Source organism: Chrysemys picta, chromosome 8 (genome assembly GCF_011386835.1).
Source record: "Chrysemys picta bellii isolate R12L10 chromosome 8, ASM1138683v2, whole genome shotgun sequence".
In the NCBI taxonomy this organism is placed as follows: Eukaryota; Metazoa; Chordata; order Testudines; family Emydidae; genus Chrysemys; species Chrysemys picta.
The window spans coordinates 88,213,474-88,353,145 of record NC_088798.1 but is presented as its reverse complement, the minus strand read 5'-3'; the positions used below and the strand labels follow the sequence as shown (position 1 = coordinate 88,353,145).

The window sequence follows — 139,672 nt, the reverse complement described above, 5'->3', positions numbered from 1 at the left end:
GACTATTACAATCGAATAGACATCCAGAGTGGCTTGAAAAAAATGTCTCAGAGCAACGAGTGGAAGAAAGAAACCAAAGGGGCAGTAAATGTTACCTTGACTCCTGCCTCACTTAATCCTGCACAATGGAACCAGCCAATCCTGTCCAAATCCAATCGAATTTTATCCCTCATGTAGATGGAAAATTCATCACAGTTGGTTGTTTCTTAGAGGAAGCAGCCTGGATTTATCACGTTACTGGCCACCCAGAAGAGCCCCACTAGTTGAGGCTTCACCCATACTACCACAGAGGTGGAGAACATTTTCTTAGGTCCTAAACCTGTGCCTGTTAAAGCCAATGGCAAAACTCTCATTGAGTTCAGTGATTAGCAGGATCAAGCCTTTGCCACAGCATTGGAGTGACAAAGCTCTCTCTGTTTATTATCATGTCACTCATCCCTAATTCTGTGGCTTTTTCTACTGGATAATCCAATCAATTAAAAAAACAGTTCTGATTTAGCTCATTGATTTTTGTTTATCTTAAATCTCTCTGAACTAAAAAGTATTATCTTTGTATTCATTTAGCATTTTATTAATGATTCAATTTTAATCTTAAAGGGATTTTGTATTGAATAACCATGTCTAGTTTAACTCAAATTTACCTGATTAAAAATTCCATTTGAGTTCAGTTCTATATTATAAGCCTCATATGCTGAAAAGAAATCCTCTAGTACTGTTAGCCTTTCTAATATATTTTTGTTACTCAATGCGTTTTCAGGATTTTTCAGTGAGGTATTTATTTTAATGTACATTATTTGCCTTGACAGTTTACAGAATTTGCTTTGTCATTTGTTTTTCAATGATTCTCAGCTAAAGCCATTGAAATTAATTTAAAAACCAACATCCTCCGTGCTATACTTACTCAGACTGGGAATGGGCTGACTGCCAAAGTCACTTCCCCTGTCCCAGTATACAGGAGCGCCGCCAGCTTTTCTGCCAGCCTAGGTGGCGGAAGGTCCCGCCCCGAAATGCCGCCCCCCACTGAGGCGGTGGAAGGTCCCGCCGCCGAAATACCGCCGCGGTCGCTGCCCCCCAAATTGTAGTGCCCTAGGCGACTGCCTAGGTCGCCTAATGGGTTGCGCCAGCCCTGCCAGTATATTGTGGGTGACAGAATAAGAGAACCTTTAGGAGATACCATATTGATAGTCAAGGAGAAAAGATGACCTTAGAGTCATCAAAAGGTATATTGTTATCTCTTAGAGATCCCAAGAAGTGCACGCACCACTTCTTCTTTGGTTTACAATAAATAGCTTCATCACCCTTCTGGGTGCTGTGGCATACGCCACATTCCCCTTCAATGACTGCTTGTTCCAGGCCAGGACTTAGGGAAACCCTGGCTGGTGACATTAAGCAGCATGGGTTGTGAGCAGTTAGTCAGCAAGTTAGTGAAGCAGGGAGAATGACAGGATCCTGTCTGTGTCCAGTAGTCTCAGTAACAAATCCCTTTTCAGATTCATCCCAGCTGAATCCTGTCTCCCGTCTGCCACAGAAAGCACTAGAGACATAAAGGGGATGTCACTGAAAGAGCTGTGGGTCACAGATCACATCAACAGGGTGATCCTCACACCCCTAATGTCCCAACTCAATCCCCAAATAAGATCCAGGATTTGTCCACCTATATGTATTAAGCCAGAAACCAGCTGGGATGGTCTCAAAGATATCACAGGTCACACAGAGCTGGCAATAACTGAGCAAGCGTCATCAGCTCAGGATTGATATACATTCCACCAAGTGGATTAACACTAGCAGCCTGTGACATCTAATAAACAAATGTGTTTAATCCATATTGATTCCCACAGCTAGGTTCTACTGTCACCCTCTGGAAATGTTGTTTTCTTTGAAAGAGCTGATTCACCTGTTACCTCCATCCCTGCTGCCAGCTAGTGGTCTGAGGGCATGTAACAGAATCATTCCAGTTTAGTACTAATGTGGACACGAGAACGAATGGATACAAACTGGCCGGGGGGAAGTTTAGGCTTGAAATTAGACGAAGGTTTCTGACCATCAGAGGGGTGAAATATTGGAACGGCCTTCCGAGGGAAACGGTGGGGGCGACAGACCTGTCTGGTTTTAAGATTAAGTTGGATAAGTTTATGGAGGGAATGGTTTAATGATAAAACATAGTAGCCAAGGAAAACCAAGCAATGGTACATGAACAGCATAATGGCCAACAAGGGTCAGGCTAGAGACTCTTGCCTATATGCTCGGGGTATTACTGATCGCCATATTTGGGGTCGGGAAGGAATTTTCCTCCAGGGTAGATTGGCTGAGCCTCTGGAGGTTTTTCGCCTTCCTCCGCAGCATGGGGCAGGGATCACTAGCAGGAGGGTCTCAGCCGATTGAAGTCACTAAAACACAGGATTGGGGACTTCAACGGTAGAGTCCAGGGAAGGGTCTCGCGGCCTGCAGCATGCAGGGGGTCAGACCAGATGATCATAATGGTCCCTTCTGACCTTAATGTCTATGAGTCTATGAGTCTATCTGTACACAGGTGTTCAAGCTGTGGCCATTTGGGCACATCTTGCAGAAGCCACAACAAACAAAGAACACAGGGAGTTTTCTGTTTCATTACCCCTTTGGCATACAGAATTGAGCACATCCTACATCAGTCACACTGACTTACCCAATGTGCTGTGAAAGGCAGTGGAGCGGGTGTTGGTCTCTCAGCCTCTTGGACAGAGATGTTGCACTCCTTTGTTTTAAAATTAATGTAGGGGCCGTGAGGCCAGAAAACGGTCCAAGCACCTGAAGTCTTTTTTTGGCATACAAGTACAGCACAGGCAAAAGTGATGCAAGCTTCTCCCATGCAAACCCCAGCCAATACACCTGTCTGACCACTGCTGACCATGAAAGCCCTCATCAAAAGCCAGTTGTGGTGGAAATGTTGGGACATGGGCACCAAACCTCCACGAATTGTTCTGTCTGAAACCACTAGCTCATGTCAAGCTGTCAGACTCTTGGCCATCAGTGGAACAGGCAGAATTTTGACTAACAATCTCATTATCTGATTACCAATCCTCCTGACCTACATGGCCCAAAAGGCTCTTTATTTCTGAGATGGCAAGTGGAATCTAGGTCCTCATTTAACGCTGAATCTGCAGTTTTGGTCATTTTTCATCACTGTTGCTGTGTTTCTCAGTTTCACTTCCACAGCCCTGGGGAAGCAGAGCTGCAGAGGCTGGTTTAGAAGTCAGGAGAAGGTAGCATAGAACCTAGAGCAGGTGAAAGGCAAGGGTGGCCTACAGAGATTAAAGTCAGGCATGCATAGTGGTACAGTCTAGTGTGGGATATGAGTTGTATCATCATTTCCACCAGTGCCATAATCACACAGTGCAATGACAGATCTCCAGGAAATAAGTCTCAAACCAATACTTGCTTCAGTGCCTCAACTGGGAAGATTTAGAACACCCCCTAGGTGGGGGACAGGGGAGAAAAGGGATCTTTCGCTTATGGGAATCAGGGAGAACTTTGCTAGGGGTTTTTATAATCCGCTGGCCTGTTTCCGTGGCTCAGGGAGGAGTCACTGCCATGCTTAAAGACTCACAGGGCACAATTTAAGCCTTCAATATAAAACTTAGGCAAAAATATCAAACAAAACACCTTTTCTGCCTACCCAAGACTACAGCTCCTAGAGCCTTTTCCCCTTGCCTCTCTCCATGCTAAAAAGACATCCCCTCCCTTCAAGCCCTCCGCTTCAGGGTCTACTACAGAAGCCCCTCTCCCACTTGCAACACCTTTCAACCGTATTTTCCCAGCCCTATATAAGGATCATCTGACCCCTTCCCAGCTGAGTCTGATAATTGAACAGGGCTGGCTGGCCCTTAGAGTCAAGCTACCCTGTTACAATGTTAATGACAGCAGGATCACACTATCGATGTGAATATAAGTCCCTCCCCCTTTTTTTTTTTTATTCTCAGCCATTCATAAATCCTTCAGCTGCTCAGCATGCATTTAAGTACCTTCAGATAGGTTCAGAGTACGGACATTCCAAATCCCTTGCACAGCCATTCAACCGGTACCCCCCTTACATTATGTAAAGTACCCCATAGATTGCATAGTATAACTGCAATACCTGCCAAGGTAGGTAGAGCCATGGGGGGGGATCTGTAGAACCTCAACATTCTTCTCTGATACCTTGTCTGCACATGTCTAACCCAGCCAGGGACCTGTTGTGGTTACAGGTTTGACAACTTGTCTACTGAGCACAGGTAAAAATAATTGTTTGCAGTAAAGACTTTCCTTCTTACTCTCCCCTTTTAAAGCCCTGATGTTCAGTGCTTGCTTTGTCCTTGTAGCTAATATTTTTAAAAGATTGGATCTGAACTTTGGATATGAGGTATTTATTGAGGGTAAAGGAAGAAACTGACCGCTCCGCCATGTCTTAGTTCTGTGTGTGTATGCTGTGGGAGCAGAAGCGTGCTCTCCCCTGCAGCTACTGATAGTATGTGTGCTGCAAACATGCTCCTTACTGGAAATCATTTCATTCGGAGTTAGGGGAAAGGTTTATTTCCAAATACATTGATTCCTCAGCCGCTGTTCCTCCTGGTGGCCATTTTCCCAAGGGCTAGGAATTGCTGCTGTTTGTTTGTTTGTTTTTTAAATGAAGGGCTGTAGCACAATGAAGCATATGCTGAGAGTCCAGTATCAGATTAATCAAGGCTTTCGAGACTGTGCCTTCTAAATTGTTAAGTGCCTCAAGCCTTTCTGCTAAAGGGCAGCAGATTTCAGCATTGGCTACAGGCTTCTCTGGAAGGGTGACTGCATCGGAAAACACCCACTCTGAATGAACAGCCCTTAGGAAGAGAAATGAATAAGGATTAAATAGTCCCTCAAAGATGAAGAAAACCTCCCATTTCCAGATAAGGTGGCTGGGTTTGGGCATGTGCTAACATGCTGCTCATCTCTGCTCTGCCCAATGAATTGTTTCCAGCTTGGAGGAGGTTCTGCAGACAACAGCAAATATAATTTCCTCCCTGCATGCATGGGTGTGGTGACTTAGCTCTCTTAGTTCTGAGCGAGATGTTCACCTCAGCTGTCTGGCTCATCAGGACCCTGTGGAGCTGGAAGTGCAGCTCTCTATGGCCCCTGGTTTGAGTTTGAACACGCTCTCAGGCATACCCACACATGCAATGTGTTGGACCAGGACTAAGCTGAAGTCTGCTAATGATTGTGGCTCCTGCATGGCAGATGCAGCAGATAGTGTAGAGATTGTGGACAAGGAGGTGAGACCATGGCAATTTCTGACACCAATAAGAGTCTTCCTTTGAAGCTAGGGCTAAGCAAGACCCAGATGCCCCACACTTACAAACACTTCATGGTCTCTCTGGGATGGAATCACCCTCCAAGTTCCCCTGCTCCCTATGCCCCAAATGCATTTGTTTTGCTTGTTAGTCCATCTTCCTCCCATGTGAAGCTGATGATGCCACCCCAATGAGGCAGCAATCAGCTATACGCTCTCTTGCTGCCTCTTCCTGTGGCTTAGTGCTCTATTTATGCTCCTCTATCCCTATGGCCTACTTGCCAAGTACGCGTCCAGCTCTAACTTGGGTACTCATATGGCCCCCATTACCGTCTGAGTGCCTCACAGTCTTTACTGTATCGGGGGTAGCTGTGTTAGTCTGTATCCACAAAAACAACAAGGAGGCCGGTGGCACCTTAAAGACAAATAGATTTATTTGGGCATAAGCTTTCGTGCATAAAAAAACATGCCTCTGAAGAAATGAGGCTTTTTACCCACGAAAGCTTATGCCCAAATAAATCTGTTAGTCTTTAAGGTGCCACCGTACTCCTTGTAGTCGTTACTGCATTGATCCTCACAACACCCTTGTGAAGTAGGACAGTGCGACTGACCCCATTTTTACAGTTGGGAAACTGAGGCACAGAGAGGGTAAGGCCCAGATCCACAAAGATATTTAGGATCCTGAAGTCCTTTGAAATCAGTGGAAGCTAGGAGCCTAAATAACTTTGTGAATCTGGGCCTAAGAGACTTGCCCAAGGTCATACAGGAAGTCTGTGGCAGAGCAAAGACTTGAAGCTGATGCTCTCAAATCCTAGGCTGGTGTCCTGCCCTATGGACCTTCTTTCCTCTGTTTAATATCCCTGACCCCTCCCAAATATGTAGCAAGTCAGGGATAATGGGACCATGCAATGGAATCACTTTTACTTTACCTATGATGTTTAATTTTTGCCAAGCTGCCTTCAAACTCCAGCAAGCGGCTTGGCTTGGATTTATGCACACCAGGGTAATCACAGTTTGTGAAGTGGGCTGGAAATGAATTTCAAAGCTCATTCCAGAGCTGCACCATGCAAACAAGTTAAATGGGAAACCCCAGCAGGAGATTGCTCTGTCTCCAGGAAAGATGAACAGGGCAAGGTCATTAGGCACTGTTATCTGCATCATCTGCAGACAGCTTCTTGTGCCAAGGACTCTGAGGGTGGAGGACTCCTACTGGAATCCAGGGTGGGAAGGGAAGGGTCTTTTACTTACTGAGAAAAATATCATTTGGGCTTGATTGTTTGCTGAAGGACTTGAAGAACTGAGGGGTAAGACATATCTCACCCTCCCCCCGCCCCCGCAACACATCTGTAGCCCTTATTTTTGGTCTGACAAGGCAAACAGAGTACAGATGCCTAGAGGCCCAGGAGGAGCAAATGTATAATAGAACTCTCTCCAAGAGACGGGAAAATGCCAGTCACAAGAGACTGTCATAACTGACAACTGAAAAGAAACGTGTAACCCAAGGGGAAGTGCAAATAAAGTTAGGAATCAGACTGGAACTCCCCATCCCCGGTGAAGTCAGTGGGAGCTGTAGGTGCTCAGCTCCTCTAAAAAAAAAATTGGGCTGTTTATTTAGATACCTAACTTTAGGCACCCATGTTTTAAAATGTGAAGAACCAGAACGTAGAGCCCGATCATCCCCATTTAAGGCCAGACCCTCAACTGGTGTAAATCAGCACAGTGCCATCAACTTCAGTGGAGAGATGTCAATATACACTATCTGAGGCTCTGGCCCATAGATCTCAAAATGGCTCATCTGGCCCAGCCCTAGTGCAAATCGTTTTGAAACACATGAAAAGTATTAACATTAAAAAACAAACAACTGTCTACAGCAAAGCCTAAAAGGTGTTTAGATGCCACTTTAATCTCTGTCTTAAAATTAGTACTGTTTACCTAGTCTTTGGCATGATGGAAATCTGAGCCATAACACATTACAAGCTCAGATGTGTAAACACACAACCTGGTCTGCTGTAGCTCTGACCTCTCAGAACCAAATTGTTTAAACATCAATACAGGGATGTGATCGATTTCCATGTCAGTTAACACAGGAGCTGTAGGGTGTGTTTATCCTGGGAGGGTTTTTTTTTTTTTTTTAAATTTAAGTATGTATTTGTAATAGGTTGTTCTTTGCTGGTCGTCAGAGATCAGAAAGGGGCTAGGAACCCATCTGTACAAATGGAGTGTGTTCCTGCTACTCCTTTCCACTTCCTTGAAAGAGCTTCTGCGTAGAGAAAAAGCAACCGTGCTTTTTAGCATGAAACTCAGGCCTTGTCTACCCGGGCAAGTTTCTATGCAGTAAAGCAGCTTTCTGTGGTATAAATCCCCAGGTGTACACACTGCCAAGCCACTTAGTGCACAGAAACTGTGCAGTTGCAGCGCTGTAAAAAACCCACCCCGACGAGAGGGGTACAGCTTTCTGCGACAGTGCCGCAGTGCCAGTGTAGACACCCTGACCGATTACAGCGCTGCAATTGGCCTCCAAGAGGTGTCCCACAATGCTTGTTTTCGCCTCTCTGGTCATTGGTTTGAACTCTATTGCCCTGCCCTCAGGTGACCAACCGTGAGCCCCACCCCATAAATTCCTTTGGAATTTTGGAAGTCCCCTTCCTGTTTGCTCGGTGGCACATGCAGTGGTCTCAGTGCATCTTTCCAGGTGACTATGCCTGCTCCACGCACCAGGCGATCCCCTGCTTGGAGCAGTGCCGAGCTGCTGGACCTCATCAGCATTTGGGGAGAGGAGGCTGTCCAGTCCCAGCAGTGCTCCAGCCGTAGGAATTATGATACCTACAGACAGATTTCACAATGCATGACAGAAAGGGGCCATGACCGGGACACACTGCGGTGCAGGATCAAAGTGAAGGAGCTGCAGAACGCCTACCACAAGGCGCTGGAGGCAAACCGCCACTCCCGTGCTGCGCCCATGAGCTGCTGGTTCTACAAAGAGCTGGACGCAATACTCGGTGGCGACCCCACCTCCACTGCGAAGGCCACTGTGTATGCTTTGGTGGCTCGCGTGCCAGTCAAGAGTGGACCAAGTCAGGAGGTGGAAATCTTGGACAAGAATGTGGAGGGGGACTCAGAGGCAGAGGATGACTCGGAGATCAGAGATGCATGCAGCCAGGAGCTCTTCTCTACCCTGGAGGAGGCTAGCCAGTCACAGCTGTTGGAGTTTGGCAAAGCGCAAATAGGAGAGGAGGCCCCTGGTAAGTGGCTTTGATTTTTGGGAATTACTGAAACAAACTGTTGGGGGCAGGAAGGTCGTAGAAAGCAGGCTTGTGTCTGTATGATGTGTGTACCACCACATGCCTAGTCTGAGCGGCGGAACAGGGTGTTGATTGACTCCCTCACTTCATGGGAATCTGCCTCAGAGATCTCCAGGAAACTCTCATGGAGATAGTGGGCAATCCGCTGCTGCAGGTTCTTTGGCAGAGCTGCTTTGTTTCTTGCCCCACTAAGGGTAACTTTCCTGCGCCACTCTGCCGTCACTGGGGCATGGGGGAGGGGGAACCATTGCTGCACACAGGCAAGCCACATAAGAGCCAGGGTGGAAACCGCAGGCTTGGAGAAGACCCTCTCTTGATTCGCTGCTCACCCTCAGCAGCGAGATATCTTCCGTAATGAACACAGCCTGTGGAAAATGTGGGGACAGGAATGATTATCAGGCCCCCCCTACAGTGCTGGCTGTCCCCAAGAGCCACGTGCCCAGTGTACAGTACATCCTGGAACACTGATTTTCCCCTGCCCCTACGGTTACTCACCATTTTGGGGGTCTTGTGGCTCATGTGTGCTTGCCTGGGGTCAGCCAGTTACTGACAGGTATGTGAATAGTGGCTGTGTTTTAAATCACTGAATCAGTGGTCTGTGTGTTGCAAACAATACTGCGTCTGTAAAATGTTGCATTTTGGTTTCACAGAGATGACCTTGGGAGCCCAGCCTCCCTCTTTGTTATCGCCAGCTGAATGGCTGCGCAGAATTAGAAAGTGGCCACTAAGAACTAAAGAGGACTTTCTGCATGATGTCACAATGCACTCTGCAGCTGAAAAACAAGAATTGAAGGAGAGGCAGGACAGCGAGAAGAGGGACCGAAAGGAGAACGCAGGGCACCAGAACAAAGCCATGGAGCGGCTCTTAAAGGTTATGGAGCGCCAAGCAGACACGCTCCGGGCGCTACTAGCACTGCAAAACGAGCAGCTCCATGCCTGTCCTCCCCTGCAGCGACTGTCGCAAAACTCTTTCCCATGCACCCCCCAAACACACTCTTGTCAACCTCCTGGCTCCAGTCTGTACCTGCGGCGTTCCACTCCTCCCCTCTCACAGTCCAGCACTGCAGACTCCCAGTACCCACTGCACTCAACACCCGTCCCTCTGCAGTTTAACCCTGCTGTAGTACAGTACCCACTGCACTGTACTCCAAAGGACAAGGTTGCATATGATACCTGGACATACACAAATCTTTAACCGTCCCGGGACCACACCTCCTCCTGGGACCCTCCCTTCCCCCATCCCCCACAGTGCTGATGTGTTTTTTTGTTTCTCTCCTCCAGTTGTTTTTTAATAAAAGAATAGTTTTGGTTTGAAAGCAATCTTTATTCCATTAATTGAAAGCAAACAGAGCCCTGCAAAGCAACAGGCAATTTTCTTAAACCTTCACAGTGCATCATCTGCACCAATCACAGTCACCTCCTAGCATTACAAGCACTTCACTCCCAAGTATAGCAACAAATATTAGTGGATTGCCGCTTCAAATTGCTGCCTCAAGGCATCCCTAATCCTTATGGCCCCGTGCTGCACCCCTCCAATAGCCCTGGTCACTGGTTGTTCAAATTCAGCCTCCAGGCGCTGAGCCTCAGCGGTCCAGCCCTCAGTGAAGCTTTCACCCTTCCTTTCACAAATATTATGGAGCATACAGCACATGGCTATAAGCATAGGAATATTGTCATCGGCCAGGTCCAACCTCCCATATAGGCAGCGCCAGCAGGCCTTGAAATGGCCAAAAGCACACTCAACTGTCATTCTGCACTTGGTCAGCCTGTTGTTGAAACACTTCTTGCTGCTGTCAAGGTGCCCTGTGTATGGCTTCATAGGCCATGACATTAAGGGGTAGGCTGGGTCTCCCAGCATCACAATGGGCATTTGGTGATCTTCTGGTCCAGGAAGAAAATCCCTGCTTGCAGCTTCCTGAACAGGCCAGTTGTCTGAAAGATGCGTGCATCATGCACCTTTCTGGACCAGCCTGCATTAATGTCTGTGGAATGCCCATGGAGATCCACAAGCACTTGGAGAACCATTGAGAAATTCCCCTTCCAATTAATGTACTTGGTGACTAGGTGGCCTGGTGCCAGAATTGGAATATGCATGCCATTTATCGCCCCTCTGCAGTTAGGGAAGCCCATTTGTACAAAGCCATCCACAATGTCACACACATTGCCCAGAGTCACGGTTTTTCGGAGCAGGATGCGATTAATGGCCCTGCACGCTTCTGTCAACACGCGTCCGATGGTCGACTTTCCCACTCTGAACTGGTTAGCGACCGATTGGTAGCAGTCTGGAGTAGCCAGCTTCCACAGTACAATCGCCATGCACTTCTCCAGTGACAGGGCACCTCTCATTTTTGGGTCCTTGCACCGCAGGGCTGGGGCGAGCTCATCACACAGTCCTGTTAATGTGGCTTTCCTCATCCAAAAGTTCTGCAGCCACTGCTCGTCATCCTAGATGTGCATGACGATGTGATTCCACCTCAGTGCTTGTTTCCCAACCCCAAAAGTGGCATTCCACCATGGTCAGCGCCTCCGTGAATGCCACAAGCAATCTCGTGTCGTAGCTACTACACGTGGCGAGAGCAATGTCGAACTCCTGTTGCCTTTGTAGTTTAAGGAATAACTCCATTGCCACTCATGACGTGTTAGTGAGAGTTAGCAGCATATTGGTCAACAGTGCGGGATCCATTCCTGCAGACCGAAGAGGCAGGGCGCACAATACACAAACTTTTAAAAGATGGTGCCAAATGTGGACAGAACAGGGGCGGGCAAACTTTTTGGCCTGAGGGCCACATCGGGTTTCGTAAACTGTATGGAGGGACGGTTGGGGAGGGGGTTGTGGCCTGACCCCCACCTCCTATCTGCCCCCCCCCCCCGGGACTCCTGCCCCATCCAACCCACCCTGTCCCCTGACCGCCCCTGGAGCCCTGCTGCCCCATCCAACCCCTCCTCTCATTCCTGATGCCACCCCCCCCCAAGGATCCCTGCCCCATCCAACCACTCCTTCTCCTTGTCCCCTGACTGCCCCCGGAACCCCTGCCCCCGGCTGCCCCATCCAATCCCCTCTCCTTTCTGACTGCCCCCTTGGGACTCCTGTCCCCATTCAACCTCCCTGTTCCCCGCCCTCTGACCGCCCTGACCCCTATCCACACCCCGCCCCCTGACCACCACCCCAAACTCCCCTGCCCTCTATCCACCCCCCACCCCCACTCCCTGCTCCCTTACCGCGCTGCCTGGAGCACCGGTGGCTGGCGGTGCTACAGCCATGCTGCCCGGCTGGAGCCAGGCCATGCCGCCGTCGCCACAGAGACCGGGTCAGGCCGGGCTCTGCAGCTGCGCTGCCCCAGGAGCTCAATGCCCCGCCATCCAGAGCATTGCGCTGGCGGCGTGGTGAGCTGAGGCTGTGGGAGAGGGGGAACAGCAGGGGAGGGGCAAGGGGTAGCCTCCAAGGCCAGGAACTCAGGGGCCGGGCAGGACAGTCCTGGGGGCCGGATGTGGCCCGCGGGCTGTAGTTTGCCCATGTCTGGGACAGAAGCACAGGGATTGCTGGGATGCAAAGCAATGCATCACAGGACACTAGGACAGGACCCAGGATGCCCGCAACCCCCTCCATTTTCCCACAACTCTTAGCGGCAGAAAAGGAAGAGATGTTCTGTGGGATAGCTGCCCAGAATGCACTGCTCTGAATACCGCTGCAAGTGTGAACATGCTATTGCGCAGACAACTGACAGCATGAACACACAACAGCAGTTTCCCTTCAGCGCTCTCTGAGCAGTGCTGTAACTGCCGGTGCTGTAACTCTTCCAGTGTAGACATATCCTAATTTTCACTGTGAATAGGCACCTTATGACAAGCCTCAGCTTGTCCGAGGGTATGTCTTCACTACCGGCTGGATCGGCGGGCAGCGATCGATCCAGCGGGGATTGATTTATCACCTCTAGTCTAGACGCGATAAATCGATCCCCGAGCGCTCTCCCGTCGACTCCTGTACTCCAGCGCAGCGAGAGGTGCAGGCGGAGTCGACGGGGAGTGGCAGCAGTCGACTCACCGCAGTGAAGACACCACAGTAAGTTGATCTAAGTACATTGACTTCAGCTACGTTATTCCCGTAGCTGAAGTTGCGTAACTTAGATCAATCTCCCCCCCTAGTGTAGACCAGGCCCATGGCTGCCAACAAATTTGTCTCTGAATTCCAGGAAACAAAAGCATCTGAAATTTTGCAAGAAGTTTTGCTTTCTATAGCAGGTGCTTTAGGAGGCTGAGTGAGCTAGTATACCAAACCAATTGGATGGAAGCTGGGGAAAGGTTGTGGGGATTGGGTGGGAAGATAAAGAAATTAAGATGAGCCGAATTCTGTCCTTCGTTAGACCCAGATGATTCCACTAAAGTCAACACTAGGTTTACACAACATTCAGATTTGGCCCAATTTAGTCATTTCACAGAAGCAGAAGGTACAAGTTGCACTAGCAGTAACACTGCGCAATGGCCCAGCTAGGGCAGCTCTATCCTGAGCAATCAGGAATGTGTGTAATGAACAGGAAGGAGAGGAGATGGTGGGATAAAGGAAAAGCAGCTTCTGCAGGAACTGCACCTCTTTTATAGGAAGACATTGGGGTGATTTTAACAAAAGTATGTAAAAGATTAAAGAGCTTAACAGGCAGGTTGGAATGTCTATGCAGAAGAGTGTTTTAAAGTTGTCTATAGATCACTAAGCTTTATAGAGTAGCTACATCTAGTGTCTGAATTGGACATTACACTAACCAGAGAGAGAGATGGTGGGTGAGGTCATAGAGGAGCTCTTCTTCAGCTGTGTGGGGCTCAAAAGCTTGTGTCTCTCACCAACAGAAGTTGGTCCAATAAAAGATATTACCTCATCCACTTTGTCTCTCTAATATCCTGGGACTGACATGGCTACAACTGCACTGCGTTACACTAACCATTCAGTCGCTGATAAGTCAAGGTGATAAGGTAGCTTGCAAGTGGCACATTTGGTGGTTGTGTTTTGACATCTAACGCCTGAAGGTGGGGTCCATTTTGCAACACAAGATCATAGATTTTTATATTTGTGGTTAACAATCAGCCAGAGGTAGCGGAGACATAAGAGGCTGAACAAGGAGAGGCTTTGTGATGTGAAATTTCAGGCACCTCCTGGAAGTTTCATGTGCAGTGCTTCTGTATCTGGAATGTAGAAGCACCCTTTCCTGATACAATTATGACAGGTTTTAATATAACTATCAGATTATTTTTTTAAAGCTGACTAAGCAGTGATGAGTTACAGACCACTTGCCCAGCCCATGGGAGAGGGAACGTGTTTAACCATTTGAGCAGATATACAGTCAGTCTCCAGAGATGTTCAAGGTGAGAGCACTGGAGTGCTGAAATATGAATGGCAAGACAAGTTTTGCTGAAATCCTGAGGTGGGGAAAAAGCACCTGGTAGACTAAAAATTTAGGCAAATTCAGCTTTAAAGCCCTAAAAATGAAGGGTTAAATACCACATTTATAAAGGAAATGGTTCAACTTTCATCTTAACACCAGGCTTCGCTTCTCTTAGGGCTTGTCTACACTACCCGCCAGATCAGTGGGCAGCAATCGATCCAGCGGGGGTCGATTTATTGCATCTAGTATAGACACGATAAATCGACCGCTGAGCGCTCTCCTGTTGACTCCGGTACTCCACCAGAACAAGAAGCACAAGCGGAGTTGACGGGAGAGCGTCAGCTGTGAACTTACCGCAGTGAAGACACCGCGGTAAGTAGGTCTAAGTACGTCGACTTCAGCTACGCTATTCATGTAGCTGAAGTTGCATATCTTAGATCGACCCCACAAGGTGGTGTAGACAAGCCCTTAGGTTTTGCAGGCTGGCTTACTATACGATCAGTGAGCACTGTGACTGAGTCCGTTCCCCAATAATACTATCCGTCCCTTCTCAATGTACTTGATCTGGTGTCAGAGAAACCTTTACAAATGCAAATCTTACCCCTCAGTCTCCAGGGCTCCATGTAAGCAGCAAAGCCCCTGAACAACATTCCATCTATTTTCATTAGAAAGAAGTTTGTAGCCATTTCAATTAACAAGAAAACCTCCTGATGGTGAATGGGTTAATTCATCATAGGTGTAATCCACTGAAGTCAAGGAGTGATGGACAGGACTCAACTTCACACAGGAGATTTGAGAGAGGTAAATTGCTCCCATTCAGCTAGTTGCAGGGTTGATTCTGAAACCTAATGGTGAATTAACTATTTCATTGCTGGGCATTTTTAGCAGAAACTGCTGGCAAATGTTTATGTAGTGTGGTTTGCTCTCCTAAAATGTAGAGATGGGAAAAAACACTCACTAATCATTTTATATTCATGTATTTTACAGGGACACTGTTCAGTTGCTTCCTACTCTATATTCTCTAGCAGTCTTAAATGACAAAAGCAATGAGGCTCCTGTGTCAAGTAGGAACATATCCTCAGTCTAAATATCCTTTGGCTCAATTTCAGATGCTGAAATTCAGAATTATCAATTGTTATAGTCCAGCATTTCTCAAACTGGGGTCCTTGGACACTCCGGGGGTCTGTGGGCCCCGCTGATCAACTCCTCCTTCTCCCTTCCAGTGCCTCCTGCACGCTGGAGATTATCTGTTTAGCGGCATACAGGAGGTGCTGGGAGGGAGGGGGAGAGGAGCAGGGATGGGGCATGCTCAGGGAGGGAGTGGAAAGAGGTGAGGAAGAGGAGGGGTGGAGTGGGGGCAGGGCCTGGGGTTGAATCCCCAAGCAGGTGGCTTGGGGATTCATGAAATTTTTTAAATCAAAACGGTGGTCCACAGGTTGCTAAAGTTTGAGAACTGCTGTTATAGTCCATAGCTAAACACAAGGAAGGTACTAATACTCCTGGGTTCTATTTTATACTCTGGCATTGAATTACTGAGAGTTTGAGCAAGCCATTTAAACACCCCAGTACCTCAACTGATCCATGTGTAAAATGGGTATAACCTACCTATTGCAGTATTGTAAAGCTTCATTAATAGTTTGCCAGGAGGAAAAGTTGACTAAATAAGGGCAAAGTAGTATATGCATCTGTACACATAATTCCTCTGGTGGCCAAGATTTAACTGTCAGAAAATAGTAGATGGCGTCTGGCTGTCTAGAATGAGTCTCCAGAAATATATTGCCGTATAGCAGTAGAAATGATTCTATTAAACACTGGCTCTGCCCCTCACCAAATTTGAACTGTGCGCGCCAATGACCCAGACTGCTGGTAACCCAGCCAGTAAGGATTATACTGAATCATTTTGTTTTGCCTGACGCTAGCCTCAACCTCACTGGAGTATGTTTGGTTAAACATGCTTAACAGAATACAGCAACCAAGTTTGTGATATAGCAAGAACTTATCGAGCTCAGACTAGAGATACAGATAATGTGTAAAATATACTTACTGTTCACTGTTCATTGTTGGAAGAGCACAGGAATACACTCCTTACACCCATTGTGGAGAACATTAATTGATCAAAATCTTTTGCTGCTTCCACTTGTTGGACTGGAGACCTGTGGATATCCAATGACCATATATATTCACTTCAAGTGGTAGCGGGGATCCCTCAAATATTTTTGCAAACATGGTAACACAGGTGTGAGTAGTGTGTCTACAATGGAAAGTTTTACTACTTCAACCTTGCCGGCATAGTTAAAATGGCAAAATGTCCCTAGCATAGGCACAGTTGTATGGGTATAAAAATGCTTAATTTAGTTTGGTGAAGCAAAATCTTCTATACCAATATAAAGCGCCTCATAGTAGCATAACCACATCTACACTCAAGCTTTTACTGGCATAACTGTATCAGAAAATCTCACCCTGTACTGACAGTCATTCCAATAAAACTTTAAATGTAGATCAGGCCTTAATTGATCTCCATTAACTTCTTAGCCTGCTATTGCAGTAGAGCAGGGGTCGGCAACCTTTCAGAAGTGCTGTGCCGAGTCTTCATTTAGTCACTCTGATTTAAGGTTTCCCCTGCCAGTAATACCTTAACATTTTTAGATGGTCTCTTTCAATAAGTCTATAATATATAACTAAACTATTGTTGTATGTAAAGTAAATAAGGTTTTCAAAATGTTTAAGAAGCTTCATTTAAAATTAAATTAAAATGCAGAGCCCCCCCCCGGACTGGTGGCCAGGACCTGGGCAGTATGAGTGCCACTGAAAATTAGCTCGCGTACCCCCTTTGGCACATGTGATATAGGTTGCCTACCCCTGCTGTAGAGGCTAGCTTATGTTATGTACCAATAAGTGACAAGATGGGTGAGGTAATATCTGGACAAACTTCTGTTGGAGAGAGAGACAAGCTTCCCTGCTTACCGAGCTCTTCTTCAGGTCTGGGAAACTTGCTTCTGGTGAGGAGTTTGGAGATATTCGGGGGGGGGAGGGGGTGTGGAGGGGGAAAGGGATTGAGGGTTGTTTGAATGCCAGAGGAGATGTTCAGAATAATTCCTGTTTGGAAGAGGAGATATATTTTTGCTGCATTGCAAAATAAGTATATGGGTTTCAGAGTAGCAGCCGTGTTAGTCTGTATCCGCAAAAAGAAGAACAGGAGGACTTGTGGCACCTTAGAGACTAACAAATTTATTAGAGCATAAGCTTTCGTGGACTACAGCCCACTTCTTCATCCGAAGAAGTGGGCTGTAGTCCACGAAAGCTTATGCTCTAATAAATTTGTTAGTCTCTAAGGTGCCACAAGTCCTCCTGTTCTTCTTTTTAAGTATATGGGGCAGTTTCTGCTGAGGAAATGTTCAGATACCTTCTCTAGTTCTATCTGCTATGACTGACAAATGTCTAATGCAGTTCAAGCCCTACCCTGCCCTACTTCAGTAAGTGCATGTACTGTGTACAACAGAATCAAAATTCTGGCTCTTATTGCTGGAACCATAGAGGGAACGTGTAGGTGCAGTGGAAACTGATGGCATTCTATTTGTACAGTAAAAACCAGGACAGTCTCCATGGTTGTTCAGGGGAGCACACAACAGTATAACTTACTGCATCTGTAAAAAGGTGCAGCTGAAGGTCAAGCATGAAGCGGCCAGAGGGCTGATTAGTTCAAAGTGATACAAAAGGGGCTTCTGATTCCATAATTCAAGCCAGTTGAACCCTGTGCTTTCAGCCATTTGCCAGTAATTACATGGCCCTTTTCCTTCTGGCATTACAGGAATGTTATAGATTGCAGTTAGATCTCTCATATGCACCTTTATATTTAAAGCAAGTGGACCCAATGTTTAATAAAGGTTTATTTTCCTATTCTAAGAGGCACCACATACAGTATTGAATGAGGAAATAAATAATGCTAGAAAATGTTTTGGAATTTATCACTCAAACATGAAATTTGGTTTACAGCTTTTTTTTAAGGAAGTGAATAATTACAACTTCCTATGGATCAGTGACATGGCTGCTCCCTTTCAGCTTTTGCCCTTCTTTGCAGCCCCTTTGAGTTAGTTCCTCCCCAAGCTCCCAAAAATGCACACAAGACACACAGACTGTGTTCAACAGATTTACTCGGACTGGACTCTTAGATGCTCAAGAAGAAAAAGGCACAGATTAAGAGAGACTCCAATGACTCTTTTGAACACAGCAAATGGGGTTATGTTTGTAACAAACAAAAAAAATTTACTGCTATGAATTGTATGGGCTAAGAAATTCAAACTTTTTCACCCTGTCCCAATGGTTCGCCTTCATTAAAATGGAATTTAAATTAAATTGTATAAACATATGAAATAAAGTCTCAGCTTTAGGAATATTTTTGTTTCCTCTATGTACAAACCTTAGTATACAATTTTTATATTTCATTATACATTTACTACATATTCTATACCAAACTGAGTCAGGCCAACTGCGAAGTACACAATTTCCAAGACACCTTAGTGTACTAAGGCAGTAGGAATGGATCCATCTGCTTTCTTTGCTGGCAGTGCCAACTGGAAGTTAGGAAGGGCCAGGGATTCGCTGGGGGATCCAATCAAATGTAATCATCCTCTACCGGTTCGCCATTGACATCACAGTAATGAATGAAGATCGCCACCACCCGCTGAAAAACACCTTTTTTCATCTGGCGCAGTTCTGAGATCTCCTCGCCTATTGTTTCCATGCAGATGTCTGCAGATAGCTGTCCTTTCCTCCGGGGAGCATAGATAGTTGCTATGAAAGGTATAGCAAGAATGAAATAAAAATGAAATGCTTTTCAATGAAGAAAATCACAAATTGAGCAATCTCTGTATTAGAACTAATAGTCAGAATGTACAGAACCTTTTCCTGGAAAGTAAAACATGTACAGAGAAAATGTCCCTTTGGGCATGAAAGTCTAAGAACCATTAGTCAGGCATAAGAAGAAGAAATTGTGTCTGAGGTTTTTCTTTTTGACTGAAAACCCCCAATGTCTCAATTGTTTTAAGATTGAACTTTTGTACAGGAACTCCTGTTTAGTAGAAAAACAATCACAAATGCTACTGCAGTTAAACTCTGGCCTAGCCTAGTGACTAGAGCACTGGACTGGGACCTAGGAGACTGGGTTCAATATCCAAGTCTACCACTGGCCTACTTGGGCAAGTCACTTTCCGTTTCTGTGCCTCAGTTTCTCTGAGGGGTTGGAGAAGTAAAATGGAAATAATACTGACCACCTTTGTAAAGCACTTTCAGATCTACTGATGAAAAGCGCTATCCAAGCTAGGTTTTATTAACAACTTACCCTAATGTGCCTAGATGTTGTAGATCATGGTGTAAAATCATGTATTTTGAAATGTCTAGACAACAGGGGTAAATTAAGGATGAAGTTACAGCCTCAATTTTGAATTTTTTGTAGATGTACAACCAGATGTTAAAAGGTGTCTTCTCATTGTTCAGTTAAAAACAATACAGATCTACTTTGATTCAGACTATTAAGATTTATCAGGTGAATCAGTTTTGCCAATGATATGGCACCAGAGAACGCAGGAACTTGCTGAAGACAGACCACATATTATCTGGCTGTCAAAAAATGCCAAGTCATTTAACTATACATATTTTATAGATGCCTTAAAATGCATTCCGTACAACTAAAACAGGGTGATCTTTTCCCATGTGTCCATGTTATAAAGTAAAGTCATGCATCTATGAGTCACTGTATTTTGTTAAATGGTCTTCATTATGGTTGGATTAACCTTCTTTTCCATAACTGATGATAAACTCATTTCCAGACCGAGGGCCAGACTTTGTCCCCTTAACACCTACTGGGGGTATAGAATTGGCAGAACCAGCTGTCTGGAAATACCTAGTGCGAGGGGTTCCCCATGTCTCTGAGGTGCAGAAACAGCTCCATGCCCAATACCTCATGCAAAGTTTAGAAAATTATTTTTTAAAAAGACACAGCCTGAATCCAAGCCACATGTTAAGGCAGCAATTACTCACTTCTCTCATCATCCTCAAAATCGTATCTGGCATAGCTGTTTGGCTCTGCTGTTCGGAGCGACCTCAGCCAAGGGAAATCTGTAATCATAGAGTAAGGGGCTCCATCCACAATGCCTAAAAGAAACAGACAGGGAAATAGTGAGATCTGTTGGGGGAAGTACTGTTGTCCTTTTAATGCCAGTGCTTCTCATCTCACCAGGAAGAATCCAGTTTTATTAGGCAGGCATACCATGCTGGTACAGGCAAAGAACTTCCGCAGCCCAGGAATGCTCCATTCAACACCTGTCCAAGCCAGGACTCTGTCATCTCCTGAGATAGTTATTATTCATTTCCACACCATCATCTCAAACACTTCCCAACTAAGTTTTTAATTCCACATCAACTGCTGCAGTGCTTGAGGGCAGCAAGACAAGGGCCAGTCTCAATTCATGGTGTGCAGGTGACCTCCAGTATTCAGTCAGAAGGTGTATTTACCCCAGCTATTTTTCCTCTCCCCAGCAACTTCTTGAGGAAACAAAATAATTTGCTTTTGCAACAGATTAGCCTCCAATCCTCTGTAATACTCACCTTCTAGAGTATAAATATCCCGCCCCCAAGGGTACTTGGTGTATTTCTTCAAGTCTTCATCAGTTCGTGTGGCTTCAGGGAAGAACTCATATTTAATAAGCTCTCTGGAGACAGGAAGGAAGAAAATACAGGTGGCAGTAATGGGAAATGTTACAAAAAGGGACAGTAATCACACTGGAAACCCTGAAACAACATGACCTCTGATTTAATAGGGCTGAATCTATAGAAACACACTGGTAAGATACACACTTGGCTCCTGAGTGCAACTACATGTGACACGGGGTTAGATAAAAGATCACGTCTATGTCTGCTGCATGTAAAACAACTGTTTGTGATGCCTCCTGTTTGTAGGGGACTGTCCTTCAGAACTAAATAAATTCTCTCTCTTTAATCTTGCCAAGGAAATGTAAGAAGAAAGGAAACCTGGTCTGAAATGGTGGACAGGTGCTGCTACATATAATTTCCTGTTGCTGGAAACCTTGCACATTATTTCTATTGGCCCCCCAAAACTAAAGTTCCATCTACTAGAGTCAGTCTGCGTGCGTCTGTCTGTCTCTCTTTTTAAAAAAAAAAGAACTTAACAGTGAGAGATACAAGTTTAGAAGAAATTCCCCTGGCCTCCCTTAAAGAGAATGCTACAGCATTCTAAAGCAAAGATGCACAACAGTACAGTTTATAGTTGTGTTAGTGTACCATTAGAGATGGATACAGAATACTGTACTATTTTACATATGTAAAACAACCCAGTGCAGGAACTATTAAATATTATTTGAATTCTCCTCATCCCATCATTTACCCATTAGCGATCCCACATGTTAGGGTACCCCTTTATCTGGCCAATATAATATACTGAGTCCATAGGCTCAGCACTGAGAGATGGATACTCACTGGTTAATGTTTGCTATTGTGTCCATCCAGCTGCGAATGCGCACCTTGTTGCGGACGTTAGGAGGATTGCTGAACTCATGAATTATGCAAATGTGGTATGGGTAAGGACCGCTAAATATCTTTTGCTCTAGAGTCAATGTGTCGACCTGTGGAAAAAGTCAGACAGGGACTTACAACCAAGAGAAAGGAGAAGAGGTGATTTTAGAGACAGCAGCATATATCTGACCAATACTCCCCACTTTAGGGGGAAGCAAAGTATAAGGAGAAAAAATATGAATGTTAGCAAAGAGTTAAAATATAGTGGGAAGACCCACTATACAACTTTCATAGCACAGCTTTGCCAATGCACCTTATGCCGCACTGCAGGATTTGTAGGGAATAAATCAGTAAAACTGTCTGATTTAGTAATTGCATGTTACTAGTTTAATTAACACAGTGGCCAAAGATGCCTTCATTCCTACAGAAAGTGGCCCTGGTGTAAGTTTTTTTGTTTTTTTATACACCGTGTTATCATGCACCACACTGCGACCAAGAACTGGATTGCAAACAGTGATCTATTTTTTCAGAATATAGTCTTCTGTACCAACCAATGTTCCACTATTCCGACACCACGGAAAAGAGGGAACATTACTTGACATTCAGAGTGCTCCTGCTAAGCAAGCAGCGTGGTCACATCAACTAATCAAAGACCTAGTTCTGAGTTGTAGTCTTAGCTTTGCTATTTATTCACTTTGTGACCTTGGGCAAGACATTTAACTTCTCTGGGTCTGGTTCCCTCACATGTAAACACAGGTTATACTACTATTTTAACTACCTTGCAATATTGGTAGATTGATTAGTTCAAGTCTGCTTTGATGATGTAAAACAGTATATAAATGCTAAGTAGAGGTGTTGAACTTGAGAGGGCAGAGTAGTCACCAAACTATTCCAGACACACAGGGCCTATGGCATACTTCCAGTCATAAAGGAAAACGACTATGCGACTACACCTCGACCCCGATATAACGCTGTCCTCGGGAGCCAAAAAATCTTACTGCGTTATAGGTGAAACCGCGTTATATCGAACTTGCTTTGATCTGCCAGAGTGCGCAACCCCGCCCCCGTAGCACTGCTTTACCGCGTTATATCCAAATTCGTGTTATATTGGGGTAGAGGTGTATATAAAGAGTAGTTGTTTTTGCAGTATATTATGTAACCTCTAGTTACTAGTACAGCATTAATTCAGCACCTTACTTAGTTGACGTATAGTCTTCTAATGCAATGAACTTAGCGTTGGAGACAGTACTTGACAGTAACAAATTCACTAGTTAATGCTTAGCAGTGACGTTCAAATCCTGCAATGAAAGCATTAAAAAGGAAAGCAGCTGCTGGTGGTATGGTCTTAGGAGAATGAGTTTCCTGTAATGCTCACACTTCTTTATCTTGCAGTAAGTAGAAATAATAAAGCAAACATAGATGAAAGAATAAGAACACAGCTTCAAAGTTTGTCTTGGTTAAATGAAAACTACCTGCTGCATTGGACGAAGGTAAATGATCCGGTTTCTCTCTGGTGGCATCCTCAGTATCTGATCTAGTACCTGATCCATGTTTAATTTCTTGCACTGGGCATAGTCAAATCGATTGACAATCGGTGCATTCTCTACTTTTAAATGCTTTAGTACACGGCATCTCGTAGCTACAAATTACAAATGAATAAAACTATAAAAACAGCAGCAAACAAGATACTACATAAAAGGCCTTTGAATTTTCCTAAGGGGATCTCCAAAAGCAGACTGTTTGGTACATAAGGCAAATGGGTCATATAGATGTAAAGGGCAGTTACTGAAGGGTGTGTGCACAGTTAATAAAAAATCTGATTTTAGAGATCTACCTCTAATCATGGCATCACATCACCACCTGTAATATGGAGGAAGGCAAAGCACTATATACTGGGATAATATAGTTCTCCTCCTTGCTGTCATGTCCGGATCATCGGTACTTAGCTGATTAGTTAAAATAAAATGTGCACTTTGATTAGCCTTGTGAGAGAAACCTAATCTCTGCAAGTAAACACGTTCCTGTTTTATTTGACTTCATGGAGACTGGTGAAAGAGCCACCAATTCAGACAAGACAACACTATTACTGATTGTAGATGCTGAAGAAAACAGAACAACTGACCTGATGATTTAGGGAGAACTAATCAGAGAAGACTGGAATGCGGCACATAATATACTCAAAGTGCCATTAGTCAATACAGATTTTTCTCATTCATCAGCACTTCAAGAAGGAAACACTATTGTGTAAGATAAATAACTGCAGGGAGAGCTATATGGAACTAGGAAGAAGTGACAGGGAAATCAAAACACTCTAAATTCATTTAGTCAACTTTCAGTTATCTGATTAACTCCAAGTTTGTCTACTGGACAGGTCTCTCCTTATGATTGTTATTTAATACTGTTTGTTTGTTTGATGTGTTAACCTTTATTAAATCTATTACAGCTAGAGAAATAAGGAACTCCGAAACTGAGAAGCCATGACATGTTTCATTATGCTTCCTACAGCTATTCATTGTTCTGAGTAAAACTGACATGTAGCTTAGCTGCTGATGAATACAGAGTAAGCAAAAGGCTGGTGGATAGTTCCTAAGAGAATATTTTAAAATGTCTCTAGTATTTTCAGCGTGGATAGAAAAGGTGGCAAACTCTTGGGGAAAAACAGAATGGAAGACTTGGCTTGGCTATGAGTCCCAATGACATCAATAACATACCATGGATGAACATCATTTTGGGGCAATCTTTCAGGATCAGGTCCGTTATTCCACAATTGGTCAATGTGATTCCAACAAGGTTTTTGGATTTCAAAGTCAGCACCTGGTGAAGATTTAAAAAATAATCCACAGGATAGGATTAATACAAAATTAATTTAAAGGATTAAGTCTGAATAGAAATAAAAAATCGTGCCAAAAATGGGAAAAGCAGCTCTGTTGTAAATATGCTAGGAGAAAATTTATTCTGGGACACTATCCAATGTGGTCATGGCCTCTGGCCAGAACAGATTGGCAAGGGAAAAGCAGGACTTGTGTTGCTGATCAGCACTGTTACAAAATGAGTTAAAAATAAGTGATTTTTCAGACCCATAAAGTGTCAATACACAATTCCTATAAGCAGCATTGACTTGACAGAAAATACCTCAAGTTCCCTACTACTCAAAATCTCACTGTATTATCTCTCACAAACAATCTAAAAACTTATTTATGCTTTAGAGCCAAATTCTAAATACTGGGCTGACTTGGGACTGACAGTTGTGGAGCCTTATTCTTCTGTTTAAATACAGAAAGGTATGGTACAGAGAATCACAGTGTGACATTCCCATATACACTACCTTTCATCAAGGTGCCTCTAAGAGGAAAACTTCAGATGGTGAGAAGAAAATTTAGTCTCTGAAGCTCATGCAGTCCGGTACATCTGACATTAGTGTTAGGGAACTAAAGAAAAAGCAAATGTAAACTCTGATATCTCAAGGGACATGAGCAGAGTCACTTTTAACACTGCAGGGACTAGGAGAAGGGCACTAACAATATACAATTAAGGGAAGACAACTTGAATTTAAAAAAGACATCCAGCAAATTTTGTAATGACCTTTATAGCAAGGAAGAATCTGTTTGGCAGACAGATGACATACAAAGTGCTGTCAAATGCACAAAGTAAGCATACCGGAAAAATAGAGAAAGTAGGTTTTTGGTAACTTTTCAGTTGTAGTGATCTAATGTATTAATTTTATCTGCAGAATGAACAAAAAATGACTTTCAATGTTGTTTTAAAACAGAGCCTATTTTGAAAGGAACAACTCTCATACTCAGAAGTAACTTCTATGCCCTTTACAGAACCTCTAGTTATAAAATAGAGGAAATAAGAAAGCACATTGAGGCTATGTCTACACAACACACCAGAGTCAGAGGAGTGTAGTGTACATGTCTGCGTCCATACTGTGACGTGTAACTATACGTGTCGGTGAGATTCGGGCAACAGGGAAGACCTTCAGCAGCTCCCTACTGCTGGAACCTTTCACTGCAGCAGGAAAAGGCTCTGGCAGGGGTGAGGCAATGGAGAAACCCCACTGCCAGAGCCTTTCCCTGCTAAGGGGATAGGATCCAGCAGCGGGGAGCTACCTGAGGTTTTCCCCATTGCTGCAGTCTTTTTCTGCAGCAGGGAAAGACTCCAGCTCAGGGGAGGCAGTGGGACACTAGACTGCTAAAAATAGAGTATAGATGGGGAGGTGTGGCTTGAGCGAGTAGAGAGCCGTGTAGGGTATGTACTTGTATACGTACCTGCACCCTTCAGGCATGCCTTTACTTGCCTAAGTTGTGCGGCTACCCTGCTATTTATGCCCGTGCTAAGGGGGCTGAGTGTGTCCACTACATGCTGCTGAAAGAAGCATGTAGTATAGATGTATCCTTAAGCTACATATTCGTGGCAGAGTTATTAAGTTTATCTACACTCAATTTATTCTTCAGGTTAGTCTAGGTTGAGTAAGAGCAGTCACATTACAAAATAACACTTGAGGTACTGTGTCCATCCTGGCACTGTACCCACTCATGGGCAGCACCATCCCATGGTTCTTAGCGCTACAGTAAGCTGAACTGCTCTATGAATGCTTTCTCAGTGAATTGTGGGAGAGCTTGTCTGTCCTTTCTGGGCATATGGGAGGAACTGTGGGAAGACACTGGAGGGATAGAAGCACTCTATCCTGAGTCCACACTACAAAGCAGTTGTGTGGGCAGCTGATGAGTTGTGTTAACTTGAGATTTAGCGTATACTCCATCTCAGGCCAGTCAACTTGAGTTACAAGCACCACTGCACTTGAGTTAAGGATATGTGTGTGTTGATGGGACTTGAGATAGGGACCAAACTCAATTTATAATCTGAGACCTACAGTGAAAACAAGCCTGTAGTGAGTCATATGTTCATAAAGCCTCTTGGTTGGGAACCTGTGGCAGATGGCGAAAGAGGCCTCACCTGAACGTGGTCATCCTCAATAACAGGATCACTAGTGCTTGTTGACTTGTCAGCGGTCCTTTTCCGCTTCATTGTTTGTCGGGGCTTCGGCTTGGCCACTTCTGGAAAAAACAAAAAGGGAAAATTAAAGTAAAGTCTTTCCTCTGTACTAAGCTACAGCCAGGAGAAAAGCAGAAGCATTTCCTAATTGGACCTCCAATAGCCTCATCTGCTCTAGCCCCACTAGTGTAGTCACTGGACCACTCTAGTCTAGCAACTGGGGTCATAACCCATCGACTGCAACACCACCACTTTCAGATGTAATGTCCAAGTCTGTTCAAATGAAAAAAGTAAAGATAATTCCCCATTTCACAGGCAAGGATGCGGAAATCACTTGTCCAATGTCTTACAGGGAAACAGCAGCAGAGCCAGGTTTAAAACCCTACATCCCAGTCGCCTGCTGTAACAACTAGACCATGTGCCACTCCCCACACAGAACTGGAAATTTTTGGAAAATAAAAAGAACCTTAATAGGCTTTTCAATAATAACTATACAAATCAACAAACTATTTGAAAGCTTGCTCCCACCTCATTTTCCTGGCCACATCTCTGATGCTGCAGATGACACTAACACAACGCAGAGTCTGGAGCCCAGCAGCTTCCTACGCTGTTTTAGTAGTGACAACTATTTCAGAGGAAACACTGACCTCACACTTTGGCAGGTTTCTCTCTGCAATTTAAAATTCAAGGTTTTGCAGGGACACAGTAATAACAAATGACCCTACCATCACTTGGCACTTCTATAGCACCTTCCATCCCAGGATTAAATACCTTCTAAAGAATTAATTCTGTTTTTCAACATCCCTGTGAGATAGTTAAGTAAAACAGATTAATATTTCACTGAGGATGAAATACCCTTTGATATTTTGAAATGGATGGGAAGTTTAAAAGGGAGGCTGTCAAGCCAAAGAGGCCAAATATTTGAGTTTTTGTTCCCAGATACTCTCAAGTTTAGTGTTTTCCCAGGCCTGCACATCTCCAGGAAAGTGACATTTACAAGAGTCCTCTCAAAAAGGGATATTGCAGAATTAGAAGGGCTTGGAGAAAGATGACTAGACAAGCAGGATTGTTTACTTGAAAAAGGAGACCAAGACGACGGAACATGATAAAAGTATATAACATAATGAACGGTCTAGAGAAGGTAGATCAGGAGCGTCTGCCTCAAAACACAAGAACGGGACACTGCATGAAATTAATGGGTAGCAAATTCAAAACTGATAAAAGCATTTTTCACAAAACACATAATTAAACTGTGGTATTTGTTGCAGCCAAGAACTTGGTAAGATTCGAAAAAGAATTGCACATTTATATGGATGACAAGAATGTTATAAGGGTTATAACTGCTAAAGCTAACAAATTTCAAAATGGAGCTTATACCTTATGCTTCAGGGTTTAAATCAATACCTAACTATTAGATCAGGATGAGAACTAATATGGGGAGGAGGAAGGGCAGATTATCCCACATCTGCCTATTTCATGGTTCTTGTACCTTTCTCTGCAGTGTCTGTGCTGGCCACTGTTGAGACAGGACACTGGACTAAATGGACCCCAGGTCTGATCCATTCTGGCAATTCGTATGTTTTTACGTTTCAGGAGAACGGGGCATGTGTAAATTTTACTTCACTGCCTGCCTACAACAGTAAAGCCAATAAGAACTGAAGGTGGCAGAATGTGGACAAATAGTTAATATGACTCCTGAAATCAGAGGTGGTGGTGGTGGGGGGGAAACCTAGGCACCACTTTAATATTATAGGTCAAAGTCAGTTAGATTTTCTTTAATCTAATAATATTCCACTGCCTCCTTCATTTAGGAAAAAACAATGAAGCTACTTTCAGGATACTATGAAGAGATGAATTTAACATTTACAGAGGCACAGATTTTTAACTGACTAATCTTAAGAGTGTCCCCTAAAGTTGGATAACCTGCTAATGAGGATGGCCTGTAAGTTACCCTTTTGTGACAATGCTTTCTCTCTATTCACTGTGGGGGGAAAATTAGGCTAGCCCTAATGGTCTAGGCCTTTGCTTGCTTGGCCTGGGCCCGGCTGGTGGCTAGCAGGCCCAAAGCCTGAACCAAACTAAGAGTTGTGTTCCATAACCGCTGTGATAAAGGGAGAAGTTGGGACAGGAGGGCCGGGGGAGGCGATGGAAAGCACCAGAAGCAAAAACTATTTGCAATATGTGCCTATTGCTTTTGAAATATAATAACCGCTTGTGTGAAGCAATTATAAATGTAACTCATGCCCCCCCCCCATACTTATTGTGTGACTACCCCATTGTGTTACTGTATCCCGTGAGGGGCATTTTGTAACAGCACCTCATAAAAGGCAAAGTTGCAGCAAGATGTTGGAAAGTACCAAGGAGACCTTAATTCAATTATATCCATACAAGGCAAGGTTGCAAAAGGGTGCTGGAAAGTACCGAAAAGACCCTAACCCTTAACCTGTATTAATTCCAAATAAGGACATTATTACTCAAGTGTGTGTAATTGGTTTGTGGTTTTAAGCTTTAAAAGCTCCTGTATGCTTTGCTTCGGGGGAGCAGTTCCGATAATTGCTGCCCCCAACGTGTTGGTGTGTAATCAATAAACGGGCCGCAGGCTGAGTCTCTGATCAAAAATGATGCGTGGGTGACTTTTTCCACAACATCACCTTGGCACTGTTACAAAGTTCTCACGGTGATACCAATGCAAGTCTGTGGACATGATGTTATGACACTGAGACGATGTCAAGGAAAGTTTTTTACTGACGTTAAAAAACAAAAAAGGAAATTGAACACAAAAAAACTGTTTGATAATGTTACAGCTGAGAAACTCAAAGGCTAGGAGTTTGAGTTACAATTGCCACCCAGACTTTAACTGAGCCTGCAGCATTTAGGATCCTCTTCTAGAAGATCCATAGTTGTGGGAGATGAAATATAACAATGAAAAAATGTATTCTACAATTGGAATAAGCAATTCATTGTACATATGTACCATCATCCAGTGTGATTTCATGACAGGACATATAGCATATGTGACCAGGGATATATTCAATCATTGTAATACAAGAAAAACATCCCAAATGTATGTTGAATTGTGCACAGTACAGCTCCAGGCAAAGATCTCTTCTTCAAAGGGCTCACCATGGATGTAATTCCAAAATGCTGCCTTTAGCTATAAATTAAATCTAAGACAAGCTTCAAATAAAATGCTTATTAAATGACAAACCCAGTTTTGCTTGATGCTTTTTACTGTAATTAGAGTATCATACACGTCAATAGGTTTTTCCCCTTTTGCCAACTTATCTGCGGTATTAGTAATTATTTTTATGATTATTTCACTCTTTACCATATAAGCAATAGAAAAAGTTAAAACTTGAATGTCTGAGATAATGTTAAACAATTACTCAAGACAAACAATTATAGAAGATTCACTATCATAAATAAAAGTTTGTTACAAAAGCCAAAAACCACAATGTCACTTTGTTCTGGAACTCACAGGCAAAACAATAAAGAGCCATGAATCTCAATGCATTTATTCAAACCAATTACAGGAAAATCTCTTTAGTTTTCTAACAAACCGTTTTCAAGTTTTGCATTGAGTGTAAATGAATATTACATTCCAGCATGGGGGAAGAGGAGGGAAGTAGACTATAATGGCTAGAGATGGAGCCTCTCTGTTGTATATATCCAGGCATACACAGCATGAATCTGGGACTGGGCCACACCAGATTAGACTGGGGGCAGGTCTACACTACCCGCCTGAATCGGCGGGTAGAAATTGATCTCTTGGGGATCGAATTATAGCGTCTCATCGGGACGCGACAATCGATCCCCGAATCGACGCTTCTACTCCACCAACAGAGGTAGGAGTAAGCGCCGTCGACGGGGGGAACCACGGAGGTCGATTTGCCGCCATCCTCACAACGGGGTAAGTCGGCTCCGATACGTCGAATTCAGCTACGCTATTCGCGTAGCTGAATTTGCGTATCTTAAATCGACCCTCCCCTCCCCCATAGTGAGGACGTAGCCTGGTACATCAAGACAGAGTCTGCCTTCAGCATTAGCCAACACCTAATGCTTCAGAGTGGGCAAACGCTGCACAAGGACTGTATTATGCACAATTGTATTATGGAAATAGTGACCATAATACAATAGCATTCAACATCCCTATGGTGGGAAGAACATCTCAACAGCCCAACACTGTGGCATTTAATTTCAAAAGGGGGAACTATGCAAAAATGAGGGTGTTAGTTAAACAGAAGTTAAAAGGTACAGTGACTAAAGTGAAATCCCTGCAAGCCGCATGGGCGCTTTTTAAAGACACCATCATAGAGGCCCAACTTCAATGTATACCCCAAATTAAGAAACACAGTAAAAGAACTAAAAAAGAGCCACCGTGGCTTAACAACCATGTAAAAGAAGCAGTGAGAGATAAAAAGACTTCCTTTAAAAAGTGGAAGTCAAATCCTAGTGAGGCAAATAGAAAGGAGCATAAATGCTGCCAAATTAAGTGCAAGAATGTAATAAGAACAGCCAAAGAGGAGTTTGAAGAACGGCTAGCCAAAAACTCCAAAGGTAATAACAAAATGTTTTTTAAGTACATCAGAAGCAGGAAGCCTGCTAAACAACCAGTAGGGCCCCTTGATGATCGAGATACAAAAGGAGCGCTTAAAGACAATAAAGTCATTGCGGAGAAACTAAATGGATTCTTTGCTTCTGTCTTCACGGCTGAGGATGTTAGGGAGATTCCCAAACCTGAGCTGGCTTTTGTAGGTGACAAATCTGAGGAACTGTCACGGATTGAAGTGTCACGAGAGGAGGGTTTGGAATTAATTGATAAACTTAACATTAACAAGTCACCGGGACCAGATGGCATTCACCCAAGAGTTCTGAAAGAACTCAAATGTGAAGTTGCGGAACTGTTAACTAAGGTTTGTAACCTGTCCTTTAAATCGGCTTCTGTACCCAATGACTGGAAGTTAGCTAATGTAACGCCAATATTTAAAAAGGGCGCTAGAGGTGATCCCGGCAATTACAGACCGGTAAGTATAACGTCTGTACCGGGCAAATTAGTCGAAACAATAGTTAAGAATAAAATTGTCCGACACACAGAAAAACAAACTGTTGAGCAATAGTCAACATGGTTTCTGTAAAGGGAAATCGTGTCTTACTAATCTATTAGAATTCTTTGAAGGGGTCAACAAACATGTGGACAAGGGGGATCCAGTGGACATAGTGTACTTAGATTTCCAGAAGCCTTTGACAAGGTCCCTCACCAAAGGCTCTTATGTAAATTAAGCTGCCATGGGATAAAAGGGAAGGTCCTTTCATGGATTGAGAACTGGTTAAAAGACAGGGAACAAAGGGTAGGAATTAATGGTAAATTCTCAGAATGGAGAGGGGTAACTAGTGGTGTTCCCCAAGGGTCAGTCCTCCCTCCATCCCAAATTTTAGTCTTTGTTCCAGCTCTTTAGATGGGTTCTTTTAGCATTCTGGATATTGTGCAAACTGTTTCATGAGAAATGCATTTTTCAAGTCTTTTATTCATGCCTCAGCAATTGGAAGTGGGATCCATTATGTAGTTGTATACTACTAAGATTGGGTAATAATTACATTTTTTTTTGCCTTACTGGCTGATAAATTATCACAATTATTTCATCAACTTTTTTCCTCTGGCAAAGAGTTGAGCACCCCTGCTTCCTCTTTCACAGAAGAAATTCTTGAATGGGAGAGCAATTCTTATGTTTCAGTGAATAATAGCTTATAAAGACAGAACACCAAGATGAGTTGTCAAAAATGTTGTAAGTGTTTTACAAAATTCTAAATCAATCATTGTTCCAACCTTACCATATATGCATGACACACATGAAAACATATGAGAGAATATGGAGATCATGGTCATGCTTACAGAAAGATGTGTGTGACCATAAGCAGCTATGAAACTGATAAATCAGTAATTTCAACTCTCTGGCTCATCTGTCAATCAATAAAACTTTTTATTTACAAGCATGCAGAATTATTGAGTTATTAAAATATGGATGCTTCTTTTATTTGATAGTTGCTGCTTTAGTATGAAATAGTAACTCTGAAGTAAAATATACAAGTGTAGGCCATACCTGATTCAGACAACAGAGGTACATGGGACAGTTTGCTTCTGGCTCTTGTTAGAGGCCGGCGGGGATAATCTTCATTATACTCCATTTCATAGTTCCCTGGCTGTGAGCCAGCGCCCTCCTCCTCACCAGCAATCCCACAGACACTCCCATTAGTCCTTTCGGTGTTTGCCTCTCCTGGAGACCCACAGTTTGGCACCGTCCTAAGTGAAAAATCTGACCCAGTGCTATTTGGTCCATTCCGAGTGCAGGCGCCACTAGTGGATGGGCACTCCCCATCAGAGCACCCACTAATCCTCCTTTGTGGCTCCTGCTGCCTATAGCAGGAGCACCTGGAGCAAATGGCACCCTCCTCACTGTCTCTCTCATTGGAGCCTTCGCTCTTACAAGGGGAGCAGACACACTGCCTGGATTCATCTGCAATTGTCGGACTGGTGCCAGCAGAGTGGCTATTAGCTGTCCTTGCACAATCAGGGCTTGAAGAAGCAGCACTGCAAGAGTTGGAGGTCCCTGTCGATCCAGCAGCATTAGTGCAACCTGGGTAAGAATCTTTGATTTTATTCCTTTCAGGCATGTCGCTGGCTGCTTTCATATCTGCTTTAATCTGCTCACTGGTCACTTGACAGCCTTTCTCACAGCTGCTCTCCTCAGCATGGAATTGCTTCACCTGGCCCACTTGGTTGGCATTGCACCTCTTCCGCAATGGAGTCTTGCCTTTACCGCTCACTGCTGATACAGTAACATTAAGCATGAAAGAACAATAAAGCAAGCGAATGCAAGGTTTCAATAAACACATATGGACAACATGCAGAATAGTACGCTGTAGGACAGCCAGGAGCTCAGCCGCAAAGGCAGTGGGGAGGTCAGTGAGGAACCAATATTTTGAATTAGGACTTATTCTGAAGTTGTGGGATGTTAACACTTATCCCATCGGCAGCTGAATCTCTCTAATGTCCTAGAGCTGCTCACCTCAACTGATGTACCAGGCACATCAGGAGATACACATTTGCTGGATGTGTCTAGGGCTTTCTGGAAGCAGCTCACTGGGTAAAAAGCCCAACGTGCAAGAACATGATATGGGAATGTATTTTTAGCAATTCTTAGTTCTCTTGAAAATAAGGGAATAAATGACAACTTAGAACGGATAGTGCTTCAGACTTTCAAAGCACTGTGCAATCATTAATTTACACACCTACATATGAGGTATGGTAGATAAGTTGTATTCCCATTTTACAGAGGGAAAGAGACAGAGTCAATGCAAAACCAGCATTAAAGTTCAGAAATATCTAGCTCCCAGCCCCTTGCTCAGTGTACTAGACTAGATAGCTCCCAACGGCACTGGTATCACTGGGAAAGCTTCTGCAAACAGCTCTCCAAACGTATCTTAATTCTGACTTGTAGCTATCCCCTGCTATTTCAACTCTGGGTCCCTGACCTCATTGCTACACTGTAGCTTGCCTGGGACTTCCTTTGAGTTGAAACTACTAGTCCTGTCAAAAAGTACTAAATCACTAACAATTTTGAGATGCAGATACACACCAACTACTAGTGTGAAGCCACCAAATTCAATCTTACTTCTGAACTAAGGCTGATGTGCGCTCAGATCTGCAGAAATGAAAGGCTAGTAGAGTACATTAAGCCAACACACCACTCAGCCCTATCCAATATAGGATTATTATTATACTGTTCAGTTAGCTAAACCCTTTCTAGTCTACAAGCCCCAGAAGAACCAGGCCATATGTACTTCATGTCAATTATCTGGCTTCCTGTATATAGAGTGTAATTCAACTTTTACTTCCTCCTCTTGCATACACACGTGGACCAATGTCCTACTCAGAGTGAGCAGATGAAGACTTCGGAAATGTTATTAAAGTCATCTGTTTTTCTGGAGACCCACAGACCCAGGATAAAGCACCTGGGTTTTAGTTCCATCTCTGCCACGGAGCCACCTTGTGACTTTTGTCAAATCACTTTACCTCTCTGTGCCTTAGTTTCCCTTTCTATCCATTGTCTGTCTTGCCTATTTAGACTATAAGCTCTTCAGGGAAGGGACAGTCTCTTGCTGTGTTTTTCCACATTGTACAACTTGGCCTCAGCCTTTATTGGAGCCTGTGGGTGTTACTGTAATACAAACAATGACAGTAACAATAATGAGCCTTGTTCCAAAGTAGAGGATCTTGAGGGATGAAAAAAGGGAGGAGTCACTTCATTCCTAAGCTATAACATTCTCTTTAAAGAGAAGACTAGATCTGGACTACTTTCTCTGGGACATTCCCAGGAAGCCTACATTATCCATTAGATGGCAGTAGCATTTCCTACTCCTCCCCTAAGCATTTGCTTGATAGTTTTTCAACATGTGACTGTAGGCACTTTGAAAGAGAGTTCATATTAGCAACACAGTTGCAAATCTGGACGTACAGATGTCTACTGTAAGCCACTGATGCAATGAATGTACCTGCAAATATGTATGAGCAGTCCTGTGCCTGCAAAAATCTGCAGCTATGCTTCTGGCATTTATGCTGTATGTCCCCATTTTACACATGTGAATGCAGCATTATGGGGATGTATCCTACTGCTCCATTCTAGGTTGTAATGGATCTGTATGACTAGTCGTTTCCTGAGGCATGGAAAAGAAGCAAAATGGGCTCTTTTAAGCTTCAGTCTCCAAATTAGGAGACTTTGCCTAGTGTAATCCAGACCTTACTAATAAGCCAACCCATACAAAATCTTTCAGACCTGACGGCTCTCTGGTTTCCACTGGATCTCTGACTTTCTCTTCTCCATCAGAGTAACTCTGTGCAATGCTGTTAGTAATGCAGGCTCTTGAGGACCCCATGTTCTCTTCTTCATCCTCACTATCCGAGTCATGGACAGTAATAGGTGCAGCTTTTACGACAGGCTGAAGGCCGCTGGGTCCTAAAACAGGAGAAGAATGCTGACAGTTCATTTACGCAAGGCAAGCACTGATTGTAGAGTGTTATAATGCAATAGTTCCTGTCTGGTGAAGTTCTGCAACAGTTTGGGAATACCATAGAAAGACCAACTCTACACTCTTTAATGTCGATCCTGCATAAAAACTCAAATGCTGCAAAAGTGATTTAAAGATGCACCATTAAAACACATTTAAAACAATCAAAGATGTTCTAATCTATCAGAAAAAGTGCTGACACAATAGGCCAGAATACTGGTTTTCTATGACACGCCTCACACTTCTGGGATACTTTGTCAAAGTATCCCAGAAGCATCTTCCACAACAGTGAGAAACTGACAATGCAGTAACTGAGGTCCTAATTTGAAAGGCATTTTGTGCTCATCCCTTAGAATTTGTGTTACTGGGAGTGCAGGACATTGGGATTATCCTCAAATCCTTTTGAAAGAGCATCCAGGGATGTCAAACTTCCACCCAGGCAACCCTCAAAGATGGGCAGAAAAGACCCCTAGTGGTGCAGCAGTCTTCCTATCAGTAACATCCCAGAGTGTCCACACTGAGTGAAAACCCATGTTCTCTGAGGGGCTCAACTCTCATGCTTCTGGCTGTTGGGACAGAGTGCTGCTAGCTGTACCAAACTGGCACAGTATATGGTACCTGTGAATAATTCAAGAAATGAACATCGGCATGAAATTTCCAGGAGCTTTTTGGAAAAACACTCCAGTGAACAGACACCCTGGTTTTGTTTTAAGCTGTTGGCATATCTACAGTGCAACGTGCTGTAAAGCAAATGGCTGGCATCAATAATTGAGACTGTCTGATGCGACTCATTAATGCAACTTAAATTAGTGCTTATACAAGATGCTCTGGCTACAACTCAACCAAAGGGGAGGAGCCCATAAACTGCAGTGGGAGGAGGCAGACCATAAATGCAAAGGCTGGAACAAGGCAAAGCAAGTAAGAATATTCATGCCTTCTGACCCTCTCATTACACTGCAGTATGAAAATTAGGCCTTAAAAAAATATTTCCTCATCAAATGAACTGCAGAAAAGTGGGGACTGTAGAGCAGACTATAAATCACAACAAGTTTATTTGCAGCATCCCACCATACCAGAGCTATTAATTCAAATGTCTCACATATCCTAGCTGAAGAAAAGTCAAGTCAGAATAGAGTCAAACTGAACTAATGAATCTTGCAACTCGAAGGATCTTGAAGTAATGATTACTTTTCCAGGATCAGAATTACCTGCTTGCTCCTCGTCAACATCCATAGGAATAACTGCTGGATTATGAGCAGAGGCCTCATTCTGACCATCCCCTGCAGCCCCTCCATCATCCTGTGCCACTTCCTCCATATCATTCAGTGCTGAAAAGATCAAGACAATAAAAATCAACCGTCAAGAAAAAGAAGCCAAAGCACATAGCTCAATATATGTAGAAGGATTTCAAGTGATAATCACACTGAAGTCACAGAGAGGCACTGTAGTGCTGTGATATCACTAACAGTAGCTGCCTTACGTCCTCACTGAGTCATGCTGAAGCCTCTCAGAGATTATTGGTTCTGTAACTTCTAGGGGATTCGGGCCCAATTCTATACTCTTGGTTTTGCTGAAGGAAGTGGCTCCTTCAGGATTCTCCATTCTTTGTCCTGAAAAGGTTCCTTGCATTACCATGACAAGTTCATCTGGTTGAGGTCTTTATGCTGCTTTCCCCAGAACATTTGTATTATTTCTGGGTAAACTGGATGGTATGCTACAAAGTAATGTGATGCAATCCCAACCCTGACCAAGGGAGCTCAAATCACAAATTAATATTTCTCTGTGGAGCAGTACAGTATGCAATCTTTAAACTGCTGGGCTAGTATCTATATTATTGTTTATCTTTAAATGACTTCTTGTTATGATAGCATAGATCAACCATTAGATTTAATACGCAGATCAAGTTTGCGTCTTATGGATAGATACTAAATAGAGGAGATAAAGAGGGTAGCCTTCAAACTATGGAGTTAAAGAGTGTCTTTCAATACACATTCACTTTTTGCCTACAGTCCTGTGCAAATGGCAATGCAAAATATGACCATTTCTTTCAGAGGCTCACAAAAGATCAGTGGTTACCCTCAGCTGCAATCTGCTGCTCTTCCACCTGCCCATCTTGCCGCAGCTCGTTCTCCTCGTTCTGGTCATTTGGGTGTTGATGGTTGTTGTGATGGATGTTGGGGTTGTTGTTGTTCTGGTGGTTGTTGTTGTTGTCGTTATCATTGTTGGAGTTCTGATTACTGACTAGGGCAGATGAAACACCAATCCCTGTGCCAGCACTCAGGCCCACACGAGCACAGCCCTGAAATAAACAAAAACACAAAAAGATTCTAAATTACTGATGTCAAATCTCCACAATCTATCCTAACATTGATACAAAACCATTGTATCAATACTGTCATATTTGTGGTTGGGCAGTATGTGTGTAGATATGGAGAAGAATCTGCTCACAGAACTTTCTGTACTTACATTGCATATTTGGTTGCCAAATTTACACCTTTCCCCTTTTAAACTGGCATTAAAAATGTAAAGTTCAATAGCACAGTCTTATGGTAAGAAGTTGTAATGCATAGGTCATAGGATCAGAGAAGCTAGAAATGAAAGAAAATCTAGTAGAAGAGTTTGTATTTCCTTTCCAGAGCAGGATGGGCACTAGACAGAGGACAGATATTAAGATGATGCTACTGTTGATTTTCTAGTAAAAAACAAAAACATATAAAGGTTTCTGGAATAATCTTATCATTAAGAAGTATTTAGTACGTTGCCACAGTTGTGAAAATTGTTATTAGAAGACATTTAACAGTTTGGGGGGGGAGGGAGGGAATGAGGAGGGGAGACAAAAATCAGAGAATCTATATATGAAAGTATTCACATACATGAAGGAATAGTACCACAAATTTACCATGCTACAAAATCATAAGAATACTTAGTACAATGTGCAATTCTCTCAATACAAAAATAAGTCTCATGCAAAAAAATAAAAAAAATAAATAAAATATCCAAAATAGCCATGAAAACCCTAATAAAAATTCGGACAGTACATCTAAACCTTCTTTTCTGAGGACAACAAAATATTCAATCATTAGTACCACATTCCACCACTACTGCTGTCTGCAAATGGATACAACTGTTCTTCATTGAATTTCACAGATTCATAGATCATAAGGCCAGCAGGGAAAACTGTGATACTCTGGTTTGACCTGAATAATATAAGCCATAGAACTTCAGAGCATATCTTTTAGAGAAACATCTTTCATGGCAATCGTATTCCTAAGTCACTCACTGAACTATTTAATTAATTATAACTATAAAAAACATGTACCTTAACAGAACTCTGGTATATTTCAGATGCCCTAGCAACAATTTAAAAAACCAAACCTCAAAATTTACCTTAGGAGGTTCCCGGAACATCTGGTCCAGAGAGATAAACTCCAAGCTTGGCAGTAATTCAATGAACTGACTAAAAGAATCTAGCTTTATTGCATGGCATCGCACCAGGGTGAGGTCAACTAGCCGGGTCCATCTTGAATGATCTGTGGAAGGAGAGAGATATATACTCCTTGAAGGATTTCAAGCCTCTTATCTTGGGGCGAAGGACCTGTCTGGTTTTAAGATTAAGCTAGATAAGTTTATGGAGGGAATGGTTTAATGGAAAAACATGATTTTAGTCAAAGGAATACCGTGCCATGGCAGGTAAATAGTATAATGGCTAACAAGGGTCTGGCTGGAGAATCTTGCCTACATGCTCGGGGTTTTACTGATCGCCATATTTGGGGTCGGGAAGGAATTTTCCTCCAGGGTAGATTGGCAGAGGCCCTGGAGGTTTTTCGCCTTCCTCCGCAGCATGGGGCAGGGATCGCTAGCGGGAGGATTCTCTGCCAATTGAAGTCTCTAAGCCACAGGATTTGGGGACTTTAACAGCAGAGTCAAGGGAAAGGGTAGGGACGGCTTTGTGGCCTGCATCATGCAGGGGGTCAGACCAGATGATCAAAATGGTCCCTTCTGACCTTAAAGTCTATGAGTCTATTAGAACTTTTGCAGATTTGAGACGGTTAGCCTTCCATTACCACCGCTCTGACAGTTGAAGTTTATCAGCATCATTGGGGTTCCAAATTTCTGCATCTCCATATTTGTTTATCGTGGGACAATAGTTAGCAGAATTATGGAAAACCTTCCATCATTATTAGGGCTCTCTCTCTGTTTGGGGTTTTCTTTGCCCTACCAGTATTTTAAAATGACGCCGACTGGGGAAAGGGATAATTCTGGTGTCCGCTAACGGTGTTACTTTCATCATTCTGTAACCAGTCTGAATACAGCCAACATCTATAATGACTGTTCACGACCTATATGAAAAGCATTTGTAGTCTCAGTCTAGCTCATAATAGACAAGGATCTGCAATCACAGGAATCACTATCGTAATTAGCACTAATTTGCACTCTCGTCAACTCTCAGGAAAGGGGACCAGAGTAGAATCAGTGATAGAGACGAAAATACACTCTCATCACCAGATGTGGTCCTGAAAAGTCAGAGTTCAAGCACAATGAAGCATCGTGAACACTTTTGAATTGGACTATCCATATTAAATGGGTATGTTATTTTATATGATGCACTATTCTACTATATTTCTCACTTACTAATTTGCAAACATCAATCATTCCTAACTACTATACCAATCTACAGTGCAAATTAACAATATTCTGCTTGTGTGTATACATTATATACACACACAGAAGGCATGACATTCAACTACCAAATCTTTAAAAAAAAAATCTGACCATTTCTTGGTCTCAAATGTTTCCTTAAATTGCAGGTTTATGATGTTCATTTACTGAAAGGAGTTTAACTACAAATCTTCATCCTGATGTGAGGCGTTCACACTGTATCTTCCAAAAGCATTCAATACCTGTGATCCAATTGTTTGGGTTGTGCAGATGTGGGCAGTTGTACACGACCAGATACTTGATGCAAGAGAATACTTCATTTACAGCCTTCATTCCAATGTCTGTGATGATTCCTGGATTTTCAACCACATCAGCCAAGCCATACTTTACCAAGTCCCCATTAGTCATTTTGCCTATAGAAAGACAATAGAAGATTTCAGCAATCTGCCGCTTCAGAAGTTGCAGCCTTTTAGATAAGCCTTTTCTGAATTCCATACTGTAATCCCATTTGACACAAAGACCAGAATATTACTTTCATTAGACAAAGCAAAGTCTCTGTCCAGTTACAATGGAAGTTTCAGGGGGTACAGAAAAAACATATCTAACTATACGACACAAGATTCAAGAGCAATAATTATTTATATTCTTTTAAAAGCAAGTCTTAGAAAAATACACCAAAACTATCAATTTGCATTATCCTAACCTTAACCCTCCCCAGGTAATTTAAGAATTTTTTTTAAAAATGTTCATACATTGTAGTAAAAACTCATCAACATATCCCAGATGAAGGGTTTCAAACTGTGGGAACTCCAGTTCTGCCATCTTCAGTGCAGAAAAGACACCATCTTTGGTCAGGGAAGGTTGAATTCGCACTTCATGCAACCTAAAAGCAATCAAGTATAGTTCACATTCAAGGTGAGATGCAACAAAGCACTGTTTAGTACAGAAAACATCTGAGTGAATGCCTCTGTTCCACTCTAGGCAGTAAAATGAAAACATTTATTTGACAATTGTGAAATCCAGTGGATACCTGTATCCTTCCGTGACAGTATTTTGCAGTTATACAGCGAGGAACTTCAAGCAATTTATAAACACAATTAAGCCTCATACAAACATGTGAGGAAAATACTATTATACTCATTTTACAGATGACAAAGTGCAGTGACTTGGCTCAGGCCACAGAACAAGTCAGTGACAGACCTAATAACAGAACCCAGGCATGGTAACTCCCAGTCCTTTCCTCTAGCCATTTGGTATTCTTATTATAGACTGTAAAAGTTCACATGGGTTTTCTCAAACATTTAAAACATCTTGTTCTTCAAACATTGGGAATTTATTAAGTTACCTAAACAACTGTGATTTGAAGAGAGAGAAACCAGAAAGGAAAGACAACGGCTGGGGAAGGCAAGTACCTTCGTGCAGCAGTTATGATGAGGTAGCCAAGATCCACTTCAAGAGCATTCTTGCAAGCTCCCAAAACTATAGTGTGCAAATTCCTAAAACCACCTGATAAGGGGAAAGAAAAGCAAAATTTCACTTTAGTGAATGGGTTGTGGCATTAAAACATTACTCACTTTCCTGGTGTTATTTTACCAATGCACTATTGCAATTAACAAGAATACATGCCATTTTTAAGCAAATTAATATAAGCTTCCTTATGTTGACACCTACTGGTAGGAGGTAGCCCTGACTACCACAACAGAAGCTTCTCAAGAAGCTATTTTTAAAAAAAATAAAAGTGACCTTCTTCCAAATTATTTCTGCCACTTCTACCCTCTAGAATGGGGGTGGCCAACCTGAGCCTGAGAAGGAGACAGAATTTATCAATATACATTGCCAAAGAGCCACAGTAATACATCAGCAGCCTCCCATCAGCTTCCCCCTCCCCCCGCTGCCGGCTCCCAGCGCCTCCCGTCCACCGGCAACTCTGCTGATCAGCGCCTCCCCCTCCCTGCACCTCCCGATCAGCTGTTTAGTAGCGTGCAGGAGGCTCTGGGGGTGAGGGGGAGAAGCGAGGGCACGGCAGGCTCAGGGGAGGGGGCAGGAGTGGGGGCAGGGCCTGTGGCAGAGTCAGGGGTTGAGCAGTGAGCACCCCCCGGCACATTGGAAATTTGGCACCTGTAGCTCCAGCCCCAGAGTCGGTGCCTATACAAGGAGCCGCATATTAACTTCTGAAGAGCCACATGTGGCTCCGGAGCCACAGGTTGCCCACCCCTGCTCTAGAAAGTGAAATGACAGTAAAGATTGACATTTGGTTGGAATGTCAAAAGGTAGCAAGCAATTCTTTAATAGTTTCCATTGTTATAGAAATATATAATTTCAATTTAACTTAGCTTTTATTTGTTTTCAGTGTTAGTATACAAAAATGTGTCACTAAAGCATATAGTTATACATATAAGATTAAAACAATATCCAAAATAAAATAGAAGTCCATTATTAACACCCTTTGAACTCAGCTAAAAGCATACTAGTGAAAGAACAAACTGTAGAATAAGAGCGTTACCCATCAGGTGCCCTAGGTAATTTTGTTCTATTCTTCCAGGCAGTAGGAAGTTGTATACCTGATCTCCAGCTATCTTCTACAACATGCTGGATAAGTCCTCCAAGAAAAGGAACTCGAACCAGTTCTAAATGCTCCAGGTTTCGGGCAGAAGCCAAACCCGTCACTAAAGGGACATATTTCAAAGAATTTGTGGGTCCTGCAGAGAAAAAGAATCTTCTGATAGGGAACATATACACAGAAAGTTGCTTATTTAATTATATTGAACATATCATCCAAATAATGCAGCCATCAGATACGCCAACCTGCATGTGCTCAGTTCAGCAAGTAATCAGAACTAAGAACTAGAGGTGTTCTCCTATTAATGTAACAACTCAATACAGCATAGGATATTTTTTTCTCAATATGGAACATGAAATAAAGCCTTTGATTGCTTCTGGAGTACTGCATGATGGGCAATCCCAAGACCTTATCTGCATTAGAAAACTTAGTAAACTTACTACAGCAACTGCCAGCAATGGTGCAGCTGTACAGGTGTAAGTGCTATGGTAGACAGGGCTAAGGCATTTTTTACCATCATGTTATGAAACCTGTTCTGAGCTAGTGTCCTTTAGTAGTCTAGCACTAATGCAGTTGCAATATCATTAGTATAGGTACTAGTTTTTTCCTATATAGACGCATCCCTTCCCCAGAAGGATTCTCTTTTCTCTTACCTGCACAGTTCCTCATGACAAAAGTGCGTAAGCTGATACAAAGAAAATCTTTAAAGGGCTGTGGTTTGGTGAGCCTCACCCACTTCAAATAAAGATGCCTCAGCATTGGGATACAAGGAATTTCAGGGACATTTACCCCTAAAATACAGAACAACAACAACAAAATCAAATCAGGTCCCACATTAAACAAACTTTCAGATGTCAACTGTAGAATGAATCTCTCAGGGCACGTCTACACTACAAAATTAAGTCAACCTAGGTTAGGTCGGCATACAGCTGCCACAGAAATTACATCGTTTGTGCGTGTCTACAGTTTGCTCCTTGTGTTGGCTGTGCACGTCCTCACCAGGAGCATTTGTACTGTTTGAACTGTCAATGTGGGACAGCTTCTGAAAGCCAGCAACAGTCAGTGTAAGCAATGCAGTGTCTATACTGACACTGCGTCAACCTAATTACATCAATACTGATTCTATGCCTCTCATGGAGGTGGAGTTATTAAGTTGGTGTAGTGGGCGAGTTACGTCAGCTGGAGCGGAATTTTAGTATAAACACTTATAGAGTTAGGTCAATATAAGCTGCCTTGTGTCGACCTAATTCTGTAGAGTAGACCAGGGCTCAGGGTAATTAGAGAAACCAGATGGGTGAGGTGATATCTTTTATTGGACCAATTTCTGTTGCTGAGAGTCAAGCTTTCGAGCTTACACAGAGCTCTTCTTCAGGTCTGGGAAACTCCCTCAGGCTGTGTCTACACAAGCAACTTATGTCGATATAACTACGTCACTCAGCGGTGCGGAATATCCACCTCTGAAGCGACGCAGTTATACCAACCTAACTCCTGGTGTAGGCAGCACTATGTTGACAGGAGGGCTTCTCTGGTCGACATAACTACTGCCTCTTGGGGAAGTGAATTACCTACACTAACAGGAGAAACCCTAGCGTCGGCATAAGTAGCAACTTCACTGAAGTGTTACAGTGGCACTGCTACAGCCTTTGAAGTGTAGACAAACCCTCAGAGTGGTCACAGCTAAATTCAAGATGGAACAGATTGTTTAGCATACGTAGTTAACACATATTTCAAGGGACCATACAAGTGAAGTGGCCTGTTAACACCCTTCCAGTCATTAAGGGTGGGGGAGAAGCAGGAGGGTAGGGATTGTAAAGTGGGTTATAGATTGTTGTAATAAACCATTAATCCAGTGTCTCTAATCAGTCCATGATTTTTAGTGTCTAACAACACATCTCTCAGGGTAAATGATTTTGACTTTGATGGCGGGCACTTACACCCATCTCTACAGATTGCGCCCCAAGAGCAAATGGAACACTTCAAAAACTATGGGCCCTTGAACTGGGAATTCACCACCATAGGCACCAACTTTCTCCAGCGCCGGTGGGTGCCCGCGCCCCCAACCCTTTTCCCCGCCCCGGCCCCACCCCCATTCCCAAAGTCCCCGCCCTAACTCTGCCCCCTCCCTGCCCCATTGGATCCCTTCCCCAAATCCCTGCCCTGGCCCCGCCTCTTCCCCCAGCACGCCACATTCCCCTCCCTCCCCACTCCGCGAATCAGCTGTTTTGCGGCGCAAGCGCTGGGAGGGAGGGGGGAGAAGCAGGACGCGGCGGCGCGCTCACAGAGAAAGTGGAGGTAAGCTGGAGCGGGGGGGGGGGAGCTGCCGGTGGGTGCTGAGCACCCACCAATTTTTTTCCGTGGATGCTCCAGCTCTGGAGCACCCATGGAATCTGCACCTATGTTCACCATCATCTGTCAACACAGTCACACTGGAGTTTGCGCTCTGGACCTCTGCTGGCCTAGAGTCAAACATAGGTTCCAGATTATGCAGCATTTCAAATCTTTTAAGTTCATTTGTATCTATGGCAACTACTTCACCAATAAACTCTTACCTACTAAGTGTAATGTCTGAATTTTAGCTCCTATAGGAATTTTCAGTTTGTTTTCAGGCGGGATTGGAAAAGCACCATTACGATTACGAAACTTCCCTAAAATATGAACTTGTGGCATGTATGTCCAAATGGCTTCCACCAGCTCCAAATGAGAGGTCTCAACACCCTGGATAAAAGTACAACAGTAAGCAAAGGTAAGGGTCCAATTACCATATTAAGCAACAATAATATTTCTCTTAACCAAGTAAACTTCTCGGTAATGCTCAGAGCTTGATGCAATGCATTAATTTACTTGAAATTTGCAGAGCCATTTGCCTTAAAAGCAGAAGTGGTCATAGGAAACTACTTAATTAGCTGCAATGCTGCTGTAATTCATGGCCTGATCTTGAGAGATGCTGAGTACCTGTAACTCCCATTGAAGTGACTACAAAAAAAACAGCACCCACTTGTAAACTAGCAGCACATTTTGTAAACGTTTACTTCAGCTGCCATCAAAGCAAGACAAGGATTAAATGCACACTACTGCATCCTAGCAAGAAGATACAACATTGAGTTTTTTATCCCAACCATCTCTTTCCTCTGCAGCCTTATCAAGGATCATAATATCAACTGATGAAAGGCATTTATCTTTTCAACCTGCACACTTACCAGCAGATTTGGGCAGGCCTGCAAGGCCTCTAGCACTCCAGGAATGCTGAAAGCTTCATGGCCACGGACTCTGCGCCTTTCAAGGTACCTGGGGTGAAGACCATAGAGTTGTTCAATGTCTGGCATCTTCCTCAGCAACGTTAGGAAACTGGAATCAGTGAAACCTATGAGGAGGACACAAGTTTTGAATTTCTTGTGACAGTAAACATCTAGCTGTACGGACAGAACTTATGCTGCAATTCTCTGTGTATAGTAAAAGAAAATTCCTCAGCCCTCCAATGCCAGAAGAGGTAGTAGATATAATAGATGGTTTCCATCCCCAGCTTCTATGAACTAATATTCTATATATTCTGTTGCCTTTATATCATTCAGAGCAGCTGTCAAAACTACAGGGCTAGCTGCATTTCTGTCCTCTCTCAGTGCACCTCCATGAGTGTCAGGCCTCATCCATTTATCTTCCCCTGGGGGGGAATCCCATTATTCTCCCACTCTTAGATGAGGCCCTGGTCTACAGGACCCCATGTATCAACAGTGCTAACTCAGCAGGTCTGAGGGTTTTGGTACCTGTAGTTTTTCCCTTTGAGAATCTGTGACCAGCGGTGAATACAGTAATCAGACAGCCTTCTTAAACCAAAGTACTGATTAGTCATAACAGTAGGAACAAAATACAAGAGAAAAAGGATTTAAAAACAATAAAGTCTGTATACATGTATCTCTCATCTCGACATCCTCCTGACAGGAACCCGTTAGTCTAACTTCCCAGACACTACAACCTCTGGAGTGTCACTCACCATAGCTCTCCTCTCCCTCATCCCCAGTGTATCTTTAAATCCAGTGCAGGTCTTACTGTTCAGAAGCTTGCTCCTCCCACCCCTGACAAATTCAATGGGTGAGCTCAGCAAGCGGGTGGAGGTAGAACGTCCAAGTGAATGGCTCTTGCACTGACCTTGAAGCGTTGGCAGATGAAGTCGTACTCTTTCTTACCTGCGTGCAAACAGCTTCTTCTTGAATTACCCCATGTATTCATACAGTAAACCCCCTTACAACAAACATACATTATTTATAAGTTGTTACAGAGCAGCCCCATTTTCATCACCGTAGTATTCAACAAACATACAGGCAGGGTTTTCAAAAATACCGAAGGGAGGAAGGCACCAACTACACCTCTACCCTGATATAACGTGACCCGATATAACATGAATTCTGAACGCAGTAAAGCAGTACTCTGGGGGCGTGGGGAGGACGGGGCTGTGCACTCCGGCGGATCAAAGCAAGTTCGATATAACGCGGTTTCACCTATAACGCGATAAGATTTTTTGACTCCTGAAGACAGCGTTATATCAAGATAGAGGTGTACCACTGAAAGTCAGTGAGCAGTAAGCACTTACCTTTCTTGGCTGCTTTCGAAAAGCCCATCCCTTATGTCAGTGTATAAATGATATCAGCTCAGCTAGGTCTCATCAATACCTCATTAACATAATACCCACATGAAGTGTACTACTTACCAGTGGGCATGTATTCCCACCAGCGGCCTGCACAGAGGTCCACGACCTTCACCACTCTCAGGTACAGAGTCACCGCTTCCTTCAGCTTCCGGGAGAGACATTCCATGCACATGATGTCCTGCAGGGGAAGGTACCTTTGGGATGGAAAGAAACTCTGTTCATCAAAGACTTTAGTTCATTTTCTCTCATACCAAATAACATCCAGAGAATTACTCTACAAACCCAGACATTCCTAACATCTAGAAAAGTATGGATTCAAATGAGATTTTTCAGATAGTACTGTAGCAACCTATGTAACGTGGCTAGGCAGAAGGGGTATGTAACGTGGCTAGGCAGAAGGGGTATGTAACGTGGCTAGGCAGAAGGGGTATGTAACGTGGCTAGGCAGAAGGGGTAGCATTTTGTTCATCAGGCAGCCAATGCACTTAAGGTAAAAAACAGAACAGTAGCCTTGTCATGTCGATAAGGGTCTGAGGTAGAGACGGGAGACTCTGGGATGCTTTAGAACATGTAGGACCTATTTCATTTCTTGCAAAGTTGCCATTCACGGAGATCCGGAAACTTTATAGCTTTAAAGTGTGCATTCTAATTCTCTAGTTCATTGTAAATTGGGATCCGTTTAGCAGCAGCTGCCACTGCATTAGCACCACAAACATACTTGCAATCTGTGTGACATTTTAAACTTGTCAGCAAGATATTGACATGCCAGTCACAGATACTCTTAGACTTTGAATAATGTAAAATTGTAGTTAGAGTATTCCATTTATTTTTAAAATAGAATGAAGCATTTGACTAAAACTCTCAGTGGCAGGGTCAATGCTGCTCCAATATACCCAGACATGCATCACTGCATCTCTTGTAATGTATGCACAGTAACTGAATTTTATCAGAGACATTGTAGTGCATGGCTGCACACCTTTGAGCACGATCATGCATAAAACCTGTAGGAAAGATTGAACAGCAAGACTGCAGTGCTAATAGTACAGGAATCTGTATGAGTGAAACAAAGATATGCAACAAATTTTAGACATTCATCTACAAGGTATAAAAAGATAGAATGAATATTATAAGGCAAATTGTTATCTATCATCAGTGTACACTTGCAGACTTTTTTTAGTCAAGCTTAACTTAAAAAATAAAAGATATAATGTTTCTCTGCTCTTTTGCTTGCTTCTACATGATACTAATAGCAATTTTCACATAAGTTAGTTTTCAGGGTACATGACTACATCAAGGAATATGAAGCATGTTTCTCTGGAGAGGTAACTTATATAGTGCCACCTATGTGCTTAGTTTTAACAAAACAAAAAAAGGTAGAGTTCCACAAGAAAGAAATTCCATACATTTCCTTTGTATTGTCCAGCAAAACCTCATCCACAAATACTGAGGTCTAAATTTAATTCCCATCTGTACTGGTGGTACAGCTAGTATTTTCTGAATGCCTGTCATTTGATTTTTATTAACAGATACCAAAGTGGAAGGGATGGGGAGACAAAAAATACAGCTTCTTACCTAAAGATATGGCAAAGTACTTCATGTGAGAGCTGGTTCATATAATCTTTTGGCTCATCTAGTTTGGTAGTTTCAGAGACTTCCCTACTCATGCAGCACGGTTTCACATTTTTCCGTCGAGGCCCCATATTTGCAATGATTTCTGATTAAAAGGATCAATTTTTACAATGTTATACAAATTCAGTGCAACTGAAAGACAAAAGGTGGGAGAAAGGGTACAGAGTAATGAACATTAGTTTACAGAAGGACTCAACAAATTCTGCCACTAAAAATTAACTCTAGAATGCCATTATCCAAATGAATCAACTAAAAAGTGGAAGGATTGTTCTGGCAAGATATAAATCAATCTGCTTGAATGAAGACTAACTAGAAAGTCTCTTTGAACTAAGTAAAATTAGTAAACAGAATACCACCTGGATCTCTTATGTAAATATCCCAGTAATTTAATTATAAGTCACTTCTGTAGTAGCCTTTTTCTAATTTAGAAAACAATAAAATGTCTCTGGAATTGCCATCCACATATCAATGAGCAAAGACATCTCATGGAAAAATAGATCAGGCAATTACTAACCAAAGTGGACACATTTCAGTGTACTAGGTCCAATCCAAAAGGAAATTATTCTGTCCTAAAAAGGAAAGGCTCTTACAATCTTGCTTAAAGTTCTTAACTCAGCAATGCTGCATACATTTAATCTCTCTCTATTTTTATTGTTAAATTTGTAGCTTACTATATTTCTGTAAATGTTGTTTCACCATAATTTTATATCTAATGTGCAATTTTCTGCTACTGAAATAATCCAAACCAAATGTTAGCAGTTTTGGCATCCATTTGTTTAGTTTTAAAGAAAAAGTGCCATGTTTAATAACTCTAAGTTGACACCTCACAGAGATGAATGGCATGAGGTAGGAAGAGTTCACATCCTTGCTACTGCTGCTGTTTAGTTCAAGACTGTTTTCTGGACGGTTACGTTGACAGAGAATTGTTAAACCAGTTAACTCTATCATGGATTTAACTTTCAACACAAAGAGATTAAAACATTTTAGTAATGAAAGTTCAGAATTTCCAGACGGCAACAAAAATTGTGTAAAGACTCCAAAACTGTGATATACACAAGTTTTGGATAGCCTATATTTTCTCCTGATCATGATGGTAAATTATTATTTTTATGAAAGATTATTTTGTTCAATTTAATTCAATTAATACAAAACTATTTGTGGGGGTCTTTCCCACAACAAGAAAATGATTGTACAACAACCAATAATTGGCAGGAAGACTCAGGGCAGGTGGACATGAAGAAACTTTGAGTTAACTTTTTTAAGCTGACTAGATTTTAAGTGGATTGTGTCCTCTAACATGTAAAGTGTCAACTTTCATCATTTCTCTGTGATAAGTGTTTTGTAGGAAATGTGTTTCCTAGCTTCACAATATGCAGTAACAGATTTTTCTTCAGTTTTCCACAAACTAAAATTCATCTTTTGGTTGAGACTAAACATGGAAAATTGCAACCGAGTGTGTAAAAATACGAAATTATCAAAATCATCTGTTGCAAACATTGTGGTTAATGTTACAAAACACTATATGTTGATGTTAAATGTTATCATTTAACTACATATTGTATTTCTACTGTGATTCTAGCAATAGCCACAATACAAATAGTACATTCCATGGTTTCCCCTCATTCTTTATATTCCCAATACCCGGGGTCTTTAGCTGCTCACAACCAGTTCATTTAACTGATCTTGGTTCTCTTCCTTCTTTGGTCAAGTAGTAGATGAAGGAGAATAGATTTAAAAAGGATTGAAGGGTAAAGCACTGATAAATTGTCCTAACCTGAAGTAAGTATATTTCAAAGGCAGGCTGATGGGCATATAAAGAGCATCTTATAACAGATTAGAGAAAAACTGTGTTCACCAAATGCAAGTTTTGCATGAGATCGAAAACCTCAAAACGTTATGAACATCACTGAGATCGAATGATGGAAAAAGGTTTCATTTAATAGCTAATTTGTCAGCATTCTAAATTTTGAAATCAAACAACACACACCAAGGTAATACCAACCTCCTTCCCCTCAAGAGATATTGTTAAGGGATATTTGGCCCTACATATACTGTAGGTTTTACAAAACTTAGCTTTTACAAATCCCAATATCAACAGAAATGTTTGTTTATATATCCCTCCATTATAATATTTTCAATTGAAATATTGCAGCATTGTTCAAGTGTACAAGAGAGTGAAATTGACTAGAAATTACCCATAAACAAATGTGAGATTATTCTATTTATTTTGCCCAACCTGGTAGATTACTGCATGTAGTAAATACATAACATAACCAAGGAAGATTAGGTTATAAAACTGTCAGATTAATATTAAGGTTGTTTGTAACAAATCTACTTTAATTTATGATTTTTAATGTGACAGGATCCTTTTTTAAAGCCTTCTAAATATAAGCATCTCTGTAACTATAAAATCATAGTACTGTTCTCACACGGGCCCATGAAATCACACACTCTTTACACCTCCATAAAAAGAGGAACGCACAGGCCAACTAAATATTTTATCACCAACCAACAGGCAAGGATCAGGATCCCAACTGAGCCACCTAGCACATCTTTAAGACAAGATTTCCCAAACAGGATCCAGAGACACTGGGGGACTTTGGTACAGATTTTTATAAATGGGTATCCAAGTTTTGCTATGTTATATGGATTCCAAGTGAATTTCACCATACTCCTGCAGTTGGAGGACAGACAGACAGCAGCAGAGAATGGAAAACATTTTAGTTTTATACAGAGTTTAAGATATTTCAAGGTAAAAAGAGTGTCTGATATACGATAACGCATGAAAAGGAAGATTTAAGTCAAGTAGAAGGTAAGTCAGTGGTTTGAAGTGGAGGAGGAAAACAGGGAAGAGCTCCACAGAGAAGTAAAAGAGCCACCTCCACCTGTGGAAGAGTCCAGTGCAGAAAATCTAAAGGTATGAGTTTGTCTACATGAGCAGCTCCAGACTTTTCTCTGGTGATGACTGTGCTTTGAATTAGATCTCCTCACTGAGGCACAAAATACCTGGTCTCCCAGAACTATGTAATCTTCATAGAGCAGTGTGTGGGGCATCTGGCAATGATTGTAGGGAATAAGTCTCTACATACAAGTTTTTAAAACTGACATTCTCAATATTTTAGTTCTACTGTTTTAGAACAAATGACTCTTCTAAATAATCCATACATATTCCTTCGATATTTAAACAAAACAGGCAGAAAATGCAGAGAATTTTATTCTTCTCAATTTAATATAATTAAGGTAAAAAAATTGATCCTACATGAACAATGGTTTGATGTGTTATATTCTCATGACTTTTGTGTTCAACTTGAGAAGTTTAGAAAACTCCTGTTTTGATTTGTAACAACCAGAACTATCAGCTTAGCCTCCTTTTGGAAATCAAACTGAGCCGTTTCAAAAACAACAGCAATTGTGGAATCAGTGAGCTGTCAATTCTGTTGACAGTTTGCAAAGCAGAATACAACCCAGATCAAACTGCTGGTCTGAGTATTGTAAAACTTGGTTTCATCAGTAGACATAGTAGCACTGACCTGGAAGACAGGGGGAGCAAATATATGCTGACACCAGGGACTACTTAATAAGTACCACTTGAGACAATAACCACATGCTATCTTCTCTGGCATTCCTGTATCTGGATTCCATAAGCTGATCCTAAAGAATGTCTGTAAATTTTTGTTTAGTGCAGTAGGTGAAAGGCAATGCAAGATAGATAATTACCAATCCCCATCTCCTAGTGTATCTTTGCTATTCACATTAAATATGTCTGCTGCTTGGGGATATTTTGGGAGGGAGGGGCAGGGGGAACATCCTCCTAGAAGTTATTTTGTGTGAACTAAGTTTTCTATTGCATCCTGTCTCTGAGATAAGTGGATTTTTCAACCCTCTCCAGGTTGTACGTTAGAAGAGACATCACTATTTTTCAGGCCTGTTTGATGTTGTGATGATACATTACTCAAATTTAATTCCCTTTCTTTGAAGTAACTAGGAAGAAACACAAGAAAAAGGGGGAGCAACTAGCGAGTACCTCCACCTGCCCCAGGTTTGGAATGATGAGGCAGAGCACGGCATCAAGAGGGATGAAACAGGGTCTCCCAGGGCAGCCTCATGCCGGTGGGGAGACAGGGCAGCAAGTCCCAAAGGAATGGGGAGAGCGAGAGAAAGACACTCCCTCTACATGGCAGAGGGGACCCACCCCAGCAGGGAAAAGGTCACCCGGACCGCGGGTCTCCCCCAGGCCACTGCCGATGGAAAGGGCCCCTCCCCCATTCCCAGCGGCAGGCCCTGGGGAGAGGTCAGTCAACCAACCCCCGCAACAACGGCCGCCGGCCCCAGCGCCCGCAACGGTCATCGCTGCCAGCGATCCCAGGCCCAGGCCCCCTCCCGCGCGCCCACCAGGAAAGGGGGGCATGCGCCACTCCCCCTTCCCTTCCCTTCCACAGGGCCAGGCCCGGCGCCTCCCTCCTGCCCCCGGGGGCGCGTGTGCGGGGAACCAGAGCAGCCGCACCCAACCCTAAACCTCCCCTCCCGGCCCCGCCGCCCCTTACCTGGCTGCCAGTGCCGCCTGTTATTGTGACTGCGGGGGGGAGGGATAATCCCGACAGACACTTCCGGCCACCCAGCGCTTCCGCTTCCGCCAGCGTCCGCCGCGCTTCCGGTCCCTGAACCCAGAACTGGGGAAATCAACCCTCTCTGCGGCCCTCCCGCGCCACCATCTTGGATGTGGCACTTCGCGCATATTTCCATTGCAGCCCAATCGCCGCCATCTTGGTTGTGGCCTCTCTGCCCTCGGGCGAATGGCGTCTCTGTGTGGGCGATGGGAGGGAGTAGGAGGAATCCCAGCACCGCCCTAGTCTGTTACTCACAGGTGGAGGCCAGGTTTACTGCCCTGTAAGAGCAGGCACAGCCACCAGCAAACCTATCCGTCCCCTGTACCATCCCTCCCAGGCTCAGCCACCAGCCCCCACTCGGTACAGGGCAGTGCAGCTCCCCAAGGCCAGCAAGGAGCGGGCAGGTGACCAGGTTGGAGCATGGCACAGATCTGATGTCTCACAATTGTGTTGTACATCTGACCCCCAGTGTCCGGGCCCAGGCTGGCTGGGGAGAGGGAAAGAGGGGGAGAAGAGAGGAAGGCCCAGATCCTCAAAAGCATCTAGGAGCTTACATACCTTTGAGGATTTGGGTCTAAGCCTGCTTGTGCATGATTTTCACCTGTGCATTGTGAGAGTCCAGTGGATGTAGAGACACTACCACTAGGGGACAAAAAATGGAATATCCATTTTTTTACATGGAATATCCACTGAGCCCATAAAACTGGACAGCTGGCAGCATGTGCACAGTACCCTTACAGATTTTAATCCACCCATGCACAAGCCCTTTTCTGTTCATTTGCCACAAGCGTTCATCTGAACAAGGTCTTATGCATATGTCTATTTACAGAAAAGGAATGTTATTTGGGGCTTGTAGAGAGTCTTTTAATCAAGAAACAAAGTTCAGATTGTGACACGATACATTTGTTTGGAGGAAAAGCAGAAGTAGTTCCAAAGTGTTTAACTAGTATGGGAACAGAAACAAGAACATGTGACTTAACTGACCATTCTTACAAGTTCAGCAGCAAATTTTGAATAGTGAATAGCTAGAAGTATAACATTTCTTCATATAAGCTATGTGTGAAAAAATAATAAATAAGTTTGTAAAAATCATGATCAAGCACACAACTTTGACTTGAAAAATGGTCATACATTATCTTCAAAGATTGTAACACAGCCACAAAGTCAGTGATTGCAATCCTGATAGTTGTCTGTGCCAAAATGTATTGGTGGAATTTGTGTTTCTTCATTCAGAATATCTATTTTAATCAATCCATTTGAACTGATCCTAGTGGAAAATTGCTATTGACTCAAGATCTCCATTATGAGTGTTTCCTACAGATCTAGATAAATCCAACCACAAAGCCTATTCATTATTGAAAATATTTTATTATCTGTGGTTTATTTATGTTATGAAGGCTGATATGTAAAATCAGTTGTTGATTTAATGATTTTTCCCCCTCCCAAAAGCATATACTGCTTTGTGTTGAAAAATAAAATAAGAAAAAACCCTTTTAGTTTACTTTATTGAACAAACATAAGACACAAGGAAGCCAGTAGGAACCCCTGGTGCACAGGATGATTTGAGACTGTCTTTGCTTAGAGGTATTACAACACCTCCTATTTGTGCTTTACACCAATTCATCCATTATTCATCCTAGAGGGGGAGAAGAGACAGTTATAAAACAGACAAAATGAACATAGTGCCTTAGTCCGGAGTAGTGAAATGTTCCAAATAGTCCTCTATTCCACACATTAAACAAAGGAAACTGACACCGAATTAATCAATAATAGCCCTGGATTTACCATTGTGCTAACATTCTCCTCTGTGCTTTATGCCAATGGGGACTCCAGTTTCCCTGGAAAAGAGGAAGAAAGATTAGCCATTATGAGTAAGTACATGGTAGTCACCCTGAAGAGTAAAAACGGTTATAAGGATGCTGTTAAATTAGTTAGATTAACATAAACTGTACAGTTTGAGATAATAGAGTGGGCCAGCCATGTTCATGTACATTTTTTATTCTCTGTTTTATCATTTGTTCCAATATGAACCTGTATCTTCCTTAGTCAGCCACATCCACAGCCCATGTGTGTCCTGGGATTTGTAGTCTGATTCTTCAGTAAGAAACCAAGTCAGAGACATCTATAAAAATGCATTCCACATCAACATTGTTGGGAGTTACACATTCATACTGACTGAAGAATATACTTTGCTCCCAAAAACGATAACTTGGGAGCAATGGAAGAGAGTCTTGAGAGGCTCATGTAACTGCCGGTGTTTAAGTGTATGGAATGGCACTCACAGGTTTCCTCCACTATTTCTCTTGCTCATCCCAGTTGTAAAGTCAGCTGGGCTGCAAGAAATTGGCAAGGTTTCTCCTCCTGGCTACTAGGTACTACTCTCAGGGCTGCTAAGAAGACAACTAAAGTTGCCCCATCCTCCAAGTCCCATTCTCACTGCTCCTGTTGACTTCCTCAACCCATACTGTGCCTCTCAATGCAGCCCGAAAGGACAGGCAATGAGGAGAAGACATCTAGTTCTGGCAGCTTTACACTCCCTTACCCACCTGTCTGCTGGCCCTGGGCAGCAGAAACAGCAACAGCAGCACATTCCATGCCCAGAAGGAGATGTTCTGGGACAATGTGCATACGTGGGCAGGAGAGACAGGACATGATGAGAGGAATGTATGTGGGAGAGACAGGATTTGGGTTGGAGAAATGATGCCATTACTGGACATGACAGAGAACTGTAAAAGCCCATACGGATCATGGGGAAAGGTCCTCAGCTGTTACAAATCAACATAGACATCAGTGGAGCAATGCCAGTTTCCCAATGGGAGGATTTGATCCACTAAGAAGTACACGTTTGAGCTTTGTCCCACAGGAATGATATTAGTTCCTTGGACAAGGGGCAGTGTAGAACGATAAATCTGATAGCAGGAAGTTAAGCCAGATACACTTAATCTGTTTGGAGAAAAGAAAAATTTAGAGATGACAAAACAGAGGATTTTTTAAAAAGGAAGAGTAAAATCAGTAGAAATAAAGTTGGGCAGGAGTATTTTACTTAAAGGTGAATAAACAACAAAATATATTACTGGGTAAGCAGTTTGAAGCAGAGTATTAAAAACGAGTACAGGAACACATGCTGCTTTTCTGGCAAAGGCCCAGTCATTATTCATTTTAATTTTCTATCATGTAGGTTATCAAGCATGCAGTGCTCATTGGCCAGGTTTAAATTAGCCAGGTGGTCCCTTTTCTTACTCTGACTCCTGCCACATTCAGGGATTTGTAATTTGGGGAATTTATGAACATCTTAACTAGAGCCTAAAGCAGATCAAGACGACACTGGGGCCTAGATCCACAAAGGTACTTAGGTGCTTAAACGCCAGATTTAGGCACTGAACTATGGGATTTAGGTGCTTAAGTCCCAGTTTTAGGATCCACTGTGATCCACAAAATTCCTACCAAACCTTGCAGGCACCTAAACTCACTGGGTTTCTAAATTTTGAGGGAGAAATATCCCTAGGTGCTTAAGTTTCTGTCTCTCAGCATGCATGCTGCTTCCTAAACCCACCTAACCCCCAGAGTGATTGACGAACCAGGGAAGACAGCCTTTCGGCTGCCTATCTCATGTATGGGGCCCAATCCAATAAGCATGTTCAGAGGCTGCCTTCAGGATTGGGTCCCATTCAAAATCTGGAGGAGTGGAAGTGGTCCCCAATTTATAACTTTTAGCCCTTTGTTTAGAGCACTCACCTGGGATGTGGGAGACCCATGTTCAAATCCCTCTTCTGCCTGAGGGGGGAGAAGGGATTTCAACTAGGGTCTCCCACACTTCTCAAGAGGTGCTCTAACTACAGAGGTGTGGGATATTCTGATGAGGGCTCCCTCAGTTTCCCATGATGAAGCTGTTCCACTGTGGATAAAAAATTAAAGAGTCATTGGAGCAGGGGGACTGAACCCTCGGTCTCCCAGCTACGTGCCCTAACTACCAGGCTATAGGTTCATTCTCTTATTCACTCTGTCCCAATGACTCTGACTCTTTAAGTATCCATAAAAGTCCCTTTGGGGATCTGGGCTGGGCAATATTGGAAGGTAAGTGGAAGAGGACAGACAGGTATTAAATACAATCAAAACAAAGGGCTGTCCATCCTGATCTGTGCATTACAAAAATATCAATATTAAATAATAATCAAGAGATAAGAGACCTGGGGAAATTGATGTTTTTCTCTATGAAGAAAATACATAAATAGAAAAGCTGCTATTAGTAGCTCCCACCATTGGTTTCACTTCATCAAAGAAATGATAAAAGTACTTACCAGATTTTTTCACACAGCAAACATTCATTGCTGTGGGTGATGCCGTCTGTTCCACAGACTGGTGCATAGTTCCTTGGACAGCCTCCTATCCAGGTTCCATCTGGATTTTTGTATTTACTGCAGTCAGGCTGCAAAATTAATAAGGTGACATTTGAGTGGACATTTTTCATTCTTCACTTGTTCTTTTGAGGAGAGAAATCACACACAGGGGCAATGTTTTTCACCGTTTCCTAAATCTAGAATGGGGTGAGGAAAAAGTAGTTCATTTGTGCTGGAAGAAAAGGAAAATACTGCAGATATTTCGCAGGAGAAGGTCTATGTTGTTTTTCCCCCCACAGTTGCAGGTCACTGCCATAATGAGACTAATAACGATAAACCAGAAGACAAAGACCCAGAGCTAAAATCTAAGAAGAACCTCAATATGCAACAGTTTCAAGTCAGTTAAGTAAATAATTTTAATTAACATATATGATATAGAAAGAAATCTCTCTCACTGTTGCAACAGACAAATTTTAAAATGTCATATTTTAAAATATTTCCCCAATTTTTCTCTGTATTATAATCTCTGGTTAGAATGTGTGAGTCATTTAAAATAGTGTATGAAAGTAATCAGTCTGACTGTGTGGAGACCATCTATCTGAATTGCAGGTATACTCTCTAATTTTAATAGCAATGGGATAGTTTTAGTTTTTGATGCAACCAGCTTTTCCCATAGTTTTAGGGGAGAAGAGTTTCCCCAACCCAGAGAATTTGGCCACAATATTGTTTGTAGACAGAGATCCCAGGAAATTTACTATTAATAAACACAAAGAACTGTACTGACCTGACTCCCACCTTGAGTGGTGACGCCTGAAAAAACAACAGACAAATATGAATACTGCCAATGATCTGAGATGGTCTGTAGATGTCTGATTGTATTAAATATGAACTTTATAATAGAAAATATTTAAAATGGACCCTTGAAAGTTAGCAGAATGTGTCCTAGAAGTTATTATAAAAAATTTAAATGATCCCAAAAGAGCAGGTGTGTAAATTTTAAAAAATAATTTCCATCATTTAAGTGTCTAACAGAGGTATTTTATTCCTGCTTTAGTTGCAAATTTCAATGCACCCTTAACTATGGAGCTGTAAGGATGCTTATAGGATAGGAAAGAAAGTACAAGACAAAATCTTTGAAGGAGATTAAATGCAATTGTCTGTGTGTAGAAAAATAGAATGCACTTTCTAACTTGGCAAACATCATCTAATATTACTGGCATTTATGGGTTGTGTATTAATTTTATTAATTTATAAGCAGTTTTTATTATTTCACATCACTGATTGTTTTAGGAATTATGCTCTGCTAAGAAGAAGCACAGTGAAACTAAAACATCTAACAGAATGAAACTAGAAGACCGTTAAGACATGGCAAAAACTAGTTTAGCCATAGCTGAATTCAAATTGTTGATTTCTGTTACGTCTAAATTATTTAAATCTATGTAAATTCCTGTCATTACATTTTCATCCCATACAATCCCCAGAAGCATTACAAGCAATACCTAGTGCTGAAGTGCAGCAACCTGTAGGGTGGAGAGCAATAGGCAACTGGTGCCCATCACACTGCACAATGAAGGGAGGTAAAATTTTGGCCAAGACCACTGGCACAAACTCCGAATGTTAGGAAAAGTGCCACACCTCACATAGACAACAGGGCTGTAGGCCAAAAGTTTCAAACTTACTGGCCTAATTTTCAGAGGTGCTGACCATCTGTAATTCCCACTGACTTCAATAAGATCTGGTCAGCACCTCTGAAAATCAGACCACTTATTTAGGGTCTATGGGCCTGATCTTCAAAAATGCTCAGTAGCTGCAGCGCCCATTGACTTAAATAGGAGTTTAGGCTGCACAGCACTTCTGAAAATCAAGCCCAAAGGGCGATATTTTTAAAGGTATTTAGACACCTAAAGATGGAGATATATCTAGTGAGATTTTCAAAAGCACCTATCTGAATCTTTAGGGACCTAAAAACCTTTATAAATCTGGCACTGAGTACCTAACTTTAGACACCCAATTTTCAAAATGTTTACCTGCATTTTCTCTTTAAGAAAATAAGGGAAAGCAACATTAGCATTTAATAGTCATGGTTTCTGATGCCAGAGGTGTCTGTCATAGGGTTTAATACATGATGCAGAGTAGGGAGAGTTACTCACCTAAAATGAAGCAGCAAAATGCCAGGGAAAGGAACACAAAGGCACCTTTTAGCTTCATGGTGAAGACAGGTGTCTGGTCTGTGCTGATTCTGTTTGTACTTTGCTGAGTAGGTATCCTTGCAATTAACCCCCGACTGTGTTCACAGATATATATAGTTCTGTATATCTATAGAAGCAATCAGGTTCGTGACCTGGATTAGCAAATCACCTGCAAAGGATATTACTGACATAGGAATTTCTCTTCAGGCAGTTGCAGGCAGGGAAGAATGTTTATTTCAAAACATAATTTGCAGAAAATATGAGGAAAGTTTGTGTCACATGGTGACCCTGCCTCTGATCAACAGCAGAGATTTACACTCAATTATCTCCAGTTTACTGCCACAAAACTGGAACATTCTGCTACCGTTCACATTTTTATCAGTGATTCCTTGGCATGGGCTGGTGAAGTACAGTAGCCAGTCTATGTAGACTATGATTTGGTCCTACATCAAAATATGACACTCAGCAGGATGGGTTTATATTTAAGACCCCTGTTTCTAAAGGACATTTTCAAAATGAATCACATTATGAGTGTGTCATGGCTTGTGAAACATTGTTATTTGGTGTGACCAGTGTTTGGAAAGTCGGTGAAAATATGTTCAGTATTGACTGGCTGCCATGGGGATTTGTGGACTCAATGAATGTCACTTGTCCCATTGTCCTTTGTCCAGAACTCTAGAGTCCATGTGAGGCATTCACACTATATAGGGATAAGGGGGAAGCAAACAATCACTAATGGGATAAGATCTCTCAGAAACCAATGGAAATAGATCAAGAGAATGAATTGAGAGAGTGAGCCTGGGTAGTGCTGATACCTCAGGAACTCCCTGGAGGGCCTAAGATTATACATGTGTCCATAGTATAATCATTACGGTGCATCTTGTATAAAGTTAAGAAAAGGTGCTATAGAGCTCTAATCCTGCCAGATGCTGAATATCCTCAGCTCCAGTTGATGTCAGGATCTGGCCCTATGTATAATGGGGGAAAAACACATTGTGCAGGTAAAACAAACAAACAAACAAACAAAAAAAACAAAGTCAGTTGTGAACATTTCCCCCTTGTCAGGGCATAAACTAGATGAGTGCCCAGTGAGCTCCAGATAGAAACATACTCAGAGAATCAAAAAAATCACCCTCCTGAGGGCTGATTTATAAACAAAAGGGCAACTGCAAACTAATACCATAAGCACTTCCCCCACTCCAGCCTAAACCTGCTACTCAGTTTTAGCAGCTTCTGGGATTCTTTCTGTCTCCTCTATATTCTGCCTGCCCTCAAACACTTGGACTCTCTGTTAGAAGCCTTCTCCCACCTCCTTTATATTAAAAGTGATGTCTAACAAGCCACACCTGAACCAATGAATCAGCAGTAATTAATCTGCAACTCCCCTCTGCACTTCAAAACCTTCTAAAAAGGTAGGGTAATGAGAGAGTTCTGCTATACAAGGTGTTCTCCAAAACTCACAGATAGTAGCCCCACCAGGTTTCAATTTTCGGTTCATATATTTCACTGCTCTGAAAGTCTCCTCTGTCTTTCAATAATGTCTAAAGCAAAACCAAAGTAAAATAATTAGTTGCATTTTTCAAAGGTTTGCAGCTCTCCCCCTTACACACTGGAAGATTTTAATGATTATTTTCTCCAAATTTTCCTAAAATCCTCAGGGCTAGCCTGCCACTGTGAGATTCTATAAATAGATATTTCTTATTTCTGTTTACAAGCATCAGTTTTTTCTTCCCTACAAGAATTTCACAAACAACTTGAGTATTTATTTTACTTTAAATTACAGTTAAATTAGGTAGCGCGCAATACAAAATAATCCATTGGAAAGCTTAAAAATCTACAGCCATATTTTGAAAAACAGTCACTGATTTTGGGTAGTGCCTCATGTTTTGGGTGTGCAATTTGAGTCACATTGGGCCTAGGCAATGGGAGCTGTGGGTGCTCCTCACCTCAAAAATGAGGGAGCCTAAATCACTGTCCACTTTTGAAAACTGTGGGTTGGGAGCTAGGTTGGGAGCTCTGCAAATGTTGCATGTATATGTGATGCTCCTGGGTGGGTTATCAGCAGAACTGGGATTGCTGGATTTAAAAAGCATGGGCTGTTATATTTACTGGAACTAAAGAGCTCAGCACTCTTGGCAACAGCTGTAGCAGGTTCATCAGCCTCTATGTGTGGACCAGCCACCACTAGAGAAGCAGTGCTTAATTTGTAATGAAAGAGGTGCCAGGGCTCAAGTAATTTTTTTACTTTCATAAGTGACGCGGCAAGCCCCGAGGTACCAGGACTATGAACTGCCAAGCTCAGAGGTACCAGGACTATGAACTGCCAAGCCTAGAGGTGCCGGGGCTCAGCTCTGGCACAAATTAAGCACTGTAGAGAAGGCCAAAACGCCCAGACTTAATGGTGTGGAGTAGGAAAGCCTGTGGCTATGTCTTTACTCAGGGTAACAACAGGTTAAGCAATTGCAAGTTAGTCTATGCACAATAGCCTCACTCACTAGAGCGCAACTACATTGTCTGCCACTGAATGCTACTGTCATGCCCCACATTGGCACTAGAGCTCTGTCTAGTTGTGAGAGATAATACAGATACATAGGTGCATATCCAATATGTCACTGGGCCCTAATTCACTGTCACTCTATGCTTGCTTTCACAGGGTGTTGTGAGACAAATTAGCTGCCCACTCTGGGGATTGTGGGTGGAAATGATCTAGGCCTGGGAAATTCATTTCCTGGTGGGACCTGAGGTGGTGTGATAGTGCTGAAGGTATGAATTCTGCTTGGGAGCAATAGCTACTGATTCTTATGAAGGCAGTTTTCTTTGGTGGGCCTCTGCAGAAGGTGCTGCCAGGAGATGGTAGCGAGCCTTTCAGAGGTGGCTGTTAGCCTGGAGAAGACACAGGTAGTGACTTGCAGTAACACATGGAAGTATAGCAACAGATTGGGACCATGTGGACATGGAGATTTGGACTGAACCAATACTGTATTTCAGGGTGGATTCTCCCCAGCCATGCAGACCACTGCTTCTGGACCAGGACTGCAAGTGCAGAGTGCTGGACTACATTGTGCTAGAAACATGGGATGACCAGTGAGGGCCCAGGATTTTCCCACGAGGAACCCAAAAATATGAGGAGTTTGCCCTGGTCCAGGAGTGGCAGGACAGCCAGATGAAAAAGTCAGTAATGGTCCAGAAGCGTGTTGTTATTGCCTTGTGGAAGCTGGCAACTCCAGGCTGTTAACAGAACTGTTGGCAATCAGTTTGGGCTTTGCAAATCCATGGCTGGTTCAGTAGTCTTGGAAGTTCATGAGGCAATTAACACTGCTGGAGGCCAGGTTTGTAAAATTTGGAAATATCCCTGAAATAATTGTGGTGTTTGCATGAATGGGTTCTTGAGCAGTGCAGGTGTGATTGGTGGCATGCCTATATACACATCCTCTGAATGCCATTTGAACAAGTGAGTATCTTAACAGGAAAGGGTATGACACCATCATTACACAAGCTCTTGTGGACACTGAGGCACATTCATGGACACCTACACAGGATGTGCTGGCAAGGTGCTCTAGATGTCTGGCCTCTTTCCACCTGGACGAGCTAGTTCATTGTTCTCCTTAATGACACATTGAGCAAGTGCAGGATGGTGGAATGTATATTTGGCTGACTGAAAGCAAAATAGTGCAGCGTGCAGACTTATTTAGACTGTAGTATGTTTAATTCCCTACATGTGATTACTGAGGGACAATCTCCACTCATTGATATATTTTGCTTTCCACAACCAAATCTTTGTACAACTTTTCATGAGTGATGTACCTGAGTATTCGGATTCTAATATCTAAAGTGTATTGTTAAATTTATTCACCTAAATTTGGGTTATTGCTGATTATGTACTCTATGTATCATATGACTTCTAAAAACAAACTTTGTATTTGTGGATAATCTAAGCACTATACCCAGATGTACAGACTCTCTTCTCTCAACCTATGTATTATATAATTTTTTTAACATTAGCTTTAATAAAATGTTTAATTCCCTACATGTGATTGGGTATGTTGTGTGCTTCACCATGTATATGAGGATAAGGAGGAGGTGGTGGTGCCAGAATTAATTGATGACAATGATGAGTTGCGGTCTGCTTACTGAGGGTACGTCTATACTTACCCGCTGGTTCGGCGGCAAGCAATCGATCGTCTGGGATCGATTTATCGCGTCTTGTCTAGACGCGATAAATCGATCCCGAAAGTGCTCGCCGTTGATGCCAGTAATCCTGCTCCGCGAGAGGAGTAGGCGGAGTCGACGGGGGAGCCTGCCTGCCGCGTGTGGACCCGCGGTAAGTGCCTTTAAGTTCGAACTAAGATACTTCGACTTCAGCTACGTTATTCACGTAGCTGAAGTTGCGTATCTTAGTTCGAACTGGGGGCTTAGCGTGGACCAGCCCTGAGTGGGTTAAGAGGAAAACTTGTGGTTGAACCTGCATTCAGTCTCCCATGAAGACAAACAATCTCACGCTACTCACAATGCTCCCATGAACCGAGAAGTAGCACTGATATGTAAGGTCTGAACTGGAGGTATCTGCATCCAGCCATCCTTGGCAGGGCCTCTCCCTTGAACAGTGAAAACCAGCAGTGGGGAGCTGGTAGACTCTGCCGAAAAAAGAAATCTGTTCTTTGTTGCTGTTCTGTAGAAATTTAAAATCTAGAACCTGCTGACAGAACATTAGTTGCAGCACTAGATGGCACCAGCGTAGCATACATGCTTACTCTCTCCCAAGCGTAGATACAGCTAGCGTCTGGATATTAGGATATTTAATATGTGGAAGGACATAGGACAAGAACCAAACTATACTTGGCAAACAAAATTTGCATGCCTCGCTTCTTGGCAGAAATTCAGGGTGATTGATATGTGAGAGTGAGAATCTACAGAGAAAACTCACCAGAAGCTCCCTTGCCTGTGAATGACATGTTCTGACTTCCCGTTTCTTGGAAGAATACATAGACCTAAAGAAGGGGAGAGCTCCTTAGCTAATGATAAATGGGACTGTCCCGTGAGGGGATTAGTATTAATTACTATGGAGGGATAGAAGTGTCAGAACTTTGCATGGGGTAAAATCTAGAATATTTTCTGCATATTTTGTAGAATCTTGATTCTCTGAACATCTGTTACCCAGAATTCCATATCTCCTAATAGCTATTTAATTGCTAATACTGTAAATAATCCATAAACTTGCTTATCAAAACTTACTCCAGGCCTCCTATAAGATTTGGAGAATTGAGGTTGCATAGTATTGTATCTTCAACTAGTGTCTCCTATCACTGAAGTTGTTTGCGTGCAGGAATCCCTCAGCTGTTATAAAGGCATAAGAGCATCATGGAATGAGGTGTCATTTCCAGGGGTGAAAGTGGGACAGTATGGGCCGGTATGGGCCTGTACGCAGCGCTTTAACGTCATTGCCCCTTTTGCCCCCCTGGCTACTGGCGGGGGAGGGGGCAAAAGTGGCAGCTGCCACAAGGATTTAAAAGGGTCCAGGGCTCCTGGCTGCTGCTATCACAGCAGCAGCCAGAGCCCCGGGCCCTTTTAAATCACTGCTGGAGCCCCGGGCAGCGGGGGCCAGGCAGCATGGATGGGCTGGTTGGGGGAGGCTGACCCCCTAGCCCTGCCCCTTCCGCCTGAGGCCCCACCCCTTCCAGGGATTGGAGCCGGCCCCCGTACCGGTAAGAATTTAATATTACTTTCATCCCTGGTCATTTCTTTTTATGTGTTCCTGACCATCCATTTCAGAATCAAACAACTCAATTCCCAAACCACCTCCACAGCAATTTAATACAAGTACCATATAAAGTAGATTCAAAAGGTTAAAAAAACTGAAATCTAAGACCATTATGTTGGAAACAAAAGATTTTTAATGAGTTCAATCGTGACAGAACAGAAAAGCATCTTGTTAAGATTTTAATCTTAGGTCTTTAGATGTTTGCTTAGGACATCAACAATTTAACAGATCTAATTTCTCTTGGATTATGAAAATATACCCCTTAGCATATGCAATGTACACTTCACCTTTAATGGTTGGCAAATTAATCTGGATGACTAGTGTTGCATGTATGTTGGAGGCACAACTTTGCGTTACCAGAAATCCGTCCATACCTTCAAAGCATTTACCCAGCATGAAGGGAATGATGAAAATCCTGATAGCTGCCCAGGTAGCTACCTAAGGGGATGACGGGGAGGGAAAGGTGAATGTATGGGTGCAGCCTGGATTACTATTTGATCAGCAGCTCCCTGGATTGATTCCAGGGGAAGATTGATATTAACTCAGGTCCTCCACTGTGTGTGTTACCTGTGGACTCCCCCCTAGAATCCAATCCCAGAACCCATTTATTATCAAATTGATTCTTTTAATTTTGGATTATTCATTTTATAGAGAATGAAGAGAAAAGTTTGTTTATTCAATGATTCCCTCAAGCAATCCCATAATGTTTTTGCTGATAAAAGAACAAAGGCAAAAATTTCTGCTAAATTTGCTTTATTGAACCACCAATTCAAGATAGTAATGCCATCAGGAGTGCTGGATGGACAAGACAAATTACAACTCTATCAGAAGAATTTATCATTTATACTGAAGCAGAATATTTTCTATTTTATGCCAATTCTTCCGTTAGTTGATCTAGAGAGAGAGAGAGAGAAAGAGAGACAATATTTAGAGTTGTTAGGATGAGTAACGTAGAAAAGCTTAACTAGAACAGGGGGGAAATGGAGATAATGATCTCAATGCAATAGTCTTGTATGAGCAACTTCTCTAAAACACCTTCTAATCTAAACATTATCTATTTGATTCAGATTTCACAAGATAAAATTCCACAGAGTCCTTCATTCTTGCATGGTAGATAAATTCAGTTCTCTCAGAATCAGCAGATGGTCCTGTTTCTTCTGCATGAACATTTAAGATTTTATGAAAATTTTTGTCAGAGTAAGATTTTACGTATCTCCTCAGTCAATATTTTCCACCCCCACTACTTGGTTAGTTTGCTGTGCGCAAATTCATTGCCGCTCTCCACCCAAGTGATGACTACATAACTGGTGTTATGTGTACATACTGTAGTTTGTAAAGTCTTTGGGAGGAAAAGCACTATATTAGTGTAAATATAATACGTGTACGTTTACCTTGCGGTTACATCTTCCCTCATGCCTTATGCCAATGTTGACTCCAGTTTTCCTTGAGAAGAGAAAAATTAAGCATAATGTGTATTTCTTCAAAATAAAACATCTCATTGTCACATGTAAAAAAATAAAGGAAATGGACTGTATAGTACAAGACATTTGACCGAGACAGACATATTCATATTAATCCTTTCTAATATCTTGATCAGTTATCTGGCATGTTTTGCCAATTTTTCCAGTTTGAAACCATCATATTCTTACTCCTTGGCATCTGCAGAACAGGTTTGGCCTAGTCAGATCTTTCAATGAAAACCCTGCCCTGTGTTTATAGAAAAAGCATTAAACAGTGCTTTGTCCCACTAACACCTGGTCTCCTGATATCATCATAATTGGGAACTGCTTTCTCACATTATCTGCACCAAATGTGCAATGACTTTTACACAAGAAATTCTTTACAAGTTTACTCACCATTTTGCTGCACACAAGTTACATTTGTTGCTATATGTGATGCCATTTGTGCCACAGACAGGTCTGTAAATCGTTGGGCAGCCAATGTGTTTACCCTGTTGTTGTCTTTGATATTGACCACAGTCATCCTGCAAAAGTAGTTATATAAAGTTCTAACCACATTTATTGTTGGGAATAATAAGTCATCTGTTGTAAGACTCATCTATTGAGCTAACATAGCACCTTTCTTTAAGCAATGAGGCTTCTCTAGGAAGTAGTTCATTTGATTGCCATTTTACATATTGGGAAAGAAAGTCAGAGTGGGTCAGATTCTCCATTCCTACTTTTCTGCACCCCCAGTTATTACTTTAGTATGATACTGTGCTGAGAAAACTTTGAGATGGGAGTAAAGAGGCTCTTTAAACCTCCTTATGCTGCCACTGTGGCATAAACGGACCATGTCATGAAGTATAATCAGGGCTACAGATATTATAAGACCTTCCGACTTTGCAGAAGGGTGTGGAGAAAACGTTTAGACAGGAGTACTCTGTGGGGATCTTGAATCTCTATTATGCTGCCATTGTGGCATGAACTGACCACTTCATGAAGAAAGATCAGGGCCAGAGAGATTACAAGACCTTCCCAAGGTCATGCAGAAAGTCTGTGACATAAACAGGAATAGAACCCATGTTTCATATCTCCCCAGCTTTCCTTTTACCACAAAGGCCATACTTCCAACCCATCTCTTCGATGTATAATAAATAATTAAAATGCCCCAATCATCATGGTTTCCAAGCACCACCATATTCACTGTCATAAGAAACACCATCTGCTTCACTGAAAAGACATAATCAGTTAGATCAGCCCCTCTTTCTTCCAAGGGTGATAAATCAGTTGCCTATAATTAATCTGTGTGCGGAGGAGTGGTGGGGGCAGGGAGGAAGGAGAGGAGGTGGGATTTGTATTGGGGGGTCATGAGATCTGGAAAATCAAGGTCCTGTCTCCTCTAAGTGAGAATTACAGATCCCAAACCCTTTTTTGTAAGAGTAGCATTTTTCCATCTATGAAGTGTTATCAACATTTTTGTGACCAGTATTTATACTGTGAGACATGTCAATTTTAATGATAATTAATAAAAATGTGCCATTACCTTCACCTTACATTGTCCTTGATGTGCCAGGCGTACGTTAGACCCCCTTCTACAGGATGAAAAGTTGAAAGAGAGAAGACAATTATTGTCTGTGAATAATAAAATTGTCTACCTGGTGAGTAAAACTCTCCAAAATTCACTATGAAATTACAGAAACAGTTAGGAACATATGGAATATTTGACAGGGATGATTTGTAATGACCAAATTCTCTCTTTGATATAATCTCAGAAGTTACTGGGAATGTGAGGCTCATCATCCCGATGGAAGTCAGCATGGATCTGATGTTAACCAACCATGGATTCCCATTGTGTTCTGGGATTTGTAGTTTGGTGCATACATAAAGATAAACCTATTAGTTAGAGTGGTGGTTATCAACCAGGGGTTTGGGGCCCCCTGGAGGGCCACAAGCAGGTTTCAGGGGGTCCGCCAAGCCTAACCGGCGTTAGACTCACTAGGACCCCGGGCAGAAAGCTAAATCCCCACCACATAGGACACCTGCCACCTGGGGCTGAAGCTGAACCCTGAGCAACTTAGCTTCATAGCGCCCCCTGTGGTGGGGACCCCGGGCAATTGCCCTGCTTGCTACCCCCAATGCCAGCCCTGGCTTTTGTATGCAGAAAACCAGTTGTGGCACAGCTGATCCATGGAGTTTTTATAGCGTGTTGCGGGGGAAAGGGAGACTCAGAAAGTAAAAGGCTGAGAACCCTGAACTAGAGGATAGTGCAGGGGTGGGCAAACTACTGCCCTGGCCCCGCGCCGCTCCCGGAAGGGGCCAGCACCACGTCCCTGCCACCCCTGGGGCAGGAGGGGACAGAGGGCTCTGCGCGCTGCCCTCGCCTGCAGGCACCGCCCTCCACAGCTCCCATTGGCCGGGAACGGGGAACCGCGGCCAATGGGAGCTGCGGGGGAAGTACCTGCAGGCAAGGGCAGCACGCGTAGCCCTCTGCTCCCCCCAACCCCCAGGGGTGGCAGGGACGTGATGCTGGCCGCTTCCAGGAACGGCGCGAGGCCAGGGTAGGCAGGGAGCCTGCCTTAGCTCTGCTGCATGCTGCTGCCACCCGGAGCCACTCAAGGTAAGCAGCGCCGAGCCAGAGCCCGCACCCCAACCCCCTGCCCTGAGCCCCCTGCCACACCCCAACCCCCTGTCCTGAGCCCCCTGTTGCAACCCACACCCCTCCTGCATCCCAACCCCCTGCCCTGAGCCCCCAACCCTCTGCCCTGAGGCCCCTCCCGCACTCCGCACCCCTCCCTGCACCCCAACCACCTGCCCTGAGCCCCCTGCTGTACCCCACACCACTCCTGCACCCCAATCCCCTGCCCATAGCCCCTGCCAACCCCCTCCTGCACCTCAACCCCTTGCCCTGAGCCCCCAACCCCTTGCCCTGAGCCCCCTCCCACACCGCGCACTCCCTCCTGCACCCCAACCCTCTGGCCCAGCTCTACATTCATGGCCCTGCATGCAATTTCCCCACCCAGATGTGGCCCTCGGGCCAAAAAGTTTGCCCACCCCTGGGATAGTGGATTATATTAGCTATGGTGTCCTGGAGACACAGGGGTTAACCAGAAGAGGTCAAAAGAATATGGATGTGAGTCAGGGACTCAGCTACCTCAGGACATTGATATATCCCTGTATAAAGAAAATGCTTATACAAGAGAACTAGTCTTAGCATCTCTTACTATTGATTCAGTTATTCCAAAGGTAATATTCAAGGACTTACAAGATTTTTTCACACAGATAACATTCATTGCTATAAGTGACACCATCAGTTCCACAGACTGGTTTATAGATCCGTGTGCAGACTATCTTGCGTTGGTCTTTTGTTTGTTGGTATTGACTGCAACCAATCTGCCAAATGAAGAAGTTGTTATTTGAGTGGAGATATGGAAGCATTTCAGGGCAGGGACAGCATCTCCTTATGTGGTGCCATAAGACAGTGAAGCCCTGAACCTGGCTGGAGTTAGCTTCTATCAATGACTTCACAGTATACTGATATTTCCAGCTGGGATTTAAGAATACTTATTCTGGCGGTGGATTAAAAAGTTCACTTACTGTTTACTTTATTCTCGTTAGTACAAGAATAGGAAGAGAGACTACATGGATACTACTAATAGAGTTTTACAATTCCTTCTTATACACGTCTTGGTTTACTCCTCTTTAATGTGTTGGCAGCCTTGGGGTTGGAATATATTTTGCTTTCAGGGGGAGGGGATGGCTTTGTCTTCTAAATTGAAACCCTGAAATACATCTTTTTGCCTGGAATCAGAGGCTGAAGTACTATCAGTTAGATCAGCCCTTCTTCCTTCAAAAGATGATAAATCAGTTGCTTACAGTCAATGTGTGTTTGGAGGAGAGGTGGGGGCAGGGAGCAGGGCCAGCTCTAGGTTTTTTGCTGCCCCAAGCAAAAAAATGTTTGGCTGCCCCCCACCCCCATCCCCACCTCCTGCTGCCCAGCTCTGAGCTTCCCCCCTCACCCATACCCCCCTGCTGCCCCAGCCCTGGGCTCTCCCCCCTCACACCTGCACCTCCTGCTGCCCCAGCCCTGGGCTCTCCCCCACCAACTGCACACTCCTTCCACCCCAGCCCTGGGTGACTGGTAACTCACTCCCAGGGTGGGTCATTCAGCAGGAATTTTGGATGTGCACAGAACACATACAGGTTTGGTTCCCATATGGTTACAGAACTCTAGTAAAGTGGAACAATTTTCAGCTTGTGTGACTGGAGGATATCTGGATGCATATTATAAAACTGTCCTCCATAAATGAGGAAAAGTTGAGGTGCCTTTATTATTTTTTTGTTCCACTCTTTGTTTCTATGGGGAAATTTGCCAATGCAATATCACTGACTTCCTTTTAAACAAATAAAACTAAAAAAAAAAAAAAAATGGCAATGGCTGTTGAAAATAGTAATTCTAGTCCTAATAACCACTGGGAAGCATTTCTTGCTCAATTTTATCCTACTTTTTCTACAGCAAGTTACAGTGGATCAGTATATTTGATTTGGGAGAAATGAAGTAACAGCTGCCCAAATTGAGCTTGAGCACCCCTGAATTTTGAGGGTGTTCAAATCTGGAAGGCAGGTGCTAGATTCCCTTTCTGAATATTAGCTAAATCTGGAAAGGAAAAGTCAATTTCTGCTTCCATGGCTCAGAAGTGGAAATCCTCCTATGAGCCTGGTACTGTATCTAAAGCTGCCCAAGTCCTCTAGCAGAGCCTCCCCTCCCTTACTTTTCATTTTAAATTCTAGTGGGATCCACATACCTCCCTTGCTAGGCTTCAGATAGAGAGGTGCACTGTCCATTTAGTCCACCCAATTCTTTCGTTGGGGGGCTGCAAGGTGAGGTCACAGAGTATCCCTAATCCAGGCTGGAGATGTCTTCTGAAGGGGATCTCTGGGGCAAAGCCTTCTACTCCTTGGGCATACTTGTTACCCATTCACAGGACCACCACTTCTAGCAGTGAGCTCTCCATTCACAGCAAGCTGCAGCATGAGGTTTCAGCTACATACTTCCTCCCCCTCCCTTTCCTGTTGATAGCAGCCAAGGGAATGCTGGGAAATGTAGTTCTTTCCCTGCTCCAGGACTGGCTCTATAGGCAGGGAGCTAACCAAGGAACTACAGCTCCCATGGCCCCCTGTTGGTTCTCAGCTCCCATGCTGGATCCCTGCCGGCTGCTGCCCCTGCAAATGGGCTGCCCCAAGCACCTGCTTGCTTTGCTGGTGCCTAGAGCCGCCCCTGGCAGGGAGGAGGGAGAGTGGTGGGATTTATGTTGGGGGTGATGAGATCTGGCATACCAAGTTTCTGTCTCCTCTAAGTCAGCATTACAGATCCCATGCCCCTTTTTGTAAGAGTAGGGTTTTTCCATGTCTCTTTGCTGGTACTTCTCCCCTCCCTACCTCTGGGGTACTGTGCTCTATAATTTGGAACTACTCTCTGCCCAAGTGAGAGCTGCATTTCCATGATGCTCTCTATATATCATGTAGTTAGTAAAGCATTTGGAAGGAAAAACACTATATAAATGAAAAAATAGAATACACTTGAATTTACCTGTCTCATACATGCTCCCTGATGCTGTAGGCTAAGCGTGCCTCCAGTTTGCCTTGAAAAGAGATCAAAAATGAATGTCCCTACATAGCAATACATCTCATAAGATCACTGTGGAATTACACAGAGGTACATGGGTTGTATAATATGTGATATGTGAATGGGACGGATATATTCATATTAATCTTCTCTGACCACACTATGTTTTCAGCATTCCTCTGTCATTTGCCGTAGTAGATCTAATTATTGCTAATAGAAAATATTGATCTATTTACTCACCATTTTGTGTAGCACAAATCACATATGTTGTCATACGTCACACCATTGGTGCCACAGACAGGCCTGTACACACTCGTACAGACGAGGGTTTGGCCCTTTGCTGGTTTTGGATAAGCTCTGCAAACATTCTGCAACTATAAATATATAATTTTCTAGACACACAGATGAATACATGATGATAACTATTATTGTTAATTATTTTGGAGTGTATTAGAGCAGAGGTTCTCAACCAGGAGTCTGGGGCCCCCTGGCGGACCACGAGCAGCTTTCAGGGGGGCCACCAAGCAGGACCAGCATTAGACTCACTGGGGCCCAGGGCAGAAAGTTGAAGCCCAACTGCATGGGGCTGAAGCCCAGGTCCCTGAGCCCCACCAGCCAGGACTGAAGCCTGAGCAATACAGCTTCACAGGGACCCCTGTGGCGTGGAGCCCCAGGCAATTGCTGTGCTTGCTACCCCCTAATGCCAGCCCTGGCGTTTATATGCAGAAGAACAGTTGTGACACAGGTGAGAGTAGGATTGTTCCATGTGTCTTTGCTGGTACTTCTCCCCTCCCTATCTCTGGGGTACTGTGCTCTGTAGTTTGGAACTACTCTTTGCCCAAGTGAGAGTTGCATTTCCGTGATGCTCTATGTATATCATGTAGTTAGTAAAGCATTTGGAAGGAAAAACGCTATGTACAGCGGAGGGTTTTGCCCTTTGGTGGTTCTGGATAAGCACTATAATCATTCTGCAACTGTAAATATATAATTTTCTAGACATAGAATATCAGGGTTGGAAGGGACCTTAGGAAGTCATCTAGGCCAACTCCCTGCTCAAAGCAGTACCAATCCCCAACTATCCCCCCCATCCCCATCCCTAAATGGCTCCCTCAGCAATTGAACTCACAACCCTGGGTTTAGCAGGCCAATGCTCAAACCACTGAGCTATTCCTCATTATGATAACTATTATTGTTAATTCTTTTAGGGGTGTATTAGGCATGCTGGCCATTATGGAATTATCTACTATCAATCTGGTAAACTCAGTGACTGACCATATGAAACACATGGGGATAGTCTCTTTCCTATAGTAAGTGAACTTTTTAATCCACCTGCAAAATAAGTATTCCTATATCCCAGCTGGAAATATCAGTACCACAATACCAATATATAATAACTAATACCAATAATGATAACAACTGGGGTCATTTTGCTTTTTGATTAACCCAGCCCTGCCCACTACTCTGTTCGATGAAGGTTCCTAGACAGCACTCATCACTAATATCTGAGCACTTTCCACTAGTTTTAGTGTTTCTTCCAACATGGAAAAGTTGGCCACAATGCAATTCCTAACTAATGATTAGGGGAAAGTGAAAATTACTAAACAGGAAGAGCTGGACTAACCTGATTCAGAGGCTCAGTGGCAACACCTAGAGAAAAAATATGGATATTCAACGTACAATGAGACAAATCCCTGTGACGGAAATCAAGTTATAAGCATTAATTCAAGAAAAATGTTCACTGAACTCTTTTTCTGCAACAAATGGGCCACATGTGGTGTTTTGCACCATTTGAAAATACAATAAGGGGCTTATTATTTGCTTATTATTACTATGTATTTTTCAGGTTTTCTGCTGCACTGAAGATGCAGGGTAACTAATAGCACCTTACAACATTTGAAAATATTTTTTTCTTCTATTAAGCCTGATCATTCAAAAACCTTTTCAGTCATTGGCACTATTTAGGAGTTCTCAGCGCATGGATCCAGTGCTCCACACTATGTGACGTGCAGAGGAGTGGGAATAAGGCAGGAAAGCTACAAGCCAGGAAGTTAACTTTATGCTTAGGAATCAATGGATGTTAAGTAGGTCCTTAATATTTAGTCTTCTCAGTAACATCTTACAGAATGATTTCAATTATTTTTGGAATGAGTCCTTTTACAAATTTGATGTCCCAGTTATACATATGGCATCTGTATCCAAGTTATTTGAATATTAACCTGATCCTTAATAAGTAATGTATGATGTAGTATGTTAACATTTTATGGTAACTTTGCCTTAATAAGAAATGTTTTAAAAAATTGAAAATTCAAAAACTTGAAAAATGTCTACCTTCTCTATAGCTGGTTGAAAAATGAAGTGGTGTATGTGTATGGGGGGGAGGGGGATTTCCCAAAAAATTCACTGAATTTCCCCCCAAGTTTTTTGGAATTTTGAATGTCATTGATATTTTGATATCGAATGTTTTACCACCATCTCTAGTTGCAACCAATTGTCATATGGTACATTTCACAGCACCATGGGAGAGGGGAGATTTTGTTTAAGGACATTAACACTACCCTGTACTCTTATGGTTCCCTGGATTGTCTACTATTCAGGCAAAACAGACCGGATCTCAGGATTCTTCATAAAAACAAGAATATCATTGACCTTAATAGTCAAGGCTTCCAGAGGACTAGGAAGCAGCAAACACATGGCTCTATAGAGGCTACAGCAAAGAGTACTCACCTGAGAAGCAACATAAAAGTACCAGAGTGAGGACCAGGAGGACACCAGCTGTCTTCATGGTGGAGATGCTCAGTCTAGGTTAGCTGCTCTGCTCTGCTCTGTAGATGAAGTACACTCAGAGGGAGAGCTCACATATTTATACCCAAGGCCAGAACCCCCATCCTGATTAGGAAATCACATACAAAAGCCACCAATGATACTGGATACCTGAACAAGTTTGTTTTTGAGGAAGTCCCACTGTGCTTGGAATGATATATTCTTTCTCAATCTCCCCTTTGGCTTCTTCATTTTTTGTCCCAAACAATTTTGCATTTTCATAAGCATTGTGGGTTGATGCAAGAAAAAAAAAACCACTGACCACAGTGAATCTGATTATGTACAGGTTTTTGTGGAAATTTTCATTATGGGCCCCATAAACCACTCTGTAAACTGTCTTTACATTGTTGCAGAAACCCTTTAGGTTCCTTCACACCTTAGGTTCCTTCACACCCCTACAACAGCACTGTACAAATGCAGCATGTATTGGCTGATAGCTGTGTATCTCCTATTATACTCCAAATCTCTTAAAATGAACTGTTCAACTTCAACCACTAGTTTCCAAGATGACAGTTACCTTTCTTTCATAGCTCAGAATTAATCCCCCCTTTGAAACATTCAGTTGCTCCAGGTTCAATTCAACACGTTGCTGTTGATTTATAGTCCTACAGGACCTGATCCTTGTCTACCTGGCACTGTTTCAAGATATGCAGCATTGCCATACCCATGGATGCTGCAGCTGTTAAAGTGACGACAAATAGAACAGATGAGGAAAATGATGGATCCTGTCTAAGCAGTTCTCAGGTTCTTGCCTCCCTAAGTATCACTGCCCAGTTTCACTTACCTCAGAGGTTATATTATTTTCCTGATTAAATCTCTCTCTATATGTTCAGTGTTAAGTATAAGAAGAGAAAGAGCCAAAACAGTTCAACATTCAGGCTTTATTCCTTCCTCCATGTACACAGTCTTCTCTCATCAAGCACTTCATGAAAGTAGAGTTCTCTAGACATTACCCTATATATAAATTAGGGCTGTCGATTAATCACAGTTAACTTACATGATTAACTCAAAAAATTAATTGTGATTAAAAAAATTAATCACGATTAATCGCAGTTTTAATCGCATTCTTAAACAATATAATACCAATTGAAATTTATTAAATATTTTTAGATATTTTCTACATTTTCAAATGTATTGATTTCAATTACAACACAGAATACAAAGTGTACAGTGCTCACTTTATATTATTATTTTTGATTACAAATATATGCACTGTAAAAACGATAAGAAATAGTATTTTTCAATTCACCCCATACATGTACTGTAGTGCAATCTCTTTATCCTGAAAGTGCAACTTACAAATGTAGATTTTTTTTTGTTACATAACTGCACTCAAAAACAAACCAATGTAAAACTTTAGAGCCGACAAATCCACTCAGTCCTACTTCTTGTTCAGCCAATCGCTAAGAGAAACAAGTTTGTTTACATTTATGGGAGATATGCTGCCCGCTTCTTATTTACAATGTCACCTGAAAGTGAGAACAGGCGTTCACATGGCACTTTTGTAGCCAGCATTGCAAGGTACTTACATGTCAGATATAACTTAGAGAATTTTTTCACTTCAAGGTCCCAGAAACAAAGACAAGGTTTTCATCTCGAGGCCAGAAGACCAAAAACATCAAGACACTTGATCATGGCCTTGGATAGACCAAGAGACTACCTACACTTGACCAGAGCTCGGAGATCCGATGCCCCTTCATGCTTCGGCCACAATTCTAGAGGACATGATTCCATGGTGATGACACTTGTTAAAAAAATAATGTGTTAAATAATTTGTAACTGAACTCCTTGGGGGAGCATTGTATGTCTCCTTCTCTGTTTTACCTGAATTTTGCCATATATTTAATGTTATAGCAATCTCGGATGATGACCCAGCACATGTTCATCTTAAAAACACTTTCACTGCAGATTTGGTAAATCTCAAAGAAGGCACCAACGTGAGATTTCTAAAGATAGCTACAGTACTCGACCCAAAGCTTAAGAATTTGAAATGCCTTCCAAAATCTGACAGCATGCTTTCAGAAGTCTTAAAAGAGCAACACACCAATGCGGAAACTACAGAACCCAAACCACCAAAAAAGAAAATCAACCTTCTGCTGGAGGCATCTGACTCAGTTGATGAAAATAAACATGTGTGGGGCCACACTGCTTTGGATCGTTATCAAACAGAACTCATCATCAGCATGAATGCATGTCCTCTGGAATGGTGGTTGAAGCATGAAGGGACATATGAATCTTTAGCTCATCTGGCACTTAAATATCTTGCGATGCTGGCTACAACAGTGCCATGTGAACGCCTTGGTGACATTGTAAACAAGAAGTGGGCAGCATTATCTCCTGCAAATATCTGCAGCAGTATCTCCTTGTTTGTCTTAGTGATTGGCTGAACAAGAAGTATGACTGAGTGGACTTGTAGGCTCTAAAGTTTTACATTGTTTTGTTTTTGAATGCTTTTTTGTTTTTACATAATTCTATATTTGTAAGTTCAACTTTTATGATAAAGAGATTGCACTACAGTACTTGTATTAGGTGAATTGAAAAATACTATTCTTTTGCTTTTTACAGTGTAAATATTTCTAAACAAAAGAAATATAAAATAAGCACTATACATTTTGCATTGTAATTGAAATAAATGTATTTGAAAATGTTGAAAACATCCATACATATTTAAATAAAGGGTATTCTGTTATTGTTTAACAGCGCAATTAATCGTGATTAATTTTTTTAATCACATGATTAATCCGATTAATTTTTTTAATCGCTTGACAGCCCTAATATAAACATAAAATCATACTATACCAACCTTTACTGGGAATTATCATCCTCACTCTTTTTTTTTAAGTGACAGAAAGAAACCCAATGGATGCTATATGGGGATTGCTAGCCAAAAGGGAAGTGTCTATTTTTTCAGTTTCCTCTTATTGATACATGCCATGAGAGATTAAACATAAAAAAGGCCTGCCATCTAAACAGGCCAAAGAAAAAATCTAAGGCTTGCCTGGGAGCTAGAGTCCCATGATGCTTTGCAGTTTGGCTAACTATGAGAATTGGAATTGTACCAAGCAGTAACCATGTATTTTGAACTTATTGTAACAGATATTTTAGTAATACTAACCACGAAATGTGTGCAAAATGCATAACGAATAAAATGATCCAAATAAGGGAATAAACAATGACTAATTACCAGGTGTTGAGACAGTTGGAAAGTTACAAGGGAACAGAGGACTTAGGAAATAACCTAAGATAAGAAGAAGTATGTACCAAAAGGAGGAAGTAGTTAAGGGTCATTGTGGTAAAGAAGAAGGGGTAACAAGGAAATAATTTGTGAAGGGGGAAGAGACCATTTGCAGACTGGAAGCAGGTTGTCAGAGACAACTACAGGGGAAGGCATTCTGCGGTTGTGAGTAATTGTAGACCTCTCTGTGTAATGTCCTGTCTTTACTATCTTTAATCAATAAAATCCAATCAAAGGCTGACTTATCTGAGTTTTATTATTAATCTAAACTAAACTCGAGACAACCCTATAATCCCTCATCAAAACTATAATCACAATTAAAATTTTATCAGTTACTGGCTATCTGTTAATTGGCTATTGATTATCAACAAATTATTACATATTGACTATTAATTATCAATATGAGAAACAGAGAGGTTGGTCTCCAATGTCTGACACAATCTTTCCAGTTTATAGGAGGAAACCACAGTTTGAGAACAAAGTGCAATACTGCTAACATGAACTGGATTCCTTTTCTATAGGACAGGGGTTCCCAAACTTGGTTTGCAGTTTGTTCAGGGTAAGCCCCTGGCAGGCTGCGAGACACTTTGTTTACCTGAGCATCTGCAGATACGGCTGCTCCCAGCTCCCAGTGGCCACGGTTCGCCGTTCCCAGCCAATGGGAGCTGCAGGAAGCAGTGGTCCAGTCTGTGGACGCTCAGGTAAACAAAGTGTCTCATGGCCCGCCGGGGCTTACCCTGAACAAGCCCCAAACCAAATTTTTGAACCCCTGCTATAGGAGAATCAATGCAGGAACACTTGACATATTTGCTGCATCTGTCTGCTGTCAAACTATGAGTAGTGGGATAAATGTTAAGCCCCAGCTGACCAAAGCCAGGGTAAAAGAGCTGTGTACAGAAGAACAACGGAGGAGCAGAGGTGATGGAACCTTCACAATGCCAAAGTAGAATTCAGTGTACCCAGAAAGTTGGCCTGTGGCCACCATATTGGGGGGAGAGAGGGAAAGAAGTGGGTATTACATTGCGAGCTCTGTTGGCTTTTTCCCATTGGAAGAGGGTTTTTTTTAACCACAGATGAAGCCCCAGGTTTAAGACCCCTTTGAACTGAGGGTCTTCCTCTGTATATTCAGTATCTGTCAGACCAAAGCATCCATCCATCCCCCCACACACTTTCTTTGTTGGTGTTCTGAGACAGACTAGTCAACCCCACTCCTCTCTCCCAGGAGGAGGAGTTAAATATGAGCAACAAAAAAGCCCATTTTCTTGGGTTGAGATATTCTTCCAGTATAACAAGATGTGTGAAAAGACGGGTCTCCCAGCAGCATCAGGGACAAGTCACCCCTCCTACTGCTACGGATTCATCATCCTCTGTTGGAGTTGAGGGATGGGAGAGTTTCCATATGATGCTCACAGCCTTTCCTACAGTGTATGATTTGTACTGTGTGACCCAGATGTTGGCAGTAACTGGACAATAGAGCCCATAAACTCAGAAGATATGCCTCATATGGATAACTATCAAATGTCAAGTATCAGAGGGGTAGCCGTGTTAGTCTGGAGCTGTAAAAAGCAACAGAGGGTCCTGTGGCACCTAGGACCCTCTGTTGCTTTTTATCAAATGTCAGTTTCAGAAGGATTAATTTGTGATGATGAAAGATTCTGGTTAACAAGCAAGATTCAGAAATTAGAAACGTTTAATAGCCTCATGATTTCTTAACATTTCATCTCCTCTGTTTCTCTCTGTACTTCACACTCTAACCACAGACTGTATCCCATACAACAACTGTCCATGAATTTCAGTCTGACTATATGGAACCCACATATCTGAATCCCAGAAATTTATTCTCATGCCTATGGCAATGGGCTAGTTTTGGCTGCTTTATTCATCTCTCTTTTCCTATGAGTTTTAGTGTTTTTCCAACACATATATAATGGTCAGTGTTGTTACCAACCACAGATTGAGGAAAAGCATAAATTAATAAACAACTAGGAGCTGGACTCACTCATCATCCTGGTTGGCAACACCTGGAACCAAAACACAGACAAGACATAAAATGAAAGAAAATATCAGTTGGACATTGAGTTAAAAACATTAATCTGTCAGTAGGAAGATTGAATGAAGTTTTGTAACCCAATAAACATGACCAAGTGAAGGTTTCCTGCATTAATCCACCATAGGCCTGATTGTTCTGTTATATACACCCACTTCACACAGGTGTAACTCCATGGTCTTCATTGGAATCTGTCTTGATTTATAGCAATGTGAGAGGGAAAAGGGGCCTAGTGTGTTGCTATGGAGATTTGCAGTCACTTTAGTAAACCATGGAGGGAATTTTGATTGTTTACTATAACATTCTAATTGTTTCCTATTGACATTTTGATTGTTTACCATTCCTCAACTAATGAGTCAGCTCTCCCATCACCTGTGACTTCACAGCACCAGGAGCCAGGACCCTTCAGCACCATGAGGGATTGGAATAATTGCTGGTGAGTTACTGGCCAGAGACTCAGCTTTATGCTTAGGACCCAATTTTGCAGATACTTTTATATCCAAAGTTTATTGCAGGAATAGTTATTTGTTTAAATCTATCTAAGTTCAGTCCCAAAATCAGACACAGAAATGTCATAATTGGTGTCCACAATTAATTGATAATGCAATTATTTATGGATGCAAAATTGGAGGTCAATTTGAGGCCCTTTTAAAAATCAGACCCATCTTTCAAAAAGAAATCAGCCTCTCTTTAGTAATAAGCATTCTATGGAGCTCGTTTTTAATAGTCAAACGCTTTCCAAGGGTTAGAGCAGGGATCGGCAACCTTTGGCGGGCCGGGCTGGTTTGTTTACCTGCCACGTCCGCAGGTTCAGCCGATCGCGGCTCCCACTCGCCACTCCAGGCCAATGGGAGCTGCGGGTGCGGGCCGAGGGATGTGCTGGCCGCCAGGGGGCTTATCCTGGTGGGCCGTGTGCCAACGGTTGCCGATCCCGGGGTTAGAGGTATCAGACACAGGGCTCTGTAAGGCTGCAGCAACCGTTATTTACTTGAGAAGCAGAGGAAAAGTGCCAGAGAGAGGGGCACTAGGCCATCTGTTATCTTTATGGCTGTTTAGTTTGAGCTCGGTCTGTTACTGTTCTGCACAATAGAGGCTCTCACAGTCTACACCACAGATTAAGCTGTCGGTTATGTAAACACACATAAAAAGTCAGATTCTCCACTTTGATTGTGAGAGACTTTCTAATTTGTCACTGACAATAAAACCCAGACAAGGCTATTTATGGGGCTGCCCCAGTCTCGGAAGAATGCTTCTTTCTCAACCAAGTTTCCTGAAAACTGCATCAAATGTGTGACATGCCCGAAATCATATATTTAAAAAACAGACATTAACAATAGTAAAAACTAGACTATTTCTCCCAATGGGCATATTTCTTGCAGTGGCTCCACAGGGAGGCCGGTATAGCCAAAGTATATAGACCATTATCTGCTCCATCTATGCCTCACATACAGATAGAGGGATGTAACCAGGTCACCACATCCAGAGTACCCCCACATGACAACAGCAGGGTGCTGGAGCAGCTCTGCCTCTGTTTACTCCCAAATGGGTTACCAGTGAGTCCACCAAGTTTTCTATATATGCCTAACAGTATCCCCTTCCAAGGGTCACATTAACAAAAAATTCCACAGCTAGGACAAAGAACAATCTTCATCCAGCTTCTCAGGTCCCCATTCCTCTTCAGGAACACTGGCCCCAGGGCTGCATCCCAAGAGCCTACTCTTGTTCCAAAGCCCTCTATTGACACTAGTTTCCCTTCTGTAATTCCTTCCTTTATTTCTCTTCCTCCCCCACACTCCCTTACTACGAGCCTGCTACACATCTCCTTACAACCCCAGGCGTTACCCCACCCCTCATTAGGCGTAACCTGGACACAACTGTTTAGTCATAAGGGGGACTAATCCCACCTTTCTTGAAAGCTCAGTCACTCTCTGACAAGGGGCTTACAATTTAGCAAAATATAGTGTATTGAATAGTAGTTAGACAGGTGTACGGCTAGGACAGCGTGGCCTGAAGTGTTTCTATGTCCTCGCCATCAAAAGTGCTTTCCAGTTCTTGCACCAAGACACACTCCTGGCTTTTGGAAAACAGATGTGATGCCCTTCAATTGTGTTTCACAGTTCAGCCTTCTTACAGTATGTTGTTCCTTAGCTGCATAATGACTTTTTAGGCCAGATTGAATCTGGACGTTATGCTGATGCACAGGGAGAGAAGGGCACCAGGAGCCTTCCCCTTTGAGCATCCTGCATCAGAACCAACCGTTATTGCTGAAGTGATGTTAGAGAAAGTAGCCAGTTGAGTGAAGCAATAACGGTTGGTTCTGATGCAGGATGCTCAAAGGGGAAGGCTGCTGGTGCCCTTCTTTCCCCGTCAGGCTTGGGGTATCCTGTTGCTGTGGGACCCTTTGCAATAAGATGGCACCCACATGCTGCCTTGCACAGCAGAGACCTGTGATTGAGAGAATTTATACTACCAGATTTCACTTTTTGTTGTTGGCATTTGGTTTCCTTCAGATTTAAAGACCTGAAGTTCCCCCCAAGATTATTGCTGTGGGATCTAAGCACCTTTTCTTGTTCATTAGTGTAAACTGTGTTTGTTTTCAGTTTCTGACAGATTAATGCTGGACTTGATATATAAGTACACACAGAAAATGTAATGGTAATAATACCATAGCTGTCTCTCCAGTACAGAATAATCACCTAACCAGTAAGGACAGAATGTTCTGAGCCTCTGTCATAAGGTGCTCAAATATATGTTAACTCTTCAAACTTAAAAATGTGCGTGGGTAATGCCTTTAAACAAGGCCTTGTTACTCAGAAATTCTCCCACAGGTGAAGAGTAAAGACATGGATATTTCTATAAAATGTAAAAGGTGAATGACAGTTAATCTGCTGCAAAAATCTTTGTGCTTTCCAGTCCACATAACCCCTTTCACATGGAATACCCTTCCTGAACTAATCTATTAAGTAATTATCCTCTTCTCATTCAAATTCCTCCTCATGACCTATGTGTATCTTAGGGGCTTGTCTACACTGGCACTTTACAGTGCTGCAACTTTCTCGCTCAGGGGGATGAAAAAACACCCCCCTGAGTGCAGCAAGTTTCAGCGCTGTAAAGCACCAGTATAGACAGTGCACCAGCGCTGGTAGCTATGCCCCTCGTGGAGGTGGGTTTTTTAGAGTGCGGGGAGAGCTCTCTCTCAGCACTGTGCCGTGACTACACAAGCCTTTAATGTTGCCAGTGTAGACTAGCCTTTAGGCTTTATCTACACTGCCAATTGAACAACAAAACTTTTGTCATTCACAGGTGTTTAAAAATCCTCTCCCTCTCTCCCCTAAGACAAAAGTTTTGCTGGGGCAAGTGACAGTGTAAACGGCTCATTGTCGGCAGGAGCGCTCTCCTGTCGACAACGCCAACCCCGCTTCTAGGGGGTGGAAGTATTTTGTCGGCAAAAGTGCCGACAAACAGCGTTTACACTGCCTGACTTGTAGCGACTTTTAGCTGCCAACTGATAATGGTGGCCAGTAGGGATTGCTGATATTCATTTGCTCATTTCTATTTTTAATACAACCCTAAAACAAAAAACTTGATAACTGATTTATTATCCTCAGTGTTATTACCCCTCTTGTACACATGGAGAAACCAAGGCACATAGAAGTGAAATGACTTTCCCAAGGTCATTCTCCCAATGGAACCATCCATGCATCAAAAGGCAGATCAGTTCCATTCTGAAAGGAATGTAAGAACAGTTGAGATGATCAGATCAGCAAACGGAACCCATCTGGCAGAAATGGAGTGGAAAGGCAAAAGGAGACCAAAATTATCTTGGGCCAACAAGCAATCAGGAAAGTAGCAAAGCTACATGTCTAGAAGGAGCACTCAGGACTACGCTCTGATAAACAGGCCATGTCTACACTAGAAAAACAGGTTGCATTTTAAAGCATGTTAGCTAACACATTTCAACTAATAATTTTTTAAAAACTTTGCATCTAGTGTAAAGAGGGCAAGTTGTGTTTAAACATATGTCAGCTCATCATGGTCAATCCTACAAAGGGAGCTTTTTTCTTTCCTGTTAACTGTAAAGACTTAGTATGAGATATCAGAAACAATACCCCTTCCCCATACCTAGTAAAAACAACAAAACAAAAAAATTCAGCTGGGTTTACTTTATTGAACAAGCAGATCGAGACAGCGATACTATCAGAAGCACAGGATGAGCAGAGAATAGGTCTGTTCGTGGATCTGCTAAAGCAGTGGTTCCCAAACTTGTTCCGTCGCTTGTGCAGGGAAAGCCCCTGGCGGGCCGGGCCGGTTTGTGTACCTGCCGCGTCCACAGGTTCGGCCAATCGCGGCTCCCAGTGGTTGCGGTTCGCTGCTCCGGGCCAACTGAAAAGCAATGGAGAAGCAAGGAAGGATGAGGTAGACTAGAGCTGTGTAGGGTGCTAGGTAGTGGGCTTTCAGTGATCAGCAGTATCAAATATTCAACATTTGCCATAATGCTTAAAATGGAGTTTACCACTTGACCTGGAGGGAAATAGGGGGACAGATCAGATCTAGATTCTTAGCAGGTGTAAATTAATATAGTTTAATTGAAGTCAATGGGATTTAAGGTGCTTAACATTAAGCAGGTATGTAAGTGCTTCAATTAGGAGCCTAAGTAGCCTAGTTTTCCTACAGACATTGACAGGTATTCTGAAATAAACGAGGGACTTATTTCAAATGGCAAGGATCTAATAAATACTAATTTTCTGCATGTGTCCTATTTCAATAAAAGAATGTTCAAGTGGCAAAGTCAAGCACTTAGAAGTTAGCAAATGCCAGAATTAAGATTGCCTATGCAATCTTTGATTACCTGATCACATAGTACATTTTCCAAAGGGCCCTTCCTTATTCAATGAAAGAGCAATATTTTTTTTATTCTCCACAGAAGTGTGTAGCCTTATTTAAAGCACACAATCCAAATCTTGCACTGAATAAATTTTTTTTAATCTCCTGATGGGTGTTTCTATGAAGCAAGGGATGTAGGCCATGGGCTTCTCAGAGACTATTACTATAGTGCTTCACAAATGTTAATAAATGTATCTTCAAAACATCACTGTGAGTTTACAAAGTATCTTTATCCCCATGTAACAGACGAGGAACTGAGAAATTCAGGCCATATTGCCACTAATTGGGGTCCCCTAGGACCTGATTTTTCAGAGTACTTAGCATTTTTATGGTACTTTATATGTTCAAAGGGCAGCTCCAAACAGTGTCCGTTGCAGTTGTGAACACTGAACACTTCTGCAAATCGTATCGCAGGCATCTCATATTGGGCACCCAGAGAATGAGGAACACAAAGATTAGTAACTTCCTGTGAAGAGATTGGTTTAAGCAGTTTGACTAGCACTACATAGGAACTCTGTGGCAGAGACAGGGATCCAATTCAATTCTCCAGGGTGACATTCAACTACGTAAACCATGAGACCATCTTTTCTCTTCCTGAAGTTCCCTGCATCAATCACCCCACACCTTCCAACTGCTTGGACAAACAAGGCTGAGATCCTCCAGACAACAGCCTCATTCACTACACAACCCTGATTCATTCCCAGAATACTATCCATGCCGTGCACTAAATCAGGCAGGGTACTTTGGAAAAAATATTATCTGATCATGTAATTAGAGACTGCATCATAAGGCCTACACACGAGGGAGCTGAATTAAGGTTGCACAGCGAACCTTAAATGCTGGCATTTCCTAGCTTCTAAGGGCTTGACTTAGCAACCTGAACATTCTCTTAATGTTCTTTCAGTGTAATGAACTAATTTTAAAAATACAAATTGAAAAAAAAATTCCATCATATGAACCATAGCAACCCCCAATGTGGGTCATCTACAGGGTTAGGACCATAAAATCTACAGCATAGACCTCTACCTTTTGAGCTAGTGGAGTCACTGGTAGCAATAATAGGCTGTTATCCTTGATGTGGACTAGCAGAAGTGCGGAATGGGTCGCTTTGCCAGCGGGTTTCACAGCTATTTGCTGAAAGCAAAGGAATGGTGAAACTCAGGACTCTTGGATTCAATTCCAGGTTCTGGAGGGACAGGTTTTCTACTGGTTATAGACCATTCTTTCCCTGTGCTCCCAAAGTTTCCCCTCTCCTTCTACTCTTATCCATTTGCTTCACTCTGCTGGCTCCCTACATTCCTTACCCTTCTGTATTGGAGTATGGCTGTTTCTCCTCCACATACTGAGTGCCAGCAAGTGGGGCACTGAGAACATGGGAGAGACAATATTCCTTACCTCAGTTCCTGTGCCCAGCACTGGAGCGGAGAGGAGCAGCAACTGCAGAGAAAGTCTTGCTCAGCTCCATAGCCTTTGAATGGAATATCAAGCTCAGTCACTCTGTGGGGATGGCACATGTGCTGTCCATTCAGGGTGTAGGAGTTGTGAGGGGACAGAGCATACTCAGTGCAGATGGAAACTTTGGTGAATTTAGCTGCCAAACCTAACAAGCCTCTTCTGAGCATGTGGAAAATTAGATTTTCAGACACTTTTAACTTGGTCAAATTTGTGCAGCTTTTCACAGAAACAGCAAAAGGCACATCCTTGACACCAGGGCAACCTCACCCCTCCCCTCCCCGACCAAATGTCAAGGCCCTCCTCCAAAGTATGGAGGAGCTGGAGCTTCTTAATGAAATTGATTATTTTTTTTAAGGTGGATAAAACAACACATTTTTTCTTCTAACTGTATTGTTGTAAATGTGTTTTATCTGAAACTTTCCAGATAATTTCAGCCTGAGGCAGACATCTAGGATAGTTAATTTCAGCACGAGTGATTAAAGTTTGGCAAAGTTATGAACAACTGAAAACAGGATCTTATAATGCTCTGCCTATAGCAATGACTGGTGCTGACCTAATCTCTCCTCTATCAGAAGTGTTTTCCAGTTGCTATGGCTGCGTCAGGGCACTCTCAGCATTTGAACAACAGGTTTAAGCTGTTCTGCTTGGAAAAAATGATTATGTAAAAATGGCAAACTCTTATTCAAGAAGTACATCTTCACACAACGCACAGTCAACCTATAGAACTTGTTGCCGGGGTATGTTCTGAAGGCCAAAAGTATAGCTGGATTAAAAAAAAAATTAGGTAAGTTCCTGGAGGATAGGTCCATCAATGGCTATTAGCCAAGATGGTCAGGGACACAACCCCATGCTCTGGCTCTGGGTGTCCCTAAACCTCCAGCTGTCAGAAGCTGGGACTGGATGAGATGGATCACTCAATATTGCTCTGTTCTGTTCACTCCTTCTAAAGCATCTGGCACTGGCCCCTGTCGGAAGACAGGATATTGGGCTAACAGAACCTTTGGTCTGACTCAGTATGGCCGTTCTTATGTTAAATCAGCTCCTTTTTGGGTTGTTCCAAAGGCCACTGAAGTCAGTAGATGTCACACTCATGTGAGTATTCAAGTGTATAAGCAGTCCTGACAAGACCTATGCCTATATCACCCTGACTACTTTGCTTGTCTCTTTGTTTGTTGCTTAATCTTTTTAGATTGTAAGCTCTTGGAAAGGGGATTTATCTGCCTATATATTTGTACAGCACCTAGCACATTTTTGACACTACTGTAGTAGTAGTAATTATTAATAATAAATAATATATGTTGTCTTTATTGACAAAAATTAATTTTTGTTACATTTTACTCCTATTAGCACAGCAGAGCTAGTACACCTAGATTCTATGCTGGCTCTAACACCATCAGGAGAAATATTCATCAAGTTCCAATTGCTGGAGTAATATTCACTATCCGTAGCAGCTGTGTCAACCTATTACTGTTAATGGGGTTGCAGAGCTGTAGTTGAGTGAAGATGAAGACAATGGGTGTAACTGAGAGCAACTATTGAGTCTTTATTACAGGCCACAGTGCATGACTTAAAAAGAACACAGCTCAATTTTCAGATCCCACAGTAAATTTGCAGCACTTGCAATTAGGTAAAAACAAATTTTGTTGTAAACAGAGGGACTTTGTATCCCAGTACTTTAAATCTACCAGAACGTTTGTTATTGATGACAATGAAAGCAGGATCAGGCCTTTGAGCTGGGGTCACTGAGAACTAAGGAACCCCAACATATTATTTTTACAAACTCAGCAATGAACATTACTACCATACTATTATGCTTCACCATTCTAACTCCTTTCATTAGCTTGTAGCTTGAGACATGGGACTGAGGTCTGATTAAAAGAATACTTTACAGAGCAGTGATCCTGTGGTGAAGTAGGTAACTTCTCTTGTTGCCTTTTCTGTCTTTCAGGAGCTTATCAGTGGACTGGGAGTCGGGAGACTTGGGGGTTCTGGTTCTGAGTCAGCTTCTTGCCCACAGGGTGAATCTGGGCAAGTCACTTTACCATTCTTCTTTTTCGCCTCCCACCCTTTACCTTTCTTGTCCATCTCTAATCTCTTTGGGGCAGGGACTGTCTTTTACTATGTGTTTGTATTATCTTATAGATCTAGGATAGCTGTAAAAAAAGAAAATTATTATTGTGAGAAGCAACAATTTAATATCCCAGTGATATATGGGATCTTTTTCAATATACAGTATTAAAACTTTAGGATCAGGCCCTCTGAGTCCAATGGGATTTCCTTTGTCTTCTATTATATGCCCATTTCTGTCTATCTCTGTTAATTTTCCACTGTCTGAACCCTGGAACAGGAACCATTAGGCTCCATCTGTTGACAGATTGTTTTATTAGCTCGGCCATGTCACTTATAGTTTTTCCATTTCCCCCCATCCTTTGTTTCTAAGCGATTGCTCCATTCCACAGACTTGATTGTCCAGATTATCTTGCTGCTTCAACATTTTTTTCAGCTGACACTTATAGGGGTTTGCAGGTTATCATCTTTTCTATGGTATGTGGCAATGACTGGTATATTTCTCCGTGAAGTCCCAAGTTCCTCTAGCTGCTGGCAACGGTGATAAAATGGCAGCAACAGGCTTTGTGGGAAACGTGAGGGCTGTTTTGCATGATCAAATTTACTTTTTGCTTTTGGCATTTTGACTTCCTCAAATTAAAAGCTGGGAACCTCAAAGTGCCTTCCAAACCATAGGCCAACATTTTGAAACCTGGGCTTGTTAAATCTGTTACTATTTGCAGAGGTGCAGAGCACCTGCAACTCCATTTGAAGTTAGTGCAAGTTGAAGGCACTCAGCACCTTTGAAAATCAGCCCACTCTGATTCAGGTGTTTAAATACAGGGTAAGACCAGTTTCAGCCACTGAATATGGGAAATTTTGGTCATTAGTGAATGAAGACTGTGTAGGCTTTAATTACACAGGTGAGCAGCAGGACAATGCAGGGCCACAGGTGATGGAACAGGAAAGTGGCTGAACGAATAGTCCTCTTATTGTTTTAAGGGAGATTCTTGGCTTGGTTGATCTATCTAAATGTAGGGATGAGGGACTGGTTTAGATAAAGTAGGAAGAGGACTGACCCTCTGCCCTAGCACTGAATGAACTGGATCCTTTTATAAAGTACTTAAAAGATGCACTGAACATCCACCCTGAACCCAATTACTCTTATCTGCATCAACTCTCTTATTCACACTCCCCTTCTTGCATAATCAGCTTACTCATTGATCACAAAGTTCCCCCCACACTTCCTAATCCCTTATCCCTTGTATCTTTGCTGAAATTTTAAATGTATCTCACAGAATATAACTTTTCTCATTCAGGACCTATCAGAGCTCGAATATTTCTAACAATCTCCTGGTCTATACTTGTGGATTGCCTTTGTAATGGCAATCAGTCTTCCTGGTCTGTATTTGTTGCCTATGTAACACTGATAGACCCCAGTCATCGGCGGGCGGGATCAAACCTGTGACTTCTGGAGCTAAATGCATGCGCCTTTACTGCATGAGCTAAAAGTCACATGGCTGTTAGCTAAGCCTGTAGCAGACTCATTAATTTCCAAGTCGTCTCAGTACCACTAGAAGGGACAGAGCACCACAGCCAGGAGGTGTGCGGGTTACACCTATGTTACTTAGGAATTTTAATTTGGCACCTTTGGTGAGTTTGTACCTTATCCACAAAAAACAAAGTTTGGGACCTGAATTCCGGATTTGGCACAGGTCTGCTGCAGTCTTCAACTCTCACATATCATATGATCTAAAATGCAGTAGAGTCCTCTGACCCAGGGAAACTCTCACTCTAGCATACCAGGCTGGAAGACAACAAATGACCTTGCAGAGACTGCTGGATTTGCTGACATCCTAATATGCATTGGAAATGCCAGCGGTGGAAGATTCGGCTGTTCAGTGGTAAGGAAATTGGACTGGGGAACAAGGAAAAGAGACTGGTAGGAGAACTGGTATGATAAGGAACAACTGGTAGAACAGAAGGAGTCTCCAAATTCAGGATGGAGGAGCTCATCTGAGAACTTGATTGTGATCTGAGGGCATGAAGAAGGATCTGGCATTGGGCTCAATAATAAGAAAAAAAGAAGTTCAGAGGAAGGGAAAGGTGTGGGAAGGGATGTATCAGGATTGGTTGGAGGGAGGGAGAGAACAATGGGATGAGGAGAATGGGGATGAAGAAGATTCAGAAAAGGAGGATTTGATATGATAAATATAACAGAATGGCACTAATTGAAGAGGGAAATGATTGGACAGTGAGGATTCTGAGCCAGGGTCATGTCAGACAATGTAAACGATGTCTAGAAACCTAAAATGGAAACAAATCTGCTTAATATTATTGGGACAAATATACAGGTGCATCTAAGAAGATATAATGGGAGTACTTGTGGCACCTTAGAGACTAACAAATTTATTAGAGCATAAGCTTTCGTGGACTACAGCCCACTTCTTCAGATGCTACTCTGAAACCTGTAAGAAGATATAATGTACTCCTTCTTCCAATCAGCTCAGCATTGAAGCTACACTAAAGGTCTCCATTACATGCACTTCTGAACTTGCCTCTACATTTAGCTCCCATTGTCTGTAGTTGCTTTTAAGTGGTTCTAAGATTCTACCAAGGCATGAAGTGTCACTAGAACGCTTTAGGTTGGTTGAAAGGACAGTGCTACATTACACTGCCCTGCTTTTCAGAAGTGCTGAGCATCCACGGCTCCGGCTGAAGTCAGTGTGAGTTTTGGGTGCTCAACACTTCTGAAAATCAAGCTCAGCTCTGAGTACAGATTTCGTGGCAATACAGCTGAGCTCTTCAGGAGAATTCTGAAGGAACATCCCTTCCTGCCAATATTTGCATGTTCCCCAGTTTCTGCATCTGTTTAGTGCGCTGCTTGGGGACTTCTGCAAAGTCATTTCTTTAAGTTTAGCATGGATTTTTACATTCTACCTACAGGTGCTGTGTAACCCTTCTCTGTGTCACAGTCCAGCTTATTCCTTCAGTGCCTGGTCTCTCATTGAACTATTTACAACCTAGTTCCAGTTTAAATCCAGCGTAGGCCAGTAGTGATGCAAAGTTCTTACTATGTGCTGGCTGTTCTATGACCATTATACAATAAGTTTGGTGAGTCTCAGACCACGTCCTCGAGGGCAGGTGTTCTCGTCACAGAAACTACCAGCATGCCAGCACTACTAAAACTATTGGACACCTTGGTTGGCAATCTCAGCACAGGAGACTGTGGCACAGGAATTGAATTATTCTGTCACTCCTAGAGGTCATGCCTCTAGGACAAGGCTAAGGCAGATAGAGAAGGATCCTGCCCTGGTATGGCCCAAAGGACAATCTTTCATGGGCACTAAAAGCACACACAAATGTAGGCCTAGTTCTTGCTATCAGGTTGTTACAGAGTCTTTCTCCTGTGCCTGGCTGGGTTTGTTGACATTATTGGTTCCGACAGACTCTCTCTCTATCTTTATACAGATTATTTTAGTGTTTAGTGATTGGGGAGGTTTCCCCCTAAGTGTATCTCCAGCTAGTGTCACTTGTTGTAACCGGATCAAGATAACTAAGGAGGAATGTCAAAAAGGGCAAACAGTATTGAGTTATTGGCCTAGAGGTGCACTTGGAGGGACTTTTCATTGTAATTCTCCCCTGTGCAGATGCCTTATCTACAGTATCTCACCCTCAGGTTGGGGAGATGGTAGTAACTTTACTGGATTTTCAAATAATTTCAGTAAAAACCTCAGTGCTATAAATTTTAACCCCTCTGTTTCTGGACAAAAGGCATACTTTCCTCTACTGCAATACCAGCAGTTAAAGTTAGGTTGGTATTTTCATTCTACATGCCACAGTTCAATTAGTTTATTATTCAGCCATAGAAATTGACTCTGGGTTGGATCCTGGCACGAAGAAGACTATGTGAATTGCTGATATCTTTCAGATCCCTTTGCCAATGTCGGAATGCCAGTACTGCAGCACAAAGGGGATGGAAGCTGGCCCTAACTCCTCTCCTGGTGATTCTGTCAGCGTGAGGGAATCTCCAGTGTAGGGAGGACTGGTGTGTCTGGATCCATTATGCCACCCTCCTTACAATGGGAGAGGGGCAAGCGGGGGGGGGGGGAACGTGCATTACATTCCAGCTTTGCTCAATTGGCAGATGGCCCCTTAAGCTCTGTTGCCGGCTGCCACAAGTTGAAACATCTTCAAGACTGCTCTAATTTATGCCCTGACCAGGGCTAAGGCAGGGAAGCAGGGGGCTGTGATAGGCTTCTCCAGCTCCCTGCCTTGCACTCTTCCCTCCCACCCCTGCTCCTCTAGGAGTTCCCCATTCATTGCTTTATGCTCTCGGGATTTACTACATTTATTTTACACCTCAAACCTCCCATGTCTTTTTGATGTATTTCTGCTTCCTACAGAAAGTAATGTCCCCTTGTCTGCACATTTCTGCTTCTGAGAGTGAGAGGGATTCAGTCCCCAATGATAGGCTCAGCTACCTGCTAACACATTCTTCACCTGCACTTCCATTACGTCTTTTTACAGGGCAGAAGAGCTGAAAAAATTAATTAGACATTATGTGACATTAGACTATACTTGAAGGGCCTTTGTTGATCACCATTAGATGTTAAACAATCATTGTTCATCTGTTCTTCAACACGTTCACCCATGCAGTGCAAACACAGTCTCATCCATTCACTGACACGATCGGAAAAATCCTAATACACCACAAACTGTCGTATCAATGTTTTTTGTAGGATACATCGTTCACTGATACAAGAGAATTGCTGCTTTGTACTTCATCCGTACACCAGTGCTGACCCAAATCCTATTTTTATTTGAAAATAAATGTCATACCAACAAATTGCTTTGGTAACCATGACTTTCTCATGGTGAAATTATTTTGAATAAATCTATCAGAACATAACTCAATCCAGTGTAAGCCCCCCCACTTCAAGGAATGTGCCTGAGGCTGCTTCGGAGGCTGGGGGGAGAGCAGCGTGGCCAGAAGCGGAGAGACTCTGGCCCCGCCTCTTCCCTTCTGGCTCTGCTGGCTGTGCTGCCTCTCCTTGCCCCCTCTGTTGGGGGGGGCTGTGTCCCACCTCTCCCTCGCTATACCTGTTCATAAGCCGACCCCATTCTTTGATGCTTCCCTTTTTTACTAAAAAATTTTGGCTTACGAATGAGTATATACGGTATTTAACACTGGCGCGTAAGCACATGCTTACTGTGCCTAATTGGAAATCCGGCCCTGGTCGGAGCCCAGTACCAGATACTGTAATCAGTTGCCATCTGGCTTTAAAAGAACTAAACTAATAGAACAAAATGGTTCATATGAAAATATTAAATGTTTACATGTTCTTCTTCGCTCAGGATGGAAATATCTTTGCACTGGGAATGGGCAAACCTAACTGAATAAAATGAGACAGAGCAGGTTGGAAAATGGTTCTCCCCTCACCACCCCAGAAAAAGTTTTTGGTGAAAACAATTTTTGTCAAGAATTTATTTTGATTTTTTTTGGAGGGGGGGAGGGGATTGTCAAAAATATTGAAGACCCTTCTATTGAAAATGTGTGTTGGCAGAAAGGTTTTGGCCAGCTCGAGACTGAGGATATCAGCACAATTTCTTTAAAAATGAAGAAGGAAGCCAGATGGGGGACTGGAAGAGGTTCTAAGCAGAAGCTCTATAGTGAAGTTGACAGGGCAGAGTAATTTCAGGGGTAAAAATGTTTTTCTATTCTCATAAATTCTATTTCTTATTCAGTGGTAGAAGATATCAGCTCTTTCTGCGATTCTTCACCAGGCAATAAGTGATGTTCCAAACCTCCACGAAAACTGAATCAAACTTTTTGAAGTTCAGAGTAATAGCTGATAGGAAATTTTCCACTGAAACTTTTTTTACATGACTTTTTGGAACATTTTCACAGAAAAAAAAAATCTATTTTCACTGAAAAATGTGGGGTTTTCAATGAATATCGACAAGTGTATAGAGATGACTTTCTATGAAAAAGAACAAAAAGTTGTTCTCACTGGAAAATGTTTTTCCCATGAAAACTTTCAAACAGCTTACTGAGAAAGTTTGTTTTTAATTCACAATAATTTTTTGTTTTTACGATCTCTGCCCTTCCCGGTCTACTTGAAAGCAAAAATTTTGAAGGAGCCTGACAGAGTCTGATATTGTTCAGCTCCCCTGGGAGCTAAAGATGGCCTCTTCTCATGACATTTCCAGCCCATTATTGCAGCCCCAAGAGGTTTTCATAGTTCAGTACTTATTATCACCCAGCAGACTAAATTTCTATACCTTGAAATCTGCATCTGCTTTCTTAAAATGGAGTCCAGTATCGCAAGGAAAGCAAATGGCATCTCTTTAATAGTCCCAAAGTAAGTTTTACTTAAAATTTGCGTTTTAGAAAGTAACACTGGAGGCAGCCATCATGCTTAAAACTGAGCTCTTATAAGGCACCTCTTCTCCAAATCCTACAGAAATAGTCCCACCTGAACAGTGAAGTATCACTAGTGCTAGCTGTAGTGCCTGGGGCTATTGAACTATGGTAGTGCTTTCTTATAAAGGATTAATATTAATGAGCGCCTCTAGTGTTGCTCTCTAAAAGTGCAAATTGTAAATAAGTTATTAATATTAGCTTACCTACTACACAATGCTTGGAGCTGTACAATAAACACAAAGACAGTACATGGCTTAGCCATGCTGGCATGATTGTTTCCTACATGGTATGTGTTTGCTTTGGGAATGTGGTAGTGTTGAGGAAAGTGCATTTTTGAATGAATGTAACTTCTTCCAGTCCAGTGTTTCCCAAACTTGGGACCCTGCTTGTGTAGGGAAAGCCCCTGGTGGGCCGGGCCAGTTTGTTTATCTGCCGTGTCCGCAGATCCGGCTGATCACGGCTCCCACTGGCCACAGTTCGCTGCTCCAGGCCAATGGGAGCTGCTGGAAGTGTGCGGGCCGAGGGACGTACTGGCCACTGCTTCCAGCAGCTCCCATTGGCCTGGAGCAGCGCACTGGGGCCAGTGGGAGCCGCGATCGGCCGGACCTGCGGACATGGCTGGTAAACAAACCGGCCTGGCCCGCCAGGGGCTTTCCCTAAACAAGCTGCATCCCAAGTTTGGGAAACTCTGTTCCAGTCGATATGCATTCACAACTCCCCTTAATGCCAGTGTGCACAAGTGAGGGCAGAATCTGATCTAGCCCATGTGGGAACTACTGTTATTTGCATAAGTTTAGTGGGAAAGGTTAGAGGTTTTCCCTCCAAGACTATGCTACTGAAATCTTTGTATCTAATCTTATCTCTTTGTCTTTGTGTCTCTCTTTTAGGGCAGCATGTGGAAAACTTGGCTTAAAACACCCTGGACCATGTTATGAGAAAAAGAAGGCATAAAAGTGGATTTCTTGTTTTGAGTTTCCATAAGAAAGTCCCTATGTAGAAGCACATTCTCTATTTGTTCTTCTATATAGTGGTTGCAGATGGCATCACTATCTCTGTTTCTTTGTTCAGTAAAATAAATTCTATACAGTTCTTTGTTTTTCTTTTTTCTTTAAAGGGGGATTTGTGGCCTCCCATGAAACCCTTCCTGTTTGCTACAAAGCAGCATTAGGTTTAGGCTAGATTCCCACTATAAGCTTGATTTTTACTGTCCCTTCTCAAAACAGGAATCTGATCTTGAAATATTGCATGTAGAGGACATCCTGGGCTAACATTTTCCTTGTAATTTTGGTTAAAATAAAAAAGATGAATCAAAGTTATGGTATTTTGAAAACTGACCTGTCCATTTCCTTTTTGAAAATGTTCCTAACTTTCATTTGATTCATAACATCTCCAAAGTGGGCTGGCCTGGAAACTCTGCATTTGATTTGTGTAGTTGGCCCTGCTGAAGAGAAAAGCCTTTTAGTATTTTTAAAAGGCTAGAGGGGATAGTGGGAGAATTTAAAAAGCTCCAAAGGGCCTTATTCTCCACACCACCTCACCAGTCTTAGACCCATAGAACTCCATGGAGTTGTTTTTACACATATAGGACCAGATTCTCCTCAGTGCCAAGTTATAACTGATGAGGGGCTAGGGAAGTGAGGAAGCATGTCACACGGTATGCACCCCCATGTCCTCTTTTGGGGCATGGCGGAGTTGTGATACTATCGTGGTTACAGTCTACCTGTCTTTAGGCTGAAAGTTGCACAGCCCAGAGGCCGCAGACAATATGGCTGCCCTTGCAGTCAGGGCAGTGCGGCTCACTGGCCAGAATCAATTACAGGGGCCCTTGCATTCAGGGCAGTGCAGCCTAGGGGGCAGAGTCCATATAACTGCCCATAGATGCAGGGCAGGGCAGTCTGTTGGCCAGAACCACTTTAAGGCAAGCGTATAATGTGACTAGAGACAAGGTAATAACAAAGCTACTTTTAGGCTGGGGTGAGATGGGGAGAACCTCACAAGCGACAAAACGTACCAAAGTTGTGTCTGTGAACAGTAAGGTCCACCAGGTTCATACTGGGTGTTGGCAAGGGATAAGGGTAACTAGCCTGCTTTAGAAGATGCCTTGTAACTAGGACTGTGACGGATGCAGCAAACATCAGGAGAACTGGAAAAGACAACTGCTGTCTTTGGCTCCACAGCTTCAACAGGAGAGGCCCTTCCACTGTAGGGAAACCAGCCCCCGACTGAGAATAAGCAGCACCTGCAACACACATAGAAATGTACATGAGAGTCTTTGGGTTTTCAGCTTTTTGACATAAACCTGAAATTTTTCACTGTAAAAAGAAAATAATTTCTTGACCAGCCATGCTAATGAATGTTTTCCCTATAATCTGGAAAGAGTTTGTATGAGACATCAAAGACCACATTCCCTCTTTCTGAATGAAAACGGACAAAGGATTTTGCTTAATATACTTTATTGAATAAGCAAATTAAGAGACAGTGACACCATCAGCCTGAAAAGAGCAGAGAAGTGTGTCTGTGCAGTGATCTGCTTGTGGAAAGTGAAAGCACTTTCATTCATCCTCAGACCCGCAGCAGGGTTCCTCATGTCAGTTTTCGCACAACTTACCCTACAGAAGAAACACAGAAAGAGAGAGAGAGAGAGAGAGGATGAGAATGATCTGAATGTATAGTCTTGGAAGATAAAACATTTAAAGTTTTCCAGTGAACTAATCCAATAGATGCTAGTTATTTATACATGATGGGCCAAGTTTTGCCCTCAGATATGCAACTGGACTTTGATGAGAGTTGTGCACATGTATTTGAAGGTAGAACCCTTATAGAAGAGTCCTATACAATTGAATAGGGATAAAATTAATAGGGTTCTGTAGAAACTGAAATAAAAACCCACAGAATTAGAATGAGAACTATTCTAGATAATCTTAAACCAGTCCATACAATCAGATAGCTAATATCTCTGCTACAGAAGTTTACAGACTGGTTTTAAAAATTCTCTACTACAGTTCTACTGGACTTTTTCATAAAGGAAAAATTTATTTCAGATTAAAACAGTTCACTTTTCTCCTCATCCCCCGCACCCCCCCACCCCACCCCAAATATTTGTATACTGTTCAACTGAATAATCTCAACATAGAGGTTTGAAGGTGCTCTTCCTTTGGTCTCCTGCCACTAGGCCTATCTAGTTTTTCTAGTATCATAAGCCTTAAGATATTATGGCTTAATATTTAGAGGGGAGATTTCCAAAGGCACAAATGGGAGTTAGACACCTAGCTAATGTTGATTTTCAGTGGGAGCTGGGCACCTGACTCCCCTCTGTTCCTCTGGAAGTCTCCCCCTAAATCTTTTGTTCTACTAGTCAATTTTGGCTAAATCCAGCTACAATTTGCCTGACACCAAGGCTTCCCCAAAACCAAGGTCACTACAGCTATCATTTCTCAGCAAGATGGTAACCACCAGCAGTCAGCAACACAGTAGTGCTAGCAGTGATTAAAAAGAGTTTTAAGAAAAGAGCAGCAGCAGTGGTTTCTTGGGGAAATATGTTACAATAGGCTTTTCAAGATCTTATTCCAAAATACAATTAGTCAAGGGGTAATATTTTCAAAAGCACCTATGTGTCATAGGAGCCTAACCCCTATTTTCAAAAGTGATTTGGGTGCTTAAGTTTCCTTGAAAGTCAGTGTGACTTAGGCTCCTATGTCTCTAAGATGTTTTTCAAAGTTTTACCCAAGCTCTATTAACACTTTTCTATAATATATCTGAAAATGGCTGGCCTATGAGTCCCTGCATTTAACAGCCTGTACACTCATTTTTAAAAGGTTCATTTCCCCATGGGCACCTCTTCCTGGCCTGATTCTCCATTGCCTTGCACCTTGTATAGTCATGTAGCCAGTGCAAAGTGGGTGCGAAATACTACCAAGTCAAAATTGCAGCATTCCAGCCCTACTTTTTACCGGTGTAAGGGTATGTCTACACTACGGGATTAATCCAAATTTATATAATTCGAATTTGGGAAACAGATTGTATAAAGTCGAATGTATGCGGCCACACTAAGCACATTAATTCGGTGGTGTGCGTCCATGTACCGGGGCTAGCGTCGATTTCTGGAGCGTTGCACTGTGGGTAGCTATCCCATAGCTATCCCATAGTTCCCGCAGTCTCCCCCGCCCATTGGAATTCTGGGTTGAGATCCCAGTGCCTGATGGGACAAAAAACATTGTCGCAGGTGGTTCTGAGTACAGCCTCACCCCTCCCTCCCTCCCTGCATGAAAGCAACGGACGGCAGACAACCATTTCGCGCCTTTTTTCCTGGGTGAACACTGCAGACTCCATACCACGGCAAGCATGGAGCCCGCTCAGCTCAAGACAGCAGTCATGAACATTGTAAACACCTCGTGTGTTCTCGTGGAGTTTATGCTGAGCCAGGACCAGAAAAACGAGGCGAGGAGGCAGCGGCGGCGGCAGCGCAGCGACAAGCGTGATGAGGACATGGACATGGACATGGACACAGAATTCTCTCAAACTGCGGGCCCCGGTGCTTTGGAGATCATGTTGTTAATGGGGCAGGTTCTACCCATGGAACGCCGATTCTGGGCAAGGGAAACAAGCACAGACTGGTGGGACCACATAGTGTTGCAGGTGTGGGATGATTCCCAGTGGCTGCGGAACTTTCGCATGCGTAAGGGCACTTTCATGGAACTTTGTGACTTGCTGTCCCCTGCCCTGAAACGCCAGAATACCAAGATGAGAGCAGCCCTCACAGTTGAGAAGCGAGTGGCGATAGCTCTGTGGAAGCTTGCAACGCCAGACAGCTACCGGTCAGTCGGGAATCAATTTGGAGTGGGCAAATCTACTGTGGGGGCTGCTGTGATGCAAGTAGCCAAAGCAATCACTCAGGTGCTGCTACGAAAGGTAGTGACTCTGGGAAATGAGCATCATAGTGGATGGCTTTGCTGCAATGGGATTCCCTAACTGTGGTGGGGCGATAGATGGAACCCATATCCCTATCTTGGCACCGGAGCACCAGGGTACCCAGTACATAAACCGCAAGGGGTACTTTTCAATGGTGCTGCAAGCACTTGTGGATCACAAGGGACGTTTCACCAACATCAACGTGGGCTGGCCAGGAAGGGTTCATGACGCTCGCGTCTTCAGGAACACTACTCTGTTTAAAGGGCTGCAGCAAGGGACTTACTTTCCGGACCAGAAAATAACCGTTAAGGATGTTGAAATGCCAATAGTTATTCTTGGGGACCCAGCCTACCCCTTAATGCCATGGCTCATGAAACCATACACAGGCAGCCTGGACAGGAGTCAGGAGCTGTTCAACTACAGGCTGAGCAAGTGCAGAATGGTGGTAGAATGTGCATTTGGCCGTTTAAAAGGTTGCTGGCGATCGTTACTGACTCACTCAGACTCAGCCAAACCAATCTCCCCATTGTTATTTCTGCTTGCTGTGTGCTCCACAATCTCTGTGAAAGTAAGGGGGAGACCTTTATGGTGGGGTGGGAGGCTGAGGCAAATCGCCTGGCTGCTGATTACGCGCAGCCAGACACCAGGGCGATTAGAAGAGCACACCTGGAGGCGCTGTACATCAGAGAAGCTTTGAAAACCAGTTTCATGACTGGCCAGGCTACAGTGTGAAATATCTGTTTGTTTCTCCTTCATGAAAACCTGCCCCCTTTATTGACTCATTCTCTGTGAGGAACCCACCCTCCCCCTTCCCCCAGCTTGCTTTCAAACCAAATAAAGTCACTATCGTTTAAAAATCATTTATTCTTTATTAATAGATTATAAAAAGAGGGAGGGAACCCGGGTGGGGTTTGGGAGGAGGATCAGCGGGAAGGAAAAGGGCACTAAAAAAAGGTTAAAAAAATGACAGCCTTTTGCTTGGGCTGTCCACTGGGGTGGAATGGGAAGGTGTACGAAGCCTCCCCCCCGCGTTCTTACACGTCTGGGTGAGGAGGCTATGGAACATGGTGAGGGGGGAGGGGGGTTATACAGGGGCTGTAGCGGCACTCTGTTATCCTGCTGCCGTTCCTGAAGCTGCACCAGATGCTGGAGCATCTCTGTTTGCTCACGCAGCAGCCCCAGCGTTGCATCCTGCCTCCTCTGATCTTCCTGCCGCCACCTCTCATCTCGAGCGTCTCTCCTCTCCTCACGTTGGTCCCTCCTGTCCTCACGTTGGTCCCTCATGTCCTCACGTTGGTCTCTCCTGTCCTCACGTTCACTGGCTTCTTTCCTATACTTTGAAACCATGTCCTTCCACTCATTCAGATGAGCTCTGTCACTGCGGGTGGATTCCATGATTTCTGCAAACATATCGTCTCGCATCTTCTTTTTCCGACAACTTATCTGTGATAGCCTTCGGGACGGAGGAGGGAGGATTGAAGAATTTGCAGCTGCTGGAGGGAGTCAAAAAAGGAGAGAATTTTTTAAAAGGATACATTTTGCAGAACAATGCTTATACTCTTTCACGGTGACCAACACTATTCACATTACATAGCACATGTGATTTCTGTGCAAGGTCGCATTTTGCTTCTTAATATTGAGTGCCTTTGGCTTTGCTGCTAGAGATCACAGATGCAGGTTCGGGCAACAGAATTTGGCTTGCATGCGGCCATGGTAAGCCATTGTCTTTCGGCTTCTGCGCCCTCCTTTCCCACATACCAAGCAAAGCCTGATGAGTGCTGCGGTTTTCCTGTTAACCTTCAGCAGCAGAAAACAAACTAACCACCCCCACATCCAATTCTCTGGATGATCGCTTTATCCCTCCCCCCACCGCGTGGCTGGTATCAGGGAAGATCCCTGCAGGAACCAAACTAACACCCCCCACCCTGCCATGAATTCTCTGGGATGATCGCTTTACCCCTCCCCCCACTGCGTGGCTGGTATCAGGGAAGATCCCTGCTAGCCAAACGCGAAAAGCTCTGGGCCAATTCCACTCCCACCGCGCTTGGCTAACTGCAGGGAAGGATTTCTTTTCAGCCACAGGCAAACAGCCCAGTAGGAACGGCCACCTCTGTCCCCTTAATTAAATTCCCATATTTCAACCAGGTTACCATGAGCGATATCACTCTCCTGAGGATTACAGAGCAAGATAAAGAACGGATGTTGCTTGAATGCCAGCAAACACCGGGACCATACGCTGCCAGACTTTGTCATGCAATGATACCAGATTACTTGCTACAAGCATGGCGCGGTCAAGTATCCTACCATGGAGGACGGAATAAGGCTGCACTGCCCAGAAACCTTGTGGCAAGGCTTTTGGGGTACCTCCAGGAAAGCTTCATGGAGATGTCCCTGGAGGATTTCCGCTCCATCCCCAGACACGTTAACAGACTTTTCCAGTAGCTGTACTGGCTGCGAATGCATCCCAAGTCCTGAGGGCAAAGTAATCATTAAAAACCCTTGCTTTTAAAACAAGTTTTATATTTTAAAAGGTAAACTCACCTGAGGTCCTTTCCATGGGGTCGAGGTCTTAGATACTGGGTTGGGAGGGTACTTCAGTCTGGCTTAGAAAAAGATCCTGGCTGTTGGGGAGAATGGAGTGCTGGGTGCTCTCTGCAAGCTCATCCTCCTCCTCCTCCTCTTCCCCGTCCGCAGAATCCTCAGGTGTAGCTGATGAGATTACCCCCACCTTGGAATCCCACGGTCAGAGGTGGGGTAGTGGTGGTGGCCCCCCCTAGAACTGCATGCAGCTCGGCGTAGAAGCGGCATGTCCGCGGCTCTGACCTGGAGTGACTGTTTGCCTCCTTTGTTTTTTGATAGGCTTGTCTGAGCTCCTTGACTTTCACGCAGCACTGATCTGAGTCCCTATTGTGGCCTCTCTCCATCATGCCCTTGGAGATTTTTTCAAAAGTTTTGGCATTTCGTCTTTTTGAACGAAGTTCTGCTAGCACTGAATCCTCTCCCCATATAGCGATCAGATCCAGTACCTCCCGTACGGTCCATGCTGGTGCTCTTTTTCGATTCTCGGACTGCATGGTTACCTGTGCTGATGAGCTATCTGTGGTCACCTGTGCTCTCCACGCTGGGCAAACAGGAAATGAAATTCAAATGTTCGCGAGGCTTTTCCTGTCTACCTGACCAGTGCATCCAAGTTCAGATTGCTGTCCAGAGCGGTCACAATGGTGCACTGTGGGATAGCTCCTGTAGGCCAATACCATCGAATTGCGGCCACACTAATCCTAATTCGAAATGACAAAATCGATTTTGGCGCTACTCCGCTCGTCGGGGTGGAGTACAGAAATCGATTTTAAGAGCCCTTTATTTCGAAATAAATGGCTTCGTTGTGTGGATGGGTGCAAGGTTAATTCGATTTAATGCTGCTAAATCTGAATTAAAGTCATAGTGTAGACCAGGCCTGAGTGACTTCACAAGGTGTGGGGGATGGAAAACCAAGTCTCCTTGTCTCCCTGCTCACAACTGATACACAGCTCATTGCAGAGGCTTCATAAATTGAGTTGGGAATGATCTATAATGAATCTGAAACAGCCTCATTTTGTTCTGGTGGAAGCGCTTCAACTTCACAGAAATTGCTGAATCCTACACCCTCTAGCACATACTTACCCACCCACAAAAATCTACCAATAAATATACCATCTGGTTTGTGGCCACATGTTGGGGAAATAAATGCTTCAGGGTGGATCAGCTCTGAGAGTATTTTTCTTTTCATTCAGAATTAGTCGTTTATTTCTGTTCTTGCCTGACTGATCCACCAAGCGTACACTTGTTGCTGTATGTTTTACTATCAGTGCCACAAACAGACTGGCAGACTATTGGGCAATTAGTGACATCTAGTGGCGGCTTGCATGTCTCCCCGCTCACCTCCCGGTGAATATAATAACGGAGAGAATATAATAACATTTTAGATGATTTTTGCCACCTGTTTCTTCTATGGCTCCACAGTTCAGAGAAGTGGATAAATGGTTCTCATTCTGGTCCAGGTTTATACACTCAGGTTCAGGATTTCCCTCATTTCCTCTCTGTCTATGAGGAGAAAGCAAAGGCCTCCTGCCTGTCTGAATAGCTTGCCCGTTGATGGTCATGGGGGACAAGAGTTTCAGTACTATCTAGGGTGGGGGGGGATGGGATGACCCTACAGCCTTTTCTGTTACATGTAATATCTGATACGGCACAACTCTATTGGCACGAACTAGCCAGCAGAGCTGACACATACAAGAAATTGGCCCTGACATGCAGAGCGATTGAATAAAAGCTCCAGAAGAGTTTGGGTAAGATGAAGAGAAAATCCAGGACAAACAATACCCATTGCCCTTCTCTGTTGCTCTCTGTGGCCCAAATTCTTGGCTAGTGGAAATCAATATAGCTTTGGGGACTTTAATGGAGTTACGTCTATTTACGACAGATGAGGATCTGGCCTTGTATCTCATACAGTCTAAGTACAGATTGTATTGACTACATGGATAGCTGTACCACAGCAGTTTACTCCCTTGGTTTGATGGCACTGGGGTAGTTTTCCTGCTTGATTCCTTCCAGTTTCTCTTATTGGTTTTAGTGTTTCTCATACACAGAGATCTCATCCAAAGTGTGGTGCAAACCATTTATACTGATCTGGGAAATGTGATAGATGAGTAGCAGTAATAAGTAGACTCATCATCCTGACTGGCAATTCATGGAACAAACACACAGACATGGATGATACAGTGTTGGAAAGAAATTAAATTCAAAACACTCATCTGTCAAAAAATGGAACGAAACCTATCCCAGCAAACAACACGGCATGGACATTTCTGCCCTAATGGACTGAGACTGGAGCCGTAAATCATGCTAGTGCATAATGACTGGATCTGTTTATTGTTGGACAGAGAACATTCTTCAGGATTCACTGTTCCACTAGAAGTTTTTGCTCAGCTGGTTCTAAGGACACACTCGAGCTTGTATAAAACAGCATAGTTCTGTTGACCTCACTGGAGTTGCACTGATTTATGCCAGCTGTGGATTCCTAAACATGTTTCTTTCAAAGAATTCAGAATGTTGATTTAGGTTTTATTTTTTCCTTCAATCACATCTGAAATAATTTCAAAGCAGTGTCCGGAATGTCACAGCCTTACAGCAGCACTCTCCTGGATGTGCTCTCTGCAGTAGTGAGCTAATGCACAGGCAAGATATGCTCCAGGGAGTCAAATTAACACTTGATCTCAAATGTCCTCAGCAACATCTTCCAGAGATGAATCAGTTCTTTTTGGAATTAGCCATTCATCCAGCTTGTTTCAGCTCTAATGTCTAAGGCTGCACATGATGCTGAACTCTCCCTTAAATAATCTGGATTTCCAGAAAGTTCCAGATGTCAGACAAAGGGCTCTGTATATTTATGACCTCCACAACGTGCAATATTACAGATTGTGTATGACTCAAAATGAATGAACACCCTCGATTCTCAGCTGAACTTTTTTTATCCTTATGTGATTGGATACGGTAGCTGTAAACCATAAGAGAAGCAAAAAAGCCCATAGATGATGGTAAATATTACACTAAGCTATCACTTTCCTCTATTACTACTGCTGACTTTTATTTTTTCCAGTGGGTGCTCCACCCTGCTCTGCCCCTTCCCTTGATGCCCCACCATTGCTCTGCCCCTTCCTCACTCCGCCTCTTCCTACCCCCTCTCTGCCCCCTCCCCCAAGGCCCGCCGCCAATCCACCACTTGCTGCTCTCCTCCCTCCCCCCAGCGCCTCCTACCAGCCGCCAAACAGCTGATCAACTGCCCTGCCAAACAGCTGTGGCTGGTGGGTGCTGAGCACCCCCTGTTATTTTCTGTGGGAGCTTGAGCCCCGAAGCACCCACAGAGTCGGCACTTATGTCTATCAGTATTATTAGCTATGCACAGCCTTGCATTAGCTCACACTTTCTAAAATGCAAGATGTTGCCTTAGTGGAGCCTGGAAGCTTGGAGAGGCTAAAACAGAACCCAAGGAATATGCCCCCAAACAAAGAAACTGGTACAATACAAGAAAGCATGACTTACCAAAACCCATCTGATAAACCTCCTTTCTCACCCCTTGAGCCCAGTAGCCTCACCCTAAAACAACAGCGCCATCAAGGGACACATTCCTTCTGCACCAATTGTTTAAAAAAGGATTAAGAAGAAGTTGGTCATATTCTTAGCTTACAGATACATCATTGCAAGGGCTCAATATGGTATCCAGAGCTTAGTGTCCTAGTGATGCTCCTCCCTGCCAACCTCCAAACTTTCTGGCTAAGTCTAACACACCTGGGCACCAATTAGCTCCAGCCTTCACAACAGAATAGAGAAGGTAATAGGTAGTGACCCATCAATCAGCAGAGAGGACTCCCTAGAGTAGAATAGAATGTGCTCCCATCACTAATGTGCCCTCCTTCTCCTTGTCTGGGGCCATGGAGAGGTTAATTGAGGCTTGTTGGTGACAGATGATAACCCTGCCAGCTGCCTTTTCGTCACATCAAAGGGGACCAAAACTTATTCACCCAAGAAGCAGAATTATCATCATAGTGAAGACAACAAAGACACCTGTTATTTTCATGATGGAGATGGTTGTCAGATCTGTGTTCAATATCCATTAGTGCTCTGCTCAGTAGGTGCCTTCTGAAGAAACCCCATTCACAAAGTCCAGTTGTAACTCTTCCCTTTGATTGTGAAATTCCCCATCAGTCATTCTGTTGCACTGTACAGTGTGCTAAGGCCGATTCCCCAATATGATGGTCTGGATTGATAAATCAGGAGTTTGGTGTGTTGTCTGTTTGTCTGTCTTCCAAATTCATTCACCTTTAAAAGGTGAATAAGAGCAGAGAGATCTCTTCCTCCTTTTTCATTTTGTGGCAGTTTTTATCAGTGCTTTATTCTGAACCAAACTGATATGTTTCAAGCTCAAAATTTGCTTTCCCTTAACACCCGCAAAAATCTGCTAAATATTCTCAGTTTTCATGAACATTTCTTCTAGTGAACCTGTTTCCTGGAATATTCACAGAAGACTAATGAAAAGGGGAACAAACAAAGCCAAAACAAGCGATCCAAGAGCCCAGTAAAGCATTAATAGTCCGAAGTATAAGAGCAAAACAACAATTGTTCAGGGCTGCAAATGAGATATATAAAGCCAGCTTATCAGAAGTGAAAAAGAGCCACTACTGATCAAACTTAAGTGGCGATTGTTTGACAAAGCTATCACTTTAATTTCTGGTCCTGTCTGCATGCTAGAGGGCTCTGTAAGAAAGCGTGTAATTGGGATCCAGCAGCAGTCAGTCTGCAGAAAGTCAGCCTAGAGTATGGTAGGTTGAGTGAGCCTCTCTATTTTAGAAAGCAGCCTGCTTTGTCTGTCTCTGTTTTGGGGTTCTTGTGTGCTACGGTTTTCATTTCTAAAAAAATCAAGTAGTGTTACACTGGAGTCTTCTGGAAAGGGTATTTTATGTTTTTATCTAATTTCTCTGTGTGTATATCATGAACACAGCAGTATTATATCTTTTATTCTCTGGAATTACTGCTCTGTAATTATTTTCTATACGCTGGAAATAACTCATATACAGCATTACAGTCCATAATCCCTTCCTCTCGAAAAGAAACAACGGACAAACATTTCTCCTGCTTTGCTTGTTTAATAAAGTAAACTGAAGAGACAGTGATATGATCCAAACTGATAATGGATACAGATAGTGTAATCAGGACTTTCAGACTCAGTTACAATGGGGATTCATTCAACATTCACCAGTTTTCTTCAGACGCAGTGTCCCATTACTTTTCCTAGGAGAAAATGAAAACACAGAGAAATTAGAGGCAGCAAACTTGATGTTATAGACTAAAGTCCCCAACTGACCCACTTATGAACAGAGATGCTGTAAGAATCTGCAGTTTTCTACTAGATTGATAGAGCCATTCCTTGGCTATTTTCCCCTCACAGATTATAGCATAGGTGCTCATGTGAACTATCAAACCTCTTGGGTCTTCAAACTTGGTTGGGAAATCTCATGAGAGAAGGATCTCCTCTTGTGATGTTGAGCCAGAAATATTGCAAAAACTGCCTCCTTTGTTGCAGAATTTTTTCTCTTAGGATTCTGCACAAAACCACAATGCCCAGAGTTGCAAGAAAATTAAATTAATATACTATAATTTAACTAACTGGAAACTGGGATTCAAGTTTTGCACGCAGGTTGCGTCACTCCATATGTCAGACAATCTGGTTTGCCTATCTCTAGAATTAAGACATTGCCATCCTGGGTTCACAAATGGTGGAAAATATCTAATGTTTAATGCTTTTATCTCCTATTCAAGTTCTTCAACAGCCTGGAAGGTAACTTGTTCACTATCTGTATGAGCATGGGTTGCCATACTGTTGGGAAATCAATGGGGATGTTGCTAAATAAAAGATCACAGAATTTAGCCTGACACTAATTTTCAGCAAGATGGCCACCACCAGTACTATATCTATGAATAATACTCTGCCATGGCATCGACCCTGATAGAAACAGGAGGGCTCCTAACTACAGTGGATTTCTTTTTTGTTTAGACTTTTTATTCTTATTCCATGAGTAAAGTCTTCTGACACTTTCAATACTTTTCAATCCTATATAAAGTTGTTTGGGTCCCAGATTTCTTGTTAGCAAACACCTCATTTGGGAGATGTAGCTCTGTGGGCTCACCTTTTGATTGTCTAGTCTCTAATCTCTGCTGAGATATGGAGCTCTCCACTGACTTCTAGTGATCAGTATTTCAATCAATTTGGCCTCATTACTGGGAGAAACTCTATAGAAACTAAGCAAATAGGCAAACAGATACAGATTCTGAACATGGGGGCAACCTTATGGGATAATAAGATTTATAGAAGTGACAGATATATCTATTCTTTTCAAAGTTTTAATGCCTCAGGAGCAGTTCCTTGTTTCTGTACTTACGTGACTGCTGCACAAAAGGAACACTTGTTTGTATAGGTTTTGCCATCAGAGCCACAATGAGGTTGATAGATCTTTGCACAGTAGGTCTCTCTACCTCTCTCTACATTCTTAAATTCACTGCAGTCAACCTATAAACAAAATAATGCCATTTTATTTAAAATTCCCTTCCTCATTTCTTTCATCTACAATTACAATAATAATGGGGTTGCCTACTCCCTGCGCCAGATCCTCAAGTAGTGTGAATCAGCATAGTCGGTGGAGCTACCCACGTTTACACTAGCTGAGGATCTGGCTCTCAGGAGTAGTTAAAACAATGGAAACCACAAGCCAATTTTCCCCACTGAGAAGTATCTGACACCAGCAGAGCCAGGTGTATGACATCTTTCTAGGGTTTGCTATCCCTTCGAGCCTGTCTGTGTTGAAGAGATGGACACACAGAGGGATGTAGGGAGTAGAGCTGCTAGGAAAATGGGTACATGTTTTGTGAAAACTCCCATGAAAAATTTATCTTTTTTTTCTTTGAACAAATTTGAGTTATAAAAGTTTTTGACCAACACTAGTTGTGAGTCGCTCTTTATTGTGAGGAAGGTCAGGTTCCTGAGGACATGTTAGATTCATTCAAAGGGTGATCATAGCTTCTTGTATCCCTGAAAGTAGCAGCTTCCAACTCATCTTATAACTGTGAGAAGAACTAGCTGGGAAAAATTGCAGGCAGGCCTCGTTCAATTGTGCAGCTACTAAACATAAAAAGAAATTGTAGAAAGAAGAATCCCAATTTAAATCTACCTTACTGCTGCATCAGTTATGGACCAGAGGATAAAACTGAGGATGGCAGAACCGGAAAAAGAACTACCCTTCCCAGACCAGAACAGCCCCTGACCCAGCTTCTAAGGTCTGTACTGATTCCAACCAAGCGAAGTGTCATTCCTGATCTTACTTCTGCAAACACATGAACTCCACGGGCTTCTCATCTACTCCCATGTGGAAGTGATGGTTTTAATGGAAGTGATCAAGGTGATGGTTTTAATCTTGAAAACTCCATGTGATTTGGCTTCTGGTTATCTTTGGAACCACTTCTATCCTTAAACCCGCTATGATAGCTACGCCCAGCTGAGGTGCTTTGCTGACAATGCCTAGGTATGAATTTTTAGGGATTAGAAGCAGGGTATTCTTAAGGGAGTTCCTGTGATGGTGGAGTACCTTTTCTTTGAAGGTTGGAATCCAAGTGTATTAGTTTTCAGAGCAATGGTGCAATGCGCAGGAGGACAGCAGACCCTATAACCTGTGAAACAAGCCTAGATTGGGTCTGCCAAGCTTGACTAACAATTTGTAACTTGTCAGGTTAGGCAATTTAAACTGAATTTTTGTCTGACGCTAGGAAGGACTCGTGATTATTAAATATTTCATCCTTGTATTGCCCCTGTTTAAGGAGAAAACTCTTCCTCCTTCCTCTCTGGATTACTCATCTGTCGATGCTAACTGGAGGAGAGCTGCAGTGATGGAGGACCCCATCACCCTTTCCTATATGATTGGCACCACGTGACTTAGCTGTGCTTTATTGGCACTAGTTGAGAGCCACAAGAAGTAAAGTCTCAGTATGTCGCTAACCCAGTAAAGCAGTTAAGGACGTGCTTAACTTTAAGCATGTGAGCAGTCCCACTGAGCTCAAGCATGTCCTTAAGTGCTTTGCTGAATCAGAGCCTTAAATGCAGTTAACATGGATTTACCTGTGACAATGCAAGATCCTAGTCAATGGGTAAGATGCAGACAAAGGGTGAAATCCTGGCTCCGTGGTGGAAGTCAACATAAATCTTGCCATTGACTTCAATGGGGCCAGGATTTCACCCAAAAAACTTTTATAACTGTGGAGAAGTCACTCCCCAGAAATGCTCCACCTTCTTGAGCTCTGGTTAGTTAGAGCCTGGGAGGAAATTCCACCCTTGGCCTCCTGCTGCCAGCCTGCCTCTCGCTGGAGGAGGAAAATGTCACTCCACAACAAGGATGAGGGACTGGCTGTTGGATAACTAATTGGTTCTGGGCCAGCTGGCAGGCATATGGGGGTGGAGTGTCCTCTGTGACTGAGTGGTGTGGAACTGCTGCAATGGCTGTGAGGAGCTGACCAAATTTAGCCTGGATCCAAGGCTGTAGCCAGGCTGATGGAGCAGCCCGGACACAGCAGAAGAGTCCCAGGCAGCACAGGGATTAAGGAGACAGACACCAGTCAACACACTAGAGACCAGAGCTCAGCAGCAGTCCAAACTCTCTCTGGACTAAAGCCCCAGCACCACTGCAAGGGTTGGAAGGTACTCTGTTTGGGACTGAGACTGGGTGGCTGTTTGGACTCTTAATCACTTTGGAGAGCATTATTTTGCATATTCAGGGGTTGGGGACTGGGTACATTTTACTATATTGCTGGAGGATGTGGATAGGTGACTCCCTATAGCCACCCCATCTTTGAATCATCCTCAGTAAAACCAGAGGGCTTGTCTTTGCTCAGATGAAAATGTTGTTTGTTGCTGAGTGCAGCATTTGTTTGTGGGGTTTATTCCTGCCTCGTCAATGGGGTTGGAGCGTCATTGGAGGTAAGTGGAGTTCTCTCAGGCATATGGTTTGGGATATGGGAACCACTTGACAGTCAATGGAATTTAGATTCCTAAGTGCCTAAATCACTTTTAAAAATGAGATTTAGGACCTTAATTTATTTGGCACTGCAATGCTGAGTGCAGCAATGCCTAGATATCTTTAAAAATCTGGGCCTGAATGCTATCAGTCTGACTGTATGAAAACTGTGTGTCTGAATCCTAGGGATTTATTCTCTGGATCCTGTAGCATTCCTGTATTTTACCTTTTTAAATACTTCCCATTTAATTTTTAGTGTTTTTCCTGCCACAGATCTTGACTCTGCAATCATTCCAAACCACTTATTTTTGATCAAGGGAAAATGACTCACCTGACTCCCATTTTGACTGGCAGCACCTGGAACAAAATCACAGACACAAAAGATCAAATGAAGCAAAATGTTTGAAGACTATTCAGTTAAACACCTGGGGACAGATTCACCAGTTCACATTGGCTGCTTTGTGCCATGCTAGCCACACAAAGCCACTGTTACTTTGGATTAACTGTAGCTAGTAAATATTACTGAGAGGTTTCCTGTATTCGTGGGTCATTCGTGAAATATTACCTCCTTTGACGTAAATAATGACAGTGTTTTTCAGTGTTGAATACAACACATTTATCAAGACTTATTATAGCTGCTAACAAATCTTATTTACTTCTGGATATTTGAATTCTGTGTCAGCATCTAGCACAGTCTTTGCCTATCAGAGGGAATGAAGCCCCTTTCAGTCAAATGGACACATCAAAGCAAGATTAAAGGCCAGGGAGTCAGTTTTGTGCTTACTGCTCAGGATGGTCTAATGGTTGAGATGCCAAGCTGGGGTTTAAGAGACCTAGGCTCAATTCCTAGTCCTACAATAAACTCATTATGTGGCCTTGCTTAAGTCACTTAATCTTTCTGAGCCTTGATTTCCTCATTATTATCCGCACTAGTGAGGTCTAGTAATAAGGTCACTAGTGAGGATAGTAATAAAGTCTTTCTTTCACTCTGGATCTGTCCTGTCTATATGGACTGCAAGCTCTTGGGGACAGGGTCTGTTTCTTACTATATGTATGTCCAGCACCTCTGATCTCAATTGGGTCCTCCAAGTGAAACGTTAATATAAATAATAACACTACAAAGAAGAAATCAGTTGTTCTTGGAATAAAGCAGTTCTTTTTGATGACACAGTTTTCTTTCTCTAAGGATGTATATATGTTGGGCATCTCCTGTAACAGTCATGGCTTCCAAAAGGTAAGAGAAGTCAATGTGCCCTGTACGCATGATTTTCGCAAACTACAATGTCACAGGGTTTGTTGGGTGTGACCCAAAATTAATTAACACCCTTAGATCTCTGTTGAAACTCTCTTGTCTAGTGCAACCTATGGTGAGATATATAGTAGCAAAAGGTACACATAGTCCTTGCGTCAATTTCAGTCTCTTGTATACCACCAAATTCCACAAAACTCAATCTAGGTTTGCATCATCCTGGAACTGAATCAGATTCAGGCCACCTCCCCTAAAAGGTAAGACGTTATTAATTTTATTAACTGTTTAATGCCAACTGTGTACTTGGCTGTGAACAAGACCCAAAGAGAGCGGCAGTGCCTGCCACAAAAACCTTGCAATCTAAGACAAGATGTACTGTGAAATCCAGAGGAGAGAATCATTATTTTTATCTTAGAATGCCAGTAGTAAACTATTGGACCCGGTCAAAAAAAATTTGACAGAATAGTTTTCTGTCAGAAAACAGTGTTTTGTCAAAACTGACAAATATCAACAGAAAAATATCAATTCAATTTAAAATCAAAATGGAGTATTTCATTCTGATTTTCTTGGCTTGTTTCAACTTTCATATATAAATATAATGTAATACTAAAGTTAACATTTTATAAAAATATTATACTTAATATTCATGGTATAATGTTTCAACAGTCTCAAAATGAATGTTTTAATAAGGTCAGTTTGATGTTTCCAGACTAAAAATGTTCAGAATTTCCATTGTGTGGGGGGGAAAATTGGAAATTTCAACTTTTTGTCCCAATTTGGGATAAAAACAAACTTTGAAATGTTGGAATTTCCTGCGGGATGGACCAGCTCTATATTTTATCATATTGTAGCCTGGAGCCCCCTGGTTTCTCAAATATATCTCCAACCATTAGAGGATTCTATCAGTCAAGCTCCCACTGCTGGACTCACCCCTTAACCGCAGAATGGGAGACATCCCTGGTTTGCACCACCAGCAAGAAATAACAGAGAGTCCTGTGGCACCTTTAAGACTAACAGATGTATTGGAGCATAAGCTTTCGTGGGTGAATGCCCACTTCGTCAGATGCATAGAAATAGGTTCCATTTGCTCAAATTTGTTAAAGATGCTGAGATGTTGCTTGTTAAGTGGTGCACAAGAGTTCACTTGCTAGTGCAGCTCCCTTCCAGCATCTAAATATTGGTCAGGCTCCACTATTCCTTCCACATGCATGGAAAGAGAATAAGCCACTGCACTGATACCTGGAAAGAGGAACTCCCCTGAGCAGTGTGTGTATCTGTCCCTTAAGGCTCCCTCTCTTCTCTTCCTAGAAACAGAGCTGGGCTGACTACATCATCCAGGGGACAATGCACTAGGCCACCACCAGTTGCTCCAGAATATCAGGAAATAACAAAATGTACTCACTGGAGAAGCAGAAAACTGCCAGAGTGAGGAGTAAAAAGACTCCTGTCATCTTCATGGTGGAGCTGGGTGTCTGGCCTCTTTCACATCTGTCAGTGCTTTGCTATGTAAATCTCCTACCCAAAGCTTACATATATATGCAGCAGCCACCATGACTGTGAAATCACCCTGACAGGGTAATTGGCATGAGCAGAGAGGTGGTGCCTGTTAGGTAGTGCCAGTTTGTAAGCAATGTCCTCATCTGAATGTGTTTACCTATACTTATACACATCACAGGAGTCAGAGCTTGGATCTTGCGGATAAGGGAGACATATTGCAAATTAGACACTCTCCATTTGCCAACTGACCACTGCATTTCCAGCATGTTGCACCTTTAAAGCAGTGACTCAATAGGGTGGCTCATTATTGGTGGCTGCTAGTGCCTTATTGACGCCCATGGGTGTACACAAGTCCCTGAAGGGGGATTTACAATGGAACAAACTAGTTCCCATTGGGCATGTTCCAGATGATTCACACCAAGAGAGTTTAATGCTTAAATTATTTGGTGTCTCCAAATTTGAGAAACGAGTTCAGTTCAGCAGATGTGGATAGAAATGATGGAATCTGGCTCCTTTTCTTGGCTTGTGAATTTCATGCATTCAGTTTTTTTGAGCTTGGGAAGCCTGCTATTTTGGCTGAATGCTGCAAATATTCAGCCTACAAACAGTCATTTGAATTCTGAACAGCTGTTTGGTTTGACCTTGTTCATGTTGCTTGTTATCCACTCTTTAGGAATGTTTTCCTGGGTGTTTGAGAAAAGACTGTTTGTTTTTTTCACACAAATACACCATTTGCATGGAAACAAGAGCATCACAGAGGTATTCACATTCTATACTTGTATTTCATTATTCTGATGCTAGTAAGTTTCAGTTGTCAAATCAAGGACCAGAAACATCACTATGTGAGTCAGGTGAACAAGGAACACACTACATTAAAGAGGAGCTAATAGATGAAGTGGACAGTTGGTGGAAACTGTCCAAATTATTCAGTGTATTCACCATCTTATCTAGTGTTGTCTTCTGTGGGAGACTAAGGATAACTTTCTCCCTGCATCTCCCCCCCCCCCACTTCCTTGAATCTTCAGTACTTCCAGTGCAACAAATGGTATATCATTTGGGCTTCTTAAAACAAATCAAAATGTAACAATTTGCTGGTGAATGGGTATCATTTTCGGTGCCACAAGTACTCCTGTTCCTTCACTCTACGATATTGGTATAAACTCCAGATGGAACAGAGCTGGAAAGTTGAGATCTGGATCTGAACTTCCACAAAGCTCAATGAGGGCTGTGTGTTTGGGTCCCATATTTGGGTTTGAGCCCATCTGCAGTAAAAAAGGACTTGACATTTGGCATTACATGGGCACATCATCCCAAAACAGGAGGTCTTTGTGCACAATCACAAATTCAGTATAATCCAAAGAAGACCCTCTCAATCCCTGAATGTCACAGTAGGGCTTGGGGTTTTACCATGACACGAGTCAGTTTGCCATTAGTGCACAGAAACCCCAGGATACATTTCCAAACTGAAAATACTCCTGGGTGGAAGATGACCATGGGTCCTACTGACTTGTGCTCATACGCAGAGCACAGAGATCGATAGAAGTATTGATCAGCAAGCTGTCTGCTTTGCCTGAAGGCCTTTTGTTTGGTGAACTGACACATTATTGCTCCTGATTATTTTAGGAAAGTGTGGAGCAAGTTAAAAGACCCTGTCAGATCCCAACTCCCTACTTAGAAGGGAGAAGGACAGAAACACTATGTAGCAAACAGCAGGTAGAGGGAGGCAAAATTTGCTTTGCTTCTGCTGCCTTTTGCTTCATCTTCATTTAAACGTTCTGAATTTCTCAGAAGTCCTAAGTTTTCTATATTCTGAGTTTTGGTCTCTTTGCACATCCCTGTAAAGTACATTCTCAAAGGATAGGATTTGACTAAAATCGATGCTGGTTTGGATTGTCAATCGGGTTTTGTTTTGGAAAAGGTGGAATGAGGGTGGATCCTTCTTTGGGTCCCCTTTTTACTGAATCTCTCAAAATTGGGCAGAATTTTGGATAAATGTTTTCTGCTCTGATCCCTCTCTGATCTTGACACGTGGCAACATTAGGCAACATAAGCAAAGCCTGGGGGAAATGGAAGGTGGCCATTTTATGCATAGTTTTTAAGCAAGACTAAGGCACTCAAGAATGCAATGAAACTTTGAAATTGCAGCCTGAGAGAATGCACCGCTTCCCTTGCACTTGGGCATGAGGAAGTCTCCTTAATTCAATCCCATTTCATTATGTCCTCTTGCCTCATTGCTCCATGTATGGAATTCTGGATTCTGCTGGCTGCTGCAATGACAACATTAATCCAATGAACCTGGGGGGAAATCACAAATGTTTTTACTTGTTTGTAATCTTCTGAACTGGGACAGGAAGTGAGGTGGGGATTTCTTTGTGGGAAAGGAGGAAGGAAAGAAAAGATCATTTTGGAGGGTGGGAGTGGGGGTTTCCTCTAAAGATTTGTTTTTAATGTTTGGATATTTATCTTACCCTAGCAAAAATTGCATATGCCTGTTCTATGCCACTTTGCGGTACATGCCTGCAGTACAAGTTCTGTAACCGGCAAGGCTTAGTTATTTTTAACTGAATCTAGAGGGATCATCTAAGTTCTGGAGTTTCCCTGAATTTTGAAATACAATTGTTAAAGCAGGTCTGTGTGTCTTTCACTTTCTGAAGTGAGATAATGTCAAGATGCAAAACCTCAAAATTTAATACAGCTACAAGCTAACTCTAAACAGCATCCATTATGGCCCTGATTCAGTACAACACGTGTACTTTTAAGCACTTGAGAAGACCTATTAGAATCATGCCAGTAAAAACAACCAGTAAATATTCATGTTACTCAAATAATGCTTCATCTTAGGCAGCAGGTGAACTTTGCAGAGGCCTCCTGTTTGCTGCAGTATGCTTCATGTGCAGCTGATTTTACTACTGACATTTGTCATTTAGATTTATCATTTGCTAGCTGCATAAAAATGAATTCTTCACTCTCATTAACTACTATTACAAACCTAGAAAGGTCTGAGAGATCTTAGATTGGTTGGGGGATCTTAGCCAGAGGAAAAAATATCTTTTGTAGATGAATGAGAGTTCATATTTATTTGGTACAGTTTCTTAGAAGTATCTGAATTGGTCTCATTAGCATATCTATCATTGGCCCTGAAACTTATGTTAAATATACTATTTGTATTAGATTCTAGGGGTGGAATCCAGGCCACACAGAAGTCAGTGGGCATTTTACCATTGACTTCAATGAGGCCAAGATTTTACCTTAAGTAGTTTTTTGAATATATGTAGCTCTATTTTAATTGTGTAACTTTCTCATAATTTTATACGTTTGTTACCGTATATTACCTTTTCCCACCTTCTTATCCCTTTGTCTTGTTATCTTGGGGGGGGGGGGGAAATGACTCAGTGACTGAAAGCTTATCACCTCTAATGGGTCTGATATGATCTGACAAACCCACATAGACAAGAAGTATGTATTTCATATATAACGAATGTATGTCATAATTTTATATACACCACATAGGTGTATGGAACATAATATAAGTGGCACCTTGCATAATAGTTAATATATGTTTTTGTACACTGCAAGTCACATATAACAAATGTATGCTGCTTACAAGCGTTAATTTAGCAGCTCCATGTATTTTGGTTCCACATGGGAGGATGTTGTCTTCCTGCATTCCAGAAAGAGTCCATTTGTATTTAATGCCTCCCACTCATGTGGCTGTGCTTTTAATTGGGGACAGCAAGTTGCTTGAAGGAGTTGGCAGTGTGCTGCAAATACAAATGTACAACTTGTCTGCACCCCAACTTGTGCCAAAATAACTAAATCTATTTGAATTCATACCTTTTGTCATCTTAGGCTTGGTCTACACTACCCCCCTAATTCGAACTAAGGTACGCAACTTCAGCTACGTGAATAACGTAGCTGAAGTCGAAGTACCTTAGTTCGAACTTACCTTGGTCCACACTCGGCAGGCAGGCTCCCCCGTCGACTCCGCGGTACTCCTCTCGCCGAGCTGGAGTACCGCAGTCGACGGCGAGCACTTCCGGGTTCGACTTATCGCGTCCAGACTAGACGCGATAAGTCGAACCCAGAAGTTCGATTTCCAGCCGTCGAACTAGCGGGTAAGTGTAGCCAAGGCCTAAATGTAAGTCTGTGTACACCCAGTTAATAGAGTACACTCAGTACATTCAGGAATAACAAATGATGTGAGTTAAAACTCAGTTAGTTATATTCGTGCAAGTTTGTACGTAGACCAGAGCATAGGCTCTTATCCTGCACTTTGATGCATGTGGGCAGATACAGCAGTCTGCCCAGGTGTCATGAATTGCAGGATCGGAGCCTTAAGTAGCAAAGCCTTGCTCAAAGAGATTTAGGAACAGCGTGGTCTGAGAATCTGATTATGTATTTCCTAAGAAACTGGCCTGTGCTGAATCATTTGGATTTTTGCCTAAAGGAAGATCAGTTTTCCCTGCTTCCACACCCTGGGGAGGATCAAAGGATCCTTTCTTTGTGAGAGACAGAAGAGGATTCCATCCATGGCAGACTTAGCTAGCCCTTCAGTATGAACAAAGCCACCTGCAGAAATAAGAGCTGATGTTTTGATTTCATTTTTGTATTTTCTGATTCTCTTAAAGATAAAATCCTAGGCGAATAGTTCAGTATAGTGCAGCTGGTCTGTAAATTCTTTTAACATACTTATTTATCATTATATTATTTATGCTTCTGTATGATTCTATCGTGCCCTGGTGGGACAACAGTGAACCTGGGGCAAAAGATGCTATGTAAGTGCCAAGCATTATAAGTAGCGCTAGAAGTATTACATATAGTTAAGGTGTGCCTCTTATTGATGTTACACTTTCTAGTCTCAGACATTTTTGCTTAATAACGCTCTTCTTTAAACTGGAAAGAGGTTCAATGACTAGGGTGACCATATTTTCCCAAAGGGAAAATGGGACACCACTCGGGCCTGAGCCCAACTTCCCTCCCGCCCACCCCCACTGCACAAGCCCTCCGCTCAGCGCTCCCTGCCTCCTGCCCACACGGGGCCAGCCCAGGCCCCACGCTGTCCAGGTGGGGCTGGCGTGAGGCCCCCCCTACTGCCCGCCTGCACAAGGCCAGCCCAAGGCCCCCCTCTGCGTGCAGGGCTGACCCAAGACCCCCTGCCACCCGCCCATGTGGGGCTGGCCTGGCTCAAGCCACTCTCCTGAGCCTTCCCTCCCACACAGGGCTGGTGTTGCTGCTTGCCTCTCCCTCCCCCCACACATTCCTCCGCACCTTGCTAGGGGTTGCAACCCACTTTTTTGGGGCAAAACTGTGCATTTGTCCCATTTGCTTTTACCAACTGATCAGTTGGCAAGAAGAAATGGGCCTGTAGCGGGGTAGTCACCCCACTCCGGCCCTGAAGGGTTAAAGCAGCCCTGGAGAGGGTTGCAGCTGGGAAAAGGTAGGCTGATGGGGAAAGCAGCCACAACTGTGGCCAGCTTAATCAGGGCCCAGCTGGCCCTTATAAGAGGGCTGTGGCCCAGAAGCTAACACACTCTCTCTCTCTAGCTTCCTGAGAAAGAAGGACCTGGCTGCCTGGGAGCTGAGAAGGGGACCTGAGGTGGAGCAGTGCTGGGGAAGGGCAGAGGGACCTGGGGGGCTCCAACCAGAAAAAAACCCAGGCTGCAGGTCTTGCTAAAAGGGCCAAATAGTTACTGGGGCTGCAGAGGGGCAGCCCAGAGATAAGCAAAGGCAGCAGGCCCTAACCCCCTTGCCGATGATGAGTGGTTTACAGACTGCATTTGGCCCCAGGGAGGGGGGGCTAGATGATGACTGGCAGTGGCCACTGAGGCAAGTTGGGTTTAGAGGGTTGGGGGTTCCCCTGGGAGGGGAGACCCAGAGTGTGGGGCACTGCCAGGGGGCAGCACCTCAAGATAAAGGGGCACCGGGGTCCGGGAGGGACACAGGGCCAGTGGCAGGCGAGACACCGGCCTGCAGAGGGCGCTCTGGGCTGGAAAGAGCTAATTCCTGAGACGGCCAACAGGAGGTGCCGCGTCGGTGAGTCGTCACCTTGTTACAGGGCTAAACGCACAGTTTTGTCAAGAAAGTCGGGACGGCCAGGACAAGGCTTAAAAAAGAGACCGTCTTGGCCAAAACAGGATGTATAGTCACCCTATTGATGAGTCATCAGAGACCATGGTACTAATTATAGAGCTGATATCCAGAGGTGCTGGACACATACCCTGCCCGGTGACTTCAACATGATAGGGTTTCTCAGTTATTTCTGAAAATAAGGTCCATTATATTCACAGCAACCATTTTAGAATTTTTAGTTACACCCAGAAGCAGTGGCATATTCAAGTTGTGCTTAAGAGCCTTGTGATGAACAGTCACTGACATAACTGCTTTTGAGGGGTCTAAGAAAATGATATTCCTCACAACCAGCTATTCACTCTTCCGTGGTATAAGCTGGGGCAGCAGCATCCTAGACTGCCTGACCCCTCAGGTTTATTCACCCTATTGGATCATACCTCTGGATGCTCACCAGCTCAGTGGTACAATATCATAACCTTTGTCTGGGCCTTCCTGGGATCAAGCCCTTAATCTCCATATGTGAAATACTGGCCGCAGAGAAGTTAATGGAAAAACTCCCTTTCACATCAATGGGGCCAGAGTTTTACCCCTGCTATCTGCTGAACAAAGGTCAAGTCAACCTGGAACACTACAGTAGTGTAACAAGAGAAATCTCAAGATCTATATCAGTCTGGTTTCAGTCACAAGTCTGACCACAGAGGCCTATGAACTTCAATGCACCCTGAGAAGGAGAGAGATTCAGAAGTCATTTCTCAATCTGCAGAACAGGTACTGGAGCAGACTGCTAACTACCAGCAGTCACTGTGCTGTGGAGTCTTGTGGAATCTTGTAGGCTACGAATGGAGTCTTTGATGCAGTAAAATAACAAAAGCTGTTTTGGAGGCACTAGTAATGAATGAACATCATGTAAGAATGGCCATACTCCATCAGCCCAATGGTCCATACATCCCAGTATTCTTATCTTCCAACAGTGGCCAATGCCAGATGCTTCAGAGGGAATGAACAGAACAGGACAATTATTGAGTGATCCATCCTGTTGTCCACTCACAGCTGCTGGCTGTTAGAGGCTTAGGACACCCAGAGCATGGGATTGCATCCCTGAACATCTTGGCTAATAGTCATTGATGGACCTATCCTCCAGGAACATATCTAGTTATTTTTTCAGCCACGTTACAGTTTTGACTTTCACAACATCTTCTGGCAACAAATTCCACAGGGTGACTGTGCGTTGTGTGAAGTTGTACTTCCTTTTGTTTGTTTTAAACAAATTGTATTTTGTGTTAGGATAGTAAATGTGGTATTAACCATTTATACTAAAAGACCACAAATAAACCAAGACTTTTTTCAAATGAATTTTAATTCATTTGTAGGACAAAAATTTACAAGCAGACCTTAAAATAAATAATATTAGTAACAAAAGCAAAATATATACCCTCAACATCAGTAAATATTGTACCTGAAACTATTAGCAACTGATTTCTGAAATATCAGATATCCCCCATTTCAATGCTTAAATATTTTAAATCACCACTCATTTCAAAAACAGAAAAAAATTAAGCATGTGCACAAACGGAGTCCTTTCTAGGACTTCAACAGACTTTGGAAGAAGCCTTAAGTGGGATGAATATAGTGCATGCTTATATTATTTTCTGAATTTGGGGCCTTACACAGTAAGTAATTAGGGGCAGGGACAAGATTTTCCCTTGGGTTCTGTGAAGGAGCCTAGCACACCTGGGGGTGCTAGTAAGATGAAAAATAAAAATACTGTAAAACACTATTCTGCAAATCTCCAAATATTAGTCAAACACTTAACAGCTGCATATAAAATCTGTTAACAGTAACTTTCTGAAATATCAGATACATCATAATTAAATATTTAAATATTCTATTTTGACATCCATTTTGATAGCAGATTCTTAGCCACATGCCCTGTGTGTTAATTGTCTACTACGTGGTAAATCTGAATGAATGTTGCCATCAAAAAGGTACCATTCAAAATGATGCGTTGGCTGCCCAGTTGTCACAAATAAAAGATAAGCAAAGCATAATTGAAAATTATTGTATTCAGCAGAGGTGGGACTATTGGGGCAGGCAGTATAGCCTACAAAACTCCCATTTCCCTCCATGAGAGACAATAGCAGTACTCTTTATAATTGAACACAGATCATTCAGGGCCTGATCCAATGCCAAATGAAGTCATTGCCTCCAGTCAAAGTTGGATCAGGCCCTAAGGTTACTACTCAGACAGTATTAGCTTCATCATGCAAAAAACATTTATCATGTTCTCCAGCTGAACACCAACATGATGTAAGGGAACACGTAATACAACTGACTAAATGCAGCAGCTAATATTTCAAGGACTGTAAGCTTTTATTATTTTTTCCCTCCAGCTAAAATATGTGCCATCAGTTTGGATGCTGGATATGGCCATGAAATATAATAATACACAGCTGCTTCATGCAGCCAATGATTTCCATGCTAAAGCATTTTTAATTTAAATAATAGATTTTATAAATAATAAATAATTAAATAACAAAAGTTGTCCTCACAATAAGTCACCTTCTGTATAAATTAATACACAAAAATATTCATCTAATAAATACCATCATCTGAAATGGCAACATTTTGTATTGAGCAAATAAATAAATAAATACATAAATAAATATATAGATGCAATATTATAATATGTTAAAAAAGCATTGTATCTGACAGTATTTCAATATATAAAAAAACCTGATAAATATACATTTGACTTGGTGTGTGCCATAAAAGAGCTGGGTCATCATATTAATCTAATAAAAAAAAATACACGCCATGGCTTCCTAATAATGTTCAGCTGCAGTTTTTCCTCCCATTCATATTTAACTTCTTGTCTTTTGTCTGTTTCATTTTCTTCTTGGGGGCTTTCCCTCTGTCATTTCCCTGAAATCTCTTACTGGTTACTATAAAGTAAGACAAAGAAGATTGAGACAAAAATTATCTTAACATTCCCCAGGCATATGTTTTCAGTCCACTTCCCATTAAATTTATGCAAGTCTGGTTCAGCTGCTGAAACACCAAGGCCCCAGTTCTGCAAGATAGAGCCAGATTTTCAAAGGTATTTAGGGTGCTGAAATATGCAGGTAGATGCCTAGTAGGATTTTTCAATGCTAAGTAGGCAAGGCACCTATCTCCCATTAGTTTCATTGATTTCAATTAAAGTTAGGCACTTAACTTGCTTCAGTGCTTGGTGACATTTTCAGAAGTGCCTATCTGTATCTTAAGGTGCCTAAATACCTTTGACAATCTGGCCTGTGACCATTGTAGTTTTATTTATTTAATTTAAGTGGGATTACTCATGTGACCAAAGTTGCACAAGTGCTTACATGTGATGCAGAAGTGTGGGCCTGAACACTTTGAAGTCCAGGTGTTTTTCAATTAAAAACAGGAAAAGAAAAAAATTCTGCAGAATTTTTTCAAAGAATTTTTCCATTTTTTCCCCAGCCTGTTCTATTTTGTCCATGGAGGGAGTCATCACTCCCATGTCTTTGTCCTGCCTCAGAAAAGACAACAGTGTTGACTTCCATTTTCAGCAAAACAAAGGGTACTATCTGGGGAAATAATTAGAACTAGAATCCCCTTAGAACAGACAAGAAACTCTACTTCAGGGTCTCCGTAGGACTGTTACTAATGGAAAACTATCATTGATGAACCCAAAAGAACTAGACTGAGGCAGCTTGTATCTGTCTCACACCAGTTCACTTTACTAATATAACTTGATCCTGTTAAGTCCACAAGTGCAGTCTCTTACACTCTTATATAGACCAGTCACTAGAGGGAGACAAATGATCAACGTTCTGGCAGTGCATTAGCAGCAGTCATATACTCATTGAAGGACACAGTACAAATACCTAGCTAGGCAGAGAGCACTTTTAATCATTAACTGTTCCAGGTGAATCCTAGATACATGTTTCCTGTCTAGTGTAAATGATTTCTAATTATTTCTCCAGGGCTTTTGGAGGAAGAGAATGATAGCCTGTGTTGGACGTTGTAGTCACATGTTTATATAGACTCTTGTTCCCTCAAAGATATTTCAAGAAACAACTTATTTCACTCAGGACTATAAATAGAGCAGTAGTAAGGGGGTAAAAAAAACCCCAATATCTGAGAAAAATAAGCTAGCATAGCTCCACTTCCTCCCATGTAGTCAAAAGTCACATCTGCTACTGTGATAAATGGTGCCATGAGCTTTACCTGCAGAGTTTCCAGTCACTCCAAGATGAATTGTAATACCGATCTCTGGCCTGGACGTAGATCTTCTCTAGCTTGCTTGTCGTTGCCAAGTGAATGAACTGTTCATCAGTATCATAAGACTATGAACAAAAACACAGTCCAGTCAATGGATTGTAAATGGTCAAGCAGAAGTTACTCAAACATCCAGTTAAAGTTATCTAGTTGATCTTGTGGCAAAAATGAAAATGTGCTCACATTAGTTATCGCTGCTGTATCAGAGCAAAGAGGAAGTTTTTGCAGAAAGGAAAGTATTACAAGTAGAATCAAACCAATCTGAAATACCCTGGCACGTCTTTACATAGTGTGATTTCCAATGGTGGACATGCAGCTCCTATAAAGAACTCTTGTAAAGCTAGCATGCACCTTTATATTTTTAATGAGGCCCTTCCTCAGTGCAAAGAACCATACCTAAGGAGATGGCTCCATCTGCTGGTATGCACTTTCTTCATTTTTTTACTTAACAAAGTAATCTTTTAACCTGTTAGGTCTGTTCATGAAGTGAAATAAGTGTCATTTAGGTTGCTTTATTTTCTCTTCTAAGCTTTGGTGAATGTCAGTGAGAATGTGGGGATAAAAGCCGTAGTGTAGACTCATACTCACGGCCCCACATGGATATTATCTTGTTATTAATCTTTGCACTTAGAGCTCTATTGTAAGTGAAGTTAATGGGAATGTGGGAACGGGCCCTTAGTTTATTGATTGACCATATACTTTCATTTTAATGTTCAATTTTTATTTCTTTGAATATTTTATATATTGGATTTTATTTAATACTTCTATATTATAGATTTATGGGTATTTCCTGATGAATTATTCTTAAGTGAATTCATAGCTACAAGTGTATATCGCTGTGGTCAAGGCCTAGGATTGGGAGACAGAAGATGGCGGGTCCTTTTGCTAATTATGCCAATGATTTCTGGTGTCATGCTGGGGGCAAGTTGCCACGTAGTGGTTGTTGTGTTTAACCCGCACAGGTGCATTAGCAATGCAAACAAATCTATTTTATGTCTTCCTAAAAATTAGTATTACTTAATAATGTGCTGCTGGAAATTGGGAAGCAGTTGGCAAAAACTAAAGTATCCTCTGCTCTTGGGTAGTGTGAGACCATGAGTCATTGATTTTTTACTCTATTAGCAAGAGCTCTTCTGTGCAAATCTGAACTGTGTACATGCAATCAAACTACATGCAATTCAGTGTGGCAAAACTTAGGCTGTCTTTGTCCTTGGTGTAGGAAAAGGTTGTGGATTTTCCCCAGCTCAGGATCCACAAAGCCTAATAATCCTGAGTCAACAGATACTTTTTTCTCATGCTAACATGACTGTGCAATGCTGGGTGTGATGTTTTTCACTCCTCCCTCCACCTCACTACCAAGATCTTCTTGTCTCCAGTGCTGGAGAGTAGACATGTCATCTTGGCACAATCCCGAAGTAGAGCACTCACTTTGACTATGTCTCATAGTCAAAAAGATCCCTGACTATGAGACCTGAAGTTTGGGCAAATAGCAAAGACATAATACAAATAATTATCTTTCATATGTAGAGATAGGTCATATCGGGTTAGATGACTTCTATGGTGTTCTTTGGAAAATATGTCAATAGCAGATTTATTTATTTATCTTAGGTTAGAATCTAGAGACCTCATCTAGGCTAGAGCCCCAGAGACATTGCATAGACGTATAGTTTATGAGAGGCCTTGCCCCAAAGATCTTACAACTTAACAGCTGAGTGAAGCAAACAATTGGTTGGGCAAGAAGGGTAAAAGAGGAAAGCATAATAGAGATAACAGGATGGCTTAGAGAGTTATATCATAAAAACTAGGCTACATGCACATGACTGAGACTGGTAATTAAAGGCCATTGGGGTGTTTCAGTGGAAAAACATCATTAAATACTAATAATATACTACATTAACAGAGTACTTTTGATTGCAGCGAGTCCCAAGGCATTATCCAAACTACAAACCCTCCAATCCTACTCTGACAAAGTTCCGTATTGAAATCACTAGGTAATTTAAGTTAGGACAACAGGGTTGGATCAGATACATAGAGGACTCACTGAACCTGCTATTGAAATGTTGAGACTGATCTGTTTTCACAGTGTTTGAATCCATGTTACTTGGATGCTACTGTGTAGACAAAATGGGAAGCGGGTCAAGTTCTTAAAAGACCGCATCATATACACATTAAGAGTAATGAGAACTCTCCATTACAAATACCTTGTGTTTGCTGGGGTTTGACTCTTCAGCGTTGACCTTAAATGTCAAAGGGAAATAAGAATCTGGTGTGCTCCATGTTCTGGGGTATTTCCAAGTCACTGTGCCATTTTTGACCACATGCTCACACTCGGGTGGGTCAGGTTTTACTGCAAGAGAAAATAAAGACTGCATTAGCATTCATTAGCTACGTAGTATCAGCTCTTTGTGCTTTATTAGTACCAATTATTCAGTCAAACAGCTGTTGGAAACCATAGTAAATTAGGCCAAGATGGTGTCTGAGGTTTAGGGACTATATTGTACCCTCCTGTGGAAGAGAGATACGTTCACAGAGCTCCCCTTATAAGACCCCTCAAGGATGAAGGGATTTATAGGGCTGCAGAAGACAAAGGGAAGGGACACAGCCTCGAACCCTGCTGACCTTTAGAATGCACAGGGAAGGAAAGTGTTAATTTGGCAGAGTGTCTGCTTCTCCAGAGTGCTGGCCAACCTCCCTTTCTCCCATGACAGCTTGATGAACTCAGTAGCAACTTTGCCTTGATCTGCCTATCTCTGTGTACCCAAGCTCCTCCTCTCCTTTGGGGCAGTGATATGCAGGAGTAGATGTCTGCAGTTCGTGATGTTCCAAGCACCCATGCAGATATTCACTTGGAAATCTGCACTTTTCAGAGGGGAGCCTGCCACAGAGAGTGATTGCTTTCTGGCTCTGTTCTCTGCCTTCCCCAGCCTGGCCCTTCTAGTACTGTGGCACTCCCAATTCATGCAAAGGACCAGAGGGGCTCCTGTGGGGGGTTTTGGAGTGGGGGCAGGAAGAGGTGCAGTGGGGGCAGGGCCTCGGGGTGGGGGAAAGAGGTGCAGCATGGGCGGGGCCATGGGGGAAAGAGGCTGAGTGGGGGTGGGGCCTCAGGGTGGAGCACAGGGGGGGCCACAGTCCGGGTGCTTGTGGCTCCCCCACTTCTCAGGAGCTTCCGACAGCAGCAGCACTCCAAATGCTGTGGGCCGGCATGCCTCCAAGGGGAGGTGCGCCACATCCAACATTTCTTGCCCAGTTTCAAACTTCTTATACCTGCCGCCTTTGCTGTGGCTCATGGGTGCTGAGCACCTTCTATTTTTTTTCAGTGGATGCTTGAGCCACGGACTACCCAGAGTCGGCACCTATGCCTCAACCTCTTCCTGGTTTCTGCCAGTTTTTGTTCTTCTTTACTCCCATAAGGGGAGGGAAGCCTACAGGCCTAGAATACAGTTATAATGGGCTAAGCATTAATCCTTCTCAGCTCTCAGGTGAGGTCAGAGGCACACTGGTGACATAGAGGTAGTGTGGGGAAGCCGTTACTGTTGGAGCAGTAAATTCATTAATCAGCACTATTGTCCCTCAACAGTCATTCACTTAGGATCACTGAATTCACTACAAGTTTTATACACTTAAAAATAAAAGCTGATTTCTGATCCACTCACTGATATCTCGGATGAAGAAGCTGCTGGTGCAGTTGTCATATTGTGTCTCATCAATGACCTCCAGGAACATCTCAATGGGCTGGTGTTCCTCAGCAAATGGGCAGTGGTTGGTTTTCTGACAATTGACTGTGTACGTTGTCTCTAGTTCATAGCGTTGAGGCACAGGGCTTCCACAGATTACACTTCCAGACACATCCTCTTGAGTTCTGAATTCAAAGCAGAGAGTGATAATGGAAATGCTGGAGAGCTCTGAATAAAGTGCTGTTTACGGATACTTCAGTGACACCATGTCACTGGACAAGCTAATGTTGCTGTGTCATATATATCATGTCTCGGTACATGAGACTCCCATGTCAATAGGAGTTCTGGGCATAAATTAAAGACAGTCTCTTCTTTAATACCACTATTTATTGACTAGTGTGGAGGGCCTAATATCTAACTTCACTCTTCAGCCCGTTTCCCAAATCCAGCTGGAGGAAACAAGTGAAGTTGAGTATGTTTCCATAAGAAATAACACCACACAATACTGCCAGAATTTGACTGTATTTTTGCACCCAGCAAATTATGCTTTGCGCTTATTTCCCCTTTTAACAAATAAAAATAACACTGGGCCAGAGCACTCCCTGTCTTGGAGAAACCCATGGGAGGGGAGTGGGAGGTAGGAAATCCCCAAGAAGTTTCTCTCATAGTATTCCCCTCAGGGTCCTTGACAGGGAGAATGCTATGGGCATATAGTGTTTGACCTCCCAACTCCATACAGCCAGTGGATCTGGAGAAAAGGACTCTGCAAGATGACTTGCTTCTATGTCTGGTTGAAATTCCTCTCCTCACCTGCAGTTCTACTGCCTGAGTCACTCTGCAGCTACATTACAGCCTCTGCAGAGAAGATCTTAATCGGAGTTCTTACACTTCTAAGCTATAATTCCTGACCAGATTTCCGTGCAGTAATTTGGTGGGCCTAGAAGGGAATGTCCTGTAGACGATATCCAATGTGCAGGTCCACATCCTCAAATGATGAAAGTGGCCTTCCCCCGGTCCAGTTCATGTGATAGGTGGCCAACTATTTTTGTAGTATCCCTTCCACATGCTGACAAAGAGGGGTATTCCGGCCTTATTATCCTAATGAAGTGGCTGAGGAAAGTACAAGCTCTTACCCTTTTAGATTTCTGATTGTGAACTTCACATTTGGACTCTCATTTTCTGTCTTCCATGAGCATATGAAAATCCCTGAGTAATTCTTTGCCTCACATTTTAAAAATGTCATGTTGTTTGGCTCTAGATTGAAAGAGAGAGAAAAAATTGATTAAAAAAAATATAATTGTTTGACCAGTAAGATAAAACAGTAACTCTACAAAATCCTGCTGGCAGGTATTGATTCTGTTCCCAGGAAAACAATGCACAATATACACATCAGCTGAATAGTGGCTGGAAGTTTGCTGGTGTCTAAAAGTGACCCTTAGAAATTATGTTGCCATTTTTTTTCCCGGAGCTTGTTCACTTCTTTTATAGGATATTTCCCATCTATTAAAAAAAATTGTCTTCAACAAACCCAATATCTTCAATAAATGATTTCATTTCTCTGATTGCTCGCCATGCTGTTTGCGACACATTTCAAAGGTGGTTTTATCATGCTGAGGATAGGAATAATGTCTATAAATGAAGAGATTCCACCCTTCTAACAATGTTTAGTGGTCCAAGAGAAAGACAAGAAGATAGATATTTTGCTCTGGGAGATGTATCTTTGTTCAGTGTGTTAACCATGAGCCTAGGATTCCAAACTACTGGTTTTAATCCTGGCTCAGCAGCGGTTTTAGGATAAGACACGTAACCTCTGCTTTATGAAGATGAATTAGTTAGGGGTAAATGCTCTCCTCAGCACGTGGTTTGAATGACTTAGCTAGGCACTGATGAGAGCTGCGAGGGCAAAGGGGAAGAGCAGTCATTCCCCCACATATTGTGAAGCTGTTCCATGGTTGCTGTTCCAGCCTAGAGGCTAGAGTAGCATTAGCATTCCTCTACTCCCCCACTCTATATGGGAAAGATCAGAAGATGCTTGTAAAGTCATGGTCCCAACTCATCCTTTGTGACAGCATATGGGAACCCCATACAAAGCTGGACTCCCCAGATCCTGCTCCCGCATTGCACATCAGATCCGCCTGGTTCTGCTGCACATGGGGACCTCTGCACCCATGTAGGAGAGGGCATTATTTGCCCCTTAATGCCTGAACAGCACTTTGAAGATGTACCATGCTAAAGATTATAATCCACCTCATTAGTCATGCACAGTGGTTCTTTCCAATGAGTTCTTTTTTCCTTTGCGAAGTTATGGCGCATACTGTACATGGAAATAACATCATATTGCCCCATTACCTTACCTTTAAAACTTTTTAGAATCCACTTAGATATTTGCCTACTTGAGTCTTTTTTAGTAATAAGGAAAAAATAGTAGCTTAAAATCTCATGGGTATCACTTTTGTGACAGGTGTAGTTGCCAGCATCTGGAAATTCCTTGACTGAAATGGCTAATGTCTTGTCAGTTCCTATTTTTTCCTTATCCTTCATCCAGTAGACTGACATAGATTGGTCTTCAGATAAATTGCAGGTGAGCTCCACTTCTTCAGCTGGTGCTTCCTGAGTCCACTCTGACTCTATGACGTAAACTATAGGGAAATAAATGTTGGGTCTTAGTCAAGATTAAAGTGCTGGTAAAATCAAACTACATCTTACGCCCAGCACTGCTGGCCTTGAAACTACTGGCAAAACACCACTGGCATGAATAACAACAGTAAGGCCCAGTTGTCTTTTGGCAAGATTTCCAGGTTTTAAATGCAAATATGAAATGCATCCAAACCATCATGAGCAATCAGAGTTATTTTCACTTTAGACGTCATTTTCATTCCAGAGTCTCAGAGAATTTGGCACAGTAGCAGCCCTGCAAAGCAGGTAATGTCATTATCCCCATTTCACAGAGAGGGAAATCAAGGCACAGAGGGCCCAGTCATTCCCTGCATATGCTTAACTTTAAGCACACAAATAGTCTCATTGGCTTTAAACATGACTATACATGTGTTTAAAGTTAAGAACGTGCTTAAATGTTTTCCATAATCCAGGTTTAAAGCCCAATGGCCAAATCCTACTCACTTGATTCCAGCAAGGAGCCCCACTGACTTCAGTGGGACTCCTCTGATGAGTAAGGACTACTGGATCTCAGTCTTTGCTCACAGAATGTGGGGTGAAGCACTTCTGAAGCATTGTACTCCCATGGATTCCAGGGAGAGATCTCTGCAGTATGAGGGATCTATGATTGGGGAGGGGGCAGTTGGGCAAAGGGAAAGCCAGGAGTATGTATTGCCTCCTTCTAAAGCCCACAGCCTGATGCAGCATTATTTTTTCCGGCAGAAAATCTGGTTGCCCTTTCAGCATGGTCCCAATGAAGTGGCTGCTAGGGGAGAGATGATCCCAAAGCAGAGGTACAGGGCCTCCAACAAATAGTCATGACCCTCTGAATACTCTTCAGTCACTCTGTGGAGCCCTTTGCTCCAGACTGGGAGAAACTCCTTCATGAAACAATTTAGGAAAACTTCAGTAAGCAATCTTTGTGGATTTTTCTTCCTTACAGCCTTCTCTTGCTAGATTTTTCCAGGTGGTGGGGGGCAGCAATTAAGGCCAAAGATATGTGTAAATGAATTGCTTAAATTCATACAGCTAATCAGGGGCAGAATGAGGAGTAGAACTCAAGAATCCGCTTCATTCTTGCCAGGGTCAAGAACCTCCAGCTGCACTTTCACTGACACCAGTTCCCCAAATACAGCCATTGCTCCAGGTAACCTATCTACCCTTTCTCTTCTACCACTGACACATGAGCCCCTGTTGTCATTAGTGTCCTCTGGGTTTGTGTTTTTCCCTGCGAGTGAACACAGAGTACATTTACTGAAGGTTTAGAAAGCACCACAATTGAACTTAGAAATGCACCACTCAGGGTGGAAGGAAGCATCAATTCCAGCAATGAGCCAAGATTGCTTCTCAGCAGGAGATTTCATTACCAAACGGATGGCTTTAAGCCAAATAACATTGCTAATAATAGGACACTGAATCTCATCACATTGGACAGTGGAGACTGCTTATTAAAGTCATGAATGTGCAAATACATGAAGCTAGAGGCTTGCCAATCTGCTTGTGAGTATCGAGAAGCATAGGCACCAGGAAATGCCAGAGAAGTACCAAAAGACACAAAGGTGTAGTTCTTATGCTGTGGCAGAAACGCTTCTAGTTTCAAGTGCCCCTAATGTTGTTTAGGGAAACCACAGCATAGTCTTATAACCTAAAGCTATCAACAGAAGTGGTTGAAATATTCATTAAAAATAATATTTATTATGGGCAAGACAGTGATCCTCTTACTCATGTTGAATACCAGCTTCCACCCTGTGAAGTTCCACTGAAGTCAATGGGGATACTTGTAGACCAGGGGTCGGCAACGTTCGGCACGCGGCTCGCCAGGGTAAGCACCCTGGCGGGCCGGGCCAGTTTATTTACCTGCTGATGTGGCAGGTTCGGCCGATCGCGGCCCCCACTGGCTGCGGTTCGCCGTCCCGGGCCAATGGGGGCGGCGAGAAGCAGCACGGGCGAGCGATGTGCTGGCCGCGGCTTCTCGCCATCCCCATTGGCCCGGGACGGCGAAACGTGGCCAGTGGGGGCCACGATCGGCCGAATCTGCCGCGTCAGCAGGTAAATAAACTGGCCCGGCCCGCCAGGGTGCTTACCCTGGCGAGCCATGTGCCGAACGTTGCCGACCCCTGTTGTAGACTAAGGTGCTGGTCAATGTGAGTAAAGGGATTAAATATGACCACCTGAATTTAGCTCCGTTTTCTGTGAGTGAATAATTTGTTCACTGATTCTGCATTTCTTTGAATAAATTCATATTCAGAGTTATTTGCTCTGAACATTCTGGATGAAATATTTTCAGGCCTGGGGTTTTTTGTGAAATGTTCACTTTGACTATTTGCTCTTCATTACTTGTTTGTGGGTTGTCACCTAAGTCACAAGATGCAGTTTCTGCTTCCTGATTGCATGACTGAAACTCTTGAAACGGGAGAACAGTGAATAGGGAATAAGGCAGTTTCTGGTGTGAATTCTCAGATGAATAATCATGTTGCTAAACTTCATGAAACTTTTGGGACTCCTGAATCTTTTCATGAACACCCAGCAATTATCCAAATACTCATGAAAAATTCAGAATATGAGCCCATGAATTATAGCGAACGCAACAAACATATTTGTTTTTAACTATTCGACCAGTGATAGTTTTCAGTAAATGCAGAATGCTTACCATTCTCCCTCAGTTTCCACTTCGCTTCCAGAGGGACTGCAAGGGAAAATAACGAAAGTAGGACCAAGAGTAGATGAGACATCTGTGGAAGGTAGGGGAAAGAACAATTAATAAGCCTGCTTGGAAAAAGGCTAGTAATTGGTATTATTGATTGAGAGTTATTAGTATGCTCAGCTCTAGACAGTATGAGGAAGACACAATACGTGCCCCAAGGAGCTTACAGCCAAGAGACCCCATTCTGAGCACACTTAGTCATGTCAGAAGTCCTTACGCATGAGAGGAGTCCCACTGACAGAAATGTGGTTCCTGACAGGAATAAAGTGTGTAGGATTTGGCCTTTGGGCTCTAAACCCAGATCATGGAAAGCATTTAAGCACACTTTTAACTTTAAGCACGTGAGTAATTCCATTTAAAGCCAATGAGACTACTTATGTGCTTAAAATTAAGCATACGCTTAAGAGTTTTGCTAGATCAGTATTTTATTTGGCACTTCCTCAAGCAAAAATCCTACCAAAGTGAATGACACATAATTGTTAATAACTATATTTGCAAAAGTGGCCAGAGCATGTGTGCCCATTGAGACACCTTAAATACATAGATTCACATTGTATACACTCCTCTGTACTGTATTTTTAATAGACAGGGTGAAACTAATACACTACTGTAGTCCTGAGCTCTGGACTTTTATGTTTGCAACTGCAGCATACATGCAGGGGCATTACAATGCAGCACTATGGTGTGTACTGCTATTCACACTCCCTCTAGTCTGAACTAGATGGCAGTGTAGACAAACCTTAGGTTCTTATATTGGTACCCATCACTTTTAAGACTGGTTGAAATTTTTCCATCAGAACTGTTATTTTATGTAATCAGGTATTGAACTAAACTACATTTTTCATTAGAAGTGTCTAGTTTTTGTGGAAAATTTTGAATTTTTGTCAAACAAACAAAAACCCAAACTGCAAAGTTTTCCCTGTTTTCAGAAGAGACGTGTTTGGGTTTGGGTGTTTTTGATGAAAAGTCAAAAATTTCCATGGAAAATCATTGTTCTCCCCCCCCCATTTTCATTGACATTTTCATCAGAAAGAAAACTCATTTTCTGATCATCTCTAATCACAGTATGAACACCTCCCCTGTGATTAGGGGTGTATGAACAACACATGTATATCTTATGGGCCAGTTGGTGTAAATTGGCATATCTTCATTCACTTCATTTATATCAGTTAAGGATCTGGCTATGTAATTTGTATGTTTGTGTAATTCATACGCAAAAACATAAATGTTGATAATATACACCTCTACCCCGATATAACACGACCCGATATAACACAAATTCAGATATAACGCGGTAAAGCAGTGCTCCGGGGGGCGGAGCTGCGCACTCCGGTGGCTCAAAGCAAATTCAATATAACGCGGTTTCACCTATAACGTGGTAAGATTTTTTGGCTCCCGAGGACAGCGTTATATTGAGGTAGAAGTGTATAATATATATTTCAATTCTATTAACTGTAAATATTTAAATCTATACAGTGTATACATACCTCAATATGTATAAATGTATTAAGTATGTACTTATACAATATGTATAAGTGTATTTTCCTGTCTTCAGAAAAATGTAATAACAGCTGTCTCTATTTAAACATACTTTCTTGGGTATCTTACTCTAGCAAGAATGTAAACTGAAAGATCTTCAGCTTTTTTTTTTTTTTTGCATTGGTGTATTTTATATAACTAGCATCCTTTGACTTCATCTCTTACTGGCTCTCTGATGCCCCAGTGTAGAGATACTCCACCATAGAGCAATAAGAAGGATTTCTTACCTTTTCCAGTGGAGCTTGTTAGGTGATGCTGCTGGAAGTGGTCGTTCTGTGGATCTGACAACAGCTAGGCGCTGGCTGCCTTTATATTTGTAAACTCTGAAAGTAAAGAGATACTTTGTTTCACCGCAATACCACAGAATTGCAACACGTGGAGTAAGTTCCTTTTATACATAGTGATAGCGGTAAAGCAAGAAAAGAAGAAAAAGTTTGGGAGTCCCAGGTAATCTTTGAAGAGGAAATAAGATTATTTTAATGACCTTTTATTCCATGCCAGAGGTATTTCCTTTCAGCTGTCATTCTCTGTCTGTCCTTCATATACAATCTGTTTTTTGCGATGGGGAAAATGCACAGTAAATAAACTTCCAATGTTGTTTGACCTGGAATTTTTTTATATTATGAAAGAGAGAGAAAGTTAATGCACTTAGTCTTTTATTAGCTGTTAAGTATTAAAGGGATGATAATAATGTGAAATAAAAGCTCTACTACCAAAACAAATTCAAAACCTGAATGATTGTAATATTTAAAAACATGGGAACCAATATATACATCATTTAAGGGAAAAAAAACCCTTTGTTTTCCAGTTAACTTAAAAAACTAGAAATGAATAAGTGATGCATCTATGTACTGTATACTCACATGGAGTATTATTATTATTTATTAATTATTACCCCTAGAGGTCCTAAGCAGGGATTGAAACCTTATTGTGGACATACATATAATAAAAAAAAGATACCAGCTGCTGCAAATTGTTGCAAATGATGGTCTTGATCCTGCAATTGACAGCACATGAGCACACGTCAGTGGGGCTCCAGGCAGGGGCAGCAATGCACCCATGCGCAATTAGTTGCTGGTTTGGGGCCCCCCAAAATATGATAAAACAACAGGTGAATACAGCAAATAGGCAGGAACAGCACAAAGTCACTGTGAGACAGCAATGCTTAACATAAAGACCAGCAGTCACAGCACACCAACTGTGTTTGAACTATCCATTCATCATCCCATGTTTTGTAAGCATCATGGTGGGGCTGAGTTGAAGGACAGATTTGAAGGAGGATAATATCGTGGCTTTGTGGATTAATTTTTAACAACGTTTGTCAAGTGGCAAACACATAGCCCTATCTATCTAACCAATATCTTGAGCAAAGTCATCTCTGGACTTCACTTCACCAATGACACCAGCCTCCATCATTCATTTCTCCAACAAGCACTTTAGCATGTTCTCCCCAACCTTCCCTGACAAGAAAAAAGCTCTCAATCAAAATCTGTAAATGCACCCTCTTGTACTCATTCCGGTCCCTCCTCAACATCCATTTCTTCCATTATGCATACAGCAACCTGATAATGTCTGGGCAGGGGATCACTGCCACTGACCCGCTGAAGATAAAGATTTGCACATCATATTATATTTATTTTTTACCTTGTATACCTCATCCCATCCCAGTCTGCTTAACTGTATCATTCACTTGTTACATCTTCTCTCTTTTAGATTGTAAGCTCATTGGGGGGCAGAGGCAATAAAATATTATACATATAACACCTAATACAATGCAGCCTAGCCTGGTTGTGGATTTTGGGCACCAGCCTAATAATAATAATAATTAGTATTAACAGTAAATATGTACATGTTTATGGAATGTACAATGTGTGCGTAAATGTATATAATATACACATGCTCTAGGTTAATTCCAAACACAGAACAAAAAGTAAAATATAGTGACCAAGGTGTGTGTCAAGAATCCTGGATCGCAATCAGATACATTTGTGTGGAACTTCCATGCCTAGATAATCTCTGTGATCCATCAGAGTGGAATTTTTAAATATCAAACCATAGCTATTGCGAAAATATCTCTTGATGTCAGTCTGTTTTTCCATTATGATCTCATATATTCTTAAGGGGAAATTTAGAGGACAGCATTTGGTCCCACCATTTTATCCACTTCCTCTATGATACTGAAAGAGAGAGAGAGAGAGAGAGAGAGAGAGGTGGAAGCTGTAAGTTAGTCTGTTTTGCTTTCCAGTAAAGCCCTACAAAATACGATCATTCCACAATTAGGAATATTCCAGACACACCTCTTTCTATTAAAAATAACCAGCTGATTGGAAAATTATTTCCTTTTCAAGGGAGGACTTTTGCTTTGTCTAATCCTTAATGGGGTGAAGCAGGCATTTTACTAAGACTAAAAGGAAAAAAAAAAGTTTACGTAACATTAATAAGATGATTAAATACCACACCAAAAAGAGAACCATGTGAAGGGGAACAGGGATTTATGTTGTCATCAGACAGGTGCTGTGTGGCTACTTTCTGATAAGTTTTCCTCAGTGACACAAGTAGATTGCTTTAAAATTCTTCTTTTACATGTGATTTCTCTTTTCACTAATGTCTGACTGCTCAGCAGATGACATTGTCTGATTCTTCAAAGATATCACAGTTGTTAGATGCATAAAGAAATAATAGATTAAAAAAAAACAGCAAAACAATGCTCCAAATGTATCTGTTCAATCTATCAGCCATCTCCTAACATGGCAACAATAATTGACAAATGGGGTATAGCTCACAAAGCAGAGAGGATATCCGTCCTATAGAAAACAGGTACATCAGTCCTGTGTAGGATATCAGGGGCATCGTTATTACATAATCATCTGCACACAGTATGTGCTCGCAAACACATACATAAAGCTGGCTAAAATGTTCCATACAGAAAATGTACTCACTGAAAAATATGGCTTCATCAAAACAGAAACTTTTCACAGGAAAATCTCAATTCTGATGAATTTCAATTTTACAGCAAGAAATGTCAAAACAAAAATGTATGTTTTGAATCAGCATTTTCAAATGAAACGACAACTTTCTTTTTGTTTTGCCATAAAATGTCATTTCAGTCCAGATTTTTGGTTTAAAAAGAACTAAGCAAAGCAACTGTTAATGTAATGTCAATTTGAAAGAACAATTTTCGTTTCATTCTGATCAAAAAGTCACAATTTTTTGGTTTCAACTTTTCCGATTAAAAACTTTTTGGAATTTTCATTTCACTATATTTTCGAATATTTGGACTTACAAATCCAATTCAGAACAGAAAGGTGTAGTGAAACTTTCCTCAGGATGAAAATTCTGTTTTCTGAACAGCTCTGTGCACACCAGACATGCCAAACCTGTGAAAAAAATGCAGAAATTGGGCTTGTTTTTGGCTTAATTGGCTTGTGAGTTGCTTGTAGGCTAGTTTTTGGCTTGTAGCTTGTTGCTTGTTTGACTTGTAGCTTGTTGCTTCTTTTTTTTGATTGGCTTCCAGCAAGCGGGGGCAAGAGGGGGGCAAGCAGGGACAATGGGCAAGCAGGAGCAAGGGGGGGAGAGAGTTGGGGTGCACAGCAGGCCCACCA

General features: G+C 42.7%; 5 protein-coding genes across 13 annotated transcripts; all 5 read right to left on the bottom strand.

The window, feature by feature from the left end:
• Positions 1-18,086: 18,086 nt before the first annotated feature.
• On the bottom strand, positions 18,087-53,802 carry FBXO38 (F-box protein 38). Of its 8 annotated transcripts, none has more exons than XM_065554915.1 (23): positions 53,575-53,662; positions 49,545-49,599; positions 48,974-49,162; positions 47,462-47,595; positions 45,957-46,120; positions 45,309-45,474; positions 43,413-43,550; positions 42,761-42,898; positions 41,612-41,705; positions 40,952-41,082; positions 40,442-40,612; positions 38,928-39,070; positions 37,617-37,839; positions 36,749-36,868; positions 35,309-35,488; positions 32,576-33,301; positions 26,439-26,539; positions 24,191-24,293; positions 22,952-23,118; positions 21,444-21,589; positions 20,556-20,659; positions 19,989-20,102; positions 18,087-18,743 (listed from the first exon to the last, which is right to left on the bottom strand). In XM_065554915.1, the coding sequence occupies exons 3-23, from the start codon at positions 49,099-49,101 to the stop codon at positions 18,565-18,567; spliced, it is 3,570 nt and encodes a 1,189-aa protein (XP_065410987.1). In that variant the 5' UTR covers positions 49,102-49,162; positions 49,545-49,599; positions 53,575-53,662; the 3' UTR covers positions 18,087-18,564. The 8 variants fall into 8 exon arrangements, with proteins under 8 accessions (XP_065410987.1, XP_065410989.1, XP_065410988.1 ...); XM_065554917.1 differs by having other exon boundaries at positions 32,576-33,298; XM_065554916.1 differs by having other exon boundaries at positions 48,974-49,115; positions 53,575-53,649.
• A 1,324-nt stretch (positions 53,803-55,126) lies between these two features.
• LOC112058779 (serine protease inhibitor Kazal-type 1-like) lies at positions 55,127-60,279 on the bottom strand. The gene is made up of 5 exons (XM_024100223.3): positions 60,125-60,279; positions 58,759-58,784; positions 57,936-58,063; positions 55,423-55,475; positions 55,127-55,273 (listed from the first exon to the last, which is right to left on the bottom strand). Exons 1-4 carry the CDS (start codon positions 60,180-60,182, stop codon positions 55,430-55,432), a joined length of 258 nt encoding a protein of 85 aa, XP_023955991.1. The 5' UTR covers positions 60,183-60,279; the 3' UTR covers positions 55,127-55,273; positions 55,423-55,429.
• Positions 60,280-66,657: 6,378 nt separating this feature from the next.
• LOC101943676 (ovomucoid-like) lies at positions 66,658-75,866 on the bottom strand. Of its 2 annotated transcripts, XM_024100218.3 has the most exons (9): positions 75,711-75,866; positions 74,608-74,633; positions 73,227-73,360; positions 72,951-73,002; positions 70,626-70,753; positions 68,907-68,955; positions 67,778-67,905; positions 67,313-67,364; positions 66,658-66,815 (listed from the first exon to the last, which is right to left on the bottom strand). In XM_024100218.3, exons 1-9 carry the CDS (start codon positions 75,766-75,768, stop codon positions 66,807-66,809), a joined length of 636 nt encoding a protein of 211 aa, XP_023955986.2. In that variant the 5' UTR covers positions 75,769-75,866; the 3' UTR covers positions 66,658-66,806. The 2 variants fall into 2 exon arrangements, with proteins under 2 accessions (XP_023955986.2, XP_023955987.1); XM_024100219.3 differs by lacking the exons at positions 72,951-73,002; positions 73,227-73,360.
• Positions 75,867-108,586: 32,720 nt separating this feature from the next.
• Positions 108,587-115,133, bottom strand: LOC135972955 (serine protease inhibitor Kazal-type 6-like). The gene is made up of 4 exons (XM_065553644.1): positions 115,051-115,133; positions 112,731-112,756; positions 109,781-109,908; positions 108,587-108,632 (listed from the first exon to the last, which is right to left on the bottom strand). Exons 1-4 carry the CDS (start codon positions 115,103-115,105, stop codon positions 108,587-108,589), a joined length of 255 nt encoding a protein of 84 aa, XP_065409716.1. The 5' UTR covers positions 115,106-115,133.
• A 10,310-nt stretch (positions 115,134-125,443) lies between these two features.
• On the bottom strand, positions 125,444-134,559 carry IL12B (interleukin 12B). The gene is made up of 6 exons (XM_005298007.2): positions 134,478-134,559; positions 131,527-131,811; positions 130,306-130,426; positions 129,152-129,357; positions 127,700-127,845; positions 125,444-125,566 (listed from the first exon to the last, which is right to left on the bottom strand). The coding sequence occupies exons 1-6, from the start codon at positions 134,557-134,559 to the stop codon at positions 125,444-125,446; spliced, it is 963 nt and encodes a 320-aa protein (XP_005298064.2).
• Positions 134,560-139,672: the final 5,113 nt, after the last annotated feature.

Coding starts and splice junctions, on each gene's coding strand:
- LOC112058779 (XM_024100223.3), bottom strand. CDS start 60,182: ATGAAGCTAAAAGGTGCCTTTGTGTTCCTTTCCCTGGCATTTTGCTGC. Junction 58,785..60,124: donor ATTTTGCTGCTTCATTTTAG/GTGAGTAACTCT, acceptor TTGTTTTTTCAG/GCGTCACCACTCAAGGTGGG. Junction 55,476..57,935: donor TTGCTGTGTGAAAAAATCTG/GTAAGTACTTTT, acceptor CCTCTTTTCCAG/GGAAACTGGAGTCCCCATTG.
- LOC101943676 (XM_024100218.3), bottom strand. CDS start 75,768: ATGAAGACAGCTGGTGTCCTCCTGGTCCTCACTCTGGTACTTTTATGT. Junction 73,361..74,607: donor CCACTGAGCCTCTGAATCAG/GTTAGTCCAGCT, acceptor ATATATTTATAG/TTGCAGAATGTTTGCAGAGC. Junction 67,906..68,906: donor AAGGACAATGTAAGGTGAAG/GTAATGGCACAT, acceptor CTACTTTTGCAG/GATGACTGTGGTCAATATCA.
- LOC135972955 (XM_065553644.1), bottom strand. CDS start 115,105: ATGAAGATGACAGGAGTCTTTTTACTCCTCACTCTGGCAGTTTTCTGC. Junction 109,909..112,730: donor CCAGTCAAAATGGGAGTCAG/GTGAGTCATTTT, acceptor TTTTGTTTATAG/GTTGACTGCAGTGAATTTAA. Junction 108,633..109,780: donor TCCTTTTGTGCAGCAGTCAC/GTAAGTACAGAA, acceptor ATTTTCTCCTAG/GAAAAGTAATGGGACACTGC.
- IL12B (XM_005298007.2), bottom strand. CDS start 134,559: ATGTCTCATCTACTCTTGGTCCTACTTTCGTTATTTTCCCTTGCAGTC. Junction 130,427..131,526: donor GATTCTAAAAAGTTTTAAAG/GTAAGGTAATGG, acceptor CTTTCAATCTAG/AGCCAAACAACATGACATTT. Junction 127,846..129,151: donor CTTCTTCATCCGAGATATCA/GTGAGTGGATCA, acceptor TTTCTCTTGCAG/TAAAACCTGACCCACCCGAG.
- FBXO38 (XM_005298008.4), bottom strand. CDS start 49,101: ATGGGGCCTCGACGGAAAAATGTGAAACCGTGCTGCATGAGTAGGGAA. Junction 43,551..45,308: donor TCAGACATTACACTTAGTAG/GTAAGAGTTTAT, acceptor TCTGTATTTTAG/GGGTAAATGTCCCTGAAATT. Junction 20,103..20,555: donor GGATATTTATACTCTAGAAG/GTGAGTATTACA, acceptor TGTTTCTTTTAG/GCATTGTGGATGGAGCCCCT.